Genomic DNA, 142,877 nt, shown 5'->3' with positions numbered 1-142,877 from the left:
GCAGTCTGCTTTCTCTTTGAGTAAATTAATGTTTCTTTTACAGAAGTATTGCAGAAAAGGGAGGCCCTCGCGAGGAATCTTACTGAATTGCAGGCTGTCCAGTTACAAGAAAGCTGCCTGTCTGAATTTTTAGAAGAGCTGCTTTTGTTGGTTCCAAGGATTCTGTTACTAGAAAACTCTGCTCTGAGCTGGCTCCTGCAGCTCCTTTGACAATGACTGAGCCCAGTTCCTGACTCTTCTGCTGAGTAATACCAGGTCTGGGAATGGGAGCCACATTGTGGGAAGCGGGTGGTGGGAGAGGGTTGGGAAGGTGGCTAATTTGGAGGACCTCAAGAGGGAGTTGGATAAACCTAGAAGATAGAGCAGCAAAGGAGAGGTATTTATTGTTATCTTAAAACTTTTAGCCTGTTAGTGATTCTTACTTTTCCCTACGTTTTAGGCATGCAAGTCTAAAGTTGGACTGTCTATGCTTCCATTTCCTCATCTGTAAATGAGGATGATAAAAGCACCTGCCTTTTACATTGCATGAACATTACGTAGTACATAAGAAGTGCTATCTAGATATTTGTTGTACTTATTTCTTCCTCTCCTTACTTTCCTGGAACTTGCCCTACTCTGCTGATTTATTTGCTTATACAGTGATTCTCTCATAATTTCACGTGTTTTTTTCTAGGTCCCATGTCTTGCACACAGTAAAGAAGTGCTCTATCAGTAAACGTCAACTCTGGCAACAGAAGGAGAACCACTGTCCAGATCCTAGCCAGGAATATACCATTGAAATATTAATTATAGGGGCCCTTCTTCCTATAGTAATCTCCCTACTGGAGAATCGTTAAGTGTTAAACTTTGACATTCTGCAGTTTTCTGAAGATCTAGATGTAACATCTCCCTTACATCTATCTTGCTCACCAGTGCCACACTGTTTAATTACTGAGGCTTTGTAATACATGTTTAAAATTCTTTAGAGCAACTGCTGATAGGGCCCACATAGGGTCTCATTATTAAGGTGGCTCATTATGTTGACCTCACAAACAAAGAATAAAATCACAGTGATCCTTGAGACTGACCAAATTGCCCAAACAACATACTGATTTCTCACTGGCGCCTACCTTCTCAAAGCTATGAGACCACCAGATTCCAGACCTCCGGCTATGACCACAGGACTCAACTACAGGCTAAAAATTAACCATCCCTTCAGAGAATTTTTCATTGGCAGGGTATAAGAGAGACCCTGTCAGAAAGGGAGGACACTGGTTCTCTTTAAGGGCCAGTCACTCTGTCATTTCCCTCTAATAAATTTCCCTCTTCTTGCCTGACTTCCCAGCTTACTCTCTTTTTCTCTGCACTTGCCTTATAACTGCCCCTTCATTGCCCTTCTTCAGCTTTTCCATGCAGAGTCTTGCTTGTTTCGTTTTCTATATTAACTTTAAAATCTACTTATTAAAAAGTTCATATTTTATTGGAATAGTGTTAAATTTACAAACCAATGTAAGAATTACCTTCTGAGACCTAAGCCTTGAAGATCCATTCACTGGTTGCCCTGGGTGGCAAGTGAAAAGAGTAGAGTAAACAGATCTAGGTTCAAATTTCATCTCTGCTCTCTTATTAGTTGCCCAACCTCAGAAAATTTATCTGTTTCTCAGATTTCTTATACATGAGAGGATGACTGTAATGTCTGCCCTGCAAGTTTGTGTCTGTGTGTGCGCAGTAGCTCAGGTTTGTCCCACTCTTTGCGAGCCCATGGATTGTGGCCCGCCAGGCTCCTCTGTCCATCGTATTCTCCAGGCAAGAATATAGGAGCAGGTTGCCCTCTCCTCCTCCAGAGGACCTTAGCCACCCAGGAATTGAACCCAGTCTCTTGCGTCTCTTACATTGGCAGGCAGTTCTTTACCACTGTGCTACCCAGGATTAAAAGAGCTAAAAAGCCTAAAATGCTTTTTTTTTGTAGATAAATAGAATCGTTTCCTCTCTTGCTCCTTTCAGAGATTCCTCTCACGAACCACTGAGAGGGAAGCCTCCAGGATCCTAGAGCGGACGACTTGATGTCTGGGGCGGGGTTCTGCGGAAGTCGACCTCTGGAGGCCACTGCAGGCATCAAAGGCCCCTTGGTTCGTCAAACCACGGTTTTCCGGGTGAGACTTCTTCGACTTTCTCCTGGGTGTGGAGTAAGCTCTTGGGCGAAGGGCCCCCTAGGTGGGTGGTTACTAAGCTCTCCACCTGGTTGCCTCAGACCTGCCCCTCACTCTGCCGCCCCTCCTCTCTCTGCCTCTTCTTCGCACACACCTCCCTTTTTTACTCCCTTTTCCTTTCCCTCGTCCTTTTTTTCTGTCCTTTCCCTCCTCCCTGTCCTCTGGGTCGTTGCCATACTGGCACTGGAAATTCCCCTACAGTGTCTCGGAGTCCCGGAGGACTGACAGTCGCTGGAGTGCCCCTTCTCGCTTTTCTGGCAAAGCCCTATTTTGGGGTGCGAGGAAGGGGAGTCGGAGAATGGAGACCTTTTCTCTTGACCCTGTGTCCCCAGCTCTGCTTTGTTGTGATAACTTCAGTAGCTCACCGACACTCGACAGTTTTATTTGGATGTTCTTGAAATATTTTCATTTGCCTCAAAGAAAAAAAACTCAGTTTAGCTGAACATTCATGAAAGCTCCTTTCTTTTGATATCTACATTGCGTTTCCCCTCCGCCTCCAGCCGTTTTCTTCTGTTTAAAAGATGAGAGCAAATGTCCCTCTTTTTTCTTGATACCTTTTCTTTGACATTAAAAATGTTAAAGTAACTGATAACAACATCAGAGAGGTACTTTATACATATTATAGCCTTAAGATAATTCAGAAAAGTATTGTATATATTGTCCTTTATAGTTGCTTAAGTCAATGTCAGCAATTTGGGGCTCAGAGGAAAAAAGCGCACTGAAGCAGCCACAGGAAAGGCTAATTCAGGTGTGAGCAAGCTACAGACCAAAGGGGCTTTGGGTAGGACTAGAAGTTCTCCATGTTTTGCTAAGGACAAAGCAGCTTGCACCATATGCTCCATGGTAACCACATTTCTGGACTTTGGGCAAGGGTTCATTTGTTTGTGAACTGTGCACCAAGTGAGCCTTTTTCAGTATTGCCAAAGAGCTTACTGTTCAGAGAAACTTGATAAAACAGCATCACTTAGAAATAAATGGCACAGTTCCTAAGCCATGTGGAATGTAGTGTCCATGTGACAATAAACTTGTGACTGGTTTGTAGGTCTTGAATCTGAATTAAGGAAGTTAGAGGCTTAAAATATACGTGTTTGTGTAAAGAAACATTAGAAAGATGCAGGAAACTAATAAAATTGGCTACCTGTGGAGGTGGCAAACTGAGGGGGAATCAAGGTGGAAACAAGTTTTCTCTGTACTTTTTAGATCATTTTAACTTTTGAATTGTATATTACCTGTTCAAAAACATAGACAAATTTTTTAATAAAACTTTTGGAGTAGATTCTGAGATCTGGTCATTTTAGATTTACAGAAAAATTGTGAAAGTAGTACAGAGAGTTCTTATATCCCCCCACATTTAGTTTCCCTATAGTTAACATCTTACCTTATGTAATATATTTAACACAACTCTTGAGTTACTATTGCATATTATTATTATTAAAGGCCATACTTTATTCACACTTCCTTAGTTTTTACCTAATGTCCTTTCTCTATTCTAGGATCCCATCCAGCATACCATGTTACATTTAATTGTCATGTCTCCATATGTTCCTCTTGGCTGTGACACTTTCTCACACTTCCCTTGGTTCTGATGACCTTGACATTTTTGAGGCATACTTGTCAGGTTTTTTGTAGGATGCTACTCAATTGAAATTTGACTGGTGTTTTTGTCATTACTATACTGAGGTTAGAGATTTGGGGGAGGAAGACCACAGAGGTGAAATGCCATTCTTATCAAGGGTTCACACTGTCAACTTATGACATTGACACATAAAACAACTTGTAAAATGGAAAAAGGCAGAGGGTGATAATTTGTGGAATTTGAGTTTGAAGCAAAAGTTTTATTAAGTTTGGAGATAGAATTGATAAAGTATTGTCAGGGTATAAGAGAGTGGGAGCAATACAACAAGTTATCCACACATTGGTCTAAATTACAAAGATGGAATGGACCCTTCTTTGGAGAGATGGAGGATCTATTCTGTCACAATTCCAGAGGAAACAAAACATCCCTGTTGCTAAAATACTCTCTGCCGTAGCCTCATCAGCTGCAGCAGTAATAGTGGTAGCAGTAGACAGAGCTTATTTAATCTCCATATCTCTCTTCTAACACAAATAGTGTGGACTTGTGAGTGGTAAAACAATGATGATGTTATTGTTGTTTTCCCAAATTAATTCAATATCAGTTGAATTTCTAATTTTTTGCCTTCTCTATTCCTGTGCTCCTTCATCTGTTCTACTATCTGCAAATCTCTTCAACTCCTATCTTGTTTCCCAATTTAATTAAATGTGACAAAAAGTCTTTTTAAGTAGAAACTATGTTATTTTATATACTCACTTACAGCCCAGATTTCGTGTTTGAGTTGCCCTTTTAAAGTATATATTTAAATAGTATATTAGTCAGGTGTTCATTCCAGGAGTTTAGTGGTAGTACCAAATAATTAAACATTTGATTTGACTACATTTGATCAGTGTGTCCTAGGTTTGTGGAACATGTGTGAGAGTCCTAGTTAAGTCTTTATCACATCATATTGCTTTTTTAAGTTGCTCAGACATATCTGACTCTTCCAAACCCGTGAACTGTAGCCAACCGGCCTCCTCTGTCCATGGAATTCTCCAGGCAAGAATACTGGAGTGGGTAGCCATTCCCTTCTCCAGGGCATCTTCCCACCCAGGAATCAAACCCAAGTCATATTGCTTTAGCTGCAGGGAATAAATCGCATTTGAAAGGTGTGTTTATTGTTTCAGGAATCAAGGCCAAAGGTATGAACAAGGTGTTAATTCTGAAGGGAAGATTTTTGTAAGGATGGATCCACACCAGAAGGTCCCCAGCACATATAATGGGTATACTTTACAGATTCCTGAGAATGAAAAAGCTTCTTATAACTGGTATGAGGACCAGTTAGAAAGTCATGAGGCGAGGTCTGCAGAAGAAAGACGGTATACATGCAGTGAATGTGGAAAGAAGTTTGCTCAGAGCTCAGGCCTTGTTCGACATCAGAGAATCCACACTGGAGAGAAACCCTATGAATGTGATCACTGTGGAAAAGCCTTCAGTGTACGCTCAACTCTCACTGTGCATGAAAGAATCCACACTGGTGAGAAACCCTATGCTTGTAACGAGTGTAGGAAAGCTTTCAGTGTGAGGGCACACCTGATTATACATCAGAGAATCCACAATGGAGAGAAACCCTATGAATGTAATGAATGTGGCAAAGCATTTAGTGTGAGCTCAGACCTCATCAAACATCAGAGAATCCACTCTGGTGAGAAACCTTATGAGTGTGATGAGTGTGGGAAGGGCTTCAGTGTGAGTTCAGCCCTTATCAAACATCAGAGAATCCACACAGGAGAGAAGCCATATGAGTGTAAGGAGTGTGGGAAGGCCTTCTATGTGAACTCAGCCCTTATTAATCATCAGAGGATTCATTCTGGAGAAAAGCCCTATAAATGTGGAGAATGCAGAAAAGCATTCAGCCAAATCTCAACGCTTATTCATCACCAGAGAATCCATACTGGAGAGAAACCATACGAGTGTGATGAGTGTGGGAAAGCGTTCCGTGGGAGCTCTAATCTTACTAAACACCAGAAAATACACGCTAAAGGAAAGTGTGATCAATGACTTACATGGTGAAGACATTACAAAGGCCTTTTTTTTTTTTTCAAGTCAGAAGTTGTCACCACAAGAAGGGTATGACAAAAGTTAATGCTTTAGTTGACACTTCAATTTCTTGGAATATCAGAGAAATGAGAAGTCAGTGAAAAATGATTTCACCATTATAATGATCGACTGAGTCTCTATAATCATACCCACTTCTGAGAATGCAGCTTTACAAATCATAAGGTAAATAATGTAGTTTGTTGTGTTTTAGTAAGTGCAACCTCAGTATTTCCAACATAATTTTTACTTTTTTTATGTGCAAACATTTTGTTGTTATTGTTGGTACCAGTTTATAGATGAAACATTAAATTTTGAAATTGGAAGTGATGTTGGTTGGTGGGGACTAACACGTCCTCTTTGAATCTGGAAATATTGGAGTCTTTTTTGGTGCTGTCTTGGCAGTGAGACAATCCCCACACCTGTCCTGATTTCACATGACCCTTGCCTGCCGCTATTCCATGGATGAGAATAAAAAGCACTGCAGGAGCCAGCACTTTTTTCTTGTTGGGCCTCTTGCTAATGCTATTGCAGTAAGTAATTAAAGGCTTGACTGTGTTTCGTTTTTGCTTGTGTTATAATGCAACACATTCTCACTGCTCTAGGATCCAGGCCAAAAGAATATCTCTGCCTTGAATATGCTATACTTTTTGGCAAAAGAAAAACAGGTAGGACCACATGATGACTTTAAAAACATCTACTCAGGAGGAGCATATGTCATTCCCCTTAGGTTTTGTTAGGCAAAGCAAGTCAGCTAACCAAGCTTTTTTCCCCCATCCATATGGTTGAAAAAAAGTAAAGCTTATATAGAGGACAGGCAATACCTAAGGAAAGTAATATAATCTATCGTTGAAATAGTGTATCCACCATATTGGCCAATGTTTATGCAATGTTTTCTGTGCCCAGGCTTTCTCTGAGTGCCTTATATGTGTATTTTTCTCAATAAAAACATGATGATATGACATACATACTACTATATAGTAAGTCCCCTACATATGAACCTTCACGTTGTGAACTTTCAAAGATTCGAACATGCATGCACATGTCCAGTTGATAGCTTACAGTGAATGGTGTTGGATTCATGATCTCTGAAGAAGAAAATTTAGCTTCAGGATCAGGGACCAGGGTTGACCACTCAGGGCTTTTGTGTGGCAGAAGTTTTATTACAGAGAAAAAGGACAGAGACAGCTTCTGACATAGACATTAGAAGCAGGCAGAGAGTGCCCCCTCACTAGTCTTAGCAAGAGAGCTATATACTTTTTCAATTGTTATTACAGTAAATCAAAAGAATGTCTCCAATATTGTAAAGGTCATTCCCACAACTTACATTTTAAGATGACAGGATTAGAACTAACAATAGAAAGGTCTTACTAGACCCACTCCCACAATTTACATTTTAAGATTACAGGATTAGTCAGAAGGTTCTCAAGAAGGAGAAACATGACTCCTCAAGAACTCCAGACCTCTTTCTCTTCCTCCCCCTCCCCCTCCCCTTCCTCCTCCTCCTCCTCTGGGAGCCTGGACTCCTTATCAACCTACCTAAGCATTGACTTTCTCCCAGTCATGTAAGTTAGTTCACCTGTCTGATGTACATTGTCATGTATGTGCATCCTCTACAAGTGGTTATGCTTTTGTGTACTTTACAGTACTGTATAGAGTACAGTAATATAGTATCTTTATTTCAAGCCCAAAATGTCCAGAAGCAAGCATAAAAGCAACAGTGATGTAACTGTTGCTGTACTGTACTTTTCAAGATACTTTACTATAATATTAAAATGTTCTATTTTTTGTGTTTGTTTTTATGTATTATTTGTGTGGAAGGTATTATAAACCTATTACACTACAGTATTATATAGCCGACTGTTAGTCGGATACCTAGGCTAACTTTGTTGGACTTAAGAACAAACTGGACTTAGAAACACGCTCTTAGAATGGAACTCATTTGTATGTAGGGGACTTAACTATACTCCCATTTTACAGCTAAAGAAATTGAGAAACAGAGACATTAAGTAATTTGTCCAAGGTCATGCAGCTAGAAATGGTAGAGCAGGGAACTGAAACCAGAAGTTTAACTTGACAATCTTTTCTCTTAACCGCTGTGCTACAACCTGAATCTGAAAGATGTTTGCATACTACAGTGGGCCTTAAAAGGTTGGGAACATCCCCTGCAGAAGCAAATGGCAACCCACTCCAGTATTCTTTCCTGAAGAATTCCATGGACAGCAGAGCCTGGCAGGCTGCAGTCCATGGGGTTGCTAGGAGTCAGACATGACTGAGCGACTTCACTTTCACGTTTCACTTTCATGCATTGGAGAAGGAAATGGCAACCCACTCCAGTGTTCTTGCCTGGAGAATCCCAGGGACGGGGGAGCCTGGTGGGCTGCCGTCCATGGGGTCGCACAGAGTCGGACACAACTGAAGTGACTTAGCAGCAGCAGCAGTCTCAACCTGTCTCTATCTCTAAGTAACTTTTAGAGGTAATCCATTTAGGATTACTTAGGCTAATCCACCTGGCTGGGTCTCAGTTTTACATCCTTAAAAATAAGGAGAGAGGCCAGGTATTCTCTGATATCCCCTACAGCTTTGAGATTTTTATAATCTCTCCAAATAGATTGTAAAATGCTTTGTTATGTGATGACTTCTTTTTTAATCTACTACTTTATGTATTGTTATGTTCACAAGAGCTCTTGAATAAATGAGTCTCTACACCAGTTCCTCCTTTCTGCTTTACATTAGTGATAATACTAATAATGAGTAGTTTGCATTTATCTAATCTGTTGCAGGTACTTTTTCAGGCTCCTTAGGTTAAATTATTTCATTTAAAAGTTTAGATGCTATATTTAAAGTAAAAGCAAAGCTGAAAAAAAGAAAATTGCTCTAAACATCCATTTTGAGATCTTAGAGCACAGTAAAATAAACCCAAGAAACAGAAGAAAATACTGAAAAGCTGCAATTAAAGGAATAGCAAGTGTATTTTCTTACTTAGAACTTAAGCACAGAAAGAGTTTTGTTTTTTGTAACTTCTCTCTGTAGGCTACTCTCATATATGTTACATTTGACACTTTTTCTGCTCTGGGAAAAGGTGCTAATATCATGATCAACCTGTTCTTTCAGATGGTAACTCCTGGCCTTAAACAAGGAGTCTGTTTCAAAGCAGAATTTTCCAGAAGTCTAACGCAGAAGGAGATGTTCAGAAGATCAAATGGGAGCATCATCAGGGGCTCCACATTGGACAAGTTCATAAGCTTCTGAATAATTTACCCAAGTGAGGGAGGAGCCCGTTTGTGGACACACAATTTACTTTGCCTCAAACCAGGGAGAATAGTACTCAGATAAAAAGGCCTAAGAACACCTGGGAGAATTTACTCTGAATTTCAGTCCCTTGTGGCTCAGGTGGTAAAGAATCTGCCCACAATGTGGGAAATGGGTTCAATCCCTGGGTTGGGACAGTCCCCTGAAGAAGGGAAAGGCTACTGACTCCAGTATTGTGGCCTGGAGAATTCCACAGACTGTATAGTCAAAGAGTCAGACATGACTGAGTGACTTTAGCTTCACTCAGTCTTGTCAATGCTCCGGGTGTGGGAAATTCTCCGTTCAGCTTGTGTAGAGTTTCCAACTTCAACTGTAATAAAAGTAGCAGCCACTCATTGTAAAGGGAGTGGAAATCAGTCATTCAAAAATACCCCCTCCCTAATAAAATGAACCCTGGCACCCCAGCAGCCCTGACCAAGCACCAGCATGTCCAAAGTTAAAGAAAGCCTTATAGATCCTCAACTTGGAATGACCTTTGTGTAATCCAAGTCTCATTAAACAACAGAGAAGCCATCCTGAGAAGAGTTTCATGAGAATAAAGAATGTGGCAAAATCTTCAGACACTGGAATGATATTGTCAGACAAGAGAAACTTTAGGGATATCTTCAGTGTCAGAAGCCTTCTGTATGAGCTTGCTGCTGCTGCTGCTAAATCATTTCAGTCGTGTCCGACTCTGTGTTACCCCATAGACGGCAGCCCACCAGGCTCCTCTGTCCATGGGATTCTCCAGGCAAGATCAATGGAGTGGGTTGCCATTTCCTCCTCCAATGCATGAAAGTGAAAAGCGAAAGGGAAGTCGCTCAGTCGTGTCCGACTCTTAGCGACTCCATGGACTGCAGCCTACCAGGCTCCTCCGTCCATGGGATTTTCCAGGCAAGAGTACTGGAGTGGGGTGTCATTGCCTTCTCCGTATATGAGCTTATACCTCATTAAACGTAAGCAAATTCATTTTGGACAGGAGCCTTATTTGTGTCATGAGTGTGGCAAAGCCTTTAAGTTCTGTGATAGCCTTGCTAAACATCAGAGAATCCACACTGAAGAGAAAACTTAGCGGTGTTAAAGAGTATATGGATTCATTGTGTTTTAAGTCTGGTCACTCACCAAAGAACCCACAGTGGAGAACACCATTATGAATATAGTGAGTGGGGGAATGCCTTCATTTGGAAGCCAGAATTTATTACCAGAAAACCCATCAATATTAAAATGTGAGAAGACCTTCACTTAAAAACTTTATCTTATACACTGGAAAATCCATACTGGAACAAAACCCTATGTATATCTTATATACATTATTTTGTATGGATATGTATATAACTGAATCACTGTGCTGTATACCTGAAACTAAATATGGCTTTGTAAATCAACTATAATAAAATAGATTAAAAAAAAAAAAAAAACCTGGAGGACTTAACTTGTGGTCAATGGTTAGGATTCCACCCTTCCAACACAGTAGGCATGGGTTTGATCCCTGGTCCAGTAACTAAGACCCCACATGCCATGCAGTGCAGCCAAAAAGAAAAGAAAAGATACTGGCATCTGAAATATATAAAGAACTCCTAAAACTGAACAATAAGAAAATAATTCAGTTGTTTAAATGGGCAAAAGATCTGAACAGACACTTTACCAGGGAAGATACACAAATGGCAAATAATCATGAATAGATGCTCCAAATCATATGTCATTAGGAAATTGCAAGTTAGGATACCACCACACACCTATTAGAATAGCTAAAGTGCTGCTGCTGCTGCTAAGTCACTTCAGTCATGTCCGACTCTGTGCGACCCCATAGACGGCAGCCCACCAGGCTCCCCTGTCCCTGGGATTCTCCAGGCAAGAACACTGGAGTGGGTTGCCATTTCCTTCTCCAATGCATGAAAAGTGAAAGTGAAGTTGCTCAGTCTGTGTGACTCTTTGTGACCCCATGGACTGCAGCCTACCAGGCTCCTCCATCCATGGGATTTTCCAGGCAAGGGTACTGGAGTGGGGTGCCATGGCCTTCTCTGAGCTGAAGTGCTAAACAGTGACAACTCCAAATGCTGATGAGGATGTGGAGCAACGAATTCTCATACATTCTTGGTGGGAATCCAAAATGGTAGTCACTTCAGCAAACAGTTCAGCAGTGTCTTACAAAAGTAAACATACTCTTTTACTCAGCAGTTTTCACTCCTTGGTATTTATCCCAATGAACTGAAAACATGTCCACAAAATAACCTGCACAAGGGTGTTCTTAGAAGCTTTATTCATGATTGTTAAAACATGGAAGCAAGCAAGGTTTCCTTTAGTAGTTTCGTGAATTAACAAACTGGTACATCCAGATAATAGAATATTCAGCAGTAAAAAGAAATAAACTATCATGCCATGAAAATCCATGGTGAGAGACTTCCTTCCCTGGTAGTTCAGTGGTAAAGACTCCGTGTTCCCAGTGCAAGGATCCTGAGTTTGATCCCTGGTCAGGGAACTAAAATCCCACATATTGCATGGTGTGGCCAGAAAGAAGAAAACTCACGGGAAAAGGTTATATACATTTTGCTAAGTGAAGGGACCAGTCTGAAAAGGCTACAAACTGATTCCAACTATTAATACATGACATTGTAGAATAGGCAAAAGTATGGCGACAGTAGGAAGATCAGGGGCTGTTGGGGTTGGGGAGTGTGGGAAAGATCAATGTGTGGAGCATAGGGAAATTTTAGGACAATTAAACTGTTGAGTATGATACTTGTAACAGTTGATGCATGTTGTATATTTTCCAAAACCCATAGAATGGACTACACAGTTGATATTAAACTTAATATTAACTATGGACTTCAGTTAATAATACTTGATCAATATTGGCTCACTAACTGTAACAAAGATACCTCACTACTGCAAGATGTTAATAATAGGGTTTGTATGTAGCCAGGAAAGGGGTTTGGAGGGGACATACGGGAAGCTTTTTCTATAAACCTAAAAGTACTCTTTAAAAACTATAACGTTTTTTAAAGCTATTTTTCAGCAAAAAGACATAACTGGGAATAAAAAGGGAAGTGGGAGCCAGTATCTGGTGTTCATATAACAGCTCATACCCAGAATGTAAAAAGAACTTTTCACTCATCAATAATAAATACACTACAAAAAGGGCTGGTAGCTAACTCGCAGCAACTTTGTGGGTGATTTAACCTTTATGCATCGGCTCGGATTTCTTCAGGAGGCAGTGGGAGAGAGAAGGGAGTAAAAATTCAAACTGCCAGAGTCAAGTGCTGCCTCCACCTTGGCCGAACCAGGAGAAGGTAGCAAAACCCGCGATCAAGAAGATCATAGAGAGGACCACGCCTCCGTATTCCTAGGCCGGCCTCGGAAGCGGCCTCGTGGTTCTGGGCGCCTTTTGCTCTGCGGTTCTGGTTCCTGGTTGGTCCGGCGAGATGGTGATTACAGTTTTCTCTTAACTACTTGCCAGGGCTAGTCTCTGGGGAGCTCCAGCCATCCCCTGAGCTGCGGGTGAGCGGTCGTACTTCTCCCCAGCCAAGCTGAAGAATTTCCAATCTCTGTTGTCCCGAGGGGCACAAGTGGGACAGGGAGGGCTCTTTGCAGCGTGGGTGTCCTGTTCTCCCCCCAACAAGTGTACACGGTGCTTGGTAATGAGCTTCAGTGACGATTTGTCTCTATCGTTAGATTTGGATTTGTAGCTGTTTTTTTTTTTTTTTTTTAACTTTATAGTGTAGCACAAACGACTCAGATTTTGCTTGCTAATTCTCATTATTTCATACACTATGGATGCTGGGGGTGTCTCATCCGACGGTGAGGTGCTTATTGCTTTACTCCCTGAACGAAGAATATAACCAGTTTATGGAACTTGTGTTTTACTCCTCTGTGTAAGTAACTTGATTCCTCTAAAGATGATAAAGGTTTTACCGGAAAACTAACTTTGACTCTGCTCATGTGCTTTGACTCTACAGGAGTGTCCCAAAATCCATCCCTTCCTGCTGAAGCAGTTCTAGGAAGGGATGGTAGGTTATGAATATTCATGGAAGAAAGCCTTGGCAAATGGCCTATGGTGATCCCACAGCCTCTGGCTCATGTGCTTTTCTTCCTGTAATGTAGTTTTTATAAACTAAAAAGTCTTTAAATTCTAAGAATGTGGCCTTATTTCCCATAATAGAAGTTCTGATACTAATATTTATGTCGCATTTTGTATATCAGCAGCAAAGTGCACTTTCTCAATAATTACCTGTTTTTGTGGGTCTCAGGAATATTGTCTTACAATAGTTCACTACTCAGGAGTATCACCTTGGCAGTGAGTCTGCATTACTAATAACATAGGTTCTTGACTGCTCTGGTTATTTTGCTGTTTTAATAGTGGGTTCTTCTCCCACAGGAGTTATGTGATTCTAAGGTTCTTCCTGATTCCTGGGATGTAAGCCAAGTGAATCCTATCCTGAGCCGTTGCAGTCTAAGATGTCTACCAAGTTGAGAGAAGATCCAGTCTTGACTCCTGTGGTCCACACTCCAGAGGAACCAGAGGGTCTGAGAATAGTGAAGGTAGAGGAAGAGGAGAACCATACTTGGGAGCAGAAGCCTGGACGTCTAGGGAATGTGCACACTTATGAGGAGCTTCTCTGTCAGCGCTTCAGACAGTTCTGCTATCAAGAGGCCCCTGGACCTCGAGAGGCACTGAGATGGCTCCAGGAACTCTGCCAAAAGTGGCTGCAGCCTGAGAGGCACAGCAAGGAGCAGATCCTGGAGCGGCTGGTGTTGGAGCAGCTCCTGAGCATCCTGCCAGAGGTGGTTCAGGCCAGGGTATGGGAGTATCATCCAAGGAGTAGAGAGGAAGTGGTGACTGTGCTGGAAAATCTGGAGACAGAACTTGAAGGCAAAGAACAACAGGTGGGAAAAGGGTAATCCATTGTTCATTTGTGAGCTCACCAGAGGTCTACCAGCAAAGACAGGGGCCATGAGTAAGCAAGAGGAGAGGGACTTATGACCATTATTTTCTGGGCTGAAGCATTATCTTTCTGTTTTCCCTTTAAAACTCTGCTGACTAAGACACTGGTTTCTTTATTCTACTTTCTATACTTGTATGAAATTGTATTTTTAATCAAACTCTGAGGTTTAGTTAGCTATTGCCATCTTTCTGGTCCTTTCGTAAAACCAGATCTATTGGTATGTCCTTAGGTCCAAGCCAGTGCACGTTGCAAACAAGAAGCGCTCTGGAAGGAAGTGAGACCTGCAAGCCTTACAAATCAGTCACTGATCGTCCAGCTAAAGTGTGATCCTTGGGAGCAGTTTCCTCTGCAAGAGAATGGTAATCTTTACACCATGAATCTTTGTGATCTTTTAGAAGCACTGAGCATAGCATCTGCTAAAAGTAGTATTTCTGGTGGGGGGGGAAAAAAAGTGTTATCTAGAAATAGCAGAATAAATTTAACACCAAAAGGTTATTTACAAAGTGAGCATATCTAGAGTTGATTTCACTTTGAATTGGGCTATGTGGTATTTTTTAACTGGGCTGTTATAGTGGTTTACAATTCTGTGAATCCAAATCATTATGGAACTGTTTAAGAAATACTGATGCCCAGATCTACCATAGATTTACCCTAGTATTATATATTTTAATTAGCTATTATAGAACAATAATGGTAGTTTATATTTTAAAAAGTCAAGTACTGTAGAAAGATATAAAATGAAAATAAAAGTTCCATTCCTAAGAATTAACAACTGTGGGCCTTTCATATACAATCCAGCCAATCCAGAGCCCAGTCCCCTAATTATCTCCTTTATCAAGCTTTCACACACCAATCTTATCAGTAGAGTTATTTTATTCTTTTTAATGTTTAGTTTTCTGTTGCATACATGTATTGTAATTAATTGTCTCCTACTGATGTACATTTAGACTTTTTCCAGTATTTTTGTTATTTTAAACAATGATCAGTGGATGTCTTTATGTAAAAATCTTTTGGCCATTGTGTGAAAATACTGAAGGAAAAATATTTTTATAAATGCAGTAAGAAATTAACAGTCATTAGATTAAAATAGGCTATTTATTACATAGGCAACAAGGTTATAGTGATTACACAAGGTGATGGAGAAGGAATTGTGATTTGGGCTTTCTACTTTTATGCCTTTTATACTGTTGAAATTTTTACCTTGAGTATCTATTCTTTTTGTAATAAAAATAAAGAGCACAGTCTTTAGATTCAGATTAACTCCAGGCCAGGCTAGTCATGTGATCACGGACCAGTTATTTAATTTCTGTGTTTCAGTTTCTGTTTCTATTACCTAGCTTATTGTGTTGCTGTGAGCACCACAAACTGACTGATCACTTGGTGTTTTAGCTATCTATTTCCATGGAACAAACCACTCCAGAACTTAGTGGCTAAAAGGAACAACCATTATGTTATCTCTTACAATTCTGTGGATTGATTGGGATTAAGAGGGTGGTTCTGCTACTGTATGTGATATCAAATGAAGCTGTAGGTATTGAGGACTTGCCTGGACTGTGATGCTCGAGATACTTCACTCACATCTCATAGCTGATCAGGAGATGGCTAGAAAACTGGGCTTAGCAAGATTATGAGATGGATGGGCCTCAGGCTATCTCATTCTCTCAGTCTCCATGTATCTCTTTAGTGGAGTAACTAGACTTCTTAACATGGTAACTCAGGGATCTCAAAAGCATCTTTTAGAATCTTAGTCCTTGAACTGATATATCATCACTTTCACCATATTCTGTTGGATAAAGCAAGTCACAGGCCAGCCTAGATCTTATGTGGGAAGGGGTTGGACTACACAAGGGATGAATACAAGAGGGTATGTTCATTAGGGACACTTTGAAGACTCTTGGGAAATTTACATTTCATTCCTGCCATTCTGAGTTTTTAGATCTGGACTGAGGCCCAAAAGCCTTTTATTTATTTATTTTTATTCTCTAAGACTCATAAGTACAGTAACTGTCAAACCCTTAGGATGATAGTTCTTGATTATTTAGCATAATCCTTGATGTTAATAAGCATTTAGTAATGTTATCAATTATTATTACTAACCTTACTTTCAAACCCTTATGTGGGATATGCAACTCTTAAATAATCGACTTGCTCTTTCAGCTGATAAGGCCAGGAATACAACTGGTGAATTTGCCCCAAAGCAGATTTCTGCAGAAAGGAGTTCACTGGATTCTTTCCAGGATCCAAAGTGTGGAGAAACTTTTCAATATAGGGGTAAATCAGAACACCAAAAGGTCAACCCCACAAGAGTAAAACGACACAAGTGTAAGGAATGTGGCAAGGCCTTTTCTCAGAGCTCAGGGCTTGTTCAACACTGGAGAATTCACACTGGAGAGAAACCTTATAAATGCAATCAATGTGGAAAAGCCATCAGTTATAAATCAGCCCTTCTTTCACATGAGGAAATTCATAATAAAATAAAATGCTATCAGTGTAATGAATGTGGGAAAGCCTTTAGTCAAAACACAAGCCTGGTTCTTCATCAGAGGATCCATACTGGAAAGAGACCTTATGGGTGTAAAGAGTGCAGAAAATGCTTTAGTCAAAGTTCACATCTTATTGGACATCTGAGGATCCACACTGGAGAGAAACCCTTCAAATGTAATGAGTGTGAGAGGACCTTCACTCAGAGGTCAGGACTCATGGAACATCAGAGAAGTCACAATGGAGAAAAACCCTACATGTGTAAGGAATGTGGGAAAACTTTCCGAGGGAGCACCAGTCTTACTCAACACCTGAGGATCCACACTGGGGAGAAGCCCTACCAGTGTGAGGAGCGTGGCCGAGCCTTCATTCAGAGGTCAAACCTTGTTTGTCATCAGAGGATCCAAAGAGGGCAGAAGTCTGTGTCTATATCCTAAGTGTAAGAAAGCCTTCAATCAGGCCTTACTGAACACTTTAGAAAGCTATGCTGAATACGGACCTAATCATTTTGTAATAAATTGAAGAAATTGGGGATGTGGTGTCTTCATTATCATTGTTATTCTAGGTAGTCAAACTAGAAGACATTTTGGTATTATCCATCAGATTGAAAGAAGCTGGTAGCTTGTCACTGGAGCAGACCACATTTTGGGCTGAGTCTTTTATGGATGCTGCTATTTCTTTCTCCCATTCTTTTGATCCTTCTCCTTTGTGGTCCTTCAGCACTTTTGTTCCTTGAAGTCACTGTCATCACATACCCTGAATATCTTGATGACACAGTGGCTCTCATATTTTGAACGGAGGACCACGGAGACTGTTAAGTGTGTATACAGTGCAAAGGAGAACTTTAGCAGGATGAGTGAGGAGACTGACATTGTTTTTAAAGTTACCTAAATTAGGGGTAAGCTAGGTACTTATTTAACTAGGTAAGTTAAGTTTAAAAGCAACTACTCAATGACATAGCTTGCTGTTTGCCTCCTCTTCACCCTATTGGTGAGAGAGGAAGTCCCACCCTAAGATTCTGGGGATGGCCAAACACATGACACCTGACTCTGGACAGACGGGATTGACAAGAGTTTATTAGTCATGTGTACTCACAGCCTAGGGGAGGAGGGCCACTTGGGAGCAGAATAAACAAACAGGAGCTTTGCAATACAGGCTTCATAGTAATAAGATGAGGTGATGCCTGGTTTCCTTGGGAGGATGTGGTTGGCTTGTTTAAATAATTTCATTGTGGGGGTGGGCAAGGTGGTGAAACCCAGTAGGTTGAGAACCAAGTAGAGTGTAGCTAGTCCAGCTGATGAGGAACTAGCCAAGTGGGGTCACTTCCTGCTGGGTGGGAGGCATATACAGCAAGAGTGGAGGAATTGATGGTTAGGCTTTTGGTCCCTCTGATGCTCAAAGAGGGCTAGGTGGCTCAGTGGGAAAGAATCCACCTGACAATACAGGAAATGCAGGTTTGATCTTTGTGTTGAAAGATCTCCTGGAGGAGGAAATGGCAACCCACTCCAGTATACTTGCCTGGAAAATCCCATGGACAGAGGAGCCTGGTGGGCTACAGTCTGTAGGTCACAAAGATTTGGACACGACTGAGTACACATGCATGAGGCTCAAAGATGTCAAGGCAGCATATGAAGTTTTAGGCCTTGCTGCTCCCTTTGTCAACTTAGAAAAAAGGCATAGTGTTTAGGAAAGAGTTAAAATGTATATCTGTGCCCTCAAATTCTACTCTTTATTGATATGTCCTCTTTTTTCTCCCTTTCTTTCTTTCTGAATCCCAGTGATACCCACTCCTCCAGTTACCTCTAGCAAAAAATCTCAGAAATACCTTTGACCATCCAGCATGACAGTTGGACTTGATTCCATGTTGGTAGTAGGATTGAAGAGACATCAGGTAGCAGAGTATCTTTACTGCTTTTCCTACATCTTTCTGATTTATGCTAAAAACCAGTAGTTATCTCAAGCTCAGCTCCATCACTGTCCTTCACACATAATCATCTGGATGTTTATGTCCTCACTATGCTTTGGTTTAACTTTGCAACCTTTGGAACAGGCAGTCTAAAAAACATTAGTATTGTCTTCTTTGAATGAAATATACTTTCCACTGTTGTGAGGACTTGAGAAACTGGAAAGTTTATAAGGTAGAAAGTGTATAAATGTGAGATATTTACTATATTCATATTTTTATGAGGATGGTATAAGTAAATAGCCACCCAAGAAAAACTCTGGAGGTGCTAGTTGTTCATTCTTACTACCATCATACCACTTCTATTTTATTCTGCCTTGTTTCGCAGCTCAAGTAGGAAATACCTGAGAGCCATGAAATTTTTCATAAGCTGAAATGGCATAAAGCAGAGGGAGTTACCTTAGGACACATCTTGCTAACAAATGGACAGAATCAAGGTAAGGCACAGACACAGTTCAAAGCTATAGTGGCTTAATGCTGAGATGCTGAGTATAGTTCCCAGAGAAGGAGCCAGTGACATCACTCTTGCTGCTTGAGGTGCATGATGCCTTTCTACAAGGATGGGCAGCAACGCAAATGCTCAACATTGTTTTCACTTTTCACTTTTTTTTGGTAAAATCCTCTTCAGCTTTATTTAGCAAAAGCAGATACTAATGTAGGTCTTTATTTGTAAAGGCAAAGTGGCATAATGCAGATTTTCAAAAGGCAGGGGCTACTTGTATTTCTTGATTTAGTTTAAATACAAATACTAAAAACGTACTTTAAATGTCAATAATTTGACCTTTGTGGCCTTCCTAACCTTAGAGTTAGGGACATTTTTACAAAAGATGTGTTATATTTATACTGTGTTTAAAGAATGGTTATTGCCTACAAATGTGTCATGCATTTTAAGCGTATATACAAGAAAAAATAATTATAATACAAAACAAAAAGGACAGATAAAGACAAATCAAAAACAATTCTGCCTGGGAGAATTAGGAAAGTATATAAAGGTGGACATTTGTTGGACATTAAGGATTAGTAGGATTTTGGTATTTTAGTCAATATTCTCAGAAAAAAAAAAAATATATATATATTGACTCAGACAAAATATATATATATATGTATATATATTTTTTAAGAATTGACTCAGACAATTGTTCAGTTCAGTTCAGTTGCTCAGGTGTGTCTGACTCTTTGCGACCCCATGAACCGCAGCATGCCATGCCTCCCTGTCCATCACCAACTCCCAGAGTCTATCCAAACCCATGTCCATTGAGTCGGTGATGCCAGCCAACCATCTCATCCTCTGTCATCCCCTTCTCTTCCTGCCCTCAATCTTTCCCAGCATCAGGGTCTTTTCAAATGAGTCAGCTCTTCCCATTAGATGGCCAAAATATTGGAGTTTCAGCTTCAACATCAGTCTTTCCGATGGACACCCAGGACTGATCTCCTTTAGGATGGACTGGTTGGATCTTCTTGCAGTCCAAGGGACTCTCAAGGGATTCTCCAATACCACAGTTCAAAAGCATCAGTTCTTCGGCACTCAGCTTGCTTTATAGTCCAACTCTTAACATTCATACATGACTACTGGAAAAACCATAGCCTTGACTAGACAGACCTTTGTTGGCAAAGTAATGGCTCTGCTTTGGCTCAGACCGTTAAGCGTCTGTCTACAATGTGGGAGACCCAGGTTTGATCCCTGGGTTGGGAAGATCCCCTGGAGAAGGAAATGGCAATCCACTCCAGTACTATTGCCTGGAAAATCCCATGGACAGAGGAGCCTGGTCGTCTACAGTCCACAGGGTTGCAAAGAGTCAGACACAACTGAGCAACCATTTTTCTAGGTTGGTTATAACTTTCCTTCCAAGGAGTAAGTGTCTTTTAGTTTCATGGCTGCAATCACCATCTGCAGTGATTCTGGAGCCCCAAAAAATAAAGTCAACCATTGCTTCCCCATCTATTTCCCATGAAGTGATGGGACCGGATGCCATGATCTTAGTTTTCTGAATGTTGAGCTTTAAGCCAACTATTTCACTCTCCTCTTTCACTTTCATCAAGAGGCTTTTTAGTTCCTCTTCACTTTCTGCCATAAGGGTGGTGTCATCTGCATATATGAGGTCATTAAAATTTCTCCCAGCAATCTTGATTCCAGCTTGTGCTTCTTCCAGCCCAGCATTTCTCATAATGTACTCTGCATAGAAGTTAAATAAGCAGGGTGATAATATACAGCCTTGACAAACTCCTTTTCCTATTTGGAATCAGTCTGTTGTTCTATATCCAGATCTAACTGTTGCTTCCTGACTTGCATACAGGTTTCTCAAGAGGCAGGTCAGGTGGTCTGGTATTCCCATCTCTTTCAGAATTTTCCACAGTTTATTGTGATCCACACAGTCAAAGGCTTTGACACAGTCAATAAAGCAGAAATAGATGTTTTTCTGGAACTCTCTTGCTTTTTCAATGATTCAGCGGATGTTGGCAATTTGATCTCTGGTTCCTCTGCCTTTTCTAAAACCAGCTTGAACATCGGGAAGTTCACGGTTCACATATTGCTGAAGCCTGGCTTGGAGAATTTTGAGCATTACTTTACTAGCATGTGAGATGAGTTGCAATTGTGCAGTAGTGTGAGCATTCTTTGGCATTGGCTTTTTTGGGATTGGGATGAAAACTGACCTTTTCCAGTCCTGTGGCCACTGCTGAGTTTTCCAAATTTGCTGACATATTGAGTGTAGCACTTTCACAGCATCATCTTTTAGGATTTCAAATAGCTCAGCTAGAATTCCATCACCTCCACTAGCTTTGTTCATAGTGATGCTTCCTACGGCCCACTTGACTTCACATTCCAGAATGTCTGGCTCTAGGTGAGTGTGAGTGATCATACCATCGTGATTATCTGGGTCATGAAGATCTTTTTTGTACAGTTCTTCTGTGTATTCTTGCCACCTCTTCTTCACATCTTCTGCTTCTGTTAGGTCCATACTATTTCTGTCCTTCATTGAGCCCATCTTTGCATGAAATGTTCCCTTGGTATCTCTAATTTTCTTGAAGAGATCTCTAGTCTTTCCCATTCTATTGTTTTCCTCTATTTCTTTGCATTGATCACTGAGGAAGGCTTTCTTATCTCTCCTTGCTATTCTTTGGAACTCTGTATTCAAATGAGTATATCTTTCCTTCTCTCCTTTACTTTTCGCTTCTCTTCACAGCTTTTTGTAAGGCCTCCTCAGACAGCCATTTTGCTTTTTTGCATTTCTTTTTCAGACAACTGGGGAACTACTAATTTCAAAATATATAAGGTAGGCTGGCAGGGAATGCAAGCAGGATTCCTATGTTACAGTTTTAAGGCAAAATTCCCTCTTGAGGATATCTCAGTTTTGTCTCAAGGACTTCAGCTGATTGGATGAGGCCCACCCATTATGGAGGGTAATATCCTTTGCTTAAAGTCAACAGCTTGATGATGGGAAGTCCCAGAGCAGACCTTTGATAGCCTTCATGCAGACTGTGCCCTGCTGGTGATCTCCTCTATCTGGATGGCCTCTGGCCAACTGCTGTTTGCCAGCCTCCTCACAATAAACTGAGGAAAATTCTGAAAGAGATGGGAATACCAGACCACCTGAACTGACTTAAGAAACCTATATACAGGTCAGGAAGCAACAGTTAGAACGGACATGGAACAACAGACTGGTTCCAAATTGGGAAAGGAGTACATCAAGGCTGTATATTGTCTCCCTGCTTATTTAACTTACATGCAGAGTACATTATGAGAAATGCTGGGCTGGAAGAAGCACAAGCTGGAATCAAGATTGCCGGGAGAAATATCAATAACCTCAGATATGCAGATGACACCACCCTTATGGCAGAAAGAGGAACTAAAAAGCCTCTTGATGAAAGTGAAAGAGGAGAGTGAAATAGTTGGCTTAAAGCTCAGCATTCAGAAAACTAAGATCATGGCATCCAGTCCCATCACGTCATGGGAAATAGATGGGGAAACAATGTCAGACTTAATTTTGGGGGGCTCCAGAATCACTGCAGATGGTGATAGCAGCCATGAAATTAAAAGACGCTTACTCCTTTGAAGAAAAGTTATGACCAATCTAGATAGCATATTCAAAAGCAGAGACATTACTTTGCCAACAAAGGTCCGTCTAGTCAAGGCTATGGTTTTTCCAGTGGTCATGTATGGATGTGAGAGTTGGACTGTGAAGAAGGCTGAGGGTCGAAGAATTGATGCTTTTGAACTGTCGTGTTGGAGAAGACTCTTGAGAGTCCTTTGGACTGCAAGGAAATCCAACCAGTCCATCCTAAAGATCAGTCCTGGGTGTTCATTGGAAGGACTGATGCTGAAGCGGAAACTCCAGTACTCTGGCCACCTCATGCGAAGAGTTGACTCATTGGAAAAGACTCTGATGCTGAGAGGGATTGGGGGCAGGGGGAGAATAGGAGGACAGAGGATGAGATGGTTGGATGGCATCACCAACTCGATGGACATGAGTTTAAGTAAACTCCGGGAGTTGGTGATGGACAGGGAGGCCTGGAGTGCTGCGATTCATGGGGTCGCAAAGAGTCGGACACGACTGAGCGACTGAACTGAACTAGTTCAATTCACAAACCTCTTTTCCATTTCTTGTTCTAGGATGGTTTCCCCAACTCCTGAACTTCCCACTGCCTTCTGAAATTTCCATTGCTTTCTGGCCCAAGCTCTTTCCCACATCTGTACTTATTTCTTCTCTACCATCTCTATTTTCTTAGTGTTTCTTCTTGGTTTCAGCATATTGACGAGGTCCTAAAGGATAGCCATCATGTTCCTTCCTTAGAGGGAAGGCACAGTTCCCTCTTTGAGGGAAGCCCTGTTCTGGGCGCAGGACAGAGGAGATGAAAACACCCAGGAAAAGGCAGAAGGGAGACAAACTGGTAGCGATGCCGACTGCCAATGGCCTACCTCCATTAAGGAAGAGGGCAATCATTTTTTTCTATGTCGTCACCAAGCACTCTTCCTATACACTTTCAGTTAAGAAACGTATCCTGCCGGTTTCACAAGAGCGAGTGTCCAAAACTTTATTTTTTTTTTTTTTAACTCTCAGAGATTCAGTAACTGCTAAGCTGCTAAGTCGCTTCAGTCGTGTCCAACTCTGTGTGACCCCATAGATGGCAGCCCACCAGGCTCCGCTGTCCCTGGGATTCTCCAGGCAAGAATACTGGAGTGGGTTGCCATTTCCTCCTCCAATGCATGAAAGTGAAAAGTGAAAGTGAAGTCTCTCAGTTGTGTCCGACTTCTAGCGACCCCATGGACTGCAGCCCACCAGCCTCCTCCATCCATGGGATTTTCCAGGCAAGAGTACTGGAGTGGGGTACCATTGCCTTTTCCTCCAGTAACTGGGTTTAGTGGTATCCGTCAACGCCTTTAGTCCTGAACCGCTAGAAACGAACATGTAGTGTCCTTGCACTGCAAGGTAACCGGGAGACGCCGGGCACATGCGCGGAGGCAGGTCACGGGGGCACGCTCAGGGACGTGACCTCCTGGAGACGCCGGAAGCCAGGCGCATCTGAGCGTCCAGTTCCGGGAGCCGAGTTCCAGCACTGCTGTCTGGTGAGTGTCCTGTGGCGTCCTTCCGCCTTGTTCTCGGGTTCAGCACTGTGAGACCCTAGACTTACTGGGCTGCCTGGAACAGCCAGCACCGGCCCTGGTTCCAGCCCGGGGACACCCGGTGCCCGGAGAGGCTGGCAGCAGGCATCTGTCTGAGAGACTTTGGAAAGGCTGGCCCCAAGCCCCTCATACAGGACCCTGTCCTGGGTTTGGGGGTCCCCTTTTTGGCAACCGTGCTTCCCACGCTCTGACGAAACCAGGGCCACCACTACTGTATGAACGAAGTAGAATTTTGCTATTTTGCAAGATTAGCACGAAAACATTAGTAATTTTCTGGCTGTGATTCGTAACTTTTCCTTTCCCACAGGTTGGATCGTATGTACTCAAATGTGGAGAAACTGTGCCAAGTGATTAGAAATTTTTGTTTTAGGCTGGGGCCACATCCATGTACTTAACGCCGAATTTTCGAGAAATGTTCCATTAAGTGCAAGTCTTCATTCTACTCTACCCCCAGCAGTTATATATTTTTACTTATCTCCTTCACATATTATACACTTTTCATATTGGTTGTGTTTATTTTACTGTTTCAACTAGAATGGACTCTCTGCTAATGCATTTCAAATACCTTGAACAGTTTCTGTGCAAGGTACGCTTCTAAAAAATATTTGTGGATTTAGTGAATTAATAAAACTAGTTATCTTGGTTACAGGTCGTCTTCTTTCTTGTGTGGGTTCTTTGAAGTATTTGCCATGTATCACTTTATCACTTAATTCTTATTCCCCAGGGTGCCCTCAGAAGCCTTCAGTTGAAACTCCAGGCATGATGGCTGTGGACACAAGAAAGTCTACTGGTCAGCTGTTCCAAGCCCCATGGGGTCAGCAGGGCCCTATGATGGTGACAGTGAAGCTGGAGGAAGACCACCCCAGGAATCAGGGTCTCAGCCTTCCAGAGAACCAGCCTCCTGCCTGGGAGATCTTCAGGCAGCCATAAAGTTTAGGCACTTATGCTACCAGGATTTCCCCTGGACCCTGGCTGGCCCTGAGCCGGCTCCAGGAGCTCTGCCATCAGTGGCTCAGACCAGAGACACACACCAAGGAGATCCTGGAGCTGCTGGTGCTGGAGCAGTTTCTGTCCATCCTGCCCCAGGAGTTCCAGGTCCCAGTTCGGGAGCATCATCCAGAGAGTGGGGAAGAGGCAGTGACCATACTGGAGAATCTGGAAAGAAAGAGAAATGTACATATAGGAAGGGACAAGTGTGATGTGGTTGTGGGGAACTGGGAGCAAAACTTTCTCAAGTGTGGAAGCTCTGAGAACAGTGGGAAAACCTAGCATTCAGCAGGGAACTGAGCTTCTTCCTAAGCCAGTCCTGTAAGGAGGGGAAGGGTGGGAAACAGGAGATTCGGGGATGGAGTAAAGATGCTGAAGGCATTCTGTAAGTATCATGCTGTGTACTCTACTGGTCATTTCAACATTCACAGCAACAAAGAACTAGGTGGTATCACACATGGAACTAAGTTCAGAGAGGTTGTGTAACTTAGCAGAGGAGACATAGCCAATAAATGAAGTGATAGAGACAGGATTTGATCAGACTTTCTGATCAAAAGGTAAGCATCACTTACCTTTCTGGCTACCCTTTAGCACCCTAATGCCCTGGTTTCTCTTCTAGTCTCTCCAGGGATGTTTCTTAGAAACTCCTCTCTGAGGTTTAGTTCCTGTTAAATTCAGGCCTAATGAGTGCCACTTGTCTCTAGGTTTCAGCTTGTTCTCTGGAACAGAAGATACTTTTGCAGACAATGACCCTTCAAACACTAGATGAAGAATCTTCATATACCCGAGCTCAGCCCCCAGCAGTCCAGTTCAAGGGCGAAAGACCTGAGCCCCAACCATCAGAGGAAACAGGTGAGGCAAGAATTTCTCTAGGAAATTTGGAGTGAAATGAAGTCCCCCATTGGTTTTTTTTGTGAAGTATGACATGTTAATTCCTTGTAATGAGAGTTGTTAAAGGATATGACAAAGCTGACATTTTAGGTAATAATGATTAAAAGGTGATAAGTCATCTCAGAACAGCTTCTGTAGTATGTTAATTTTAAATATCCGTAGTTGAATTTTCTGCAGATCGTCTGTAGCAAGTGTTACTTTCAAGTATTTTGATGCTTACATCCTTAAGTAGACTCTGATAGGACATTAACATTGTAAAACTATATTGACTTTTTTGAAAGTTACCTCTTATTATTACCAGAGAAGTATATATGCATTGTAGAAAGTTAGAAAATACAGTTGCAAAATAAGAAAACAAGCATAATATTCTATCATCCAGAGATTACAGTGACTTTTTATTATATATTTGAATATCTTTTATGTGCATGTATGTGTATACACACATTCCTTTCACTGAAAAGAGATCATTTCTATGTGCTATTTTGTAATCTATTTTGTTCAGTTAATAATTTCCCTTTTCCCTGGCAATACATTTTAATGTTATCTAAACTCAATGCAAATTCAGATTGTCCATTTTTTCCAAAATGTCTTTAAAGCTGATTTGTGCAAACCAGGATAGAATCCATGGCTGTGTGAGACATCTGGTTGTTGTGCCTTTTAATTCTCTTTTACTTTAGAACAGTTTCTCTTTCCCATTTTCCCTTTCATGGCCCAGACATTTTCATGACCCTGGGCCAGTTTCTTACTCTGTGAAGCTTTCTGGTTGCTTCCTCATGGAATCATTTATTTTGCTGCCCATGTATGCTGTATTTCCATAAAATGGAAAAAAGATTGAAAGACATGGCAATATGATCCCTCCATTGAACAGCTAATTTTTCCCCTTTATAACTGTGTGGTGTCACTTTGGCAGTATGTGATTGGCTCGTTTCCCAGCAACAAAATACAAAATGTTTGAGAATTCTTCTATGGGTCAATCATTTTATTAAGTGTTGCAGAATGATTTTGTGACTCTTTCATTCCTTCTATGTTATTAACTGTTAGTCTTCTTTATAGTGAAGAAATCATCAAATCGTCTGTTTGATCACTTCATATTAGACAGACAAGATTGATGCTTAGTTTTCCCCCTGTATTTACCAATTTTCAAATTCAAAGAATAGTTTAATAGGCACCTCAAATGACAACATGGGATTTTAGGACTTTCTTTGTGTTAATATAATATCATTATGGGTTTAGTAATTTTCATTGAGTCAGTGTGTTTCAATCTACCACAGTTATTACTTATTTTAAAGCTCAGATTGATACATCTTTGCCTAGTTTGGATGTCTTCCACCCTGTTCCTAACTCTTTTTGCCATGACCCTATGAATTTTGAATCCTTGCTTTCTGAACAAAATTAATTATTCCATGCTTACCGTGTACTTTCCCTAGACCCAGATTTGGTATCAACCCTTTCTGAAGGAGCTTCAGTTTTTCATAATGGAGAACGCTATTGAAGTACAAAATCTGGATGCTGGGAGTGTTCTTTTTCCCTCGGGTAACGATACTTCTAGCACATTTTATGGGTGGAGCTAGATGTACTTTTTTTTTTCTAAAAATTATGAGTTCATATTGGTGTATTCAGTTTTGTTTTACCACTACAATGTTCCATTATTTTTGTATATCATGTTTTGTCCCTGCATTTACTTTAGTTAATTCCATCCTTATGTTCTCCCTTGTTTTTAAAATTTATTTATTTTAGATTGTAGTAGTTTGTATCAGAAGTGTTCCCAGGAAGCATAAGCAGGGGGAATGAGACAGAAGAGAGAAAAGTGTTCCTAAATGAGCAGATTCTCTTGGTTAATTAGTTGTCCTTTTTTAAATTTTGAGCTGGCTGTATCGATCTGTATATCTATTACTAATATAAATATTTGATGCTACAAATATTTCATTGAACACTGGTTTTGATGAATCCCAAATGTTTTGAAATGTAGCATTTTAGTTATTTTCTAGAAAATCTGAAACGTATTTTTCCTTTGAACCAACAATTGAAAGTTATAAAATTTTCAGATGGGAGGGCTTATTTTCTGATTTTGTTACTAATTCTAGATTTATCGTTATCAGAGAATGTTTGTGTTGTTTACACCTTTTGGAGTTTATTATGGTTTTCCTATGACCCCAAAATTAGTTTTCATTAAAGGTCACTGCACATCTGAGAAGATGTTCTATTTTCCAGATACAGAACTTCATATACATGTTTATCCATAGATTTAATAATCTTGTAAATCTTCTGAATGTTTATTTTTTGGTCCATTTGGTGGTTTTTTTCTAGACAGAAAGAATGATTAAAGTCTGTTATTTGTTTTGTCTCTTTATCTCATCTATAATTTCTGCTCTAGAAAATTTGTTCCTTTGTTATTTTCTATATAATTATTCAGGTCTGATCCATGATCACTATAAATTGTAATGTTTATTTATCGTTATATTTTTCTTTGTCTCATTTCATGCTCTTGGCTTGAATCTCACCTTTTTTCTGAAATTGAGATCATGATGCCTTTCTTATTTGCATTTGCTCAATTTTCTCTTGCTCATCCTTTATTCATAACTTTACTCAATCATTTTATTTTAGATGTGTCTCTTGTATATTTAGTGTAGTTGAATTTTTCTCTGCTTGATTAATGACCACAAAGTTAGCAATTAAACCACACGCATTTATTATATCATAGTTTCTATGGGTCAAGAGTCTGGGTATGTGGCTTAGCTGGATCCTCCACTTCTGGGTCTCTTACAAGGTTGCAGCCAAAGATAGGTTCTCACCTGAGTTGTGACTGAGGAAGGATCCACTTCCAACCTCACATGGATGTTGGCAGGACTCAGTTCTCTGTCAGTCACACAGACAGAGGGCCTTCCTTACTTCCTGGTTGCTGACCAGAACCCAGCTTCAGTTCCTTGCCGCGTGGGCTTCTCTGTATGGTGGCATTCTTAATCAAAGCCAGCAAACCAGGAAGGAAGGGTGTCAATAGAGAAAGTCTTATGGTAGGTAGAAATTATAGTCTTGGGTAATCACAGAAGTGACATCCTATCAATTTTACCATATTGTATTGGTAAATCAGCCATGCTTTATTCTATCTCACTCCCACACCTGTATTACTCCCATTCCTTTTACTTGGCTCACCTATTTCTCTGAATCCCTGACACTAAATAAAGATAGAAAGTCCTCTGTTAAATCTGAAATACACATTAACCCTCCTAGCACTCTGTCTGTTAAATCATTTTTGAGTTGCCTTTTCTCCTCCAATTGTGTGGTATATTGTTTCAGATGGTGAGATGAGGACTGAGAATTTGACATTAGAAGTGAAACGGGAACCTTGTGAAGAAACAGAATGGTGTAGGGATGGACATCATGAAACTATATGTCAGCATGCCATACAGAGAGGAGACAATGAGCCTAGTGAAAGTTTGGAAATGCAGAATGGGGATGCCACAGGTGAGAAAAATACACGAATGTGATGAATGTAAGAAAATCTTCACCTGGATGAGAGGCCTTCATATGCACAAAAGGATCCACAATGGAAAGAAACCATACTCCAGTACAGAATTTGGGCTTCACAGCAAGGAAAAGCCTTATCAGTGTAAAGAGTGGCAAAGACTTCAGTCAGAAAGCAGGCCTCTCTCAACATCTCAAAATCCACATTGTAGAAAAGGCTCATCAGTGTAATAAATGTGGCAGATGTTTTAGTCAAAGATCAATTCTTTCAAAACATCAAAGTCTCCACACTGAAAAGAAGCCTTTTGAATGTATATACTGTGGGAAAACCTGCCATAGTGCAGACCTCACTGAACATAAACAGTTGCACAACAGAGAGAAGCCTTATGAAAGTAGTGAATGTGGGAAAACCTTCAGGCAGCGTTCAAATCTTAGTGAGCATCAGCGAATTCACAGTAAAGAAAAACTTTATGAATGTAAAGTATGTGGAAAAGCCTTCACTCAGTATGCAGGACTTAACCAACACCAGAGAATCCACTCTGGAGAGAAACATTTTGAATGTCTTGTATGTGGTTGAGCTTTTAGCCGAAGCTCAGAACTTATAATACATCACAGAATTCACTCAGGGGAAAAACCTTATGAATGTGCTGAGTGTGGAAAAACCTTTAGAGTGAACTCAACCCTCATCATACATCAGAGGAGTCACAGTGGGGAAAAGCCCTATAAATGTGATGAATGTGGTGAAGCCTTCAGTCAACACTTAGGCCTTAACAAACACAAGTTAGGAGGAAAGCACAGAAACCGTCCTAAACTAAGAAAATACACATGTGATGAGTATGGGAAGACCTTCACACAGTTAACTGGCCTGAGAAACCACAAAAGAATCCATACTGGGGATAAGACTTCCCAGTGTCCTGAGTGTGGCAAGGCCTTTACAAGGGGAGAGCATCTTATTGAACATCAGGGGATTCACCTTATCAATGTAAAGAGTGTGGCAAAGCCTTCAGTCAGAAGACAGGTCTTAGTCATCATATCAAAATCCACACAGGAGAGAAACCTTTTGAATGTTCTGAATGTGGGCGAGACTTCAGCTGTAAATCAAATCTCAATAAACATAAGAGAGTCCACTCTGAGGAAAAATCCTATACATATAAATAGTGTAGGAAGGCCTATTAGGCAGAGAGCATTGCTAATCCAACATCAGAGAGGCCACATCCTGCTAAGCCTCAGCAGTGGCGTGAATGAGGTAAAGCCTAGAAGCTCAGCTTTGATTAGTCACCAGAGAATCCACTAAAATGACTCCTTGCCAAGATGTCTGGTGACAACTTCAAGTAGAATTCAGAATTTTTTTCAATTGAGATGAAATGTTTCTTAAACTTCATTACTTAAAGAATGTCAGAGATACTGTGTTGAAAAGTTGTTTAAAAGTCATAAATGCTGGAAAAGTTGAGAATTTGGGAAAATTAACATTAGCAAGAAATTAACCTGTTACTACCTTTGTTAAATGCAGTGAAGTGTCAGTTAACACCATGAAAAGGTAAATAAGGGCTTCTGTTAAAAAATTATTTTTTATACTGAATTCATGAGTTTTTATGTTTTGCTTTTTGAAATCATTTTGATTTCTGAGTAGCCTTACCCTAGTCTAATGTTGAAATTGCTTTTCACGGTACCAGTTGCAGTCACTGGAGTATCCAAGAGCTTGGAATGTGTGAGATCAGCTGTCTGTTTCTCTACTACCTTGTCTTCCTAACCAAGCCTCTGACCAGAATTGAGTGACCTGCAGACCCTTCCTGATCGTGACCTCTTCCCCGCAACCCGCCCCCCCCCAAACTAGCATTTCCTGATGGAAAAAAGATGTGTTACCTTCTAAGTGATGTGGAGGGCATAAAGGTTTGGGCCCACAGTACATCAAAATCTAGTGTGGCCATCATGGCTAAAGCCCAGAGCACACATTTTTTATTGTGAACACAGCTCCTTGAGCTCAAACAGAGGACAGAAGAGAAGAGGATAAAGTAAGCCTTTCATTTCAGCATTTTCCATCTCTTACAAATTACATTAACACAACTGAAATCTCCTTCAGCTTCAGCACTGCCTATCTCCCTCAGTCAATGTAGTGAGGAACTTTGCTGAAGCTGGTAATAGCTTTCAAGCACTGGAAGAATATTTCCTCGGTTTTGTGACTGCACTTGACTTCTGTTGGATTTTATAATATTTTTAGGGCAATAGAATTCCCTGTCAAAAGCAAGAAAATCTGGCCCAACCATGGTAAAAATACTGGTTTATTTAAGTCCCTCTTAAGCTACCTAGTTTGCTGATTTGTCATTCTGTTGCTTTTTCGCTCTACTGCCTTTAATCCTCTGAAAATAAGACTCAAAACTTTCCTGTTCACAGAGAATGTTTCCCCTTGTCTCTTTTTGTAGTTACTACCTCTCACTTCCAAGGTGAATAAAACTATCATTTCTCTTTTAGGCCAATGATATTTAACTATCTTCAGGCTCCAGCCTATTCATATAAATACAGTGTTTTCTTAAATGGCAAATATGGAGCATTAAAAGTTATTAAATGTTGTGTCAGTCCTTGAAGCCCAAGTCAAGTGTGACTCACTAGTCCAACACTTTTTTTTAGGTGTAATTTGCATATTCAGATCTACAACAAAATTATTCAATATTCATATATATTATGAAATAATCACCACAAAAATGTCTAGTCAATATCCATTAATATCCATCAACATGGATAACATTTAATATCCATCAACACAGATAACAAAATTTTCTTCTTTTGATGAGAACAGTTAAGATCAACCCTCTTAGCAACTTTCAAGTATGCAATACAGTATTAACTATAGTCACCATGTTGTATATTACATCCCGATGACTTTATTTTATAATGTAAGGTTGTGCCTTTGACCGCCTTCACCCGTTTCACCCCTACCCTCTCCCCCAACTCTGGCAACCACCTACCTCTTCTCTGTGAATTTTATTTTTTTCCTGTTGTTTTAGATTGCATGTAGAAGTGAGATCATATGGTATTTGTCTTTCTCTGACTTACTTCACTCAGCATAATGTCCTCAAGTTGTTGGAAATGGCAAGATTTCCTTTTTCGGAGGAGGAGCGCGGGGGCCGGCGGCGGCGGCGCGGTCGGGCGGCCTGGGCGGCGAGAGGACAGCGCGGGGTCTGCCTATGTGACTGGGCGGGCGCCGGCGCGGCCTCCGTCTGGAGAGGATTCAAGATGACCAACGAAGAACCTCTTCCCAAAAAGGTTCGACTGAGTGAAACAGACTTCAAAGTTATGGCACAAGATGAATTAATTCTAAGGTGGAAACAGTATGAAGCCTATGTGCAAGCTTTGGAGGGCAAGTACACAGATCTCAACTCTAATGATGTAACTGGCTTAAGGGAATCTGAAGAAAAACTAAAGCAGCAGCAGCAAGAATCTGCACGCAGGGAAAACATTCTTGTAATGCGACTAGCAACCAAGGAGCAAGAAATGCAAGAGTGTACTACTCAGATCCAGTACCTCAAGCAAGTCCAGCAGCCTAGCGTTGCACAACTGAGATCAGCAATGGTGGACCCAGCGATCAACTTGTTATTCCTAAAAAGGAAAAGTGAACTGGAACAGACTAAAGACAAACTGGAACAAGCCCAAAATGAACTGAGTGCCTGGAAGTTTACGCCTGATAGCCAAACAGGCAAAAAGTTAATGGCGAAGTGTCGAATGCTTATCCAGGAGAATCAAGAGCTTGAAAGGCAGCTGTCCCAGGGACGTATTGCACAACTTGAAGCAGAGTTGGCTTTACAGAAGAAATATAGGGAGGAGCTTAAAAGCAGTCAGGATGAACTGAATGACTTCATCATTCAACTTGACGAAGAAGTAGAGGGTATGCAGAGTACCATTCTAGTTCTTCAGCAACAACTGAAGGAGACGCGCCAGCAGTTGGCTCAGTACCAACAGCAGCAGTCTCAAGCCGCAGGCCCGAGTACCAGCAGGACTACATCTTCGGAGCCTGTAGGACAGGCAGAGGCCACAGGTAAAGACTGCATCGTCTGGCCAACGGACCAAGTAATGGCAGTTCCTCCCGGCAGAGGACGTCTGGGTCTGGATTTCACAGGGAGGGGGACACAGCCGAAGATGACTTTCCTTCTTCTCCAGGGAATGGGAATAAGGCCTCCAGCAGCTCGGAGGAGAGAACTGGCAGAGGAGGTAGTAGTTACGTAAACCAACTCAGTGCGGGGTATGAAAGTGTAGACTCTCCCACGGGCAGTGAAAACTCTCTCACACACCACTCAAATGACACAGACTCCAGTCATGACCCGCAAGAGGAGAAACCCGTGAGTGGGAAAGGTAACCGAACTGCAGCTTCCCGCCACGTTCAGAATGGCTTGAACTCAAGTGTAAATGTACAGGGTTCAGTTTTGTAAAAAAACAAAAAAATTTCCAGCAAATTTTTATACAGTGTCATTTAATTTGGAAGAGGATACTGTGCAGTTAATTAATGCATACTTTTGTCACAATTTGCCTTTTTTGTGGGTGGTTTTTTTTTTTCCTTTTTGCTTCAATACTTCTGCCACTTTGGAAATTGTAACAGTTAATTACTTTGAATGTTGCTAAAAGGACATTTTGTGTAGGGTCAGGTTATTTTTATATGAGTTAATGTGAAGTTGTAAATGGAACTTTTTGCTTAAAGTATAACACAGTGATGTCTGTGTGAATCTGTGTCTACCCTAGAACCTGTGCTGTGTGAGGGCATTCTTACTCATGCTGTTACTATGCTTATGCACCATTCAGACTTGTCAGAGTAGATGTGGGTTTATGACTGCCAAGTTTGCCCAGTACAGTAGTTTTATCACTAAAAGTTGGACTTGTTGAAGGAGTCCTATAGTAGTTTCAGTGTTAGATACAGTTTTTCCCACCATACATCTGTGCATTTTCTCTTTAGGTGATTGAATGTTTAAGAAATTTGTGTGCATAGTTACTCAGTTTTTATGAATTGTTGTATCCTGTTAATGCATATTGCTCTGTGACTACAGTATATCTTACCTGTACTGACCAAACTTAAATAAAGATTTTTATTGTAACTCCTTAAAAAAAAAAAAAAGATTTCCTTTTTCTTGGCTGAACTGTATACACACCCACATTTTCTTTATCCATTTATCTGTCGATGGGCACTTAGGTTGCTTTCATCTGTTGGTTATTGTAAGTAATGTTGTAGTGAACAGGGGGGTACAGGTATCTTTTTGAGTTGGTGTTTTTGTTCATTTGGGTAAATACCAAGGAATAGAATTGCTGGATCATGTTGATGAATCTCCATACTGTTTCCCATAGTGACAGTACCTATTTACATTCCCACCAGCAGTGTACAAGCACTCTCTTTTCACCACATCCTCACCAACATTTATTTCTTGTCTCTTGGTAATTGCCACTCAAACAGATTTGAGGTGGTATCATTGTGGTTTCAATTTGCATTTTCCTAATGATTGGTGATACAGAGCACCTTTTCATGTTATCTGTCAGCCATCTGTATGTCTTCTTTGCAAAAATGTCTATTCAGATCCTCTGCCCATTTTTTTAATTGTTTTTTTTTTCTTTTGAGTTGTATAAGTTCTTTATACTTTTCAATACTAACTCCCCCATCAGCCATGTGGTTTTGCAAGTATTTTCTCCCATTATGTAGGTTGGTTGCCTTTTCATTTTGTTGATGGTTTTCTTTGCTGAGTTCTCAGTTCAGTTCAGTTGCTTAGTCGTGTCCGATTCTTAGTGACCCCATGAATTCCAGCACGCCAGGCCTTTGCTGAGCAAAAGCTTTTTTAATGTAATGTGGTCTTTTTTTTTTTTTTTGGCATTTTTCATCACCAAGACCAATATCAAGTAGATTACCCCTCATGTTTTCTTCTAGAAGTTTTACGTTTCCGGTCTTAATGTTCAACTCTTTAATCCATTTTGACAATTTTTGTGTATGGTGTAAGAGAGTGGCCCAGTTTCATTCTTTTGCTTATGTTCCAGTTTCCTTAACACTGTTCATTGAAGGGACTGTCCTTTCCCCAATGTATACTCTTGGTTCCTTTGTTGTAAATAAATTGACCATATATGTATGGGTTTATTTTTGGACTCTGTTCCATTGATCTGTATGTCTGTTATATGCAAATAACATACTGTTTTGATTATTATGGTTTTGTAATATAGTTTAAAATCAGAAAGTGTGATGCTTCCAGCTTCATTCTTCTTTTTCAACATCACTTTGGCTATTTGGGGTCTATTTTGGTTCCATATGAATTCTAGGATTGTTTGTTCTATATCTGTTTTAAATATCATTGGAATTTTGGTAGGGATTGCACTGAATCTCCAGATTGCTTTGAATTGTATAGTACCGTGTCAAAATCTAAAGTAGCTTCTCAAAAGATCTTACCTCAGTGAAAATATTGGTTCCCAGCCTTCAGCACTGGGTTATCAACCAACACAAACCCTTGATAGGCACAGCCTGACCCATGGACAGTAAAATCTTGTAAGGGATTCTGAAGACCCTCAATAAGGATAACTAGTCACTTCCAGAAAATGGAAAAAAGGATTTGAGGGGGATTCTGTTTTTTAACCCTTGGAAGGCTAGCTTATATTCTCTTTAAAGTGATGATAAATTTCAGGAATGTTTGTAATTTGTTTTAAAAGTAAATGTAGGGAAAAAAACAAGTACTGTATTGATTCATCAGACTCTGAGAAAGCAAGACTACCATATGACCCAGCAATTCCACTCCTGCATATATACCTGAAAAAAGTTAAAACACTAAGTCAAAAACATAACATGCACCCCAATGTTCATATTTACAGTTGCTCAGATATGAAAGCAACCTGAGCATCAACAGATATGTGCTTGCAGCAACATGGACCTGAAGGATATTAAGCTAAGTGAAATCAGAGAAAGACTATGATATTACTTACATGTGAAATCTAAAAAAGTAATGAATATAATAAAAGGAACACAGAAATAAAGAACAAACTAGCTGTTACCAGTGGGGAGAGGGAAGCAGGGAAGGGTAATGTAGGGATAGAGGATTAAGAGGTACAAACTATTGTGTATAAAATAAGTTACAAGGATATATTGTACTGATTTTATAAGTATTGTGTATAAAATAATTTACTTATTTTATAACTTACTTATAAATAAGTTACTTATAAAAATAAGTTACTTATCAAATAAGATACTTATGTACTTATATTATAAGTATTGTGTATAAAATAAGTTACAAGGATATATATTACTATAAGATATTGTATCAATATCTTATAGTAACTATAAATGGAATTTAAAACTTTTAAAACCTTTAAAACCTTTAAAACTTTTAAATTGCTGTATCATACACCTGTAGCAACATTATACATCAACTGTACTTCAATTATTAAATAATCTTTTTTTTAAAGATTGATTCATCAGAGCATTGATTCATTAGAGACTCTAGGAAAGCAATTCCTTCAACCACAAAGGTCTCCCTTGGCAGAGGGATAGGGGACTTAATCTCAAGGTCCAAGCAATACCCAGGCAGTGTTCCAGCACTAGACCAGTTTCCATGAAACTCTTTCTGCATCCAGCTTCTTAGGATTCCCTGGTAAGAGGAAAAGTCAGCCACACTCCCCACCAGGTTTTCCCAATATCTGGTCTGGAAACAGGAGGGGGGCAATCTGAAAGAAAGGTCTGTGGCCTTGGGAATGGCTGAAAGCTACTTGGATGGGTGAAAATTATGACCCTGCTAGGATCCAGATCTTAACATGGGAAAATGTTGGAACCTCTTCCTGTCATTATCCACCCTAATACCCCAACCTTGAGTTTGTCATCCCAGTATTGTCGAACACCTTGTTTATGTGGCTTGTTTACCTACTGACAGAAAGGGAGGGTATACAGCCAAAGAGAGGCTGCTTTCCTGGAATTTCTATAGACTCAGAAACTCAAGCGTGCATCCCAGTGGGAGCGGAAAAGGTTGCAACCGTGTTACCACAGCCTAAATTTCGTACAATTCACACCGCCTTGCCTTTTCTTCTCTGTGCGCCTGGGGACACAGTTCTTGGAGAAAGTGAACAGTTCCTGGTCCCCTGATTCCTCCAGGATGCAGAGAGGGCAGTTTTGAAATATTAGCTAAGATTCTCTTTCAGATGGGAAAGGTTCAACTCTGGGCAGCTGATTTGAATGGACGTGGGGATTGTGAGCAGGGATAGAAGAGCCAAGAGAAGCACGTCATAGAGCTAGTTGTAATCACGGCTTTCCCCATCTAGAGAACCGAAGTCCAGAGCAACATCCTTCAAAAGCCTCCAGGAAAATCAAGGGAAGACTTCACCTGCGCACTGAGCAGATTTTGTTTCCCGGCTTTTGGTTTGGTATTTGGCAATTTAGGTCCTAAGAATGGCTTCTGGTTTTTCCAGCGTTCTGTTTCTTTTGAAGACTTTTGACACCACTGGTTTCACCTTCTCCCTTGCTTGTCAAGCCTAAAACAAACCAGTCAATGAAACTTGATCACGTCTCCACTGGATTTTAAGGGGAAATAATTTGCAACCTTCTCGTTTGAAATACTGCATGAGAGGTAACAGCATTGGGCTGTGGAGACAAGAGTGCTCCGTTTAAACCTCGGCCGGGCAACTCTGCGTGGGACCCTGGGCAGGCACCCATCTTGAAAGGGCGGTACTGGGATTGCCTTAATTTTTTTTAAATTTATTTTACTGAAGTAAGGTTGATAGTGGCTCAGCTGGCAAAGACTCTGCCTGCAATGCAGGAGACCTGGGTTTGATCCCTGGGTTGGGAAGATCTCCTGGAGAAGGGAAAGGCTACCCACTCCAGTATTCTGGCCTGGAGAATTCCATGAACTGTATAGTCTATGGGGTCACAAGGAGTCGAAGATGACTGAGTAACTTTCATGATTGATTTACCACGTTGCATTAATTTCTGCTGTACTGCAAAGTAATGCAGTTACACACACATATATTCTTTTCTTTTATGCCCTATCACAGGATATTGAATATAGTTCCCTGTGCTGTACAGTAAGACTGTTGTTTATACATTCTATTTATAACTTTGCATCTGCTAGGAATTCTCTTATTTAATAATGTGTGTAAAGCACTTAGGCTAGTGCTCCGCAGAGTAGGAGCTGTGTAGGAGTTTGCCATTATTATCATTACCCAGCTATATAGAAGGTGGAAACCAAAATTTTTTAAACCTAGAGAGAGGTCCCCACCTCCCCCAATAAGAAGCATGACAGGTTTAATGCCACCAACTTGTGCTCCACGACCGACGGTCTGCACTTCCAGGGAATAAGTAAAAGCTGAAGCTTAGAGCGTGGGTTGGAGGGTGGGGCAGGGAAGGGGTAGGGGTTTTTGCTGGCGAGGAGTCTACACTGTCGTTGGATGGAAAAGTTTGGGGAATGCGGGCGGGTGAGTACTTCTCACGGAGCTGTCAGCCTGTGGACCGCAGATGTTTTTCAATTTCGCACTTTTACCTACATGCCTTTAAATTATGGATAAGGAATTTCCTACAAATAGGGGATTAACCCCTACTTCATCTTTTCTTGTCAACACAGTTATATGTGTCTTTGCTTATTTACTTATACGCTCCCTGACCGTTGGATGGCATGGTCATCCCTGATGGCATGGTTGAATGGCATCACCAACTTGATGGACATGAGTTTGAGCAAGCTCCAGGAGTTGGTTATGGACAGGGAAGCCTGGTGTGCTGCAGTCCATGGGGTCGCAGAGTCAGACACGACTGAGCGACTGAACTGACTGACTCTGACTCCCTGACCGTTGCATTAATTCTTCCTTGCTTATTCAATAAAGTGAGGTTAAATATATTATAACTTTTATAATGGACATTTAAAAACACAAAGAAAATATAACGTAGTCTAATGTGTTCATCACCCAACTGTAAAAATTAGTATTTTTGCCAATCTCTCTCTCTAAATATATATGTATGTGTATATACATATATGTATTTCCCAACCTTTTTCCTCCTGTATTTTAAAGAAAATCAAGGCATAATATCATTTTACCCATCAAGACTTCAATACATAAAGGAGACAGAATTTTAAAATATATGTCCTGCTCATTTATTTATGGACATGTCTAGTAGGGGGAAGATGGTTTCTTCAGATTTTTTTTTTTTTTTGCTTCATCTCACTTTATTTTCATCAGTGTGTTAATTTTCTTACAATGATCATTTTGTTTTCTCCACTAGACTGCCAAGGAATTCCATCATGAATATTTTGGGGGGTTTTCCCCCCACTGGGTTTTATTTTCTACTTGAATACAATTTAATGTAATTATTAGTTTATTATTTATTTTGCTAGTATTACAACTACCATAATATCAAATGATTTACACAGCAATAACTATTTGTAAAACAAGTTTCTAAGCATTTCACTGATGTTAACTAATTTAATGTTAACTAATTTGATGTTTCACTAATTTAATACCATAATTTTATGGTTTAAAAAAATTAAGATTATCAACCCAAAAGTTTTAATTAATTAAAAATATGCTTTCTAGTTACCTTAATTCTAATGCTTATATTTGTTATTAAATTTGTTAACAATAGTTATTGTTTACTTACACTGACATTGGTGTAATAAGACCAAAACAAATACATTCCTTGACCTCTTGCTGCAGGGAGAGTGGTTTAAGTTAAACTTCAGTGAAACTCTTAGTTAACAGCAGAAATCCACCCTCACCCCTGAGCTTCCACTAGGAATAGTTCTGAAGTCACTGGTGTGAAATAAGGTTGCCTTTGAGTCTCTGAAAGGTAGGTGTGAGTGGTAGCCGATGACGCAAAGGGTAACAATTTACTCGCTCCACTCAAAGGAATAAATAAGATGGTTTTATTTGGAATTTTAGATGAAGTACCTCTAAGGGTTTTGTGCCCATCAATGGCATTTGGAAATTCGGTGAATCAGTTGAGAAAGGAGTTCCTCCCAACAAAGCTAAGGGCTGAGCTAAGAAATTTAATAGGAAAAAGGGACCAACATTTTTGGTAGAAAAGAACATTTCAGCCTTCAAACTTCTGCACTACATTTTGTTTTTCGTTGTCTAGTGTCTGACTTTTGAGACCCCAAGGCTTGTAGCCTGCCACGCTCCTCTATCGGTGGGATTTCTCAGGCAAGTGTGGGTTTGCCGTTTCGTTCTCCAGGGCATCTTCTTGACTCAGGAATCGAACCTTCATCTCCCGCATTGCGGGCGGATTCTTTACCGTTAAGCCACCTTTAAAAGTACACGAACTCCTATGAGTGGAAAAGGTTTCTTGATTGTCATTTTATCTCAGAGGTTGTCAGAACCAGAAGGGACTTTAGGGGCTACTCAATCCGGCCCGCACTGTGGGGTTTAGGAAAGAGCCACAACCGGGACCTGCACCTTGACTCCCGCATCAGGGATTATTTGCCCACCCCACCGTTGGTTGATAGGAGTCAGGCTAAACCAATCTTGTGCTACGGTGCAAACGACTTCCCATTAGGACTCTCGCTCTTTTCTACTTTTTTTTTTTTTCCAAAACACGTTCTCCTGCGTTGCTGATTTTTCAGACTGATCAATGCCAAGAGAGTAAAACAAAAGACAAATGAGGGCATCTCCTGGGTGGCGAGCATATCACAAAAGTAAATAGAAAGGAATCGGGATTCTGGTACCACGTAGAAAACGGGAATCCTGGGAGATCTGATCAAGAGGTGGGGAAATCTGTCCCTTCAATGCGAAATGCAGCGGTCGAGGGACCTTGTGAAAGTCGGTTGAGTGTTTCCCCGGGGACGCAGAGCTGAGTTGACAAGACAGTGTTGGCCTGTGTCCAACAACGTGTATTATGCTTGGTTTTACCTGTTATCAGGTATTTGCCAAGTAACTTCACCACTCCAAGCGCTGTCAATTACTGTCCGTTGTGAAATTTACTTTAAGACACCTAACTCACACTGTGGTTGTGACGATTAAGCCGGGAAAAGAACGATTAGATGCATTACTATAAAACGCCTGCCAGAAGATGTTGAAAAAGGAAGACTGAACATGCGACGAGGTGGCCGAGTGGTTAAGGCGATGGACTGCTAATCCATTGTGCTCTGCACGCGTGGGTTCGAATCCCATCCTCGTCGACTGGCTGAGTTTGTGAGGGGTGGTTACTTGTTTTGGCGAGGTAATTCGTAACTGAGTTACTCATTCAGTTGAGTGAAGTAAATTAATTCCTTCTATTCCACCTACCCCACCACCCCCACCCCCGCCCCGCCCCGTTCCCGACTTCCTTGGTAGCATTTTGTCATAGCTGTGAACTTTGTTAAATGATACGTTTGATTAGTGTTTCATTCTCCCATTCTCCCGTGAAATTTTCATTCCAAGTTTTGCTTAGCAGAGATTTTCCACTGAGGAAATCACTGAAGAATTAATTGAAGACCATAGAAAAACATTGCCTAATAAATTTAGAGGAGCGTATAAAGTTGTTTATAGAGAAGTGTACACAAAATTATGGGTTATTTAAGGCATTATCAGGTTTATCTTTAGAGAATTTTTGTCTACTATCTTTTAACTTTAAAAGCAACCATTTCTAAGGATTCCTATCATTGACAAGGAAGAAGAATATGTATCTCTTAGAGATATGACAAAACTAAAAAGTACACACTACAATATTCTCAGTTAAAGCTAACTATTTCTCCCTGAGAAAAGGTCATAAAAATCTGGGACTTCCCTGTTGGCCCAGCAGTTAAGACTCTTCACTTCCACTGCAGAGGGCACAGGTTTGATCCCTGCTCAAAGCACTAAGATCCCCGCATGCCCTGTGATGCACTCCCCCCCAAAGTAACATGCAGTTTCTACTTGTGACTTCCATCTTGACAGACTTTGGGAGGAAAAAATATAATGTACTTTTTCATTTTATTACTTATTTTATTTATTGCCATTTTGGAGTAAGTATTATGTTCATATGATTCAAAAACTATAAAAATCTATATAGCAAATTTTGTCACCAATTACCCTTCCCACCAGTAGGACATTATTGGCCCCAATGTGTCATTCCAGAAACACAGTATGCATATATAGTACTAAGCTCTCCAAGATACATTTTAATTGAAGTATAGTTAATTTACAATGTTGTATTAATTTCTACTATACAGCAAAGTGATACAGTTACATATCTATATTCTTTTTATTCATATATTCTTTTCCATTATGGTGTATCACAATATAGTTCCCTGTACTGTACAGTAGGACCTTGTTTTTAACCCTTCTATATATAATAGTTTGCCTCTGCTAACCCCAAACTCCCAATCCTTCCCTCCCCAATCCCCAGCAACCACAAGTCTGTTCTCTATGTCTTTGAGTCCATTTCTATTTTGTAAATGAATTCATTTGTATCATATTTTAGAGTCCACATGTAAGTGATGTCATATAACATTTGTCTTTCTCTTTCTGACTTACTTCACTTATGATAATCTCTAGTTCCAGCTACGTTGGTCCAATGGCATTATTTTATTCTTTTTATGGCTGAGTAGTATTCCATAGTATATAAGTACCACATCTTCTTTAGCAATTCATCTGTTGATGGACATTTAGGTTGTTTCCATGTCTTGGCTATTGTGAATAGTGCTGCTTTGACCATATGAGTGCATGTATCCAAAATATAATGTTCAATGAAAAAGAGCATAGTGCAAGACAATGTATATAATGCTACTTATTTTAAAAGGTAAATATATCTGCATCTAAATTTATACACCATTTTGCATATGTGTCTATAGCTGTAATATAAATGTCTAGGAGATAAGCTGTGTTCTAGGGTGTAGTCATTTGTAAGATATTTTCCAATTTCCTCCATAGGGATTATATTAATTTATGCACGTGTGCCATCTATGGGATCGCACAGAGTCGGACACGACTGAAGCGACTTAGTAGCAGCAGCAGTGCCTGCTAAGTCACTTCAGTTATGTCTGACTCTGTGTGACCCTATGCACTGTAGCCTGTCACGCTCCTGTATCCATGGGATTCTCAAGGCAAGAATACTGGAGTGGGTTGCCATGCCCTCCTCCTGGGGATCTTGCCAACATGGGGATGGAGAACGTGTCTCTTACATTTCCTGCATTGGGAAGCAGGTTCTTTACCACTAGCCCCACCTGGGAAGCCCCCCAACCAAATAAGTAGAAAGGAGACCAGACCACATCTGCTCCTGCAGCCCTATAAGGGGAATTTTTATTTCAACTAGCATTGTCACAGATCATCTAAATGGAAGCACAAGCACCCGCAGTGAGAAGGAAATAGGAGTCCTGATTTCTCATAAGCTTGGTGGCTTTTGTTTATTACAGATTTTCTGGATATCCAGTGGCAGTTTATAAATTGGACTGATTAATGATTTAATGGATTTTAGGGACTGGTGAAATTGAGCCTTCTGTGGTTTTAGGGTGGAATTCATTCGATTGTTTTATTAGAATGAAAATGTTAAATGTCTGAATCAGAGGTCTCATGTTGGATCACTGGATTAACTCCTATGCAATCCAAGAGATTACTCTAGTTCAACAGTTCTCAAAAGTGTATTTCTCCCAAGCAACACCAGCATCATCGTCACCTGCAAACTTGTTAGAAATACAAACTCCAGGACTGGGGCCCAACAATTTGTGCTTGAACAAATTCTGGGGTAATCCTGATAAATGCTGAAGTTTGAAACTCTAGTTTTATTCTGTTTTGTTTTGTTTTAAAACATGGTTATCCTAGTTGCTGTCCATCTTGGTAAAATCTTTTTTCCTCAAGACCCACATTTCTCCTGTCATTCCAGCATCAACATGAGTGTCTATCCTGATTTTTTCCCTGCTCTGCCAGGATTAATTGTTCTAACCCCTCCTCTACCCACACAGCTAGGACTCACAGAGCAAGCTAAGGTGGTGTTAAAGACACCGGCCAAAGACCACCAGGAACAAACCTGACAAAATCAGTGTAATGAATTAATACAGCGACAGGATACTCCGGGAAACACCGCTCAACAAGAGAAGTGAGAGAAAACCTCCTTTATTAAGAACCTAGTTACTTTCAGTTCAGTTCCGTTCAGTTCAGTCGCTCAGTCGTGTCCGACTCTTTGCGACCCCATGAATCGCAGCACGCCAGTCCTCCCTGTCCATCACCAACTCCCGGATGACTCTAAAGAGGCTCTAAAGGGAGCGAGAAGGGGGTCTGGGTTGATAGCTATTTCTGAGGAGGGATTAGAAGAAGCGCAGATTATCTGGGGATTAGGTATAGTCTTGAAAAGAGGGTGGTTTTAGGTATTCCAGTAATAAATGGGACGTAGCCGAGTGGGTCTGGGACATCGTAAGAAGGCAGTAATCACTCAAAGAGCGGACCGTGGTGGCTTTTCACAGTTGCTGCTTGATCTTGGAGAAAACACTGATTCTTGTTTACTTTGTAGCTGGCATTACCTGTATCTTTCCTCCCAGCCTGATAACAGCAGCCATCCCCACCCTCCTCCTTTTTTTGTCGTTGTTCTTTTTCAATCGGAGTAGGTTTTCTTCCTTTCCATCTAGACAGGCTTTTACTCTTTCAGGGGAGGTTGCTTTGACTGTGGACTTTCAGGAGACTTCGGAGAGGAAGCAGGCCGAGATTTCCTCCTTTTAACCCCAGTCCAAAGCACCTAAGAGAGGAGGCGCGGGAGAACGGCCTGCAGAGGGGGACGAACTTGCGCTCCCGCCTTCTCTGCCTGCTGCTGCTTTGAGGTCTTTCCAGGCTAGGGTTGGGGTGGGGGTCGGTAAGGAAAGCAGAACCGAAGGCCGCCTCTCGAGAATTATCCCAGCGAACAGGGAGGTCGCTTCCCGCACATGCCCCGCGGAGAAGAAAGCGCCCCCCGCTGGAGGTAGGCGATAGGGTGCCAGATGAAATACAACGCCCAGCTATATGTGACTTTCAGATAATGAGCAATTTTTTTGTATACAGGTGTGGAAAACCTAGATAGTGGTTGCACATCTGTGAGCAGCCTTCAGGGCACGGCGGGCGGCGAGGAGGGTTCTTGACGATTCTGAGGCCAGAGAGCGTCTTCATCTCAGGAAATCTCACTCACCCTTCCTTTTCACCGGCTCCCCAGGAATTTGTAAACTTCCAAGAGAAAATGCTCGTTTCTGACTTCTCCAGGGCTCGGGCCACTTGGGAATCACAGAAAGAGGCATTAAATGATGACTTGAGAACTCCTTCGCTTTGAAATATAACTCTCTCGTTGAAACTAAGCGTATTGTTATGTCGGAACGGGGTGTTACTCAAAAAGGGGGAAAAAAATAAAAAGCGGGGTGGGCTGGCGGGGGAGGGGCGAAGAAACGAGCTCGTCCTAGTCACTTACCCGAGAGCCAAAGCTAAACTGGACCCAAAGGTCGCTTCGAGATATGATACGGAGGATATGAACTCCCATCGTCAGATTCAAAGACCAGAACGCTGTTACACAGTAGGACAGTTATCAGGTGGTGTTTGTGATGTTTAAGTGAAAAGGACTGGCAGCCTTGGCTGCGGCTCCTGCTCTCCCACTGCCTTGGAGGAATCCCCTGACCTGCGCCGTCTGCTCTCTCAGTCCCCCTTATTTGCTCCAGTTCTTTGGGTTCTTCATTCTCTTGCATCTCCAGCTCCCGCGGATCTTCAAATAACCTGGATGGAACGGCGCGGGCATTGAAACGGTGTGAGTCTAGAGGAGATGCGTTGCCCCGTCCACTCCAGTTTCATTCAGTCCAGAGGTTCGCTTTCTCTTTGGGGAGAGTTTCTGCAACTCTCTTGGTCGCAGGGCACAGTCCAGTGTGGAAAGAATGTTCATAATTTCAAGTTCAGGTAAAACTAAAAGATACTACCCTAATCAACGCTATGCAGAGTAATTTTAAGAACCTGGATATGTGTATTTCTGGAAAATATAACATACGGAAATGACCCTAGAAGAAATAAAAAATCCGAACAGACCAGTTACAATTGAAGACATAAAGCTGTCAACAAACTACCCTGAAAAAATATCAGACATAAGTTTCACAGATGAATTTTAATAAACTATTACAGAACAGATAATTCTAATGCATTTAAAACTGTTAGAATATAAAAGAAGAGAATATTCGATCTTGGATGGGGATGGGGAACAAATAATGATCTTTAAACTAAAACTGATTACCAATAAGAACACCCACCTAGTTCTCCCCTGGTGGTGCAGTGGATAAGAATCCGCCTGCCAATGTGGGGACACAGTCTTGGGAAGATTCCACATGCCAAAGAGCAAAGGCCCCGTGGACCACAACTATTGAGTAGAGACAAGACCCATGCAACCAAAAATCAATTAATTAAAAAAGAAAACCACATATTTTTATTTATGCTGAATCCTAAATAAAATCAGAGTAAACAGAATCCAGCAGCACATTAGAGGAGTAAAATTTTTTCTATGGCAAGATGGAGATGAGCATTAAAATTGTTTAAAATTTTAAAACTTTTAAACACAATTCACCATATTAGCATATCTCACTAGAAACATCTACATTTAGTAGATATGGAAAAGGCATTTTATTTTGTTAACATCCATTTTGATAAACATTTAAATAAAAGAATAGATATTTCCTTACTTAACTGTGATAAACATATCTAACTTACATCAACACCATCCTGCTTTCAGAGGAAACATCTTATGGCTTCTCTTTGAAGTTAGCAACATGTTAGAAAAATGTCCATTCTGATTACTATTATTTTATATTGCTCTGCAGGAACTACACAATGCATTTAATGAGAAATAAGTTAGAAAAGAGTTAAAATTATATAAAGGTATCCAAGGATTTGTTTATAAAGCTAAATATACTTATAAAAATAAACAAGAGAAATCAATTGCCTTCACACACACAGAATAAAAGAAAACATCTCTGCTTTCAATAGCAACAAAAGAGATAAAACAGAAATAATTTTTTTTCTATTTTGTTATATTTATTCATTTGGTTTCTTTTTAAGTTTCCATATATAAGTGATAATATAAAGTATTTATCTTTCTCTGTCTAACATTTCACTAAGCATAGTAGCATCTAGGTCCATCCACATTTTTGAAATAGCAGAATTTCATTCTTTTTATGGCTAAATAATATTCCATTGTGTATATATACCACATCTTCTTTATTCATTTACCTGTTAATTGATACTTAGGCTGCTTCCACATCTTGACTATTATAAATAATGCTGCTATGAACATTTGTGTGCATGTATATTTTTGAATTAGTGTTTTTATTTTGTTTGGGTATATATCTAGGAATGGAATTGCTGGATCATATGGTAGTTCTTGTAGAAGGAAATGGCAACCCACTCCAATATTCTTGCCTGGAGAATCCCATGGACAGAGAAGCCTGGTAGGCTACAATCCATGGGGTCTCAAGAGTCAGACATGACTTGGTGACTAAACCACCACCACCATGGTAGTTCTATTTTTAGTTTTTGAGGCACCTCCATATTGTTTTTCATAGTGGGTTCACCAATTTACATTCCCACCAACTGTGAAAAGGGTTCCTTTCCTCCATATTTTCTCCATTTGTTATTTGTACACTTTTTGAGGATAACCATTCTGACAGGTGTGAAATATCTCATTGTGGTCTTAATTAACAATTCCTTGATGATTAGCAAGGTTGAGCATCTTTTCAGGTGCCTGTTGACCATCTGTATGTCTTCTTTGGAAAAATGTCTCTTCTGGTCTCCTGCTCATCATTTAATCAGGTTGGGTTTTTTGGTTTCTTTAGTTTGCTTTGCGTTAAATGAGCTACTTATATATTTGGGCACTGACCAGTTATCAATCACATCATATGCCAATGTTTTCTCTCATTCAGTAGGTTGTCGTTTTGTTTTGTTGAGAAATAAATTTAAGAGGAAAATACCAGGTCAATAATAAGAAAACTTAAAATCTTGTTTACTGAAGCCAGATATGGAGAGAAAGTCATATCAATTTTCTCTACATGTTAGTGAAAGGGTTAACGGCTAGGCAAGTCTGCCTAGGGAGGCCTGTGGTCCCCAAGCCCCAGGAGGAGACAAACTGGCAAGCCGCCAAACTTTTTTTCCCTGCATTCCTTTGCTCCCACTTCAACTACTTAGCAGGGGCCTTTAGTTCTGTGTTGCTATAAGGAGGATGGGTTCTGCCTGAAAGTAACTTTTTTCCAACCTTGAGCTGCTAATGGCCCAACAAAATAGTACATCTTACTCTGGAAAAGTTTTTCTTAAGTTATATTAATGAAACTATGTATCTTGTTTAAAAGTCTGTTTTCCTTCAAGACTTATACAATGTATCTCACCCACAGAGGACTCCCTTTGTGCAAATATGTATGTTGTGGGAGAGAGCTGCACCTGGTGCAACTCTGTCAGCCTTGAGGTGTTTGTCTATGATCAACAGCTTGCTAATGAGTATAAAATGCCTTGCAAAAACTGGGGGGGGGGGGTCGGTGTACTCTCCTGCCCCCTTTTGTTGGAAGCTTTCTTTATCCCTGTTGCTTTAATAAAATCTACCCAAAGCTCTGAGTGACAGAGACCGTCTTTGGTGCCAGAGTTAAATCCTCTTCCAAAGTCACAAATCCAGCAGCACCATTCACGTAAGCTATCATCTTGGGGGTTCATCCGGGATCCCAAAACAAAATGTCAGCTTTCATCTATCATTAGTCTAGGTGTTAATACAATGCCAATAAATATTAACATAGAATTTTGTTTTCAAACTGGATAAATACCTTCAAAAGTTTGTGTGAAAAGTAAACAAGCATTAGTAGCCAGGAAAATTCAGGAAGAATAACAAGAAAGAACAAGCCTTTGGGGTTTTAAAACAAACTTCAATGAAAAAAACATTATAGTATGAACAGGATAGGAAATTCAGAAGTAAGCACAAATATTTAAGAATTTGATAAAAATGGTATTTCAAGTCAGTGGAGAAAAGACAGATCACTCAATAAGTGGTACTGGGACATCTGGGTAGATCAGTTCAGTTCAGTCCCTTAGTTGTGTCCGACTGTGTGACCCCATGGACTGCAGCATGCCAGGCTTCCCTGTCCATCACCAACTCTGGAGCTTGCTCAAACTCATGTCTATCAACTCCACGATGCCATCCAACCATCTCGTCCTCTGTCATCCCCTTCTCCTCCTGCCTTCAATCTTTCCCAGCACCAGGGTCTTTTCCAGTGAGTCAGTTCTTCACATCAGGTGGCCAAAATATTGGAGTTTCAGCCTCAGCCACAGTCCTTCCAATGAATATTTGGACTGATTTCCTTTAAGATGGACTGGTTGGATCTCCTTGCAGTCCAAGGGACTCTCAAGAATCATCTCCAACACCACAGTTCAAAAGCATCAATTCTTCAGTGCTCAGCTTTCTTTATAGTCCAACTCTCATATCCATACATGACTACTGGAAAAACCTTAGCTTTGACTAGATGGACCTTTGTCAGCAAAATAATGTCTCTATTTTTTAATATGTTGTCTAGGTTGGTCACAGCTTTTCTTCCAAGGAGCAAGTATCTTTTAATTTCAGGGCTGCAGTCACCATCTGCAGTGATTTTGGAGCCCCCCAAAATAAAATCTCTCACTATTTCCATTGTTTCCCCATCTATTGGCCATGAAGTGATGGGACCGGATGCCATGATCTTCATTTTCTGAATGTTGAGTTTTATGTCAGCTTTTACACTCTCCTCTTTCACTTTCAAGAGGCTCTTTAGTTCCTCTTCACTTTCTGCCATAAGAGTGGTATCATTTGCATTTCTGAGGTTATTGATATTTCTCCCAGCAATCTTGATTCCAGCTTGTAGTTCATCCAGCCCAGCATTTTGCATGATATACTCTGCATCAACGTTAAATGAGCGGGGTGACAGTATACAGTCTTGATGTACTCCTTTCCAAATTTGGAACCAGAGTGTTGTTCCATGTCCAGTTCCAACTGTTGCTTCTTGACCTCCATACAGATTTCTCAGGAAGCAGGTAAGGTAGTCTGGTATTCCCATCTCTTTAAGAATTTGCCACAGTTTGTTTTGATCTACAAAGTCAAAGGCTTTGGCATAATCAATAAAGCAGAAGTAGATGTTTTTCTGGAATTCTCTTGCTTTTTCGATAATCCAGGGGATGTTGGCAATTTGATCTCTGGTCCCTCTGCCTTTTCTAAATCCAGCTTGAATATCAGGAAGTTCACGGTTCATGTATTGCTGAAGCCTGGTTTGGAGAATTTTGAGCATTACTTTGCTAGCATGTGAAATGAGTGCAATTGTGCAGTAGTTTGAACGTTCTTTGCCATTGCCCTTCTTTGGGATTGGGATGAAAACTGATGTCTGAGTAGACAAACATCTGAAAAAAAAAAAACAGAGTGCAATCCACATCTCATATTTTACAACTGAGTTATTTCTAGGTGGTTAAGAATTTAAATAGGAAAAAAATAAAGCTGTAAAAGTCCTAGAAAAAACCACATGAGAATTTTCTTTTATAGTCTTGGCACAATGGAGGCCTTTCTTGGCATCACAGAAAACATAAGGGATTAGTATATTGGCAAAAATCAAAAAGTTTGATGAAGATTGGGGGTGATATTTCTTTCAGATAGTGTTGGAGAGCTGGAAATTTTCATAACTACTTTTGAAAGCAATTTAGTAGTCTATAATAAATGAAAATTCTTTGACTCAGAAATTCTACTTTTAGGAATTTATCCTACAGATATACTCATATATGTGTAAGATGATGTATATATATATATATATATATATATATATATATATATATAAACATTTAGTATAGTATTTATAAATAGAAAATATTTGGAAATAATCTAATTGCTCATCAATAGAGGACTGGCTAAATGAATCTATATAATAGAATATTATTCAGCTGTCAAAAACAAAGAGATCTATGCCTATGGCTATGGGAAAAACTCCAAAATTAAACAAGCAAACAGAGGAGCTGTGTGCATAATGTCCTACTATCTGTATAAAATAATGGAGTTAAATTATAAATAAATAATTGCTTCTACATGTATAAAATATCCCTGAAAACCTACAAAAGAAATCAAGAGCTTTGGCTGTTTCAAGGGAGTGAAATTAAGTGACTAGAGGTAGGAGTAAGATGAAATTTTTTATTAAAAATTTCTTAAATTTGAAAATGTTTAAATAGATGAGAGAGAGACTTTAGTACATATCCAGGATCTCTTATCCACAGTTCTACTGCTGCTGCTGCTAAGTCACTTCAGTCTAGTCTGACTCTGTGCAACCCCATAGATGGCAGCCCACCAGGCTCCCCCACCCCTGGGATTTTCCAGGCAAGATCACTGGAGTGATCTTCTCCGTCCACAGTTCTAAAATCCCTACAATTCTGAACTCTTTTCCCCCCATAAATTTGGCAGTAAAACTCATCTGAGGCAAATCTCAAGGTGAAATGAACTGGGATTTTTTTAATAGTCTTAAAAAATCTGAATTTTGAAACATAGTTACTCCCAAAGGTCTATGTGTGATTATATAATGAACACCGTATCAGATCAGATCAGATAAGATCAGTCGCTCAGTCGTGTCCGACTCTTTGCGACCCCATGAATCCCAGCATGCCAGGCCTCCCTGTCCATCACCAACTCCTGGAGTTCACTCAGACTCATGTCTATCGAGTCAGTGATGCCATCCAGCCATCTCATCCTCTGTTGTCCCCTTCTCCTCCTGCCCCCAATCCCTCCCAGCATCAGAGTCTTTTCCAATGAGTCAACTCTTTGCATGAGGTGGCCAAAGTACTGGAGTTTCAGCTTCAGCATCATTCCTTCCAAAGAAATCCCAGGGCTGATCTCCTTCAGAATGGACTGGTTGGATTTCCTTGCAGTCCAAGGGACTCTCAAGAGTCTTTTCCAACACCACAGTTCAAAAGCATCAATTCTTCGGCGCTCAGCCTTCTTCACAGTCCAACTCTCACATCCATATATGACCACAGAAAAACCATAGCCTTGACTAGACGAACCTTTGTTGGCAAAGTAATATCTCCGCTTTTGAATATGCTATCTAGGTTGGTCATAACTTTCCTTCCAAGGAGTAAGCGCCTTTTAATTTCATGGCTGCAGTCACCATCTGCAGTGATTTTGGAGTCCAGAAAAATAAAGTCTGACGCTGTTTCCACTGTTTCCCCATCTATTTCCCATGAAGTGATGGGACCTGATGCCATGATCTTCGTTTTCTGAATGTTGAGCTTTAAGCCAACTTTTTCACTCTCTTACTTTCACTTTCATCAAGAGGCTTTTGAGTTCCTCTTCACCTTCTGTCATAAGGGTGGTGTCATCTGCATATCTGAGGTTATTGATATTTCTCCCGGCAATCTTGATTCCAGCTTGTGCTTCTTCTAGTCCAGCGTTTCTCATGATGTACTCTGCATATAAGTTAGATAAACAGGGTGACAATATACAGCCTTGATGTACTCCTTTTCCTATTTGGAACCAGTCTGTTGTTCCATGTCCAGTTCTAACTGTTGCTTCCTGACCTGCATACAAATTTCTCAAGAGGCAGGTCAGGTGGTCTGGTATTCCCATCTCTTTCAGAATTTTCCAGTTTATTGTGATCCACACAGTCAAAGGCTTTGACACAGTCAATAAAGCAGAAATAGATGTTTTTCTGGAACTCTCTTGCTTTTTCCATGATCCAGCGGATGTTGGCAATTTGATCTCTGGTTCCTCTGCCTTTTCTAAAACCAGGTTGAACATCAGGAAGTTCATGGTTCACATATTGCTGAAGCCTGGCTTGGAGAATTTTGAGCATAACTTTACTAGCGTTTGAGATGAGTGCAATTGTGCGGTAGTCTGAGCATTCTTTGGCATTGCCTTTCTTTAGGATTGGCATGAAAACGGATCTTTTCCAGTCCTGTGGCCACTGCTGAGTTTTCCAAATTTGCTGGCATATTGAGTGCAGCACTTTCACAGCATCATCTTTCAGGATTTGGAATAGCTCAACTGGAATTCCATCGCCTCCACTAGCTTTATTCGTAGTGATGCTTTCTAAGGCCCACTTGACTTCACATTCCAGGATGTCTGGCTCTAGGTCAGTGATCACACCATTGTGATTATCTGGGTCATGAAGATCTTTTTTGTACAGTTCTTCTGTGTATTCTTGCCATCTCTTCTTAATATCTTCTGCTTCTGTTAAGTCCATACCATTTCTGTCCTTTATCAAGCTCATCTTTGCATGAAATGTTCCTTTGGTATCTCTGATTTTCTTGAAGAGATCCCTAGTCTTTCCCATTCTGTTGTTTTCCTCTATTTCTTTGCATTGATCGCTGAAGAAGGCTTTTTTATCTCTCCTTGCTATTCTTTGGAGCTCAGCATTCAGATGTTTATATCTTTCCTTTTCTCCTTTGCTTTTCGCTTCTCTTCTTTTCACAGCTATTTGTAAGGCCTCCCCAGACAGCCATTTTGCTTTTTTGCATTTCTTTTCTATGGGAATGGTCTTGATCCCTGTCTCCTGTACAATGTCACGAACCTCATTCCATAGTTCATCAGGCACTCTATCTATCAGATCTAGGCCCTTAAATCTATTTCTCACTTCCACTGTATAATCATAAGGGATTTGATTTAGGTCATACCTGAATGGTCTAGTGGTTTTCCCTACTTTCTTCAATTTAAGTCTGAATTTGGCAATAAGGGGTTCATGGTCTGAGCCACAGTCAGCTCCTGGTTTTGTTTTTGCTGACTGTATAGAGCTTCTGCATCTTTGGCTGCAAAGAATATAATCAATCTGATTTCGGTATTAACCATCTGGTGATGTCCATGTATAGAGTCTTCTCTTGTGTTGTTGGAAGAGGGTGTTTGTTCTGACCAGTGCATTTTCTTGGCAAAACTCTATTAGTCTTTGCCCTGCTTCATTCTGTATTCCATGGCCAAATTTGCCTGTTACTCCAGGTGTTTCTTGACTTCCTACTTTTGCATTCCAGTCCCCTATAATGAAAAGGACATCTTTTTTGGGTGTTAGTTCTAAAAGGTCTTGTAGGTCTTCATAGAACCATTCAACTTCAGTTTCTTCAGCATTACTGGTTGGGGCATAGACTTGGATTACTGTGATATTGAATGATTTGCCTTGGAAACGAACAGAGATCATTCTGTCGTTTTTGAGATTGCATCCAAGTACTGCATTTCGAACTCTTTTGTTGACCATGATGGCCACTCCATTTCTTCTGAGGGATTCCTGCCCGCAGTAGTAGATATAATGGTCATCTGAGTTAAATTCACCCATTCCAGTCCATTTCAGTTCGCTGATTCCTAGAATGTCAACATTCACTCTTGCCATCTCTTGTTTGACCACTTCCAATTTGCCTTGATTCATGGACCTGACATTCCAGGTTCCTATGCAATATTGCTCTTTACAGCATCGGCCCTTGCTTCTATCACCAGTCACATCCGTATACTCACCTACATTTATAAGTGTTCTTTTTGCCATATTTGTGCTCTCTCTCACACACTCTCTGCCGAAGTACTTTATGGTAAATTATAGACATCATGACATACCACCCTTGTTCTTCAGTTCTCATCTTTAATAAACAAGAACATTCTCCTGTGGAACAACGATACCATTGTCAAGCTCAACAGAAGAGAAAAATCAAAGGGAAATGTTTCAATGTAGTCTCTTCTGTACTTTTTGTTCTTTGAAACCATGGCTCTATAAATATTTCAATAGATAATGCAATTTTAAATTAGAAACAAATTTGGATGAGACCTTTAATAGAGAAAATTAGCCAGAAAGCTATGGGATCTGTCAAACTATCAGTAAAGGACAAGAAAGGATTCACAAATACCCAATTAAAAATAGAGATTGGGGGAAAATCGTTTCATGTTAATACCCAACTAATTTGGGGCTGGCATGAATAGGGCTTTCATCAGGTCAGTACTGACAGAAACATGGCACAGAAAGCCAATAGACACCTGACACAAATGTCTACTGCTTTGAAGTAAAATTTTGTTTTCTCTGTCACAGAGTATGTGCTCAGGTACTCAGTCGTGTCCGACTTTTTAAGACCCCATGGACTGTAGCCCACCAGGCTCCTCTGTCCCTGGGATTTTCCCAGCAAGCATACTGGAGTGGGTTGCTATTTCTTTCTCCAGGAGATCTTTCCCACCCAGGGATTGAACCTGCCCCTCCAGTGCCTCTTGCATTGGCTGGCAGATTCATAGAGAGTCCAATGTAATCAATTTGACCCTAGGTGACTGGCTGTTCCTACTGGGATATTATACCATACTGTGGTTGCAGCTCAACAGTGGTGATGTCTGGATTAGCTTTAGTGAAATAAAGCTTCTTTCTTTTTAGTCTATGCACATCTTCCATCATGGTAGTCAAGGTCACCATGTTCAAAAGTTCCTTGACCAAAACCTGAAGTAGCTAAATAAGCAGTTGCTGACATCCATGGGGAGATCAGCTTCCCCACTTCTTACTGAAACCTCTCACATGGTGGGTTAGTGAAGATTCATATGGGACACAAATATTTTTACACTTGAGTCTATTCACCTGCCAGCTAGTTCCTTACTTTTCTTTGCTACCAATCCTCCAAATATTTTCTCTTCCTTCTCATTCTTCTTCTTTTTGAACTTATGATAAAACACACAGTAGAGTCAGTATCCCAATATGCCTGTTTCCAGGTTCAGATGACCCTCAATGTTTTTGCTAGCTGAGTAATCAGCATTTCTTCTTGTCCTTAAGTTGAGTGGCATTTTAAATATTTTCAGTAGAGATTCCCAATTCTAAGTTAAAAATAATCCCTTCTGTCCTAGGATACTCATCAAGGTACTGCTGCAGGCCAATCTTCCTCCAGACAGAAAAGCAGGAGAGAGACATTCTCCTAGCTGTTTAACTATAAGGAAGTCCAGCGTGCTGTTCACTTGACCCTAAGTCGAATTGGCCTGAGTCCCATAATGTATCTACTTAAAAATCACACAAACCAGTTATAGAGCATAATCAACTGTCAATGAGATATTTAAGCATATGGTAACTGTGCTTACTTGTTGCAGATGGGCATAAAAAATGGAAGAGAATAATATATTTAAAGCCCAAGAGAAGGTGAGCATTTATTCTCATTATATAGTTTTTAGGAAAGTTGTACTGAGGGCTTTGCATGTGAGGTATATTGGAGAAAGTGATCAGAATTTGGGGCAAATTTTCTTCATGCTGGTGCTCTTAATGATTACACTGCTGCTGCTAAGTCACTTCAGTCGTGTCCAACTCTGTGCGCCCCCATAGACGGCAGCCCGTCGTCCCTGGGATTCTCCAGGCAAGAACACTGGAGTGGGTTGCCATTTCCTTCTCCAATGCATGAAAGTGAAAATGAAGTCGCTCAGTCGTGTCTGACTCTTAGCGACCCCATGGACTGCAGCCTACCAGGCTCCTCCATCCATGGGATTTTCCAGGCAATAGTACTGGAGTGGGGTGCCATTGCCTTCTCCAATGATTACACAGTTATTGGATATTTGGAAGAAGTCAAAGTAAAGGATGAAGCCTGAGTTTATTTAATGCCTTCAGGTGGCAACATTGAGGAAAACAACTAAAAAAATTTATATAGCTGCAGTTTTGGAGTTAAAACCCATCATGGAACCTCCATTAGCATGCATGCAAGATGGTTTCTTACTGCTGTGATAAAATAAATAATGAGGTCCTGTTAAAACAAAACATAGTTTAATCTATGAAATGTCGCTGTTCTGTTGGCAAAATAAAATTGAAGAATGACTAACTACTTCTAATTGTACTCCTTTGTACCAGTAAACCTAATGTAACTGATTCTGGATTGATTTTGTATTTGTTGCATTGGCCAAAAAAATTTTTCGGAACCCAATACTTTTTGGCAACCCAACACTACTGGAAATCCAGACAACTGTTGGGGGTAGGGGGAGGGTGCAGCTGGAGGAAGGAAAGAAGACCTCTATCAATATGTAGGGGTCTGGGCAAATAAATTGGGAGGCAGGTGCTTGATGTACTATTACACAGCCACTAAATGAGCTAGACCAACATGACCCATAAAGATGTCTGAGATACATGACACGAAAACGTTAAAGTAAGTGATGGGGGTGGGGGAAGCTAATTGTAAAATAGCTTAATGCCTATATATCCATCTATCTCCTAATGTATGTGAGAAATCAGAACTATATATGAAAATTCCAAGCTAACGGCAGTTGACTGTTTACCTCAAGGAAGTGAGGCTAAAGAGGGACAGGGGGGATTTCCACCCTTTATTAATTTTGGCATTGTCTTAGGTTTTTTAAAAACCGTAATTCGTGTATTACTTTTTTTAATGTTGTTGGTTTTTTTAAAAATCATGTTCAATAATTATGGTCTGTGCTTCCTCTCTGTTTTCAGTTTAAAACCTAACTGGGGTCCACACACGTATGGAATTCTGATTATGTGATTCACCATTGATACCACATGGATGCTCAGGAAACTGGGGGAGAAGGAAATAGCAACCCACTCCAGTATTCTTGCCTGGAAAACCCCATGGACGGAGGAGCCTGGTAGACTACAGTCCATGGGGTCGCAAAGAGTCGGACACGACTGAGCGACTTCACTTTCACTTTTCCAGGTGAGGCACGCGCAGGAGGTAGGAAATGAGACTCGGAATCCTAGACCGACCGGAAGTGCCTGTGCGCAGTGGGCCCCGAGGTGGGCTGGCTTCTTCCCCGCCGGGCTGCTGTTCCCGGCGTGCTCCTCCCAGTGCTGGGGCGGGACACCCCCTCGCCTTTTCCAGGTCTGCAGAGACGGTCCGGAGAACCTGGGTGGAGTGGGTGTGGCTGAAAAAGGGATGTGAAAAGTGAACCTCGGCTCGGGGAGGCTTGGAGGGGAGCGGGCGGTGGTCGAGGCTGGAGACCTAGAGCCGATCAGTCTCCCAGGCTGGGAATACCTTGCGCGGGAGAGGGTTGCCGGGACGAAGGGTCTTCCCTGTGAATAACCGCAGCAGGATTAGGACTCAGGACAGGAAATGCCTGAAGTCTGGGAAAATATCTGGGTACAAGGAAGTTGAGGACAAATTTGTGGCCTTCCTCTTGGACAGCCGGTGTGTAATACTCTCACTCTTTGGTTCTAAAAGCAGATAAAGGGGCGTTGAATGGACTGATTTTCCAGTGAAGAATGTGACGTTTTCCAATTCCCTTTCCCATGGTTCACTGATTCCCAAACCTTGGAGTGCATATAAATCCCTGGGGAGCCTAGGGATTAAAGATACATTATCAGGGCTCCCTATCCTCCCCCTCCCACCGCTTAACCCTGGATTCCGATTCCCCAGATGTCTGCCCCAGGGCCAGTAACGCTGAAATTCTGCTGCTGGGCTGCTCTTCCTGACGTTTTGGAGACAGCCCTCTTGGGAATCAGGCCCTGCCTGGGTGTGAGCAGACTTCTCCCTTGGGCTTCTGTAGATTCCTAGGACTGTCCTGATAAATAATTTAACCATAAGCAACCTCCTTAACTTCCCTTGGCCCCCATTTCTTATCTAGTGAAATAGTGGTTGTAATCAAACCTCAGAGGGTAATTGTGAGGATTAAATGTGGTCTTGTATCTGAAAGCATGTTGTAGGGTGTTGTGCAGTGTTGGCTGTTACTCTGAGAATCAGCGGAGCAGTGTGGAAAACTTAGAGAATTTGCAGTCTACCTAAGCTTTCCTTTCTGTAAATTTAGTGAAAATGAAACTGTCCTTAGTGGTTGTTTTGAAGATTAATTTTAAAAACTCATGTAAAGATTTCAGTAAAAGTAAGTTCATTCATTTAGTCTAAGACAAGAAACAGTTTTCTTTTTTTTCCTCTCTCTCTAATTTAACTTTTTTACAATGAGTCTGAACTTTTTAACCATTCTGAGTGATCTGTTTGGTCCCTAATTCCTCCAGGAACTCTGTAAGATATTATTGCTATTTCTTTTTCACATTAAAAAACTGAGATTGAAAGAAGATAAGAAATTGGCACAAGATTGGACAATTGGTAGAAGAATCAGAATAAAACTGAGGTCTTGGTAACTTGAAAGTCTGCTTTTTGTACATTATGACCTTATTTATCCCATTATTTCATTCTTTGGTCAGCAAGTCACTACTTTCAGTGAAGAGGTTTAGGTCTATAACAATTGATTATAAGTTTCTATCATTAACTGTTGCCATTTTTCTACCTAAACAATGACTTTTACTGATTAAAAGGAGGGAACTTCCAAAGGTGTTTCTAACTCATAACTCCAGCTAGAGGGTGCCTTTTAAGCTATTCAAGGTCAAGATGAATATAGACTCCAAGGAGATTTTATGCCTGGATATGCAAGCTCCCAAGGTTTGGGAGGAACTTCTGACAGAAAAAGTGGAGGCAGAAAGTCATCCTCAAAAACAGGAACCCAGACTGAAACGCAGTAATCCACTGGCAAGAGAGATCTCCCGAAGGCACTTTCGACAGCTCTGCTACCAGGAGACTCCTGGACCAAGAGAGGCTCTCACTCGACTCCGGAAACTTTGCTACCAGTGGTTAAGACCACATGTGAGCACGAAGAAACAGATCCTGGACCTGCTAGTGCTGGAGCAGTTCCTGTCCATCCTGCCCCAAGAGCTGCAGGGCTGGATGCGGGAACAGTGTCCAGAGAGTGGGGAAGAAGCAGTGATTTTGCTAGAGGATCTGGAGAGAGAGCTCGATGAACCGCAACACGAGGTAGGAAGGGAGATTCACCAGGGAAAGAGTATGTGTCGATCACCAAGGATCTCTGTGTCCTCTGCTTTGTATCCCCTTGACTTTGGTGATTAAATAAGACCTTGCTTTCTGTGTCTTTCTGAAAAGTGTTTCTTTAGACAATTTCTTCAGAGTTCAAATCTTATATCTTAAAAAAAATAAATCTTGTTTCTTTGTTTCTAGATGGTAGCCTACAGACAGGAACAAGAAGTCCTTTCTAAAGGGCAGTGTCTCTGGAAGCACATATGTCACTGGCCCTTCAGTCCCAGCCTAAGGAGCCCCAACTCACACTTGACTCTGCTCAGGAGCCCCACCCTATCGGAGAGACAGGTGAGGGAGAGGATTTATCTGGTGTTGAACATATCCCACCTGGTCAAGCACAGACGGACAGAAAAACCAGAGCTGGGAAACCAGGGGGTGACAAAATGCTCTACCAGCAATGCTAAGAGTTTCTGGAAGCTGCTTTTACTTGGGCAGGTTACTTAACCAGTTCATCAAGGTTTCTTCATCTGCAAAAAGTCTGCTCAGGCTGCCATAACAGAATATCACAGACTGACTGGCTTAAGCAACAGAAGTTTATTTTCTCATAGTTTTGGAGGCTAGAAATTCAAGATCAGGATGCCATCAGAGTTGATATCTAGTGAGACTTCTATTCCTGGACTGTAGAGAGCTGCCTTCTTGCTATGTCCTCACATGGGCATTTCTCTCTACCCATGCCTGTGGAGAGAAGAGGAGAGAGAGAGCAAGAAAGTACTCGGGTATCTCTTCTTATTATTATAAGGACATCAGTCCTATGGGATTAGGACCCCACCTTTAATTACCTTAATTACCTCTCTGAAAACCCTATCTTCAAATACAGTTAAGGCTTCAATAGATGAATTTGGGGTAGGCATGACACAGTTCAGTCAATAACAAATATGTACCTCAAAAGGTCGCTGCTAACATTGAATACAATTTGTGAAAAACACGTGGCACACATTATGCTTAATATATTGTAACTGTTATCAGAAATTACCAGGGCCACCCTTGTCGATTTGGGTTTACATTTGCAGTCAAGAGATATGAGATATACTTAGTAGGTGGCAGACCGGATGAGAGAATCCAATGGAATAGACCTTGCCATTTTTTTGGTATGTAATCTTCTTAGTGGCGTCAGCACTGGGCACCAGTGGGTATAGAACTAGGTACTTGGGGCTGAGTCAGTTGCCTTCCCATTCTAACTCTCCCTGCACAATTGGCTCCAAATCCAATCTAATTGCCCACATATAACATCACAGCCTCTTACTGACTTTTTGTTATCCTTCTGGTAATCCATCCACAGCAGAGGTCTCCTGTTTTCATTTTCACATTACCCCATGTGTATCAAAGCTACAACTTCTCTTGTCGTTCTGTTTCCAGCTTCTATTTATTTCATTTACCCTAGCAATCACACAGTTATGATTTTGGAATACATCTCTTAATTTAAATTAAAACTATATTTGATGAGTAATTCTGTGCCTGCTGCAGACCTTCCTCTGACTCCCATGACCTCATCTTACTAAAATTCCTTCTGGTTTCATCTTCCTCCTTAATGGGCATCTTTCCAGTCAGTTCCTTTGTTAGTTTCTTCTTCCTCTCCCCATGAACTTGGACTTCTCATTTTTCGGCCATTTTTTCCTTTCTTCTACCTTCCAAGCCTGCATCTAGAACCCTGCTGAGAACCCTTCTTCCACGGCACATCTGAGTAAGTCCTTCATCCATCTATCCATCCATCCATCCATCTGGTCATTCATTCATTCAACTAATATGTGTTAAGCATCTACAGTGGCTACAGGAGAGTATCCAGAGGGCTTCTACAGATCAGAGAGTGCTCCCTACAGCACTGTCAGTACACACGTGTGTTGTACATTCAGGAAAAGCCCATTTTGTAAAAGCAATGTAGGAAGTACTTCAGATTACAAGGACCAAATCCAAGTTCCAGCTCTTCAGTTTTTTAGCCAAGCAACATTTAAAGTTACTTTATATCATTGAATTTGAGTTTCTTTTAAAATGCGTACAGATAGTAAAGAATCCCCCAAATACACAAGTTTACATAGTAAAAAGTAAAAGTTCTCCTTCAAGTCCAACTCAGCAGGAGTAAATATTCTTGTCAAATTGCTGTGTGTTTTCCAGATTTCTTTCTAAATATAGTCTGTCTAGCTATAGACAGACTCCTTTGCATATCTTTAGTTCTTTTAAGAAGTGGGATACTAACATGAACAGGTTTTGTGGTTAGTTTGATAATATACATGAAAGTGCTTCGTAACTCATGGAACACTGTATAAATGATAATTATTAAAAAGTGGGAAATGTCTTGGCTTTTATATTCTACCCAGTCCCCTTGTACATTTCAGATGTAAATGTAAAGTTTGAGCAAAAGGGCAGTACTGGTCTCACTTGTGGCCCATTTCTTCTCTGCAGACACATTTCTGTTTTGCCAACCTGTTGTCATCTCCCAGCTAAAAGGAAGTGGAGAACCCTGGTCTCATCCCAGAGGAGTCCTAAGAGGTACCTATCCAGGAGTGTGAGGGACAGTGCAGTTAGATGTCAGAGAAAGAGTCTAATGTTTTGGGTTTTTCTGAGTTGCAAAGTGGTGATCACATGTGGGGAACCCAAGACATCCTAAGGATTCACAGCAGCCCTTCTCCATCCTCACCTTCAACTCATCTAAATAGAGGCGGGCTAATTAGGTTGGTTGACTATTGTCCATCGTGAACCAGTTCTGTGGAACAGCCTTTGCCTCAGCACCAGCTCCTGGGTCAGTCAGTTCAGGCCATAGTAGTAACATTGATTTTAATCATTTCTCTAAATATTCAACAAATATTTATTGAGCCACCACTGTGCACCAGCCAAGATTCTCAGGGAATAAACCAGAAAGATCTTGTTCCCATGGAGATAAGATTGTATATAGCAAGGGGGAGACAAATAATAAGCATGTAAATAAGATGATATAATTTGTTAGAAGGTGGTGTTACAGAATAAAGCACAAATAGAGCATACAGGGAATTTGACTGCTATGGATGGGGCACACAGAGTGTAGTTTTAAGTGGAAGAATTGAGAAGGTGAGAATTGAGTGAAAACTTCAAGGAAGTGAGAGAATGAGCTCTGAGGTCAGAGTTTCCAGGAAGAGAGAAGCACTAGAGCTGAGGCTTTGTCCTGGGGATGCACCCAGGATGATTACAGATTAGAAAGAGTAAAGTACTTCCTACAGCACCTAGAATAGGAGAAGCTCAGCACTTTTTCCATAAATGACCAAATGATCGGAGGTCTACACAAAATAACTTTCTTTAGAAAGGGTCACTGTGAGGCTCCCTGCATCACAGTGTGGAGGGAATTCTCAGGGAAGACTCCGGAGAAGCCACTCAGATCCTGACCATTCTCTTCTTGTGAAGAATATTTTAAAAATTTCTTCAGGCCTCATCCATGTGGGGACACCTAGCTGCATTTTGCCAAAGAGGGCAAACTTCCCTCGTTTGTAGGGAAGAAGGTGTTGCCACACTGGCCCCTCAGTTTGTAACCTCCTTCTGACTCTGTGACATCAGAATAGAAGTACCTCACTTGGGACTTCCTTGATTGTCCAGTGGCTAAGATTCTGTGCTCCCAATGCAGGGACCTGGGTTTGATCTCTGGTCAGGGAACTAGATCCCACGTGCAGCACCTAAGAGTTCATATGCCACAGCTAAAAAAAAAGATTCTGCATGCCACAATGAAGATCAAAGATCTCATGTGCCACAACTAAGACCCCTGCAGCCAAATAAATACATAGATTAAAAAGAAAAAGAAGCAGCAGCACCTTGCATTTCTGTTCACATAGCAGCCCATTCATCACTAGGCTCAGGGAACAAGTGACATTTACCTGGTCTTTTTCTTTGTTTGTTTCAGGTGGAATGACCCAGACTGAGGACAGGGAGTTGGTGCTAAGGAAACATTGTCCTAAGAGAGTGGAACCATGTGGGAAAGTGTCTTATGGACAAACCTGGGAGGAATCACAGCAGGGGCCCCAACATGGAGAAGTCAGTGAACATAAGGGTGGGGTAGAGAGGCACTGGGGAAGTCCTGTAGGAACCAGACCACACAGATACGAGGAATGTGGAAAGAGCTTTGCTCAGAGCTCGGGTCTGGTTCGACATCAAAGAGTTCACACTGGAGAAAGACCCTATGAGTGTAATGAGTGTGGGAAAACCTTCAGTCAGAGTTCGGGTCTTCTAAATCACAGAGGAATCCACAATATTCAGAAACGGTACCACTGTAAGGAGTGTGGAAAGGCCTTCAGCCAGAGTGCCAGTCTCATCCAGCATAAGAGAATCCACAAGGGAGAAAAGCCATATCAGTGCAGCCAGTGCAACAAGAGCTACAGTCAGCGCTCATTTCTCATCGAGCATCAGAGAAGCCACACTGGGGAGCGCCCTCATCATTGCAACCAGTGTGGGAAGAGCTTTAACCACCACTGCAACCTCATCCGCCATCAAAAGATCCACCTGGTGGCTGAGCTGGCCTAATACAAGCTGTGTGCAAGTTTTCCAGATCACTCGCCAAGTCACGTGGGGTAGGTAAAGACTAGAAAACACCTTTCTTCCTGTCTCCACAAAATGTGTTTTGGTCTCAGTTCAGTTCAGTTGCTCAGTTGTGTCTGACTCTTTGCGACCCCATGGACTACAGCACGCCAGGCCTCCCTGTACATCACCAACTCCCAGAGTTTATGCAAACTCAATGTCCATTGAGTTGGTGATGCCATCCAACCATCTCATCCTCTGTCATCCCCTTCTCCTCCCACCTTCAGTCTTTCCCAGAGGCAGGGTCTTTTCAAATGAGTCAGTTCTTCGCATCAGGTGGCCAAAGTATTGGAGTTTCAGCTTCAGCATCAGTCCTTCCAATGAACATTCAGGACTGATTTCCTTTAGGATGGACTGGTTGGATCTCCTTGCTGACCAAGGGACTCTCAAGAGTCTTCTCCAGCACCACAGTTCAAAAGCATCAATTCTTCAGTACCCAGCTTTCTTTAGAGTCTGACTCTCACATCCATATATGACTACTGGAAAAACCATAGCTTTGACTAGACGGACCTTTGTCAGCAAAGTAATGTCTCTGCTTTTTAATATTCTGTCTATGTTGGTCATGACTTTTCTTCCAAGGAGCAAGCGTCTTTTAATTTCAGGGCTGCTGTCACCATCTGCAGTGATTTTGGAGCCCCAAAATATAAAGTCTGTCACTGTTTCCATTATTTCCCCAACTATCTTCCATGAAGTGATGGGACCAGATGCCATGATCTTAGTTTTCTGAATGTTGACCTTTAAGCCAACTTTTTCCACTGTCCTCTTTCACTTGCATCAAGAGCCTCTTTAGTTCTTCTTCACTTTGTGCCATCAGCATGGTGTCATCTGCATATCTGAGGTTATTGATATTTCTCCCGGCAATCTTGATTCCAGCTTGTGCTTCATCCAGCCCAGCATTTTGCATAATGTACTCTGCATATAAGTTAAATAAGCAGGGTGACAATATACAGACTTGACCTACTCCGTTCCCAATTTGGAACCAGTCTGTTGTTCCATGTCCAGTTCTGACTTGCTTCTTGATCTGCATACAGATTTCTCAGGAGGCAGATCAGGGGGTCTGGTATTCCCATCTCTTGAAGAATTTTCCACAGTTTGTTTTGATCCACACACTCAAAGGCTTTGGCATAGTCAATAAAGCAGAAGTAGATTTTTTTTTTTGGAACTCTCTTGTTTTTTCAATGATCCAGTGGATATTGGTGTTTTGATCTGGGGACATCCATAAAAGGAATGTTTGGGGTTTTGAAGCTGCTGATTTCCCTTTGGTTCCTTTGCCCTTTCCTGTTTCTTACTAGCCCCATCCCTCTTATTTATTCTCTTTGAGATGACTGCTAACATTTTCTAAAAATGTATTAATAAATGGCAGTGCCACAGCCAACATACTAGGACGACCTATCAGATCAGATCAGATCAGTCCCTCAGTCGTGTCCGACTCTTTGCGACCCCATGAATCGCAGCACTCCAGGCCTCCCTGTCCATCACCAACTCCCGGAGTTCACTCAGACTCATGTCCATCGAGTCAGTGATGCCATCCAGCCATCTCATCCTCTCTCGTCCCCTTCTCCTCTTGCCCCCAATCCTTCCCAGCATCAGAGTCTTTTCCAATGAGTCAACTCTTCGCATGAGGTGGCCAAAGTACTGGAGTTTCAGCTTTAGCATCATTCCTTCCAAAGAACACCCAGGGCTGATCTCCTTCAGAATGGACTGGTTGGATCTTCTTGCAGTCCAAGGGACTCTCAAGAGTCTTCTCCAACACCACAGTTCAAAAGCATCAATTCTTTGATGCTCAGCCTTCTTCACAGTCCAACTCTCACATCCATACATGACTACTGGAAAAACCATAGCCTTGACTGGATGGACCTTTGTTGGCAAAGTAATATCTCTGCTTTTGAATATGCGATCTAGGTTGGTCATAACTTTCCTTCCAAAGAGTAAGCCTCTTTTAATTTCATGGCTGCAGTCACCATCTGCAGTGATTTTGGAGCCTAAAAAAATAAAGTCTGACACTGTTTCCACTGTTTCCCCATCTATTTCCCATGAAGTGATGGGACCGGATGCCATGATCTTAGTTTTCTGAATGTTGAGCTTTAAGCCAACTTTTTCACTCTCTTACTTTCACTTTCATCAAGAGGCTTTTGAGTTCCTCTTCACTTTCTGCCATAAGGGTGGTGTCATCTGCATATCTGAGGTTATTGATATTTCTCCCGGCAATCTTGATTCCAGTCCAGCGTTTCTCATGATGTACTCTGCATAGAAGTTAAATAAACAGGGTGACAATATACAGCCTTGATGTACTCCTTTTCCTATTTGGAACCAGTCTGTTGTTCCATGTCCAGTTCTAACTGTTGCTTCCTGACCTGCATACAAATTTCTCAAGAGGCAGGTCAGGTGGTCTGGTATTCCCATCTCTTTCAGAATTTTCCACAGTTTATTGTGATCCACACAGTCAAAGGCTTTGGCATAGTCAATAAAGCAGAAATAGATGTTTTTCTGGAACTTTCTTGCTTTTTCCATGATCCAGAGGATGTTGGCAATTTGATCTCTGGTTCCTCTGCCTTTTCTAAAACCAGCTTGAACATCAGGAAGTTCACAGTTCACATATTGCTGCAGCCTGGCTTGGAGAATTTTGAGCATTACTTTACTAGTGTGTGAGATGAGTGCAATTGTGCAGTAGTTTGAGCATTCTTTGGCATTGCCTTTGTTTGGGATTGGAATGAAAACGGATCTTTTCCAGTCCTGTGGCCACTGCTGAGTTTTCCAAATTTGCTGGCATATTGAGTGCGTCATCTTTCAGGATTTGGAATAGACCTATATCTGTGTTTAATTCCTAAAGATCACATAGAGTGCTGCTGATGTTTTATAATAAAGGGGTCTTTGGTGTTCCCCGTGACTGGTACCCACATAGTAAACACTGTTTCTGCCTGCTGCTTCCCTCTGACACCTGCGTGATCCTTCCTTGGATCACTGACCAGCATTGGCTGGGTGCTTCGCTGTTCTCAGAGTGCTTCCATTTTTTTTTTTCTTTTGTTTTTTAAATAAAAAAATTTTTTTTTCTTTAAAAAAGAAAAAAAAATTAAAAAAAAAAGAAAAAAAAATTTTTAAAAAAATTTTAAAAAAAAGAAAAAAGGGGGTCACAAAGAGTTGGACACAAAGAGTGCTTCCATTTACTTCACCACAGTTGCTTCTCACAACAACCACACAGGAAAATGAGTATTATTATCCTGTTTTACAGATGAGGAATTGAAGATTCAGAAGTTCCAAACCTTAGAGCCAAGGCTTAACCTTTGGACTTTTATTTTTAGTAAACTTTTAACTTATGGAATAATTTTAGACTTATAAAAAAAAGTTGCAGAGAGGGAGTTCCCTGGCAGTCCAGTGGTTAGGACCTGGGGCTTTCACTGCCATGGCCCCAGTTCAGTCCATGGTCGGGGAACTAATATCCCACAAGCTGTTTGTCACTTCCCTCCCCCCACAAAAGTGGTAGAGTTCTCATGTACCCTTCACCCAGCTTCCCCTAATGTTAACATCTTATATCGGGGCTTTTCAGTTAAACCCTTGACTTTTGAATCCAAATCCCACTGTTTACAATGTCATGCTTCATATTGGTATTCTTAGATTTCCTCATTTAAGCTCAGTCACCCAAAATTCCCTTAGTGCTCTCCCATCAATCTTTAGCATTACAAAAAGTCGTCAGTATCCTGAGTATTAATATAAGACATCAGAGCATTGGATCATCATCCATAGATGCTTTAAAAACTACCATCTTAAATCTCCTGAATCTTTCCTTTCTGTTGTGTTACTTAGGTCTGGAGTTGTCTGCTGATGTTCTAATCTGATCTTGTGTCCATTTTTTTTTTTTTTTCACACTTAGGATGCTGGTGAATGCTCCCAGTGTTCTACATACCGTCCTGTATAACCCTATATTTTCTTTGGAACTGCTGAGTTTTCCATCTGAAATAATAATCCAGTATAAAGAAGGGACCTGTTAGGAGGGAGAAAATCTTCCAAATGAAATGCAAGAATATGAAGTTGGTATGTATCTGAAAAGTATATGAAGAGGGAATAATTTGAGGAGGGCATGAGAAAGATGAAATCTGTGATGCCAGGGGCCAAAAGAAGTAATGGCCAGACACAGAACAGGTATGTGGGATAAGGAAAGAAAAGTTCAAACAGTGGACATCTGTTAGTAGAAGGAATGAAGATGGGCCTAGGAATATACCCAGAATGGTCCAGAATGCTATGGATGTGTCAAGATTTGATCATGTAGGGGAAATATGCAACAGACTGTCAACATGGTAACTGGGGTAGATGGAGGACTACATGACCCTTTCGCTTTGTGTTACCTCTCTTTGAGCTGTGAATGTGCTTATTGTACAGAGGTGGTATGACTCCCCCTTCCAATTACTAGGGATGATGCTATGAAGAATGAATGAAAAATGTTTTATTCTAATCAAGGAACTTTTGGGGGATAGTAGGGCAGCACCCAAGCTGGTCCAGAATTGACTTGAATAGTGCAAAGGATGTCACAGGTTAAGAGAGCTGAGACTGAAACTTCCAAGGCAGAATTTGAAATTTTGCTTTCTATCAGATATATTAAAGTGTTAGTTACTCAGTTGTATTCGACTCTTTGTGACCCCAAGGACGTAGCCACCAGGCTTCCCTGTCCATGAAATTCTCTAGGCAAGAATACTGGAGTGGGTTGCTATTTCCTTCCAGGGGATCTTCCCAACACAGGGATTAAGCCCAGGTCTCCTGCATTGCAGACAGCCAGGGAAGCTCAGAAAAGGAGCTTCTTGGAGAAGGAAATAACAGTTCATGGTATCACAAGAGGCAGACAAGACTTAGCGACTAAACCATCACGAGCAGTGCAAAGGAGGGTAAGAGCTAGTGGCCCTGGTTTTTATTGTGGTTAGGGGATGGGCCCAGGAAATACTTCTTACACACAGATAAGGTAAGGACTTGCATAGCTTGAGGTGCCAACTGAGGAAGCATATTTCTTATAAACTTACTGAGATGTGGGGAGAAAGGAAGGGGAAAATAGGAGGTGAAAGCTGTCAGTGATCTGTCAAACATCAACAACAGTCAAGATTTTTTTTTAATTACAACTGTTTAAAGAGAATCAATTCAGGAGATACTTTATCATCTGATTCTAGTTGCTCTATCCTTGTAAACTAAGGAGTAAGTATGAATTTAGCATTCAATCCATTTTTAAACAAATGTATATAACGAGAAAAAGCAAAAAATCCATACCTGTTAAAAAAAAAAAATCCATACCTGTCCATTTGACTACCTGAAACTGTCTCACTACTGCAGAGTGGCTCACCTCCCACTGAAGTCAGCTGAGACTTTCTAGAAGAGGTGAGCTCCCAGAGGCAGCCTGTCCCCTCACTAGACTCTTGAAGGGGGTGTGGTTTGTGGGACCTGAGGTGAAATTTCAGGGATTCCTAATCTGTTTGGAAACATACAACTCTTTCTTGCCTACTTCCTGCCAGAGAGGAACAGCTGGGTAATTAAAAATGTTTAGATACAAAAGGATATTACTATGGTAGTGGTTAATTTTAATACACTGAGGATCTATAGTGTCCATCATATTTTCAAAAGGGTCCAAAAACTAAACAAAGTTAAGAACTACTGCCTGATGTGTGGTGGAATGACAAGAAACAGGTGTGGTGGAGCCTTTTCAGAGAGAGCCCTGACTCCAACTTTGATTTTTTCACACGTACACCTCCCGCCCCCCGACACACACACACACGCACAGTCCCACATCAACATTTTCATCGGCTCTCCTGGTTTACCAGGTTCTCTCTCCAGATCCTCCAGCACAATCACCATTTCCTCTTCACATTCTGGATGATGTCCTCACCCTCAGACCAGTTGCTGGTCACCCTGCCTATCCTGATAAAATGATATCCAGTGCAGCAGAAGCCAGTGCTTTGGGAGTACTTTTAAGGTATAGAACTAATTGTTGAATGAAGTGAAGTGAACTGAAGTCGCTCAGTCATGTCTGACTCTTTGTGACCCCATGGACATCAGGCTCCTCCGTCCATGGGATTTTCTAGGCAGGAGTACTGGAGTGGGTCGCCATTTCCTTCTCCAGGGAACTTCCCAACCTAGGGATCGAACCCAGGTCTCCCACATTGTAGACAGACACTTTACCATCTGAGCCACCAGGGAAGTCACAGTTATTAATATCAGATGAGCTAGTTGAAGGCTATAAGCAGAAGATTCTCTGAGGCTCACCCAGCAAGAAGTTAACTCAGAATTCAACCCTCAATTCAGAAAAATCTAGATGTCTTCTACATTCTGTTCACCCCTAGAAACCTTTCTTTGACTCATAGAATTCAAGACTGTGAAGAAGGCTGAGCACCAAATAATTGATGCTTTTGAAGTGTGGTGTTGGAGAAGACTCTTGAGAGTCCCTTGGACTGCAAGGAGACCCAACCAGTCCATTCTGAAGGAGATCAGCCCTGGGATTTCTTTGGAAGGAATGATGCTAAAGCTGAACCTCCAGTACTTTGGCCACCTCATGCAAAGAGTTGACTCATTGGAAAAGACTCTGATGCTGGGAGGGATTGGGGGCAGGAGGAGAGGGGGATGAGAGAGGATGAGATGGCTGGATGGCATCACTGACTCGATGGACGTGAGTCTGAGTGAACTCCAGGAGTTGGCGATGGACAGGGAGGCCTGGCGTGCTACAATTCATGGGGTCACAAAGAGTTGGACAGGACTGAGCGACTGAACTGAATGAACTGAACGGGGGTGTTTCCAGGTTTGCCCCTATTCCTTTGGGAGAAAAGTAGAGAAATGGAGAGAGAAGGAATATACTGGACTTCTCTTTGAGATTGCATCAAAGACTGGCTTTTATCACAGCTCATAATTGTATCCTTTCACAGTGGCAGTACCTATCCAAGTGATTGGTGTCATTTGCCCCTTTCCAACTTCCTCAGATTCTGTTATTTACTGTCCTGAATCTGTTTCCTTAAGTATGACTGAAATTCCAGTCTTATTTATGAGACTCTGGACTACCCAAGCCAGGATAGTCACCATTGTTACCTGCACAACAGCTGATTGATATAGGTGAGGGGTACTGTTCACGAGAAACAATGTGTGTGTGTGAGTGTGTGTCTATGTGTTTAGTCGCTCAATGTGTCCAACTCTTTGCAACCCCATGGACAGGCTCCTCTGACCATATAGGTGGGTAAAAATCTTACTGGATAACTGAAACTCTGTGTACAAAGCTTCTATCCTAATTTTTCTACTAATTAGATGGGGGAACTTGAGCTCCCTGAATTTCTCTATGTTTCAGCAGAGAAGTGAGTCTTTTAGCTTTTAGGGGGTCTTTAAAATTGACTGCAGAGAGGAGTTCATAAACTATTTTTAAAGCGTCTACAAATTAGCCATAATATCTTTAATTTTGTTTGGCAGCAAGGTGACTGTTCCTCAAGAGGTGAAAGCAGTGTGAGAGTTAAAATGTGTCTAGAGTGAGTGCTGGCCTTCTATGCCAGTGTATGTATGTATATACCTTGAGGAAATTAGAATTATTAAAAAAACAGTTATGCATGCAAAGCTTTATCACCATAATATTGAAAGGGAATATATGTCTAAGGAAAATTCATAAGTAATGCTCCAAATCTTGAGATTTATGTGTATGCATAATAGGGTCTTGACCCAAGACTAAACAAGCCCAGAAGGACATCAACAAGGACTGGTGGACATATTTTCTCAGATTTTGGGGGTCTGGGATTTCACTCTACTAACAAGTAATTAGGGCTTCCCTGGTAGCTCAGCTGGTAAAGAATCTGCCTGCAATGCAGGAGATCCTGGTTCGATTCCTGGGTTGGGAAGATCTGCTGCAGAAGGGATAGGCTACCCATTCCAGTATTCTTGGGCTTCCCTGGTGGCTCAGCTGGTAAAGAATCTGTCTGCGATGTGGGAGACCTAGATTCAATCCCTGGGTTGAGAAGATGCCCTGGAGAAGGGAAAGGCTACCCACTCCAGTATTCTGCCTGGAGAATGCTATGGACTGTGTCGTCCATGGGGTCATGGTCGCAAAGAGTCAGACATGACTGAGCAACTTTCACTTTCAACAAGCTAATTAATTTAGCCTGTGATTCTTTCATGGAATCTGGCATAAAATATGAGTTTCCTGGGTCAGAAAGAAAGAATTTTATATGATTCCATGGAGGCCCAATGCCTTTCACATTTTGCCCTCAGAATTTCATTGTGTTTCTCCAGTGCATGGATGTCCACATCCTCCCCCACCTATAGCCATACTGTTTCAAAGTCATAATTGTTTTTCTTCTCCAATTCTCAGAAACCTTCTTATTATGACAGTCCTCCTTGGGTCTTCAGTGCTTCTACATGTCTTGTTGCATGGGTTCAGGTTATAAGGCCCTGATCATTACTTCTTTAGCCCATTTCTTATAGATCACAAGCCTAACACTTGTTATTCATAGATGGCGAGCAGCATGAGATCATCATATTTGCATCAGTTTCCCTTGCCCCCAAGTCCCAAGGAGGTGACATGATGGGCTCAGGTGGGTGCTATACACACAATGTGCCTATGTTGCATCCAGGAAATCTGAATTTACAAAATACTCAGCTTTTATAATAAGCAGTAAGTAAGCTTGCTAATCAGAGAAGGCAATGGCACCCCACTCCAGTACTCTTGCCTGGAAAATCCCATGGATGGAGGAGCCTGGTAGGCTGCAGTCCATGGGGTCGCTAAAAGTCAGATGAGACTGAATGACTTCACTTTCACTTTTCACTTTCCTGCATTGGAGAAGGAAATGGCAACCCACTCCAGTGTTCTTGCCTGGAGAATCCCAGGGACGGGGGAGCCTGGTGGGCTGCCGTCTATGGGGTCGCAGAGTCAGACACGACTGAAGTGACTTAGCAGCAAGCTTGCTAATTGACCATTGGGATATGTTATCTCATCTTTCAAGATTACCAACTACATAAACAATCCTGTAGAATAGACTGGTTAAAAAAAAAAAAAAGATCAAGGTCTTGTCCTTATACTTTTATTCCTTTATTAAAAAACCATCATTCTCATAATGTCCTATTAAAATTTATGTATTCTTCTCATTGTTTATCTTTTGTCAGTCCCCACTGGAATATAAATTTCATAAGGTCAGAAATCTTTGTCCTATTTTGTCAATGTTGTATCCTGAATACCTAAAACAGTGTCTGGCTCTGAAAAGTGACTCAATTAACAAAATTGTTCATGTTCAAGACTCATACAAGTTAAATAATTTAAAGCTGTTAAGTCCATGTGTATATCATTCTCAACCTTACCGTATATATTGACATTGCCTTTTAAGATGAGCACACCAGCTTACACATCCATCAGCTGTATATGAGTTCAAAATTTTTCACATTCTTATTAGCAAATATTACTGAAACTGCAAAATTTTGCTGAGGTATTGGTATGAAATGTATTAAAATTTTCTGGTTTTAGAAAAGGCAGAGGAACAAGAGATCAAATTGCCAACATCTGCTGGATCATAGAAAAAGCAAGAGAGTTCCAGAAAAGCATCTATTTCTGCTTTATTGACTATGCCAAAGCCTTTGACTGTGTGAATCACAATAAACTGTGGAAAATTCTGAGAGAGATGGGAATACCAGACCACCTGACCTGCCTCTTGAGAAACCTATATGTAGGTCAGGAAGCAACAGTTAGAACTGGACATGGAACAACAGACTGGTTCCAAATAGGAAAAGGAGTACATCAAGGCTGTATAGTGTCACCCTGCTTATTTACCTTCTATGCAGAGTACATCATGAGAAACACTGGGCTGGAAGAAGCACAAGCTGGCATCAAGATTGCTGGGAGAAATATCAGTAACCTCAGATATGCAGATGACACCACCCTTATGGCAGAAAGTGAAGAGGAACTCAAAAGCCTCTTGATGAAAGTGAAAGAGGAGAGTGAAAAAGTTGGCTTAAAACTCAAGGTTCAGAAAACTAAGATCATGGCATCTGGTCTGATCACTTCATGGGAAATAGATGGGGAAACAGTGAAAACAGTGTCAGACTTTATTTTGGGGGGCTCCAAAATCACTGCAGATGGTGACTGCAGCCATGAAATTAAAAGATGCTTACTCTTTGGAAGGAAAGTTATGACCAACCTAGATAGCATATTCAAAAGCAGAGACATTGCTTTGCCAACAAAGGTTCGTCTAGTCAAGGCTATGGTTTTTCCAGTAGTCATGTATGGATGTGAGAGTTGGACTGTGAAGAAGGCTGAGCGCCGAAGAATTGATGCTTTTGAACTGTAGTGTTGGAGAAGACTCTTGAGAGTCCCTTGGACTGCAAGGAGATCCAACCAGTCCATTCTAAAGGAGATCAGTCCTGGGTGTTCTTTGGAAGGAATGATGCTAAAGCTGAAACTCCAGTACTTTGGCCACCTCATGCGAAGAGTTGACTCATTGGAAAAGACTCTGATGCTGGGAGGGATTGGGGGCAAGAGGAGAAGGGGACGACATAGGATGAGATGGCTGGATAGCATCACCAACTCGATGGACATGAGTTTGAGTGAACTCCAGGAGTTGGTGATGGACAGGGATGCCTGGCGTGCTGCGGTTCATGGGGTCGCAAAGAGCTGGACATGACTGAGCGACTGAACTGACTGAACTGAACTGAGTAACTAATGAAGTTAAAGATCTTTGCTTGTTTGTTGGTCACTCCAGACTCCTTATCTGTAAATTGCCTGTACATAGTTCTTGTCAATTATTCTGTTTGACTGTTGGCTTTTTTCTTGTTTATTTGTTTATGCTCTTTGTATAATCTGGGTATTGATCCTTGTTGGTCATATGGCTCGCAAATATCTTCCATCAGTCTTCTGTTTGTAGTTTCCACTTGTTTCTGGTATCTTTTGATGTGGTTTTAAATTTTAATGTCAAATGTACTACATTTTTCCTTCACATTTTGTGCAGTCTGTGCATTTTATACTCAAGAGCATAAAGAAATGCTTCTAATTTTTTTATAAAAATGTGAAAGTTTTGCTATTTGACTTTTATGTCTTTAAACAATTAGAATTTGTTTTATTTTTCCATTTATCTCAAAACATTGCAGTGCCATTTATCAAATACTATATATGTACACTTATACACTGACTTGTGTACATTTATATTTATTTCTATAAGTAACTGTAGATTTTGGGACTTGAGTTCATGTTGATACCTTAGATTCCAATCCAACACCACAGGATCATTTTGGCCTTTCTCTTTTTCATGTTTGTAACTGCTTTTCTGACATGGGGAATATGGCTCATGGTTGTATAGTTGCAAGGAGAGACCTTGACACCATAAGATTGCAGCTGGCAGCTAGTAGCAGATACTGTTTTGAGAATGGCTGGTAGTATCCTTGAGTTTGATACAGTTCAGAAAATTCAAGTTCTCAGTGATGCAGGAACGTGTCTGAAACCATATCCACAATGCGTCCCCCCACCCCCGCCCGGTTCCAACTGTGCTTGAACCACAGTTTCATATCTTGTGATGAGATATTTGTTCTTGTGAGAACAAATAACATTGGCCTGATGGAGGGGGGGGGGCGGGCGGGCATTTATCTCTATCTTCAAAGTGGACATTGTGAACAATAAGGTAAATGCATTTTTTTAAGTGGTTAAAGCAGATGTACATCTTGTAAATCAGACTAACTTCCCTATGCCTCAATAGGTGAAATTTTCTTCCATCACTATCTACTGTTACTATCCCCACTTATAGATTGGGAAAGTCAGGCACAGAAAGCTGAAATAATTTACCAAGGTCACCCAGTTAGTATGTGGTAAAGCCAGGATTACTCAGATAACTTGGCTTGAAAATCTGCAGATCTAACTATTATGCCAGATGGTAAATGAGGGCTAGGAAGAAACAAGAGCAAAGAAAGGAGATAACAGGACTAGAGAGTTTCTGGAAGTGGGAAGCCTGAAAGCCTGCTTGGCTGAGAAGAAGCCATGGAAAATAGAAAGGGATAACTTATGTGCAGAGGGGGAGGGGGAGTGGAAACTTTAGTTACTTTTGCAGGAGCAATCTCAATGGCTTTGCTGGCAGTTTGCCACCTACAGTGTGTTATGGATGAATGGAAATTGAGGACTAGAATCAGAGATAGGAGGGCTTCCTTTCAAGTTTAATAGTTTAGCCTTGAAGGGGAGGAAAGAGAGTGGTAACTGGAGTGGGGCAGCACCCAGGGGCAGCCACTGTTTCTTCGAGCAAGGGCTTGGTAATATGTTCTGCTTCTTTGATGTTTCTGAGAGAAAGGGAGTGACCTCCTGCCTGGAGCTCTGAGAAAACCCTGCTTTCTACTGAACTTTAGTGACAGTTTTATGCCAGCTCTTTAGTCAAGCTTACATCAGAGCATGGTATAGGCCACAACAGCATCCTTACACGATCGAAAGATCTAGTCTTATTTCTTATGATTCAGAGCCTGTCATCCTTTCTTTCTCCTCCCCTAACTGCTTCACTTGGAGGTAAGGGCATGGTTGCTAATGGGTTAACTCGGGGACAACCACCGAGAGGCTCTTCCTAGAGGGCCCGGGAAGTGGTATTGATTCCCACTTGGGCTTCCTGTGCCCCACAGTCTCAATTCTTCTCCAGCATCTGGAGGCTGTTCATTGCACCGAGACATCTTTGGGGATACTTATTGTGGGATTCAGGGTGGGGTGCAGAGGAGGACGCTGCAGAGGCGCGGACTGCAGGGGGCAACCTGTGAAGCTGCTCCCCAGGTGTGTCCTCGCCCCTGGACACGCGGAAGGGGACCGCTGCAGTTTTACGGTCCTATAGTGATTGCCCACGTTTCAATAATTTTCCGAAGACATATAGCTCCCAAGTAGAGTGAGGCTCAAGTACTGCCTTGGTCCACGATGGCTAGGGAATCGAAGGAAAGCGCAGCTTTGGACGCCCAGTCTGCAGAGGACCGGACGGGGATCCTGACCGTGAAGGTGGAAAAAGAGGACGCCTCCGTCTTGGCTGCAGAGGCGCGCGCCCCAGGCAGCCCGGCTCCGAGCCCCGAGCACTCCCGCCAGCGCTTCCGAGGCTTCCGCTACCCGGAGGCTGAGGGGCCCCGCGAGGCGCTGAGCCGACTTCGGGAGCTCTGCCGACTGTGGCTGCGGCCTGAGACGCACAGCAAGGAGCAGATGCTGGAGCTGTTGGTGCTGGAGCAGTTCCTGACCATCCTGCCGACGGACCTGCAGAGCTGGATGCGGGAGCAGCATCCAGAGAGCGGGGAGGAGGTGGTGGCGCTCTTGGAGTATCTGGAGAGGCAGCCGGATGGGCCGATGCCGCAGGTAGAACAGGTTTAGTGTCTGCAAGCTGTGGTCGGCTTCTTCCTGAAATCTCAAGATCAGAGTGAGGGGCTTTTCTTTAAGATCCAGAAATTCTCCGTCTCTTTTGGTACTATAAACCTCTTTGACAGTAAGGTGAAGTCTCTGGACTCCTTCACATAATAGTATTTATTAAATACCTGAAGTAAAATATAAAGAATTAAAAGCAACTCAATTATATTGAAATACAGTTAGCAAAGTAGTAAATGTATGGTAACGTTATATATATGCTTTTAAAAATTAATGCACTAAAGAGTGAGATCGAGGGACAGGCCTAATAACTCTAGTATAATTTCAAAGTGGTGGTGAATATCTTTGATTAACATTTACTTGGTTGTAATGTGATGTGAAAACACCTCCAGTTTCAATTGGTGACAGTCTTTTGTACTGTCTGTAACATCTTGGTTTGTTGCTTCTGCTCATGATTGAATGAAATAATGAATTTTGCTTAGAGTCTAGTAAAAATAATTTTTCCTATTCATATTCATGGAATACTTAGGAGCGAATCTGTGGACCACAAGTTAGAAACCCCTGGGTTTGTATTTATTTACATCTTCCTGAACATTGTGTAAGACTAAGTTCCGTTTCAGAGAAGGCAATGGCACCCCACTCCAGAACTCTTGCCTGGAAAATCCCATGGATGGAGGAGCCTGGTAGGCTGCAGTCCATGGGGTCCTGAAGAGTCGGAAACGACTGAGCGACTTCACTTTCACTTCTCACTTTCATGCATTGGAGAAGGAAATGGTAACCCACTCCAGTGTTCTTGCCTGGAGAATCCCAGGGACGGGGGAGCCTGGTGGGCTGCCGTCCATGGGGTCGTACAGAGTCGGACACGACTGAAGCGACTTAGCAGCAGCAGCAGCAGCAGCCCTGTAGTAGAAGAATCACTTCAAGTTTCAGCTTCAGGCTTTTCATTTTTTATAGTTGTTGTGGGAAATTCTAAGCTGCACATGAGCTAATGATTGTGACAGTGGCTTGAAAACCCATTAATTACAAATGTCTGGAAGGAAACCTGCATTTAATGAGGACGTACCATCACTAGGCCCTGTGTTAGGTGATTTCACACACTGGGTTCTTATTTGCTGGTTTGCAAAGCCCTGCAAGCTAGAAATTATCTTTTTTTTAGGATAAGAAAACATATTAGTGTTCTCTGAGAACTTAGCACCAGTTCCCAAAGAGTTTTCACAAAGTCACAAATATAAATAATGAGGGAGCACAGAGTAATGGTAAAGAACGTGGACTCTGGAGTCATTCTGCCTAAGCAGGGTGACCTTGGGCAAGTTGCTTTAACACTGTGCCTCAGTTTCACCATTACAAGAATGCAGATAATAAAAATACCTAGCTAAGGTTGTTGCTATCTACATTAAGTTAATATTCATAAAGCTCTTAGAAATAATGAATAGAAAGGAAATAGAAAGTACTGGCACATAGAGAATGTTATAGAAGTGTCTGAATAAATAAATGGGAATGACGCATCAGCTGGATTCATCTCAGGTGAACTTGTATGGAGATAAAAGGCAAGAGAACCATGGCAGCCTGACCTCCTTGGGTAAGACTTATGGACATTGATTTCTTCTAAGATTTCCTGGCTTCCTTTGTATATTAGCATCTACTAGGCTATTAGAAGCTGTATGAATTATGTTTAGCATTAGAACCACCATGTCTGAATCCCAACTACTAACTGGCTATGTGACTAGTTTATTAATCCTTCTGAGCCTTGCTTTTTCTAAAAAAAAATGTATTTACCTATTAATATTTGGCTGTGCCTAGTCTTTGTTGTGGCATGTGGGATCCTTAGTTGCAGCATATGAAGTCTTTAGTTGCAGCATGGGAACTCTTAGGGCATGTGGGACCTAGTTCCCTGACCAGAGACTCAACCTAGGCCCCCAGCATTGGGAGCATGGAGCCTTAGCCACTGAACCACTAGGGAAGTCCATGACCCTTGCATTTTTATCTGTACTGCCAGTGTTCTGGTCAGTTTAGGTGGGATGAAGTAGGTACAACCTCTAGTTTAGATCTAGCTCATAGTAGATGCTCAGTAAATGCTGATTTCTTCCCCTTCCCTTCCTGTTGCTAGCCCTGACAGGAGAGGAGAGCTGAGGGGTCTCTTCAGGAAATGGACCATGGAACCATAGGGCGAGAGCTAGAAGTGATCTAGAGACTGACTGCAGAGCCTGGCCTTAGAGATGAGGATGCGGTGCAGAGACACACAAGATTGCCTGGCTTGTCTGAGTTCACACAGCTCATTGGCAGCACAGTAGGGGCTCCAACTCAGATCTCCCAGCACTGATGCCAGTTTTACTTGGTGGACCCTGCCACTGCCTGGGTTCCAGCCAGAAATGACTGTACCTTCCAGTGGTCACTGAATTCTGAGTTCCTGCTTTCCCTGTTTCTCACAGAACATTTCAGAAATTCTTTTACTTGCCTTGTTTACTCACCCCCTGCTCAGCCCTTTTAGTGTCTAACCCCAAGCACATGGCCCTGCCTTACTTTCATGGCCCTTCTTACTTTACAGAATTTAGAGCCTCTGTGTGTATCCCCAGCACAGTCCTCGGTATTTCTCACCACCTTCCCTCCAGTCTCTCCTTTCCCAGGTTGCACCCTTCTTCCAACAGCCCCATTCTCATTCTCAGGTCTCTCTCCTCCCCAGCATCCCTGTTCTCCCCCTTTATTCCCATCTGCATTCTAATACTTACATCCTCATCCTTGCCATATACAGACCTTTGTAACTCTTGCCTCCCTGGGACTCATCACAAAGCTTTCCTCTGTGGCAGGACATAACTGACAGTTGCTGGCCGTTTGTTGTTCAGGTGGTGTGGTGCAACCGAAGATCAGAGAGCTGCCTCCAGATGAGGATCATCCAACACAGGAGCCCGGGCAGATACCATGCCACCTGGGTGAAGCCACTGGCCAGATTCCTGCTTGTGCAGAAGCTGGTGAACAGGAGGGCAGGTTACAAAGAAAGAAAACTGCCGCAGGAAACAGGCGGCACTATTGCCATGAATGTGGAAAGACTTTTGCTCAGAGTTCAGGCCTGACTAAGCACAGGAGAATCCACACTGGGGAGAAACCCTATGAATGTGAGGACTGTGGCAAGACCTTCATCGGAAGCTCTGCTCTCGTCATTCATCAGAGAGTTCACACTGGTGAGAAGCCATATGAATGTGAAGAATGTGGCAAGGTCTTCAGTCACAGTTCAAACCTTATCAAACACCAGAGAACTCACACTGGGGAGAAGCCCTACGAGTGTGATGACTGTGGGAAAACATTTAGCCAGAGCTGCAGCCTCCTTGAACATCACAAAATCCATACCGGGGAGAAGCCTTACCAGTGCAACATGTGTGGTAAAGCCTTTAGGCGGAATTCACATCTTCTGAGACATCAGAGGATCCACGGCAATAAAAACCTTCAGAATCCTGACCCTGGACGGACCTGGGAGAGTCAGGGGAGGAAGGAAAGCCAGTGGGAAAATGTTGAGGTTCCTGTGTCTTATAAATGTAATGAGTGTGAGAGAAGTTTCACTAGGAATAGAAGCCTAATTGAGCATCAAAAGATCCACACGGGTGAGAAACCCTTTCAGTGTGATACATGTGGAAAAGGCTTCACCCGAACTTCATACCTTATTCAACATCAGAGAAGCCATGTTGGGAAAAAAATTCTATCTCCGTGACCCACGTCTTACATGCCAGAGTTGATGTTCCTTCCTCATTGAACTGAAGCCACCCTGGAACCCTTGCTGACTAGAAAACTGAGCTGAGCTTTATTTCCCACCACATATCATCAGGTGTTTGTTAGAAAAGAGAGTCTGAGATGAATTATCTTCTACAACCTAGAAGGTGATTGAAAAAAAAAAAAAACTTGTTTGATAGGAAGCTATGGGAGCATTATCTGGAAGAGGTTGGACCTGAAATAGTTCTCACCTTTTAGACTTAAATGGGCTTCCAGGCTGTCTAATTAATCACTCTCAGCCAGCATTTTATGATGTCTTCTGGGTGGATGGCTCTCTGATTTGGGGGGCTGGTGTTCTGACTGCTCATTTTGCATATAATTAATCCCTCACCTGTTGGTTGGATCAGTGATGTCTTATCCCCACCCCACTGTGCCTTGTATACAGGTGCTATAAACATTTATGAAATATACCAGTGAAATGACTTTCATAGCTCTGAAAGTCTAATGTCTGCATTGCTGATGACTTTTTAAGGCCATTTGTGCTTGTCTAATTCTCTGAGGGTCTAGATTCTGGGTCAATCTAGTATATTTACTGCCAAGTACATAAGATTGTCAGAGTTGGAGAAGTGTGTGTGTGTTAGTCGCTCAGTCATGTCCGACTCTTTGCCACACCATGGACTGTAGCCTGCCAGGCTCCTCTGCCCATGGGATTCTCCAGGCAAGAATACTGGAGTGGGTTGCCATTCCCTTCTCCAGGGGATCTTCCCAACCAAGGGATTAAACCTGGGTCTCCTGTATTGCAGGCAGATTCTTACCGTCTGAGAGTTGGGGTAGAGGAATCCACATTTCTTCACCAGCATAGGAGTTATAGTAAGAATGCCTTAAATAGCTTCTTTATCATTAAGACATTGTGAGACTGTTGCATCCATACAACTGCAGTCTGTAGTCAGCGTTAACGACATTAGTTCATATTAATTGTGCTGTTCTTTAGGGAAAACCTCTCACAGTCAAGTAAATAAAAAACAATTGATCAAGTCAGATCAAAATGGTTATGTATCTTGATATAAATCCTATGATGCTCAAGAGCTTCTCACTTTTTGGTTATCTTGGACCTAACCAAGTACCAAGACACCATTGATATCTCTCTCTCCCAACTTAGAGCCCATGGTGCATCAAGGCTTATGCCAGCTAGGCTTAAACTTCTTCCAGGCTAGAGGATTCACACCAGATATTTATAACAAGTATCATTCATGTTTTCAAAACTGCCCTGTGGTTGGGGAGAGGAAGACTGGGTCAGAGGCAGCCAACAATGATAGAGACCTGAATATCGGTGGTAGGAGAAAATGTATCTTTTTGGAAACACATTGGGAGTCCTGGGATCTGACAGAAATGATTCCACAACGTCCAAAGTATCAACCTGTGAAGTCAAGACTGTCAATAAGAATTTCTTGGTATCTCCTGTTTTCACTCAGATCACCTTCTGTGAAGCTCTTCAAAGACCAATACCATCTTCATAGGTGCGAGTGCCCTCTCCCCAGCTTCCAGCTTTACCAGATTATGCCAAGAATGGATTCTGCTTTGATGAAATCCTGGACCAGTTTTGTTCAGTCACCAGCAGAACGTTTTCTGTTCTCCAGTCCCTTGCTGGATTCCTTCTCTGAAGAACCCCAGGCTGACTAGGGACTTTGCAAACTGTAGGCCTCTCCCAGTATCACTTCCCTTGGGTCTTTCATTGCCTTCATTATTCCCTCATTGGAGTATAATTTAAAACTATTTTTCTAAGAACTTGCAGACTTTCTCCAGTTAACCTTTTCTAGCCTGTAAAATTTTCCTTTTATATTAACTGTATTTTGGGTACCTCCATAAAGCTTACCATTTCCTCTTCTCTCCTTACCTTTATTTTTCCTAAATGTTTTTTAATAGCCCTGATCTTAAACACTGTTTTTTGGGGATTTTTTTTTGGTATTTGTTTCTTATGTCATGTGAAGAGATATACATGAGAACCTTTTACAAACCAGAAAGCATTATACACTTACTCAATAAGTATTATCTATTGAGATTAACAAAGGACCACTGTGCCTCCTTTCACTCTTTCTGCTCCTTCTGAAGCTAAAAATCTTCTCCAGGGAGGAGGGGAGGATCATAGAAAAATACTTTTCAGTGCCTGCTGTGCCTGACAATGAAGGGGATAAAGCATAGACATACACATGCATACATACTTGGGCTTAGACTTTCAGTATAATAACATTGATAAGACTTGCACATAAAAATAAGACAGTGCCAGAGTTGGGACTCCATGCTTCCACTGCTAGGTGCATGGCTTCAATCCCTGGTCGGGGACTTAAGATCCTGCATGCCATGCAGTACAGCCAAAAAAAAAAAATTGTTTTTTAAATAAGGCAATATTCTGATCAGTGACTTGTGAATGATGAACTGAATACTATGAAAGTTCAGAGGAGAGAAATGTTACTTCTGCTGTGTGCTATTTTTATTACATTGACAGGCTGATACATTAGCTACAGAGACTAAAGGAGTTACCAGATTTAGTAACTAAGGCAAGTTTGAAGAAGTAGTGCATTGTAAGGGCCTTCAGTGCCAGAGCAAGGGGCTTAAATTTTATTCAGTAACGCTGACATTTTTATGATAAAAATATTTAGGAAGCTGTCTGGCACTATTGTATGATTTCAGATTAAAAAATTATTTTTCTGATAGGCTTTTGGACACCCCACTTTTGTATATAATAGATGTGTGTTTATAAATAAGTGAATTAGAAAATGGGTTTTAACTCTAGCCTATTTAAAAGGATGGTCAAAAAGTTATTTTCAGATGAAAATTAGACCCAGTAAAAGAAGCTACTTAGTTAAGATACAATCAGTATATAAAGTGAAATAAAATATCACTTTTCATGTTTTTAAAAACTGTTTCTAGGAATTTTAGTGTCAGCTGGCCATTCACTTCTCCAACTGAAGCAATGCTGAAATCTACCATTTTATTTTTCCTTCCATTTCATGAATAAGTAACTAATTATAACTAATTTTTTTTAACTTGGGTAAAATGAGTAGCTACAATGAAAAAAGATTTTTAATGAATAGCCCTCATAGATGTGTTCTTATTTTTTAAATGGATTTACTTGGCTGTACCAAGTTTTAGTTGTGGCATGTGGGATCTTGTTCCCTGACCAGGGATTAAAACTGGGCCCCCTACATTAGGAGCTTGGCATCTTAGCCACTGGACCACCAGTGAAGTCCCCTAGACGTAGTCTTAATTTTGGTAAATATGTGTGTAATCCTACAAAAGATTCTGTTTCTCTGCCTTCTTTAACGGAAAAAATGAATAGAGTGCCAGCTTACCTCACAGAATTGTGAGGATCTATCCTACAAAAAAGAAGTGCTGGGTAAATAATCTGAAAACATTAACATTGATAGAGAAATGGAGATTAAATGCTCTGTTAGCTGAAATATCTATATATTGGAATGACAATTGTTTAATAGTAAAGGCTATCTTTTAAAAAAAGTGTCCTAATAATAGTATATAACAGTGTTGATCTTATCTTGTAATGATGTCCCAAGTCATCTGTGTGGTTGCATCTCAGTTATTCATATGAGAACTTTAACCACTCAGTAAACTTAATTTACCTACATTTCACTAAACACACTTTTTAGTCTGTCTTTTGTTATTCCTCATGATAATTAACATTGGGTCTGATGGGTTCAAATGAGGAAACTTTTTTTTGGTCAGTTCTGTAGATGTGGTACCTATTTTGAATGTTTCAAGTGGAGTTGCTACTACAGAAATACTTGGGGATGAGTATTTTCCTGTGAATTTTTTTGTTAGCATATTATTTGTAGAAATATCCTTTTATTTCTGCATCTACCCACATTTCTCACTTTATCTATGGCATTAGCAATTCCTTTTTGTTTACTGCATCAACTGAGACCTTGGAATTTCAGCACAGCAAGCATTCCTGGTCTCTTTTCCCAATTAATGACTGAACATTATGATATATTCTTACCTGTTCCATGTCTTTTGTTTATTAGGATTTGAGTTGTCATCCAAAAGCCTATGCACAACTTTCCAAATTCCTGTTTTTATTCTAATTTCTAAGCTACTTCAAATTTTTGAGGGTCTAAAAAAAAATCTGAGCAATCCTAATGTAACTTATTTGTATAAAATAATAAATCATGTGATTATTCCTTTTGTCTCAGTGAATTCTTAAACAGCTAAAACACTGCATAATTTCCAGGCTGTTAGAAAATAACTGTACTTACAGGTATTAACTAAAGTGTTAACACTTTGAACCATTTCCTCCACTCTGTTCTCCAATTCTGCCCATCAGCACTGGGAGTCTGTGAAATGGAATTTGTAGCCTTTCTGATGCACTACAGTTCAGGGTATAGGACTGGTGTGGTGAAAGTGAAAGTTGCTTAGTTGTGTCCGACTCTTCTTGACCCCATGGACTATACAGTCCATGGAATTCTCCAGGCCAAAATACTGGAGTGGGTAGCCTTTCCCTTCTCCAGGGGATCTTCCCAACCCAGGGATCAAACCCAGGCCTCCCACATTGTGGATGGATTCTTTACCAGCTGAACCACAAGGGAAGCCCAGACTGGTGTGGGGCTGAGACATATTTGCTTACAGATAATCTATAATACTTACCTTATCCATTGTGATATGTATGGTGAAATACATGTGACAATTCATTTTTAATACTCCCTCCTATTTGCCAGTTTCTAAGGCAGCATAGAGTCCCTTGGACTGCAAGGAAATCAAACCAGTTAATCCTAAAGGAAATCAGTCCTGAATATTCATTGGAAGGGATGGATGCTGAAGCTGAAACTCCAATACTTTGGCCACCTAATGCAATGAACTGAATCCTTGGAAAAGACCCTGATGCTGGGAATGATTGAAGGTGGGAGGAAAAGGGGATGGCAGAGAATGAGATGGCTGGATAGCATCATGGAGTTGATGGACATGAGTTTAAGCAAGCTCTGGGAGTTGGTGAAGGACAGGGAAGCCTGGCGTGCTGCTGTCCATGGGGTCACAAAGAGTTGGACACAACTGAGCGACTGAACTGAAGAAATCATATTTTATGGCAGAGCACCATGCCAGTCCTTATCCCCTAAAATCACATTACTAAAATTCTACTTGGATCAAATGACCTAACTTGGTTCTGTTTAATTTCTCCATTTTATTCGTTGACCCTAGCATCAGGAAAACACCATTGCTAAGTTCTGTCAGCAGTGGCCACAGGACTGGAAAAGGTCAGTTTTCATTCCAATCCCAAAGAAAGGCAATGCCAAAGAATGCTCAAACTACTGCACAATTGCACTCATCTCACACGCTAGTAAAGTAATGCTCAAAATTCTCCAAGCCAGGCTGCAGCAATATGTGAACTGTGAACTTCCAGATGTTCAAGCTGGTTTTAGAAAAGGCAGAGGAACCAGAGATCAAATTGCCAACATCCGCTGGATCATGGAAAAAGCAAGAGAGTTCCAGAAAAACATCTATTTCTGCTTTATTGACTATGCCAAAGCCTTTGACTGTGTGGATCACAATAAACTGTGGAAAATTCTGAAAGAGATGGGAATACCAGACCACCTGACCTGCCTCTTGAGAAACCTATATGCAGGTCAGGAAGCAACAGTTAGAACTGGACATGGAACAACAGACTGGTTCCAAATAGGAAAAGGAGTACATCAAGGCTATATATTGTCACCCTGCTTATTTAACTTCTATGCAGAGTACATCATGAGAAACACTGGGCTGGAAGAAGCACAAGCTGGAATCAAGATTGCCGGGAGAAATATCAATAACCTCAGATATGCAGATGACACCACCCTTATGACAGAAAGTGAAGAGGAACTAAAAAGCCTCTTGATGAAAGTGAAAAAGGAGAGTGAAAAAGTTGGCTTAAAGCTCAGCATTCAGAAAACGAAGATCATGGCATCCGGTCCCATCACTTCATGGGAAATAGATGGGGAAACAGCGGAAATAGTATCAAACTTTATTTTTTGGGGGCTCCAAAATCACTGCAGATGGTGATTGCAGCCATGAAATTAAAAGACGCTTACTCCTTGGAAGGAAAGTTATGACCAACCTAGATAGTATATTCAAAAGCAGAGATATTACTTTGCCAACAAAGGTCCATCTAGTCAAGGCTATGGTTTTTCCAGTGGTCATGTACGGATGTGAGAGGGACTGTGAAGATAGATGAGCACCAAAGAATTGATGCTTTTGAACTGTGGTGTTAGAGAAGACTCTTGAGATCCCTTGGACTGCAAGGAGATCCAACCAGTCCATCCTAAAGGAGATCAGTCCTGGGTGTTCTTTGGAAGGACTGATGCTGAAGTTGAAACTCCAATACTTCGGCCACCTCATGCAAAGAGTTGACTCATTGGAAAAGACCCTGATGCTGGGAGGGATTGGGGACAGGAGGAGAAGGGGACGACAGAGGATGAGATGGCTGGATGGCATCACCAACTCAATGGACATGAGTCTGAGTCAACTCCGGGAGTTGGTGATGGATAGGGAGGCCTGGCGTGCTGTGCTTCATGGGGTCGCAAAGAGTCGGAGACGACTGAGCGACTGAACTGAACTGAACTGAAGTTCTGTCTTAGCTTTCCTGTCACATTTCAAGTCTGCTAACTGAGCAGGTCAACTTAACTATAGAAAACCAAAATGACGGTAGTGTCTACACATTTTAAGATCGGGGGAAACAATCTTTTGCATGAAATATTTGCCATTTTAGAGAGCGAACAAAATGTATGCAGAGCGTAATTCCCAAACCACAGTTTCTGAAGAGATCATCTAGGTAAAGAGAGAATCTGGACTGAGTTGGATGCTTCCCTGTGTTTCTGTGAATTTAAGAATACAAATCATAATTCCAGTCTTCACTTAACTCAGGCCAAGCTCAATTTTTTATTTTAAAAGAAGTTCTGGGTTTTGCTTCCAAGTGGGACTTGGTAGTCATTAAAAAACGTATCTCTGCTATGAAAATAGTGGACGAGGTCCTTTTTAAGGGGTAAACAAGAGGAGTGGGAGAAGTGGGGAACCTTCACCAAGGGGTAAAGATAAAGAGAGCCGGAGTGAGAATGGTAGAAGAGAATGGTGTTAAGATGCTTAAAGGCAAATAACCAGGTAGAGAACGGAGTGTTTGAACAGGAGAGGGATTCACTGATGCGAATTCCTCTTCTAAATATTCCCACGGGGCTCAACATGGGAAATGTAAATCCCCAAAACAGGCGTTTCCACGCCCTCTTTATCTGCTCTCCAGAAGAGGCCTCCTTGCAGCCTCACCTAAAAACGGACCTTACAGCCCACACTCGGATTAAGATCCTCGCCTAGCAACCGCCGGAAGCGGAAGTCGTGCTCTGGACCGGAAGTCGTGCTCTGGACCGGAAGTCGTGCTCTGGACCGTTGCTAGTGCGCCTGCGTGGGCGAGAATTGCTGGCCAGTGAGGAACTCTGTAATAACCGCCAGTTTGAAAGACCGGCCCATGGCGCCAGTGTTCCAGTCCAGCTACCCAGAGGACACCCCGGGCTCTGGGAGACAGCGACGCAGCTCGTCGAAGAGCCCGCCATCCGCACAGGCCAGACACTCCCCTTGGGTCAGCCGTACTCACTCCCGCGACCGCGAAGGCCTCAGGCCTTCGTGGAGTCGGTCGGGTGTTGGAGCTTCTTACCCCTTTAACCGCCCTGGGTCTCGAGAGCGGCCCCCCGGGCTCCGCAACTACGACTTCTCATCCTCTTCTTTCTCCTGTGGAGGGTACCGTTACCATCAACACCACTATGTGGGCAACAGGCAGTGGGCGGAGGACTGTGAGAAAGAGAAGGAGGAGAGCTATCGCCAGAGGCGGCTGAAAGAGAGAGAAAGGATTGGGGAGTTGGGAGCTCCTGAGGTATGGGGGCTGTCTCCAAAGTTTCCTGAGCCAGATTCTGATGAACACACCCCGGTTGAGGATGAAGAGGTAAAGACCAAGAAGAGCAGCAGTTCAGATTCCAGCTCCGAAGAAAAAAGGAAAAAGGCCGGTCGTTCAAAAAATAAAAAGAAAAGAAAGAAAAAGTCCAAAAGAAAACATAGGACATATTCTGATAATAGTGACAGTGATTCGGACTCCGACACTAATTCCAGCTCTGATGATAAAAGGAGAGTAAAAAAAGTCAAGAAGAAAAAGAAACGCAGAGCTAAAAAGCCCAAGAAAAAGAAGACTAAGAAGACTAAAAAAGAATCCAGTGACTCAAGCTATAAGGATTCAGAAGGGGAGTTGGCAGAAGACGTCTGGATTGAGCAGTCAAAGATTGCAGATAACATGGATCTAATAGGTCCAGAGGCACCTATTATACACACCTCTCAAGATGAGAAACCTTTGAACTATGGCCATGCTCTGCTTCCAGGTGAAGGTGCAGCTATGGCTGAGTATGTAAAAGCCGGAAAGCGTATCCCACGAAGAGGTGAAATTGGGTTGACAAGTGAAGAGATTGCTTCTTTTGAACGCTCAGGTTATGTTATGAGTGGTAGCAGACATCGCAGAATGGAGGCTGTGCGCCTGCGTAAAGAGAATCAGATCTATAGTGCTGATGAGAAGAGAGCCCTTGCATCGTTTAACCAAGAAGAGAGACGGAAGAGAGAAAATAAGATTCTAACTAGTTTCCGAGAGATGGTGTACCGAAAAACAAAAGGAAAAGATGATAAATAAGGACTTTTGTTCCATGGCAGGACTTTCAACAATTTTATATGACCAAAATTAAAAGGCTTTATGGTGCTACTGTACCAACTGTAAGTTCCTTAAGAAAAAGCTGCTTTTTTAAATTTCTTTAACAATTTTGTTAAATTTAACTGAAAAAATTATATGTGTACGTGTTTTTAAAAATATTCAAACACTATAGGAGGAGAGTCAGTAAAATATGGGTCTTCTAGCCCCATCCCTAATCCTTCCCTCCTAAGAAATCTCTTTTTGGTATTTTCTTTATCTATCCATGAGTCCTGTTTAGGTACAAGCATGTGTATTGCAGGATAAAAGTTGGAGCTGTTAACCTAAAGGGTTGTTGTTTACCTGTTGTTCTGACTTTTCTCTCTTCCAGGGCTTCATTTCCTCATGGAGACATTCATTTACCCAGGGACAACCAGGAGAACACCACAAAGAACAAAGGATTCAATTGAGTGTATACTTGTGGTTTGCATTTAACAGAGTTAAAAGTTAGTTTTATTGGCTCATTTTCCTCTTCTAGCTTGTTTCCCTTAAATAATAGGCTGCCAAAGCTCCTGAGTTTGGTTATGTATTTCCTGGTCCACTTATGAAGAGGGAAGGAAAATTTTTGTCTTGGCATTCCAAATAAGACTACTGAGACTCAGCCTAATTAGATTAGCTTAGGTCACATGCCCCGCTGCCGCCCTCCCCCCGCCCCATTTCCGGATATATCATTGCCACGAAAAGAGAATGACTTACTCCTGATCTGCCGAGTTGCTCACCTTATGGACTATGGGTAAGGAATGGATACCTGAGTATCCATATTAGAGTAATGTTAGGAAGGCAGGGGTAGGCAACCAACAGGTGCCCACTACAGTTCTGAATGACTTTTTAAAAAAATATAGTACATGTGCTGAAAGCCAACATTTTTTTGAAAAACTTGGCTTTGACTGTCAGAAGCCAAGGACCTCATTGAAAGAGTCCTGGGGTTTACCCATAAAAATAGACATTAGAAAGATAACGATCCAGAGTGCTTGGGTATTCCAACGAGTAGATTAGGTGCCAGCTAGACTAGGAAGAGAAAGAGCAAAAGGAGGAGGTATAAAGAGATGGTTGGTAGAGCTCATGAAATGATCAGATCAGGAAGGACCATGTGGACAAGAGAGTTAACCTGGAGACACTGGTTAGCACCAGTGCTGGAAAGACATTTAGAGCAAGCTCCACTTGTGGTCTGTGATAAGACCTTTATTGTCATCTAGTGATATCTGACCAAACTTAGACTTTCAGTACAAATGAAAACTATCTAATTTGGATAAGCCCCTTTTCAAGCCACAAGACCCTGGAAAGACCACAGAGCTGAAAGTGAAAGGATGTGGCTCTAGAATCTGGCAGGGCAGAGTTGATGTAGAGAGGAACTTTTACCCTGGATCACACTAGCTTGACAGTGGATCACACTAGCTTGAGATTTTCCCAAAGAGAGTTGGGTGAAAGCCCTCTTGTTAGGTATGTACATTTCCATTTATACCACACTATACAGAAGAATCTACATAGCTTGGAGATATTTTATATCAATGCATATAAATAGATCTTTTTAATGACTATAGTATTCCAGTCTATGGATGAACCATATTATATCTGATGTTTAGGATGTTTTTTGTATTTTGCTATTATACAACACTTGTAGTGAAAATCTTTGTGGATGTATGAGGGTTATCATCTGTAGCATGCTCATCTAAAAATAGAATTAATTATTGGGCAAAAAAGAATGCTTTGTGTCATCTAAAAATGGCCACCTAGAAGTGGAATTATTGGATCAAAGGGAAGGTATTTACTAATATAAGTGCTTTCCATGTACTAGGCAATATAGCAGATATTAGGGATAAACCAAAAAGCAAATTAAGCTTGATACCTGCCATCATAGAATTTTACATGCTAACTTGGGGAGACAGACTTTAAATAGTTAATAGACAAATAATTATAAATTGTAGTATGCTATGAAGAAAAGAAGGGGCTAGAGCCAGAAATGGTGGATGTTTTTGGTAGAGCGGTCAAAGTCTAAGAATATTACATTTAACCTTAAAGTGCTTTTAATAGCCATTGTAACATTGCTTTCCAAAGAGGATGCACTGGTTTATACACTCACCTGCTAATATTGTATTTCTAAACCTTTTGAATCTGAATCTTTGCCAATCTGATAGGTGATAATGGCATTTCACTTTTATTTAAGAGTATGGTTGAGTATGTATAATAATTGTAATTCTTTTGTGTGTGTGAATTATCCACATTATATATTTGTGTATTTTCCTATTGAGTTTCTGATCTTTTTCTTATTGATCATAAGAACTCTTCAAATAATAAATAAATCAGTTCTTTATTACAGAACTTGAAGATACTTTCCCCTTATTTGACTTTTGAATTGCTTTTTTGGGAAACACTTGATCATATTGCCCTTTAAGCCCTAAAGACTCTAGTAGCCATTCAGTGAATTGTCTTTCTTACGTGAGGAAAGGATGTAGCTCAGAAACTGTGGCTCCTAAGTAAACCAAGGTAAGACTGGTGGACTTCTGTCCCTCTCTCTTTTGGCTGCACCAGGCTGCATACAGGATCTTATTTCCCTCTGCACTGGAAGCCTGGTGTCCTGACCCATGGATCCCTTGGGAATTCCTCATCTCTTTGCTCTTAACCTAATAAATTCAGCTGCATTTTTATGAAGATACTTATGAAGTTTTACTATCAAGCATGAGGGAGGTTTTTTGGTTTGAGATATGTGTATGTGTGTGTTTTTCCATATAAAGGAAGTATCCATCTATTCCTCTTTTATTAGGAGTTTCCCCATTTATTCAGAAATGTTTGTTGAATTTTATTAAATGACGTTTTAGCATTTGTAGTTATTAGTCTATTAATATGCTGGTTTTAAAGTTACGGATTTCCTAGAATTAAATTATGTGTTGTTTATTAGATTCATTTGGAAGTTTTTGATTATTTAAAACAATGATTGACTACAAATTTTTCTATGCCATAATTCACAGTAATGAATGAGTATGGGTGGAAGCAGAGAGAATAGTGGAAAGAATCATTACAAAAAGATACTTGTATCTCATGGCTATAATGCAGTAGTGCCTCTACTGATCATATAGAAAAGGAAGCTTTTATTTTAAACATCATGGACCTGGACCTCTGATGGAAACATATAGATGACCATTTTGTTTACAGAAATGAGGATAATCTTAGAAAATGAAAATCGCAAGTTCAAAAATTGATTTGTATTATTAGTGAAATGTAGCTCTGTCTTGGTAAAAATGGTATTTTGATTTATTCTCACTTTATCTACCTGTACCGCTTCCAAAAAATACAGCCTACTTAAAAATGCACACCTTGAATTCTTTTAAAAAAGCTCTTTGTCTAGCTTCATTGTGTTTTTATTTTCATGATATCCAATGCAATGACAATAATCTCAGCCTTGATAATATGGGTGACATTTAAGCCAACCATGGTAGGGAGTTTGAAAGTGGGAATGAATGAATTAGGATATATTTGCTTCCTTTTAAAATTGAAATTTATGTTTACCTCTTGTATAATTTTTTTGAGGGAAAGCTCTTGAAAAAAATGAGATATGCATTTTCCCCTCAGGACAGAATTATTAACTTTTAATTAGTAAAATATTCGCATTGATTGGATTTGTTAGCCTAAGGAAGTTTTTAAGTATATACATTTTACTTTAACTTTTTTTTTAAGTTAAACTTTTAAAAGATATTTTTAAGTTTTTGAGACACAAGGGGAAAAAGAACTCTGTTGATAATGGAGTTTTTTTTCTGTTATGATAATTTCAGGCTTGAAACAATATGAATTGTGTGATAAAACAATGTTTAGTAAGATATATGTTTCAAAATTAACCAACTGATTAAACCAGTTTGTTCAGATTTTTTAAAGGGTTTATTTTGTTCACAGATAATAAAAATACAGTTTATGATGATGTGGGCAAGAGAGGGAATACTTCTATTTTCTTTGGCAGAATTTATTTTGGTAGTGACACCACCCTACCCCTCCCCCCTTCACATATTTTGCAGAGAATAATGGTTGATTATTCTCTCCCATGGTAATAGACTGTAATTGAGGAGGACCCTATGGGATCTTCCTGGTACAAACACCTCCCTCCTATCCTCTGCTGTAGCTCCTCTCTGATGTACATAGATAATAGTATCTGATGCACTCTCCTGGGTTGTCTTACAGATGCTAACATTACCACCAAATGAAAGAAATGAAATACTTGATGATCATGCCTCTAGACCTACAGTCCCAAAGTACCAATAAGGTGACTCAGACTGCCTTATTTGCCTGGTTAAAGAATCTGCCTGCAACGCAGGAGACTGGGTTTGGATCCCTGGATCGGGTAGATTCCCTGGAGAAGGGTATGGCTACCCACCCCAGTTATTCTTGCCTGGAGAATTTCATGGACAACTTAACCTAAGTAGTAGTAATGTTAACCACTCTGTTACCTCAACACCAACCAATCAGAGAACTGTGCAAGAGCTGATCAGGTTCCTGACAACCCTGCCTCCCTCACCTGACTTTTATTTTATTTTATTTGCACATCCCTTGAATTTAATTCTAACACCACATCTCAGAAAGTCAAATTGTGTTTTTCATATGTCCTCAGTATAGGCAACATCAGTGTCTTTCTGGGTGTTCCCTTCATGGTTCTTACAGCTGGGAGAGAGGTTCTCTTCTACATGCTTTAGACTGATTCTTTGAAGAGGGGTGGTGGTTTAGTCACTGAGTCATGTCAGACTCTTTGTGACCCCATGGACTGTAGCCTGTCAGGCTCCTCTGGCCCTGGGATTCTCCAGGCAAGAATACTGGAGTGGGTTGCCATTTCCTTCTCTACCTCACCTGACCCTTAAAAAATGCTTTGGTGAAACCCTTTGAGGAGTTGGGGGTATTTTTGAGCACACACCAGAAGTTTTCCTTGCTTGGTCCTGCAATAAACCTCGCTGCTCCACAACGCCCACATTTTGGTTTCTTTGGCCTACTGCATCTGGCACACAACCTTGCGTTTGGTAACATTCCTTAAGTTTTTGTTACCTTAAACCTTGCAAATATACATTCATTGTATATTTGCATATGTACATACATACATGTTCAACTTAAAAATACTTTTATTTTTGCCACTGTATTTGATAATTTTTTTAATTGGGGAGAATGGTAAAATATGTGTCCGTGTCTTAATTAGGTGAGTGAGCAAAGTGGAATACTGGCTGTGATAACACTAAAGTGAGCTGGCCTGTTTCCGTGCCTGTATATGTGTGCTCTGGAGAAGGCAATGGCACCCCACTCCAGTACTCTTGCCCGGAGAGTCCCATGAATGGAGGAGCCTGGTGGGCTGCAGTCCATGGGGTCGGGAAGAGTCGGACACGACTGAGTGACTTCACTTTCACTTTTCACTTTCATGCATTGGAGAAGAAAATGGCAACCCACTCCAGTGTTCTTACCTGGAGAATCTCAGGGACGGGGGAGCCTGGTGGCTGCCGTCTGTGGGGTCACACAGAGTCGGACACAACTGAAGTGACTTAGCATAGCATAGCATATGTGTGCTCAGTCATGTCCAACTCTGCAACCCCATGGACTAAGGCCCACCAGGTTCCTCTGTCCCTGGGATTTCCCAGGCAAGAATACTGGAGTGGGTTGCCATCTCCTACTCCAGAGGATCTTCCCAACCTAAGGATCAAACTTGTGCCTCTGAAGTCTTCTGCATTAGCAGGGGGATTACCGCTAAGGTTGGTGATGGATAGGGAAGCCTGGGTGCGGCAGTCCATGGGATCGCAAAGAGTTGGACACGACTAAGCGACTGAACTGAACTGAGGGCAACCTGCTACTCCTAAGTCGGCTTCAGTCGTGTCCGATTCTGTGCGACCCCATAGAGGGCAGCCCACCAGGCTCCCCCGTCCCTGGGATTCTCCAGGCAAGAACACTGGAGTGGGTTGCCATTGCCTTCTCCAATGCGTGAAAGTGAAAAGTGAAAGTGAAGTCACTCAGTCGTGTCCGACTCTGCGACCCCATGGACTGCAGCCCACCAGGCTCCTCAGTCCATGAGATTTTCTAGGCAAGAGTACTGGAGTGGCTTGCCATTGCCTTCTCCGGAGGGCAACCTGGAAAGCCCCCAAATACGCAAGGTTTCACCAATTTGCGTGTCATCTACATGAATGAAATAAATTTCGGGTTAAAAATTTAAGAAACCTAAAAACACACCTGGACGCCCCTCCCAGCCTCTGGACTTGGAGACCGGAGACCGCTCAACCAACTAGCCTGAATTTGGCCTCCTCTTGGGAGGCGGGAGCAGGAGGCCATCGAGCCGCAGTCCTCCAGTATTCCTAGAGCGACCGTCAAGTGCGCCGCGGAGCGAGAGCGGCCGCCCAGTAAAGAGCTAACAAGCTGCTTGAAAGCTTTTGGCTTTTCCCGTGGGTCCTTGGAGGGGTGAGTGGTGATTGTGCTCCATTTTGGGGAGTAACTGCGGCCCGTGGGCTGGGAAGCAGCTGATTTCCTTGGAGGTGCGGAGAAGCCTTACCCCATGGAGGAGACTTGTGGACTCTGAGTGGGCGAGGACAGGAGATGTTAATCTTGGGGCCTAGGAGAGGAATGATGCTGTGGATCTTGTTCTAGAGGCACAATCTTCTGCATGTGTGTATATATATATATTCTATCCACTGAGCTCAATTTTAAATATGTATAAAGTTAAGCCTTAGAAGGTGACTTTTGAGCAAAAGCCTGAGAGAGGTTTAAAAAACCTACGTGGCCTTTGCGGACACGAGTTTTCTAGTAAGGGGCAACAGCAGATGCAAAGGCGCTAAAGCAGGAGCTTGCTTATCATACTCGAGGAGTAGCTGGGAGCCCAGAGTGGTTAGAGCACAGTCAACAAGGGGAAAGTGTGTAGAAAATGCTGTCAGAGAGATGGGGGTGGGAGGAGGCCTGTAGAAAAAGTGGGTATTGTGTAAGGAATTTGTTCATTTCTTGATGTGGAAGGAGTATTCGGAAGGTTTTGAGCAAAGGAAAAACACCTGACAGGTTTTTAAGCATCTACAGCCGGGAACTCGAGATGAAACCAGACTGGAGGGCAAGACTGGAATCGGGTGACTGGAGGCAGGAAAAACGCTGATTTCTCAGCTTGAAGGCTGTCAGGCAAGTGACTTCTCTTATTGGGGGAAAGCCTTTTTGTTCTATCCTGGCTTTCACCCGATTGGATGAAGTCCACTTACACAAATGAAAGCCATCTGCTTTACTCAGTCGACTCCTTTAAATGTTAATCTCATCTGAAACACCCTCACAGAAACACCCACTGTAATGTTTGGCTAAATATCTGGGTACCTGATGGTGCAGTCAAGTTGTCAAATAAAATTCACCATCATAGTACCAAACTGTTTTCTGGCTAACCATCATTACTTTCATGGACATTTTTTCACTTCTTTTAAGAATACAGTTGACCCTTAAACAACATGGGTTAGCGGCCCATAGTGAAGTCAGAAATCCAACTATAACTTTACAGTCTGCTCTGTCTACTCACAGGGCCACATTGCAGATTTGGCCTATTTGAAAAAAAAGAAATCCATGTATAAGTGGACCCATGTAGTTCACTCTCCTGTTGTTTAAGGGTCAGCTGCAGCAGCATTGGCGTTTTGGATTGTAAATCCTGTTTTGACAAATAAGTATCAGCTGGGAGTGATACTATATAACAGCGAACTGAATTTGGAACCTAACTGGACACAGCCACTGAGTGAGTGAGCCTTATTCATGCTGATTCAGAAGTGTGTGCCAACAATTGGCAGATACTATTTCACTTATCTCTAGAGTCACTCAAGAGTCATCAAAATCAAGAGTCTCCACACACCAAGAGCCTGTTCAAAAGATTGATGGTATAATTCTCTGAGTTTTTTTTTTTTTAAGGTTGTGTTGGGTCTTCATTGCTGGGCATGGGGGGTACTCTGCATTGCAGTGCATGGGGTTCTCACGGAGGTGGTTTCTCTTGTTATGAGCACAGGCTCAAGGGTACATGGGCTTCAGTAGTGCAGCTTTTGGGCTCAATAGTTGCCGTTCCTGGGCCCCAGAGCACAGGCTCAACAGTTGTGGGACACAGGCTTAGTTGCTCTGAGGCGTGTGGGATCTTCCCAGACCAGGGATTGAACCCTTGTCTCCTGCATTGGCAGGCAGTTTCTTAACCACTGAGCCACCAGGAAGCCTCTCTGAGTTCATCTTGACATGTTGCGTTTGATAGGCTTTTGTAAGGTGTCCAGGAACCAGATAGCCAGAAGAAAAATCTGTCACTCTTGAGAGGTCTGGGCAGAAAAATAAGGAAATCATTGGCATAAAGATGGTACATAACATACCTGTCCTGTATGTTACCCTCTCCTAGCTTAGGTCCTATTTCTCTTTTTCCTTTCAATGTCCTGTTTTTTGAAAGAGTAATTTTTGCTTGTGCCATTTTTCTCATTTTCCTGTGGCTGGGTGACTGTTCTCCCTATCCAATGACCAGAATTGCCTTTACAGAGGTTGCAGTGACCTCTGTTTGTTTGTTTTAAATAATATTTATTTAAGTATTTATGGCTCTGCTGGGTCTTAGTTGTGACATGCTGGATCATGTGGCATGTGGGATCTAGTTCTCTGACCAGGGATTGAACTCGGGACCCCTGCATTTGTTGCAAAGAGTCTTGGCTGCTGGACTGTCAGGGAAGTCACTGACTTTTTTTTGTTTTTGTTTGTATGTTTTTTAGAAATACTAATAGAAATACTAATCATCTGGGCTCCCCAGATGATTCAGCAGTAAAGAATTCACCTGCAGTGCAGGAGATGCAAGAGACATGGGTTCGATTCCTGGGTCAGGAAGATCCTCTGGAGGGAGGACGTGGCAGCCCGCTTCAGTATTCTTGCCTGGAAAATCCTGTGGACAGAGAAGCCTGGCGGTCTACATTCCATAGGGTTGCAAAAAGTCGGATGCTACTGAGCACAATATAGTTATGGACAAGGAGACATGGAAAGCTTTGGGGTTTTCTGTTTGTTTTGGTTTTAATTTTTGGCTGTGGATGTGTCTTCATTGCTGCGTGCAAGGCTTTCTCTAGTTGCAGTGAGTGAGGACTACTCTCCAGTTGAGATGCCGTCATTTACCTCAAAACATGTCTCTGAATTAGGTATTATCTTCATTTTACAAATGAGTAAACAGTGTAGTGACAGAGTTGGATGGAATGCAGGCCCCTTGTCTCCTGGATTCTACTGTCTTTGTTTTTCTACCTTCCTGCTTGTTCCTTCTTCTCTTGCTTACACGTAGGTGTTTCCCAGGTTCCAGCCCCACTCACCCTTTTCCCAGCTATAACTAACAACTACCCTGAACATGTGAGGTTTTCCAACAGCTCTGCGCTCAGGTTTTTCTCTGTCTGGAAAACCCTTTCTGTATTTTCTTGTCTGACTTTCACATGTCTTTTACGAGTCAGAAGGGCTCACCTTCAAGAGGCCTTTTCTGACCTGCTAACAGGGATTAAGTGTCTTACCACTGAGCTCTGCTAGCATCCTGTGTCTACCTTCACCGTGGCACTTAATACATGCAACTGTAATTGCTTATTTACTTGATTTCTTGTGGGGCAGAGAGCTATAGAGGCCAGAGGTTATTTCATCTCTGTATCTCCAGCAACTAAGAGTGTGGCACCTAGACAATAAATGAGGTAAGTTGTGAATATCCTTATGTTCTTTTAGTTAATTCTGATACTGGCTTTAATGAATGAACATACAAACAGTTTTGTTCATTTCGTGTCTTTTGTCTCCCTCTCAACATTTGGAGAATTTTCAAATCTACTGAAAAGTTGTAAGAATAGTATGGTCAACACTATAAACCCCACATATAGCAGCTCTTGTCAACTTCCTGCTACGTTTGTGTTTTTTCTCTCTCCCTCTCTCCTCATACCTCTCCACAGACTCCCCTTTTCTTGCAACATTTGAAAATAAGTTTTAGTACCGTCTCCTGAGAATAAGGCTATTCTCTTACATGACCACAAAACTGTATCCCACCCAAGGAGACTCTCAGATCTGCACACTTCTTCTGTGAAGGGCCAGAATAGCTGAGCTTTGCAGGTGCTGCAGTCTCTGTGGTAACTCCAGTTGACCCTTGAACAAAAGGGTTTGGACTACATGGGTCCACTTATACGTGGGTTTTTTCAGTGCATATAGTACATGAATTTTCATTTTGCAGATCTTTAAGTGGGGGAAAGTTTGTGTTTGGTTAAAATCATGTGGAGTCAAAAGAACTAGAGTTTGAGTCCTGATCCTGTTGAAGCTGTTTTAGCTTCCTACCCTTGCTCATCTATCAGTTCCTTTGTTTTTGCAGCAGAGATAGTAAGTAGCACACAGATTTTGGATTTTTGACTGAGCAGGGGTCAGTGCCCCAATGTTCAAGTCCTCAGTCCTGCTAGTGTATTTCTGAAAGCAGATGTAAACACTATCTACTAAATGGGTTTGGCTGTATTTCAACAAGAAAAAAATCAATCTTCCCTGTTGGCTCGGTGGGTAAAGAGTCTGCCTTTAATGTGGGAGACTCGGGTTCAATCCCTGCCGAGTCAGACATGACTGTGCACCTAAGCAGCAGCAGTATTCCGGTAAAATTTTAAGTACAAATACAGCCTTTGGGCTCTATTTGGTTTGCCTATATATTATTCAGATTTCTGAATTCTTCAAAACATTTGTATATATTTTTTTTATTCAGAGCAAATTTCACTTGTTACGTTTTGCTGTATCTCTTTAGTCTAGAGAAATACCTTTCCCACACTCACTCTTTATTTTCATGAAATTGATGTTTTGAAAAGTGCATACCTCTTGTAGATAAGCTGCATTCTGGACATTCTAGATTTATCTGAAAGTTTCCTCATTATTAGATTCGTGTTAAACACATCTAGTAAAAATGCTGCATACGTGATTAAGGCACAAGGTCAGTTATCTTACTGTTGGTGTTGCTAGGTTTCATTTGACTGCCGGATGGCGCCATTCTTCCCTTTGTAATTCATAAGCAATCAGCGTGGTGATTCTTTGAGGCTGAGATTATCCTTTCCCCTTACTGCTTTTTACCCAATGATTTCACCCATTTGTGGTCCTTGATTGAATCAGTTATTTCATCAAGGGCTACAGAATGGTGATTTTTCAAATCTGTTATTTATGCTGTTAGCTGGCGATCTTCTGTAAAACAGTCTTCTCATTTTGTATGGTTGTTTCAGAGAGAGAGAAGAAATGGATAGTAATTATTGGAAATGTATAAATCCAACAAAGGGGTATTTCTATTGCAGTTATTATCATTACTACTACTATTACTGTTTCTGTGATTCTTGTTATTACATTTTCAGGGGTATCCCTGAGGAGGCAGTCAAAAGAAAGTTGCCCCAAATAGAGCAGTCTGAAGGTGGGGATGGCGATAGCATGGGGAACCGTTCCTTCCCTGGCTCCTGTGAACCTGAAGAAGGAGGGGCTTCAGGTGGTAAAGGAGGATCACCTCTCTGCTCGGGAACAGGGAGTCAAGCTTCAGGGAAACGGCACAGGCTTCAGGCAGGAGCCCCTGTGTAAGCGGTTCAGGCAGTTGCGCTATGAAGAGACCACAGGACCTCGAGAGGCCCTGAGCCGGCTCCGGGAACTCTGCCGACAATGGCTACAGCCTGAGACCCACACCAAGGAGCAGATCCTGGAGCTGCTGGTGCTGGAGCAGTTCCTGACCATCCTGCCTGAGGAACTTCAGGCCCGGTTGCGGGAGCATCACCTGGAGAGCGGGGAAGATGCGGTGGTTTTCCTGGAGGATTTGCAGCTGGAGCTGGGAGGAACAGGACAACAGGAGGTAAGGGTCAGGTGTCCCCCTTTGCAAGAAAGCAGGAGTTGACACACTGGGCCAGAGCTGTAGCCATGACTTCAGCAGTGGAAGAACTGCTCAGCTTGGGTTCCGTTTCTTTGTAGTCTGGTTGTTTCTTGCTGAAGCTCTTACCTCAGCCACCCTGCCTCTGCTGGGAGGAAACTGAATGTACTCCAGGCTCTCCAGCCTCTTTTCTTTGCCTTTCTGTGGTTTCTCTTCGCTTCCTTTTCTAAACATTGAAGTGTTTTTCTGAACAGCAGTTTCCGCCTAAACCCACGTGTACCTAATCATCCCTAGGACCCAAACCAGGCAAAGAAACAGGAAGTGCTCATGGAGGAGACAGCCCCTGGAAAAGCCACGCCAGAGCGGCAGGTCCAACCTGAAGGTGACGTTCCACAGCCCGAGAGAGAGAAGGGTAAGAAGACTGCATCTTCGCATGTGAGATTTGTGGTTCTGCCTGGAGGCCTTGCTCGGCACCCTTGGCATTTTGCTTTTTTGTTTTTGTTTTGAGTCAGGTTTATTGAGGTTAGTTTACATGCACTAAAATTCACTCTTTGTAAGTGTACAGGCCAATGAGTTTTCACAAACATGAAATAATGACAGTTGTCTAATCATCACCACAATCAAGACAGAGAAGTTTCCATCGCCCCAGACATTTCCTTTTTCCCTAACCCTTGTTTCTGTTTTTGAGTGTTTCTAGTTTGGTTTTTTCTGTTTAATTAAAACTGAATCCTTCTCCTGTGTGAACCTTTACCTTCCTCTTCTCCCCATTACTGGGGGGTGGGGGTGTGAATTAAAAAGGAGTGCTTGTTTCTCTCCCAAGGGAAAGAATGGCAGCCACATGATTCACTGCTTATTTTTTCTTACCACCTTTCAGTTATTGTAAATGACTACTGCCTTTTATTTCTAAATGTTGTCTGGATTTTCTTTTGTTTTTTTCTTTTTGCTCTAGACTCTGAAATCTCTCTTTCTAATATTTATCCCTTTCATTCTTCTTCTCCTCTTTCCAGTCTGGTACAAGCCCTGTTTCTCTTTTTTGTTTTACCGTCTCTCATCTTGGTGCTTCCGCTAAAGTTAAATTACCTCTTGTTCATTCTCCACCATTTAAACACATTCATTACTGTTGCTCCCCTCCTTCAATGAACTAAGAAACAACCCATCACCTTCAGTCACTCCCAATAGCTCTTAACAGAAGCCTCACCTAGCATATTCTGGCACTTGCAGACCTTGCAGCCTCGTATTCCCTGACATAATCAGCTTGCTTCAGTTTGCTGGAGACTTTTCATTCCAACTATTCCATGTGCTGGGAAACCCCTCATTCCCAGACACACTGGGACAATTAGTCATCCTTGGTTCCATCAGCTCTTACGTGTGTTTCTCCTCATGCTGAGTCCCTTTCCCGCCTTGTCTGTCTGGAATACTTTTTCCTCACTCTCGCTGGCTAATTCCTACTCCTCCTTCACAGCTAGCTTAGATATCACTTTCTCTGTCCTTCCTAAATCCCCCCAAGTCTAGATCAGTTTCCCCACCTCTGCTGCTAAAGCTACCATAGAACTGATCATATTATATTAGAATTGCTGGTTTACTTCTCTTTTTCTCCTGCCGGACCCAAAGGACGGGGCTTTGTTTTGTCTCCTGAGTCTGCTACCATCCCGCGCCTAGAGTAGACCTTCAGTATATATCTATTTGATGCATGGCTGATTTCAATTGTAAAGCCTTCTTTTACTCACTACCTGGTTCCCCTGTGCAGTTTCTGAGTATACTTCAGAATTCCTCTTCTTCTGGAAGCTTTCTGAGTAAAGCAGCCAAAAGAGAGAGGCCTACTTTTTCTAAACAGCCTTGCAGAAATGAATTTATGCCATGTAATCAATGATGGGTATATATTTTAAATATAAAAAGTAGATTTAACAACAGTAGATTCTTGAAATTGTTCCTTACTTTCTAGATCTGTTGAAAAATGTTATTTTACACTCAGAGTTCAGGTTGTTTTTCAGTTTGGGAGGCCCCTGCATTCCCTTTTAGTTGTGTGTGTCATTCTGTCCTCATGGAAAAGGCTGTTCTCTCACTCCCTCCCCGTGGGGGCTATTCATCCTCTTGCCAAAGGCCTTTACACCCGATCAGGTTTCTAGTGTTTCTACTCTGCCTCCCCAACATGTGCTTTTACTTTCTCTGATACCTCCTCCCCCCACCCTTCATTTTCACTTTCTCACTGACTCTCACTTTTGAAATGTTCTGCTTGCTATCTTTATCTTGCTCACACAGAGTAAGCTTCATTTGTTTGTTATTAGTGCTGTTTAGACTCTCTCTCTCTTCTATTTTCTCCATCCACTTCTCCTTTTACTCTCATTCTGCTTTCCATCCCATTCATGCTCCTGGACATCGTGCTCCTATCTGGTATTCCCTCTGACCCTCTCCCTGGTGTCTGAGCTAAGTTTTTATTCAGAAAACATTGTTTATTATCTCTTCTGTGCCACATCTATAAGCAAATGATTAAAGCAATGAACTATAATGGATCTACTGAACCACACAGGAAAGCAGTTTCTGCTGTCCAAGGAGATCAGGAAAGGCTAACACATTTTTGTGGACTTCATGTTACCCTCAAGGTCTTGTGGCCCAGTGTTTTTTTGATTTATTGGTGAGGACATTGAGCCCAGAGGATTTAAATCACCTAAGAAACACAGCTAATCAGTGATAAAATTGGCACCATGTCTGCATGCCTTCATTTCCAGTTCATTTCTTCATTTCTGGTGCTATCCCTTTCTCTTATTTGCCCTGGGTATTTAATTGACCTAGCTTTCTAATTTCCACATGGCAGACCATTATCAAGAACATACAGCTGTCAGCTGTACAGCAAAGTGAATCAGTTATATGTATATCCACACTTAAAAAATTTTTTTATTGGTGTCTAGTTGATTTACAATGTCATGTTAGTCTCAGGGATACAGTTTGGTGAATCAGTTATGCATATTCATATGTCTGTTCTTTTGTGGATTCTTTTCCCACACAGGCCATTACAGAGTAGAGTTCCCTGTGCTATACAGTAGGTCCTTATTTGTTTAATCTCACTTTTAAATACTTCCAATTGTATGTTCTTTTCAGACCCTGCAATTCTATATGCTTTTTCTTCAATTTTGAGACCAGCGATCTCATCATTTTGCCTAAGTTAACTGAAGTTTTTAAAGTAATATAGCCATTATAAATTATTCAAAAACTCAAGTTGTTTAATATACTCTTATTTCCTGGTTTTGCCTGGTGGTTGATGTTTTATGGTAATTTATAGAAAACTAGATTAGCAAAAAGTTCTCAAAGATAAAATTATAACAATCATTTTTTTCTTCTGTGTCACTGCTATGTCTGGCACAAACTTTACGTTATTTTCCCACTACTTGTTTATAATTCTGTCTCTCCTTTAAAAAGAGTTCATAAAAAATAAGTTTTTATTCTACTTGATAACCTCAGTGCCTACAGTAATGATTGGCATTTAGGATGGGTTTAGGAAGGAAGGGATGAAGGCAGGAAAATGTTCAGTATTTTCTTCACTGAAGCCATAAGCAGATTTAAAAACAAAAAAGAACATAGAGCCCTGCCCTTTATGACTGTTTACTTGCTTGCTAACTTCTCTCTGTGTGTATTTATGCATATGTATCACATGACTTCAAACCATTTAAAATAAGTCCTCTCTCACCATAATCCTCTCAAAGCAGCCACTGAGAAACATTTTCTTATGTATCATTCCATATATGTTATATACAAACACAAACATCCACATTTCCATTTTGCACACATTCAGTTTTATCCTCCTAATTGCAGATTCCTTCTCCTGAGCACCAAAAAGCAAGTAATTGGTGTTATATGCTTAATGTTTCAGGGGAGGTGAAAAGGATTGAGAATGGGAAGCTGGTTGTAGAGACAGACTCCTGTGGAAGAGTGGAATCATCTGGGAAACCATTTGAACCCATGGAGGTTCATTACAAGGACTCTAACTTGGATAGGCAGCAGGCTGAGCCCAAGGAGAAGACTGACTGTAAATGCTCAGAATATGGGCAGGCATTCTTCCAGCACTCAGACCTGATTAAGCATGAAAATTCACACAGGAAAGAAAAACTCTGTGAAGCTGAAGTGTGTCAGAGTTTGAGTCTTCCTGGACATCAGAAAATATGCTCTAGAGAAAAAGGTCATCAGTGTCATGAATGTGGGAAAGCCTTTCAGAGAAGTTCACACCTTGTCAGACATCAGAAAATCCATCTTGGTGAGAAGCCTTATCAGTGCAAGGAGTGTGGAAAAGTCTTTAGCCAGAACGCAGGCCTTTTGGAACATCTCAGAATCCATACTGGAGAGAAACCTTATCTATGTATCCACTGTGGAAAGAACTTTCGGCGCAGCTCCCACCTTAATCGACACCAGAGAATTCACAGTCAGGAGGAGCCCTGTCAGTGCAAAGAGTGTGGAAAAACCTTTAGTCAGGCCCTTCTCCTCACCCACCATCAGAGAATCCACAGCCACTCCAGAAGCCACCAGTGTAATGAGTGTGGGAAAACCTTCAGTTTGACATCAGACCTTATTCGACACCACAGGATTCACACTGGAGAAAAACCTTTCAAGTGTACTATTTGCCAGAAAGCCTTCCGATTAAACTCCCATCTCGCTCAGCATGTGAGAATCCACAACGAGGAAAAACCCTACAAGTGTAATGAATGTGGAGAAGCCTTCAGGCAGAGGTCTGGTCTTTTTCAACATCAGAGATACCACCACAAAAACAGACTGGCTTGATGAAGTGTCCTCTCCTTATAGACCATCAGAGACAGTACGTTAATAAGCAGCACTTCAGGAAAAGTCATTCTAGCCAGTTCTGGCAGAGAATTGGGGGCCAAGTTGAAGGCTTTCTGCCTGCACTCTTATTTTCCTTGTAGTCAGCTTTGGGCCACAATATTTTGACCCTAGATGGTACTATGGGATCAAAGGTAAAAGCATTCTTCACTGCAGGACTTCTCAGAGGCTTTAACATGGTAAATGTGTAGTTATGTGTCTCCAAGTAGCAGAGAGCCTCATGATCAAGGGCTTGAAGTCATCAATGAGTCAAGTATGTATAAATTTATAGGTTTAAGCAGAAGAAGAGAGGGTTGATATTTTTGCACATGCTGCAGCAGCAGTCTCCTATACAAAATAAAAAAAGACTTTGGAATACCACACTGAAAGGTACCTTTTATTTTATTTTATTTTATTTTTTTTTTGCTGCATTGCACAACACATGGGATCTTAGTTCTCTGACCAGGGATCAAACCCATGCCCCCTGCATTGGGAGCGCAGACTTCCACCAGACTGCCAGGGAAGTCCCTCAAAGGTATCTTAAAGTCCAGGTTATTAATGGTAAACATTTTACTCCACTGATTTTACTACCCCATCCCCACCCCAATCAGCAGAAGCATTTTGGAAAGCAATGATGATCTAATTTTACCATTTCCCAGCCCCATCCCTGCCATGTATACCTCATTGATTCAAATTAGAAACTAAAGTTTTATTTAGACTATGGAAGAGATTTGGTAAGTTATTTGAATGAACCAGGCTGAATTAATCCAAGTAGCAACTATCTTACTTGATAACTTCAGTGTTAGTATAGTGGCTGCTGCATAGCAACTTTGATAAATGTCTGGGGAAAGAGATTGGATTTTTTTCCTTTAATACTGATGATGTAACTTTAAAATGCTGTTTGTTCTGGAATTTTGAAAGTCAAGTAATAAAATCAGCTTGGAAGAGATCATGTTCGTCACATTGTGAATGCCAAAATGTCATGGTAATGGTGAAGACTAGTAAGCTTAGGGGAGTCTGACTTCTGAATATGTCACCAGGATGATAAACATCACTTGCTGATTGGTGGCAGCTGCTTGGGGTACCGCTGTCTGGAAAATACTTGTTAGTCTGTCATGTGGTTGAGAAGACTGGTGAGCCCTCAGGTTTTGCTAAGGTTTTGTTCAGCTGCATATAATTTAAACACAAAAAGTGGGAATAACATAATAAAAGTTTGTTTTTCTTTAAATAGAAAAGGCCAGAGACAGCAGCCCAGGCCTGGAAGGTGGTTCTCTGACATCACTAGGGGCCCCAGCCTTTGCCTTTCATGCCATCATTCCTTAAAGTCATCATATGATGATCCTTGATGGCTGCTGAAGCTCCAGCTATCACATACAAAATGTGGACAGAGGCAGAAGAACAGAGATGCCTCCCCGTCAGTCAGCTCCTTTTAAGCAGCTTTCCCATAAATCACTTCAGCACATATATCATAGGCCAAAACTAAAGAAAGGGAAACTGGAAAGTATATCTTATTCTGGGTTTCAGAGTGTCCAGCTGAAAATCAGGCTTCTGTCACTAAGAGTAAAGGGGAGAATGAAGGTTGAAATAGGCACTTAGGAGTCTTTGATCCACTTCCCACTGTGATCTGACTTAGTGCAAGCTGACCAGAAGCTACAGTTAATGCCATTTTCTGGAGAAGGACCAAATCTGCAGGAGAAGCAGCTGTAATTTTTCAAGAAATTGAATTTTATGGAAAGTCAGTCATATTCCATTGCTTAAGCCATAAGGTATGTATCTTTTATTCTGCTTTTATTAGTAAAATTAAGTTGATACCAGGGAGTTTTCCAAGAGTTTTGAGGGATGTGCTGAGGTTAATGCCTAAATATTTAGCTCTATATCATAGTTTAGATCTGTTTGAATCTGCTCAGTTAAGGAAGTGACCTGAAATATCTTTATTCTCTATTAAAGAGCGATGATAATGAAAAGATTCAAAGTATGAAGAATTATATATCCTTCAGTTCAGTCGCTCAGTCACATCCAACTCTGTGACCCCATGGGCTACGGCACGCCAGGCTTCCCTGTCCATCACCAACTCCCGGAACTTGCTCAAATTCATGTCCATCAAGTCGGTGATGCCATCCAGTCATCTCATCCTCTGTCGCCCCTTTCTCCTGCCTTCAATCTTTCCCAGCATCAGGGTTTTTTGTTTTTTTTTTCCCCAATAAGTCAGTTCTTTGCATCAGGTGGCCACAGTATTGGAGCTTCAACTTCAGAATCAGTCCTTCCAGTGAATATTCAGTACTGACTTCCTTTAGGATTGACTGAAGCTTCCACAAGCCTCTTATCCTTATCCCTCAGAGGGCAGAGAGAATGGAAACCATGGTTACAGAAAACTAACCAGACTGATCACTTGAATCACAGCTTTGTCTAACTCAATGAAACTATGAGATGCTGTGTTAGGGTCACCCAAGACAGACGGGTCATAGTGGAGAGTTCTGACAAAACATGATCCACTGGAAAAGGGATGGCAAATCACTTCAGTATTCTTGCCTTGAGAACCCCATGAACAGTACATACTCTTAGCGCTCTGGAAAATTAATCTTGGCTTTTTCTTTTCATGATGACTGTATATTATAGGTATTACAAGCACCCTAAGTTCATTGACACTTTAACCTAATTCTTCCTTACAATTCCAAAGGAAGTGGTGCACTCATCTGTACCCTGGGGGCAGACCCATAAATAACCACCTAGGCACAAATGATGGATAGAGATATATTTAAATAATGTTTTCCTTATTCCTGGAAATTATAGAAACGTTGAACAAAGGGCAAATGTTAGATTCAATTGGGGTTTTGCTTAAAAAATAAAACATCCTAGACACCCTAAAATGCAGTTAAAAATCTACTCAGAGCAGAAAGTCAGGAAGACTGTACTGTATTGCAGCGATATTCTGATTGGCCATTTCTGTTTGAGTTTACTTTTAGAGTTTTTAAGTAGTTTTACTGTCAAAAATGACCATCTTTTCACATATTAACTGGTTGTTAATATTAATTCTGATTTTGAGCCACCATGTTCACCTGGGCTGAATTATTCTATTAGATTCTCCTTTTACTCTTAAACAGCAGTGCCCTTAAAAATTAAACAGGGGATTTAAATTTAAATGCACATGCCCTTTGACAAATATATTCCAGTATGTATTGACCCTAGAAATATATTCATAAAAGCATATAAAGATATTCAGTGGTGTTCTCTACTTATAAAGAAAAAATATAGTAGGGATAGTTAAGTAAATTAGCCCATACACTGGAATACTAATTAGCTCTTAAAAGATGAACTGGTATGGGAAGATCGCCAAGTTAACTGAAAAAGATAAGATGTAAAATAATATCATGATGCCAGGGGTGGTTTAAAATACATACTAAACAAATGTTTGTTGAGTGCTATTGTGTGGCTGCGGAGAAGGCAATGGCACCCCACTCCAGTACTCTTGCCTGGAAAATCCCATGGATGGAGGAGCCTGGAAGCCTGCAGTTCATGGGGTTGCTGAGGGTCGGACACGACTGAGCGACTTCACTTTCACTTTTCACTTTCATGCATTGGAGAAGGAAATGGCAACCCATTCCAGTGTTATTGCCTGGAGAATCCCAGAGACGGGGAGCCTGGTGGGCTGCCATCTATGGGGTCCCACAGAGTCGGACACGACTGAAGTGACTTAGCAGCAGCAGCATTGTGTGGCTGGTGGTGTCCTGGGAGGGTATACACAAAATAACTAACAGTGGTTAACTGTGGGGAGTTGGGATACTTTTCATTTCAGTCTCTGTGCAACATGAGGGTGTTTTTGTTTACTATGGGACTTTTTAATATATTTTGATATATTGGTACATTATTAGCAGGCTTAACTAAGTTATATATGCAGTTATATGCAACTTGAGTTTTAGTTGTGCGTTATTTGAATCTGTATATTTAAATTTTTAAATGTGTGCTGCTTGCTCTATTGCAATGTTTATTCATCTGTCTCCCCAGCAGCCTGTGAGGACTCTAAAGACAGAAACTCAGTTTTGTCTTCATCATCTATTTGGTTTTTAATCGAAATAATTGCAAAAATGAGGGGTAGTTTGGGGATATCCGGATGGTCTGTCGGAGACTATGCTACTGAGCCTGTTGGGCTGTGGCAGCTGGAGTCTTCCAGGCGCACCAGAGAGATGTGCGGCCGCGTTCCTAGAGAGACGCAGAGCCGGCTCGGCCGCAGCCCGGAATCCTGACAGCAGGAAGTGGGGGCACGCCCACCAGGCGAGGTAGCTGGATTCTCTGGACTGGAGAGCTGCGCCTCTGATCTCCGATGGGATTTTTCACTGGGTCAGCTACGTCTTTGTTGTGCTTGATCCTTAAACTTTTGGTCTGTTAGCAGTTAAGACACTCATTCACCGAGTGCCCCCTGTATTCCAAGTGCTGGGATGCGATCGCAGTAAGATACGTTCTGGGACCGCGGGACGTCCTGGCATCCCAGTACTTCTCCGTGCATTCAGCAGGACATCCACCAGTATTTGCTGAATACTAGGTAGGCCGGCAAAGATAAGACCCTGTCCTCAAGGAGCAAGGGGTGATGGTCGTGATGAGGGCTGTGACCTGTGAGTTGGAGAATGAAGCGAGTTGGTGAGGCAGGCTTGGGCTCACTTTTCCATGGGAACGCCCTCCGCCTGAGTGGCTCAGAGGACAAGATTGTCTGTACGTTAGGTTTGGGGGTGGCATTTGCGCTGGACCTTGGGGATTCACGGTAAGAAGACTAATCGTGGCCATAAAGTACAAGGTGGGTGGAACAAATTTGAGTATTAGCTGGCAGTGACACGAGGTGTTTGAGAAGACGATGGCTTTCTTGCAAGTAGGGTCTGTGTCTTTTATTCTGGGGATAGCTCCTGGAAAATAATGATGTGCTCGATAAATGTTTATCGAGTGGCAAACACGTAAGTGAAACTCAGTTCTAAGATCGAATCCTGGGGAATTTGAATTTAGTTCAACCAGGAGCAATTGAAATTAGCATTTGGGGGTGGGGGGTTGTCAGATATGGTCCGAATTGTGCTTTAAGAAATACCAATCCAGTGATGATGAAGTGGTGGAGCAGGAATACCACACAGATAATATTGTGATAATAGTGACTGTCAATCATAATGGTGTAAAAAGGAAGATGAAGGAGTGGGTGCAAGAGGCCTTTTGGAGGAAGAACTGACTGGACCCAGGGTGATTATGTACACTATATGTACATATACGTACACGTATATGTACATATACGTAGGCTGGCTTTGAGCCTGAATACATGGAGGATGGTGGTGATGCCAATAGAAATAGAAAAATACAGAGTGAGTGCAGCTTTGAGGAGGCTGATTTCAGTTGGGGATGTGTTGAAATGACAGGGAAGGAAGGTCCAAGGCTGGAGGCATCCTGTGGCTTTTCAAGATGTGAGTCTGGAATGTGAAAAGCAAGTCAGAACCAGATAGATAATAGTGTTCTTAGAACAGAGATATATTGAATTTTGATGAAGATAACAAAAGGAAAAATGAGAGGGAGAAACAGAAGTTGAAATATTTCTGCTGTTTATCTATTGTGTCCTTAAAAAGAATGCCCCAAACTTAGTGGTGTAAGACAACTTCAGCTTATTATTTCTTATGATTCTGTGGGTTGACTGGGCAGTGTTACTGGACTCACTCATGTGGCTGGGGACTAGGCTCAGCTCCGCTTCAGCTGGGGCTCTGTGGTTCTCATCCACGTGACCTCTGCATGGCTAGCTTGGGCCTTCTCACAGCAAGGCAGTCTCATGGCTGTGTGCCAGGCACTACACAGCACTTCCACTTACAGTGTCATATCTGCCATATTTTATTGGTCAGAGCAAGTCACAGACCAGCACAGATTCAAGGGAAGGAAAAAGACTCCACCCCATAATGGGAAAAGTAACAAAATCTCATCACAACAGATCTTAGGCGATGGAGACTTGGAGACTTTTGAAAGTCTGCTTCACCTAAGGTAAAGTATTCTGTGAGAAAGACACAGAGATAGATGACCCTCCATCTAAAGTATAAGCTGCTCAGGCATTCTTATTAACCCTTCTTCTCTTATATCCCCTCCCTTTGGGCTCTACTCCCTTAGGAGTCAAGGTATACTTTATTGATAAAACAGGCAAGCAGGCCCAGTTTTTGAGCATCACTTAGAGTGGGGACAAAAAGATAAATGTGTTACATAGATTTTTGAAGCTCTTGTTATTTTCATGTTACTGATCAATACTTACGCCTCAGGTGTACATTTGGAAAAGCTAAGTGAACTGTTTTCGAAGCTTTTAAGATCACCATGGATGAAGTTTTGCAGGACTCCGCTCCTGAAAATGGAGACGGCCTTGTGAAAGTGAAGGAGGAAGACCCCACATGGGAACAGACATGCAGCTCACAGGAGAGTGTCCCCAATACTCGGGAGCTTTGCCGCCTGCGCTTCCGGCACTTCTGCTACCAGGAGGTACCTGGGCCCCGGGAGGCTCTGGCCCAGCTCCGAGAACTTTGCCATCAGTGGTTGAGCCCAGAGACCCACAGCAAGGAGCGGATCTTGGAGCTGCTGGTGCTGGAGCAGTTCCTGACCATCCTACCCGAGGAGCTCCAGGCCAGGGTGCAGGCGTGTTCTTTGGAGAGTGGGGAGGATGCAGTGATAGCGCTGGAGAGTCTAGAGAGAGACACAGGAGACTCAGGAGAACAGGTGGGAAGAGAATGTGTGTGGTGGTGTGGGAGATGTAATGGCGAACATTTGTCTGTTAATTTTTAACTCTGAAATAATTTATAACTTGGGAGAGTAGTGCAGAGAACTGTGTGTATGATTCACACACATGTTAACGAAATGTTAACATTTGTTACAGGAATGTGCACCCTTCTTGTGTGAGCAAGTGCTCCCTCTCTCTGTATGCATACATATTGTGTGTGCACGCACACACCCCCATACAGCTTATGCAGTTTTTTTTCTTGAACCATTTGAAAATGGAATTAGTTGGAGATACCTTTTATCTCTAAACACTTCAGTGTGTTTCTGAAGAAGAAAGACATTCTTTTGTATAACTAGATTATAGATTATCATGTTTTGGGAAATTAAAATTTTTATGATACTATCACCTCAGTAGTAGTCCTTGTTCAGATGTATCCGTGATAGCCCAATAGTGTTCCTTATGACAGTTTTGCCCCGATTCCATCATCACACATTTTTTAGTTGCTGTCTCTTCAGTCTTCTTAGATCTGGAACAGTTGTTCAGTCTCTGTCATGACAATGACATTTTTGAAGAGTACAGATCTGTTACTTTTTGGAATGCCCCTCAATTTGGGTTTGTCTTGTATTTTCTCACGATAAGACCCAGGTAGTACATTTTGGCTGGAATACCACAGCAGTGACATTGTGGTCTCAGTGCATCACTTCAGGAGGCACACGGTGGTGGGTCATCCTGTTGCTGATGAGGTTAAGGTGGTATATGTCAGATTTCTCCACTATCAACTTACCATTTTCCCCTTTGTAATTAGTAATCTGTGGGAGACATTTGGAGATGGTATACATATCCTATTTCTCATTAAATTTCCACACACTGGTTTAAGCATCAATCTGGGGTTTTGTTTTGTTTTCCAGGTAGGGGTTCTTTGCCTGTATTGTGTCTCTTCTTTGCTTAGCATGTAGAACAGAATCTGGCTTTAGTAGGCATTCAGTCCATATTTGCCAAATGAGTGAATGTCTGTGTCTTGCTACTTTGTCTTACTCGCTACTTAAGGACTAAATGAAGCTTGTCTGGTGTTCCTTTGGGGAATGTCCCTAACTGCTGTTCAGTCCAGTTCCCACCAGGACGCCTTTTCAAAGTGAATCTTTTGTCCGCAGGCTTCTGTCTACACTGTAGGACAGGACCTGCACCTCCTGGTGACAGAATATCAAGGAACCTCTTCAGAGTGTCAGAGCGCCCAGCTCCTGTTGGGGGCAACCACCCTGAAGAGTGAGCCTCCAGAGTCCCTCCAGGAGACCTCCCAAGAAGTGAGTGGTGAGTGCCAGAGGGCGAAGTTAGTAAAGATACTGGGAACAGGCCACTGACAGGTGTGTGGCCTTCTACGTGAAAGCTTGTTTATCTGTGTTCTCAAGTTTTGTTTTTGTCTAACCCTGTACCTCAGAGAAGACAATGGCAACCCACTCCAGTACTCTTGCCTGGAAAATCCCATGGACGGAGGAGCCTGGTAGGCTGCAGTCCATGGGGTCGTGACGAGTCGGACATGACTGAGCGACTTCACTTTAACTTTTCTCTTTCATGAATCGGAGAAGGAAATGGCATCCCAGGAGATGCCAGGGAATCCCAGAATCCCAGGGATCGCGGAGCCTGGTGGACTGCCATCTCTGAGGTCGCACAGAGTCGGACACGACTGAAGCGACTTAGCAGCAGCAGCAGCAGCCCTGTACCTAAGCAAGCTTTTAAAAACACCTGAAATTGTAAAATGTTAGAAATCTAAGATCTTTTCAACACCCTTAATAGTTAGGAAAGCCAAAACTCAGAGTTTAAATGACTTGCCCAGGGTCAGCAGAGGCAGCGTTGTCACCTGACCTTCTGGCTAAGATTCTCTTTACTATATGTCTCTACATTTCTAATTCCACACCTGGAATTTAAATATTTACTTGGTAGCTTTCCATAACTTTGTCTTTTTCCCCATGGTAATGTTTTCTTCAGTGGCCTCCTTCAAGATGCACTCCCTGTCATTCACAAGGGCTTTTTATACCTTCATAGGCCCTCCCAAATATTCCGGAGGCTCTAGCCAAGGACCTGTGTGCCTACTAGTCATAACCCAAGCACATTTCTCCAGGGTACCAGAGACCAAATGAATGGAAGAACAATTCCCCAGGCTACCTGCCTTCCCTCCCCTCCTGCTGGAGGGTAGGGTTTATTAGGGGAAAGGCGGAGGGCGGGGGGGAAAGGTTAGTTGGGGCCATTTTATGGGTGTTTAAATTCAAACCAGGAAGTTCAGACTTGAAAAAAAGTTGGGTATCATTGAAGCCTTTTTTTTTTTCCGTAAAAAGTATGATTTACAGTGACTGTTATTTGTGTATATTTGGTATTTCATTCCCACAAGTCATGGAACACTAGTTTAAAATGAAAACTACCAAGTACTTGAGTTTTACTAGCCTCTTAATGCTCAGCTGTGATTCTTAGTGTCAGACAGATTGTTAAATTTTAGATATGTTGATGGAGAAGTAGAAAAGACCTTGGTATCATCTTACTCATGGCAACTTAAGCCCACTTTGTCTTGTTCTGTCTTTGGCAGAAATATAGAGCAATGGGATCAGTGTGGTGTGTGTAGTGAGCATAATATGTTTGAAAACATTCTTCTACCTTCTTCCCAGTCTTAACCCTAAAGCTTTTCCACCTCAGGAGGATGATAAGGAGCAATCACAGAGTCTGGTCTGACGTTTGCGCTCAGATTTCCCATTGCTCTTGATCTCTTTGCCCCTCTTCCATTTTCTGTTGCCATCCTGCCCCTCCTTAGCCTAGCCCTTTCTCTGACAGCAGACCGGCTTCACACTGTGCTTTTTAAGCTGTTGGTTTTCTGGCATATATGCATTGCAGGGAGATTAGGTGGTAATAGTGAATCATGGGCTAGGCTATTTTATTTTCCTAGCAAGCTTTATTCTCTCTAGTATGAAGGAACAGCACCAAGAAGATTCCACAGTGATTCACTGTTGAAGCAAAGAAAAGTAATGCTATGTTCTGGGTTAGAATATCCCCTGTGCACTTCGTTTAGTAATTCTGGACTCCCTCTATTGTTACCGTCTTGGCAAACAGTGGTACATTACTTTGCATGGGGTCTTAAAGGGCTTTACAAAGGGCTTTTATGTTATCTCAGTCTTCATTGCCCCTGTAAAGTGGACTGTGTTCTCCCCCTTATACAGATAAGGAATGGGAAAGAATCTTTCTAAGTAACAGTGCAGTGACGTGCAGTCATTATCACTGTTTGGATTATGGTTTCCAAGGAAGCAGATTCTCAAAAGTTCTCCTAGTTTGCAGGTAGCATCTCTTCTATGTATGACTGTGTGTCTGACATTTTTTACTGAAGTATAGTTTATTTACAGTGCTATTAGTTTCAAGTGTACATGTATGACTTTTTTAGAGCCATTTTAGGTTCACAGCAAAATTGAAAGATTTCTCGTCTCCCCCTGCCTCCCACACATACCCAGCCTCCCCCATTATCAACTCAATTTTTTTTATCCTCACTTTCTCTTTTCATCTTTCTCTTACCTGCTTTCCTGTTGCCCCTTGGCTTTGTCTCTGTTCTCCACTTCTTACCTTTCTTCTTTGTTCTCTGGTTAATGTTTCTTTAATCACCAACTTCTTCTTCCCTCTCCTTATTTTTCATCTGTGATTTCTGATTTTTCTTTTATGTCTGTGAAAGTGCATCACTGGAAAGCATCTCATGAGTTCATAAACACCACTTATTCTGTGGGTGGGGGACGCTAAAGCTCTAGAATTCCTGACAATGAAAACAGACGTGATGTTCTAGCTTAAGATCTGTATCTTAGTTCTTGGATGTTTAAAAAACATAAGATTTAGGGTCTGGGTCCCCCACAAAGGGCTCTTGTAAAAGCTACTATTTCTCTTCAGGACTCTTGTCTGCTCCGTCCACAAGGCCAGCTCCCCAGAGACCAGACCCTCTCCAGGAAGAGAATCCCAGAGACCAGGCTGCAGTACTGGGGTTGAACTCAGCCAGGTCCCAGGTGAGCAGGGTGCCCAGGCTGTGGGAACCTCAGTAGTAGCCCTCCTTCCCCCGCCCACCCATCCGTGGCCCTTCTCTTGGCTCACACTGGTCACCCTGAGAGCCTTTCAGGTGGCACAATCCCTCTGCCTTCACCTTGTCACCGAATACCACACACTATGTGCGCCTCATCCGGGAGCTCACACATACACGCTGTTGCCTCATTCCGCACCATATGCAGAAGGCACATCCAAATCTCAGGTATAAGGGGTAGAGTGAGGCCCTTGGTTTCTGAAAGTGCCTCCACTCATTTGATGCCCAGTGACAGATGTTTTCTCTTTTGGGGAACCTCTGGTTTCTCTCCGCAGTCTGAGAACCAACCTCTTTCTCATATTCCTTTATATTCCCAGTGTTCTGCACATGCCCAATTCATACTTGGTGATGGTAATGGCAGTACTGTGTATCTTCTTCACAGAGTGGACTCTTGTTCATTCTTCCCCTTATTTTTAGTGGTCCAGTCATTTTCCGAGTTGTTTAGTTTGTAAGTGTTTAACTCTCCCATTGAAGCCCTTTCCTCTGCGTTCATTTCCTCCAGACAGGTTTTCATGCAGTCCTCTCCTCTCTGTTTTCACCTGTGATTTCTAATTGGCTCTGTCAGACCCTGGGCCTCCTAGTCTTAATACTTTACCTTCCTGAAAACCAGTGTATAGCAAGTGAAATGTATAGCAAGTAAAACTTACCTTATGTATATTTAAATCAATGTAATTATCCTAAAATGTAACATAATGGAGAAACAAAATAATTTATTAAGAAAAGAAAAAATTCCCTGGTGGTTCGGGGTTAGGACTTTGCACGCTCACTGCCTTGGGCCCAGGTTTGATCCCTCATCGAGGAACTAAGATCCCATAAGCCGTGTGTGTATGAATTTAAAAAATGCAAACATTTGAACATAATAACTCCAAGAAATAATTAAATGTTGCACCATAATCAAGTTTGAATTAAGTTGGAGTAAGAAGATCAACAGTCTGGGCAATGAAAGGGCAGAGATATGGGTGGTCAGTAGAATGAAAGTAGTGTTGAGTCAAATAATGAAAGACCAGCCAGAGAAAGAGGAAATTCATATTAACTGAAGTAGGGCTAAGATGAAGTTATGGGCTGTATTGTGTCCGGAAAAGATATATTAAAGTCCTAACCCCAGGTGCCTGTGACTGATCTGATTTGGATATAGACTTTTTGTGGATGTAATCAAGTTAAGATGAGGTCATACTGCATCAGGGTGGGCCCTGCGTTCAGTGGTCAGTGTCCTTGTACGAAGGCCATGTGATGACAGAGACACACAGAGAAGGCCATGTAAGGACAGAAGCAGAGACCAGAGTGATGCATCCAGGGGACACAGGACTGCTGACAACCCTCAGAAGGTAGGAGAGAGGCAGGACGCTACTCTAGACCTTCAGAGAGCAGGCCCTGCTGGTTGGTCCTACTGGTGTGCAGTGTGGTAGTCAGCACCCTTCACAACCAGTCCCTTTATCTTTACCACAGTGAAGACTAAGAGGCCATTTGTTGTCCTTGTAGACATCAGTGAAGACTGAGGAAGCAGCGCCGCTCCTTGTCTCAGAGGAATGGCCAGTTCCGAGTCTGGCTCAGGAGGAGGCTACAGACGTCAGTCTCATGGGTGAGGACAGGCCTCTGACTGGTGTCCACCTTTCCCGTCATTAACCCTGACTCAGCCATCATGAACCCACATTTCCTACACACACTTCTTTCCCCTTCTTCTGGGCTCGATCTCCACACTTCTCTCAGCCTGTCATTTTGTATCCCTCACAATCACAGTACCTTCTATTACTAGACACTCAGCCTACTGATTCTTGCTGTTCTCTGATCATCCCTCTGTATTCCCTGATTCCCTCAATGTCTCCTCCTTTGCTCCTTTTTTTCCCCCTTTGCAAGGGTCCCATATAATTTGTCATTTTCACACATCCCTTAATATCTGGAAATTCCACAAACACCTCTGCCTTATTCCTTCTTCACATCAGAGGAAGTTCTCTTTACTCTGAGAACACTAAAAGTTATGTGTAATTTTCTTTAAATAGTCTTTGTCCCATTAGGCCTTCTCCCCTGGAAACTGACCTTTCTTACTATCTTCCCACACTCCACCACGTTTTTAGGATTGCTATGAGTATGTTCCTGGGACACCTGTTGATTTTTGGTTTTAATTTGAAACATCCTATTCCCTACCCTGGAGATATTTTCTAGATTCAGGTGGCAATGACATTTGAATTATCAATGTGTTATTTTAGCTGAAGAAGTTGTAACTAAAGATGGATTTTTTAATGCAAAGCAAGAAACTTCTGAAGAAATGGAACGAGGTGCTGAGGCCTCAGGAATAGTGAACAGGTGAGTGTCCATGTAGAATAGCTCCTACAAAAGTAAAAAATTGGAATGAAACCAGAGAAACCAGTTGGTAAACGTCTGCTTCCCTGGAATAATACAGAAAAAGTAACACTCACTTCTATGATCAGAGGAGGCCCCACGTCAAGACACTGACCTGTCGGTATATCATAATTACACAAAACCTTCAGTTGGCACACGGTTGCCTTCAAGAATCCTCTCAGTTCCTTGCCTGATCACTGTTCCCCTGGCTCCCTTATGTTTTTGTGGAGCTATAGATACTGAAGCCAGAAAAAGAAGATAGAGAAGGCAGAGGATTGAGATAGGAGAGTGAGGGCTGCAGATGAGGCTGTTGTCATGATGGTTAAAGAAATATCAGATCTGGAAAAGGACTTAAGACAGGAAGATAGGTAGGGTATTTTCAGCCTCCATTAGGGGAGTCCTGAGCAAGAATCAAAAGGAGTGAAGCTGATAATGGACAAATTAAAGGTAATAGTAGGATTTGCACCAGTGACCTGGTGAAAACACCACCTGAGAGTCACCAGAGCCATTTGCCCACATACCCAGGGTTAATAAGGTGGGACTGAGAGCAGCACCAACAATAGTGTAGTTTGTGGACTCGCACAGTAGACAAAAGGGGATACAACAGAGCATACCCACAGGTGAACAGCCCCAGAGGAGAAAGGGCCTAATAACAGAAAGCTTCCTGAACATGAGAAGGAGATAGTCACCCAAATCCAGGGAGCACAGAAAGGAGAGTCCCATACAGGGTAAACCCAAGGAGGAACAAGCTGAGACCACACAGTGTCAAACTAACAAAAATTAAATATAAATAAAGATATTAAAGCAACAAGGGAAAAGCAGCACATACAAGGGAATCCCCATAAGGTTATCAGCTGATTTTTTAGCTGAAACTCTGCAGGCCAGAAGGAAGTGGCAAGATATATTTAAAGTAATGAAAGGGGAAAACCTACAACCAAGAATACTCTACGCAGCAAGGCTCTCATTCACATTTGACAGAAATCAAAAGTTTTACAGACAAGCAAAAGCTGTGAAAATTCAGCAGCACCAAACCGACTTTATACAAATGCTAAATGAACCTCTCTAGGTGGGAAACACAAGAACAAAAGAGGAAGAGAGGAAGGGAAGAAAAAAGACCTTCAAAAACAAACCCAAAACAATTAAGAAAATGGAAATAGGAACATATATATCAATAATTACCTTAAATGTAAATGGATTAAATGTTTCAACCAAGAGACACAGGTTGACTGAATGGATACAAAAACAAGGCCTTGTATATATGCTATCTACAAGAGACCCACCTCAGACATAAGGACACATACAGACTAAAAGTGAGGGGATGGGAAAAGATATCCACACAAATAGAAATCAAAAGAAAGTTGAAGTAGCAATACTCATATCAGACAAAATAGACAAGAGACAAGGAAGGTCACTACATCATGACTGAGGGATCAATACAAGAAGAAGACAACACATATGCACCCAACATAGCATTTGCCTTATATATTGAGATGCTCTGAACAGCCATGGTCCTTGAGAAGGGAATGGCTACCCACTCCAGTATTCTTACCTGGAGAATTCCATGGACAGAGGGTACAGTCCATGGGGTCACAAAGAGTCAAACACGACTAGATGACTACACTTGCACTTTAACAGCCATGAAAGGGGACATCAACAGCACCACAATAGTAGTAGGGAACTTTAAGCCCCCAATTAACAACAACAGACAGATCATCCAGACAGAAAATAACAAAGGAAGCACAAACCTTAAATGAGAGATTAGACCAAATAGACTTAATTGGTATTCAGAGGGCATTCCATCCAAAAGCAGCAGAGTACACTTTCTCCTCAAATGCACACAGAACATTCTCCAAGATAGATCACATCTTGGGTCACAAGTTTACTGAGGCTTAAGAAAATTGAAATCATAAAAGCATCTTTTCTGACCACAATGCTATAAGATTCGAAATAAATTACAGGAAAAAAACCTGTAAGAAACACAAACACATGAGGCTAAACAATGTTATTAAATAGCCAATGAGTCACTGAAGAAATAAAAAAATACTTGGAGACATATGACAATGAAAACATGTTGATCCAAAACCTATGAGAAGCAGCAAAAGCAATTCTAAGAGGGAAGTTTATAGCAGTACAGTCTTATCTCAAGAAACAAAAAAAAATCTCAAACAACCTAACCTTACACTTAAAGCAACTAAAAAAAGAAGAACAAACAAAACCCAAACTTAGAAGGAAATAAATCATAAAGATCAGAGCAGAAATAGAGACAAAACAAGAGCAAAGAACTAAAAGCTTGTTCTTTGAAAAGGTGAAATGGATAAGCCTTTAGCCAGACTCATCAAGGAAAAAAGGAGAGAACTCAATAAAATTAGAAATGAAAAAGTTTCAACTGACACCACAGAAATACAAAGGATCATAAGAGACTACTGTGCAACTGTATGCCAATAAAATGGACAACCTGGAAGAAATGGACAGATTCTTAGGTACGGTCTTCTAAGACTGAACCAGGAAGAAGTAGAAAACATGAACAGGCCAGTCACAAATACTGAAACAAAGTTCGATTAAAAAACTCCAAACAGGGCTTCCCTGGTAGCTCATGGGTAAAGAATCCACCTGACAATGTAGGAGACATGAGTTGGATCCTTGGTCCAGGAAGATCCTACATGCCGTGGAGCAACTAAACCTGTGCTCTAGAGCCCAGGAGCCACAACTGCAGAGCCCACACGCCACAACTACTGAAGCCCGTGTGTCCTAGAGCCGGTGCTCAGCAACGAGAGAAGCCACCACAGTGAGGAGCCTGTGCACCACAACCAAGAGTAACCCCTGCTCACGGCAACTAGCAAAAAGCCTATGCAGCAATGAAGACTCAGTACAGCCAAAGATAAAACAAATAAAAAATTATCTTATAAAAAGATAAAACGGCCCCAAAGTGGGAAAAAAATCCCTACAAACAAATGTCCTGAACCAGATGGCCTCACAGGTGAATTCTGTCAAACATTTAGAAAAGAGTTAACACCTAACCCTTCTGAAACTCTTCCAGAAAATTGCAGAGGAACACTCCCAAGCTCCTTCTACAAGGCTATCATCACTCTGATACCCAAACCGAAGATATCACACACACACACACAAAAATTACAGACCAATATCACATGAACATAGGTGCAAAAATCCTCAATAAAATACTAGCAAACTGAATCCAACAACATATTAAAAGGATCATATACCCTGATCAAGCTGGATTTATCCCAGGGATGCAACATGGATTCTTCAATGTATGCAAACCAATCAATATGATACACCACATTAACAAATTGAAGAATAAAAACTATATGATCATGTCTATAGATGCAAAAAAAAACTTTAGACAAAATTCAACACCCATTTATGATTAAAACTCTAGTAGTTTTAGAGGGAATGTACCTCAACATAATAAAAGGCTATTATACAGCAAACCTACAGTTAGACAGCCCTCAGGAAGGGAGAAAATATTTGCAAACAAAGCAACTGAGAAGGGATTAATCTCCAAAATATGCAAACAGCTCATGCAATTCAATATTTTAAAAAAACTCAATGGATAGTTAGGGAGTTTGGAATGGACATGTACACACTGCTATATTTAAAACGTAACCAACAAGGACCTACTATATAGCACATGGAACTCTGCTCAATGGTATGTGGCAGCCTGGATAGGAGGGGAGTTTGGGGGAGAATGGATACACATATATGTATGGCTGAGTCCCTTTGCTGTCCACCTGGAACTGTCACAACATTGTTAATTGGCTATTCCCCAATATAAAATTAAAAGTTTTTAAAAAAAACAAAACAATGAAAAAATGGGCAGAAGATCTAAATAGATATTCCTCCACAGAAGACACACAGGTGGCCAAAAACAGATGAAAAGATGCTCAACATCACTAAGTATTAGAGAAATGCAAATCAAAACTACAGTGAGGCATCAACCTACACTAGTCAGAATGGCCATCATCCAAAAACCTACAAACAACAAATACTGGAGAGGATGTGGAGAAAAGGGAGCCCTCCTACACTGTTAGTGGGGATGTAAGTGGTACAGCCACTATGGAGAACAGTATGGAGGTTCCTCAAAAAACTAGAGTTGCCATATGACCCTGCAATTCCATTCCCAGGCATATACCTGAGAAACCCGTAATTCAAAAAGATACATGCACCCCAGTGATCACTGCAGCACTATTTACAACAGCCAGGTTATGGAAGACACCCAAATGTCCATCAACAGGAATGTATAAAGATGTCATACATATATACAATGTTAGCCATAAAAAGGGATGAAATAATGCCATTTGCAGAGACCTAGAGACTGTCATACACAGTGAAGTAAGCCAGAAAGACAAATATTGTATAATATCACTTATATGTATAATCAGGAAAAATGGATGAACTTATCTGCAAAGCAGAAAGAGAGTCACAGATGTAGAAAACAAACTTATGGTTAGGAATGGGGAAAGTGAGGGGTGGGATGAATTGGGAGATTGGGATTGACATGTATATGCTACTGTATGTAAAATAGGTAGCTAATGAGAACCTACTGTATAGCACAAGGAACTCTGTAGTCAGTGCTCTGTAGTGACCTAAATGGGAAGGGAATCTTTAAAAAAAAAACAGTGGATATGTGTATAACTGATTCACTTTACTGTACAAAAGAAACTAATAACGTTGTAACTCAACCGTGCTCCAATATCAATTAAAAAAAAAAAAAAAGAGTACATACACGAGTGCTGGTTGTGGAATGAATGAGTGTGTAGCATAGGTGCTCCTGAAGCAGAGAGACCAGATCATGAGCAGAAGGTGGGCTTCTGGTGAGACCACCAACTCCTTGGAGACTTGAGTAAAGAAGAAAAAGGAAACAGCTTGGGATAATTATATTGAAGAGCAGGGCAGGGGATGAGAATTCTTCTTGACATTTGTTCATCTTAGGCAAACAGGGACCACAATCTCAGTTAAAAGAGAAACGTCTTAAAGCTTGAGAAGTGAAATCTTTCATAAAGCTTGTGAAGTCTGAGCCAAGCTGTACTAAACGAGAAGTAACACTGTGACTTAGCTCAGGACTATAATTAGATAATACAAATCTGCTCATGTGTCTGTCAGGTACATTTACATCAGATAACTGAAACCATGACTCACAGTGCCTCTGAGAATCAAAGTATCTTACTGTTTGATGTGACAAGAAGTCTGAAGGGGTAGGCTGTTCTAGGTTTGAGGCTCCATCATGATATCAGAGATTGAGTGACCCCCAACATCCTCACTCATTCAGTAAGCATATTATCACTCATATTCAGAATCATATATAATACAGAGACCCTACCTTCAGTAAGTCATGTGAGGGTACAGCAGATAAGTGAACACAGAACACAATGCGGTATGACTTCGTGCCCTGTAGCTATGATAGATCTTGTGGCAGAGAACCCAACTGAGATCTGGATACTGGAGAGGGTATCCCAGAAGAGGTAACATTTGAAACAAAACCTGACGAGTAAGCCGGCATTTACCAAATAAAGAGGAGGCAGATCAGAGAGAGAAAGAAAATGCAAATGCCTAGAGAGGCTAGAAGAACTGGGAGAGAAGAGTCACAGATCATTTTGAAGAGCAACTTTCTGCCTGAAAAATTCTGGGTCCTCTTTGGAGTAGGAAAAGAGATCATGTTTGGAGATACCAAGAACTGAGTACAAAGAAGATCTGAGAAGAGTGATGAAACACCCATTGTGGGGAACTGGGAATAAAGGGACAAGAGGACATGAGAAGGATTTCTGGGCAGTATTGAGTAACTAGCTGAACTTCAGAGACCATCGTTATTAGCTGTTATCAGTCTACCTCATTGTGTGATTCTGTGGCACTGCTCACTCCTGGGTGAGGAATAGAGAAGACTGAGGAGGGGGTTGATCGGGTGCTGAATTTTGCCGGTCCACGCTACAGACACTGGGGCAGGGTGACTGATGATCCTGGCAAGAGAGGGACTAAGGCAGTGGATCATGAAGTCTAGATGGAAGAGCAAGAGAGGTAAAATGAGGAGGGAATGGAGGAGCCAGAGTGAGAGGGAAGAACCAGTACCATGGGACAACTTTATGAGGGGCCTAGAGTGAAAAGAAATTGGGACCAGAGAGTGAGCTTTTGGAGTTTTCAGCAATGGAAAGTTCAGTGTAGTGAAGTGACAGGATTCAAGGAGGATCCCTGAAGTTGAGGATGTCAGGGAACTCTTAAGATGGATGTGTTGAATGGATCATACACACATATTAATGACATTCAGGATGATAAATGCTCTAAGCAGATAAATATATATACTGTAAATTATATTGGGCTTCCTAGATGGCTCAGTGGGTAAAGAATCTGCCTGCAATGCAGGAGACCCAGAAGACTTGGGTTTGATCCCTGAGTCAGGAAGATCCCCTAGAGTAGGGCATGGCAACCCACTCCCAGTATTCTTAACTGGAGAATCCAATGGACAGAGAAGTCGGTGGGGTCACTGAGAGTCAGACACGACTGAGCATAAATGCTCTAAGCAGATAAACATATGTACTGTAAATTATATTACACCATACTTTTTTCACTGCTTTTTTCTCCCTTATGTCTTCTTAAATTAGACCATTTACCAATAGGACATTAGTAAATAAAACGCAGATTTCTAGAATTTAAGAAGCTTGTATGAAGTAATAGTTTTCATCTTAGTAACTTTAGCACACTTCTTTGAGAAACCCATAAAAATCAGTTCAAGGGCAATCAGTCTGAGTTTCTCTTTTGTTTCTCCCCAAAACAGTGTATCCACCAGATGAATGCAGAACTAGAGGAGGCTAAATCCTTCTTTGTTCAGAAAGTCTGTTAGAGATGAGGGGGCTCAGTAAATAATCACCCATTTCTTTGTCTAAATTCAGAACCAATTGATAGAGACATAGGAGTAAAACAGATAGTCTAGAAACCTCAGCTTTATGACTGACAGAAGCTAGACCAATAAAGCCACTCAGAGGCAGAGCTAAATGGATGCATAGTGGCTGCATCCTTTCTGCATAGGCCTTCCTGATCCATCTTGGCTGGGGGAAGGAACATGGAATGTCTGCAGCCTGCTCAGAAAGAGGACAGCCCAGTTCCTTCTCCCAGATTCAACAGTTAAGTCATGAGGAGTGAGTTGGAAGAAGGGAGGCCAGAAATGCTCAGTCTGGCCAGAGCCCTCCCCACAGAAACACGAGTGAGAAGTATTCCCCACAGAAGAATCTTTAGGTGTCAGTGGATTTATCCTGTATCAGTAAATAAGACTGAGAATTTTTACAGCCTATGTTTTTTCTTTCTCAGAGACTGTGTACCCCAGACCCCTTGTGATACCCCTGTTCCTGCTGAAAGGACACTTGTGCATTTGAACACTCTCAAGGACCGTCATCCGGGGGACTTGTGGGCTCGGATGCACATCTCCTCCCTGGAATATGCTGCAGGAGACATCACCCGGAAAGGGAGGAAGAAAGACAAAGCTCGAGTGAGTGAACTGCTCCAAGGGCTTGCATTTTCTGGTGATTCAGATGTGGAGGAGGATAACGGGCCTGAGACCCAGCCTGCTCCAAAACGGCCAAAAGGGCCAGGTGTCCCAGAGAAGCACTGGACCAAAAGAGATATTAAACCCAGCTTTCCATGCTGGTCAGCACTGGATTCTGGACTTTTGAATCTCAAGAGTGAAAAGTTGAACCCAGTAGAGTTCTTTGAGTTATTTTTTGATGATGAAACATTCAATCTGATTGTCAGTGAAACCAATAATTATGCTTCTCAGAAAAATGTCAACTTGGAAGTCACAGTTCAGGAAGTGAGGTGTGTGTTTGGTGTCCTGCTTTTGAGTGGACTCGTGCAGCGTCCCAGAAGGGGAATGTACTGGGAAACGTCTGATGCTGACCAGAACCTGGTTAGAGATGCAATCAGAAGGGATAGATTTGAATTGATTTTCTCATACCTGCATTTTGCAGATAATAGCCATCTAGATCAGAATGATAAGTTCACAAAACTGAGGCCTCTCATAAAGCAAATGAATAAAAATTTTCTCCTATATGCTCCCCTCGAAGAATACTACTGTTTTGATAAGACAATGTGTGAGTGCTTTGATAGTGACCAATTTCTGAATGGTAAATCTATTAGAATTGGCTATAAAATCTGGTGTGGTGCTACCACAGAGGGTTATCTGGTTTGGTTTGAGCCTCATCAAGAAGAAGCAACTCTGATGGCAGGTAAGGATCCTGATCTTGGTTTCGGTGGAAACCTCGTGATGAATTTTGCTGATGTTCTTTTAGCAAGGGGTCAGTATCCATATCACCTGTGCTTCGATGGCTTCTTTACAAGTGTCACATTGGTGTCAGCCTTGAAGAAGAAAGGGGTGAGGGCCACAGGGACAATTCGTGAGAGCAGGACTGAAAAATGCCCCCTTATGAGTGCAGAACATATGAAAACAATGAAGAAGGGGTACTGTGATTTCCGAGTAGAAGAAAATGATGAGATAATTTTGTGTCGTTGGCATGGTGATGGTATTATCAGTCTGTGTTCCAATGCTGTTGGCATAGAGCCAGTCGATGAGATACACTGTTTTGCCAGTGACAAGGAGATCCCTCAGATAAGTCAACCATCCATAGTGAAACTGTATGATGAATGCAGGGAAGGTGTAGCTAAAATGGAGCAGATCACTTCCAAATACAGGGTGAGAATAAGAAGCAAGAAATGGTACTCAGTTCTGGTGAGCTATATGATTGACATAGCCATGAGCAACGCATGGCAGCTACACAGAGCCTGTAACCCAGGCGCCTCTCTAGACCTCGGGGATTTTCGGAGATACGTTGCACATTTCTACTTGGAGCATAATGCGAATATGTCAGATTAAGGCAGGTGAAACAGACACAAAGAAGACATTAATAAAACACAGAAAAGTCACAGCTATACAGCAGATTGTACCCAAAGCAAACATGATGTATGTATACAATTAAATAACTAATATTTCTGTTAAAAATGTAGAGTTTCAAAAACTTACAACAAATGATCTGTAAAAATGTTGAAATCCATTGGTACCTTGTGTATGTCTAATTTTGATATAAACATATGGGAAACCCTTTATTAGTTGCATTGAATTGATTATCCATTTAAAGAATGAAATCCTGCCTTTTTTTTTCTTGGTGGTTTTTTCTGGGGAATGCCATTTATAAATGCAGGCAGAATTTAATATAATCCCTATCAAATCACTCATTAAAAATTTTCACAGAACTAGAACAAATAATTCCAAATTTTATATGGAACCACTAAAGACCCAGAATTGCCAAAGCAGTCCTGAGGAAAAAGAACAAAGCTAGAGGTGTAACCCTCCCAGACTTCTGACAATACTACAAAGCTACAGTAACCAAAACAATGTAATACTGGCACAAAAAACAGACACATGGATCAATGGAACAGAATAAAGAGCCCAGAAATAAACCTACACCTATGATCAAACTTCGACAAGAGGCAAGAATATACAAAGTAGAAAACAGTCTTCAGGTGGTACTGGGAAAGTTGGACAGTCATACGTACATCAATAAGGTTAGAACACACCTCACACCACATCCAAAAATAAACTCAAAGTGGCTTAAAGACATAAGACATGACATCATAAAACTAGAAGAGAACCTAGACAATTTATTCTCTGACATAAATCATAGCACTTTTTCCTTAGGTCAGTCCCCCAAGTCAATAGAAATGAAAGCAAAAATAAACAGATGGGGCCTAATCAAACTTTACAAACTTTTGCACAGCAAATAGAAACATATAACCTTTTGCACAGCAAACAAAAAAAATGAAAAGACAACCCATAGACTAGGAGAAAATATTTGCAAATGATGTGACTGACAAGCCACAGATTTGGCTTAACTTCCAAACTATACAAATAGCTCATACAACTCAGTAACAGAAAAATAACTCAATTGCTAAATGGGCAGAAGACCTAAATAGACATTTCTCCAAAAAAGACATACAAAAGTCCAAAAGGCACGTGTGAAAAGATGCTCAACGTTGCTAATTATTACAGAGATGCAAGTTAAAGCTACAATGAGGTATCACCTCACACCAGTCAGAATGGCTTTTGTCAAAAAGCCCACAAATGGGTCTTTGCTGGGGCACAGTGAATAAGACTCCATCTGCCAATACAGGAGACAGGGGTTTGACCCCTGATCTGGTAAGTGCCTCAGAGCAGCTAACCCCTTGCACCACAACTATTGAACCTGTGCTCTCAAGCCCGCAGGCCACAACTACTAAAGCACCTGCATGCCTAGAGTCTATGGTCTGCAACAAGAGAAGCCACCACAATGAGAAGCCCACACACTGCTACTAGAGAAAGCGTGTGCAGCAACGAAGACCCAGCATAATCAAAAATAAATAAAAAATCTTAAAGACTACAAATAACAAATGTTGGAGATGATGGGGTGAAGGGAACCCTTCTACACTGTTGATGGGAATGTAAATTGGTGCAGCCACTATGGACCCTGGGCTTCCCAGGTGGCTCAGTGGTAAAGAATCTGCCTGCCAGTGTAGAAGTCATGGGCAGATTTTCCTGAATTGGGAAAATCCCCTGGAGGAGGAAATGGCAACCCACTCCAGTATTCCTGCCTGGAAAATTTCATGGACAGAGGAGCCTGGTGGGCTGCAGTCCATGGGGTCACAAAGAGTCAGATGTAACTGAATACACACTATGGAGAACAATATGGAGGTTCCTTAAAAAGCTAAAAATATAATCCAGCAATCCCACTCCTAGGCATATATCAAGAGAAAACCCTAATTCAAAAAGACACATGTACCCCAGTGTTCATAGCAGCACTATTTACAGTAGCCAAGCCATGGAAGCAACTAAATGTCCATTGAATGGATGGATAAAGAAGATGTGTTACATATATACAATGAAATACTACTCAGCCATAAAAAATAATGAAGTAATTCCATTGGCAGCAACATGGATAGAACTAGAGATCATCATACTAGGTGAAGTAGGTCAGAGAAACACAAAATTACTTATGTGGAATCTAAAATAGGATACAAATGAACTTATTTACAAAACAGACTCATTGATGCAGAAAACTTATAGTTACCAAAGCGGAGAGAGTGGGAGAGGGATAAATTAGGAGTTTGGGATTAGCAGATATGCAGACAGCAGATATGAAACAGGTTAACAGCAATGTCCTACTGTATGTAGCACGGGGAACTATATTCAATATCGAGATAAATGATAATGGAACATAAAAATAACCACAGGATGGCGCTGAATCCATAGCTGAAAATCAAGACAGAGCCCATGAGGTCAGGAAGATCTTAATAAAACAGGTGTCAGAGGCTGATGACCTGAGCATTGGTATACCCACTTCCGATTGTGTGTAGGCAGGGATGTTGAAGGAGTGTTCTGTAAAGGGAAAACTGGAGGTGAAGCAGTGTCTTTGAGGACTGAAGTGAAAAGTGTGTCCTATTGTGACTGTGGAAATTGGCAGCAGAAGCCAAAGGAGTCAAGAAAACAGTAAATAAGGAGCAAATCAGGGTAACAATAGAATCATCATGAGAAGAAAGGCAAGGGTAGCAGTAAAGTCAACATAAAGCCTATGGTGAAAACTACTAAGGAGATTAAATGAGTCCGGGATTCAAGTCATCAGAGCAGGTAACCAAAGGAGAAATACTTGCAGGGGGCGGGGGCGGGGGTGGGAAGTGAATGATGTGAACTGTGACTCTTTAGTGCTGAAGTTTAGTATTGATGATTTAGACAGATCTCACTCATTTCTGTGTGACATACATTGCATTCCCTTCTCACCCTAAGCTGTACCTTCCCAATTCTGGCTGGATGGCAAGTAGTCCTACTTGAATTCTTTCAACAGGCGTGAAATTACCCACATGCTGAGGTGCAAGTGTAAGCCATGCATAACAGTAACAGATTCATTTACTCCACACTCAGATGCTCAAATGTTATTTTCTTTAATCTGTTATTCCTTGTGAAATACATCACTAAGGTGGATTGGCTCCTGCTTTCAGTGGAATGTCTGGTATCTATGTGAAAGTGTTAGCCACTCAGCTGTGTCCAATTCTTTGCAACCCCCATGGACTGTAGCCTTCCAGGATCCTCTGTCCATGGAATTTCCCAGGCAAGAATACTGGTATCTACAAATACCCACTTACAAGAGTATTAATAGAATGTGGGTTTCAATTAAATGATAAGGGACTTCCCTGGCAGTCCAATGGTTAAGACTGTTTCCAATGCAGGGGCCATGGGTTCAATCCCACTGTGCCACATGGCCAATAAATGAACAAATAAATGATAAATGACTAGTACAGATAGTGGTTGCTAGTGTGGGCAGGAATTACTTACAGAATAAACTCTTATTTCACTTTCTATCTTGATCTTTAGAGCCCTCTGTCCATCCTCTACTTGGCAGTTATCAAAGGTTGTATTTATTATCTCCCCCTTCCAAATGTGTTCTTCTCAAGGGCTCCATAATTAAATACATAAATGACTTCAGTACCCACCCAGGGACCACAGATGTCATCTGTGATTCCTTCCTACCACCCACCTCTTAATCTCTCTTGAGTCTGTCTGTAGCTCTCTACGTGGCTTCCCTGACTATCATTTAGATCACAGTTCTGTGATATCAAGGGCTTCCCAGGTGGTGCAGTCGTAAAGAATTTGCTTACCAATGCAGGAGACACAGGTTCGATCCCTGGGTCCGGAAGATCCCCTGGAGGGTGAAATGGCAAACCACTCCAGTATTCTTCCCTGGGAAATCCCATAGACAGAGGTGTCTGGCAGGCTATAATCCATGGGGTCGCAGAGCCTGACACGACTGAGGGACTGAGCACACGCGTGCACACATACACACACACAGTGATGTAGCCTGGCTGCCTGAACACGTGTGCACACACGCACACACACAGACACTGTGATGTGGCCTGACTGCCCACCACAGCCTCCCTCCACCCCCACCATGCCCCCCCAAGCCCTTCTCTGAACCACATCCACAGTGAGAGTTCTGAAGAGCAAATCAGCACCAGCTATGCAGGAGGTAGAGACAGTGTGAGTAATATTTATAAAGCAGCATAAATGTGGCACTGGAAAGTCTTTGCTTTGGGCAGATTACCCTCTCTGAGCCTGGCCTACACTCTTTCATGACCCTCAAAGTGGCTCCACAGTTAAGAACAATCAGTGATCCAAGGGATATGGTGAGGGACTCTAGTCCTAAGACTAAGGCAGAACTGGCCCAGGCTAGCTATACACACCAGTCCCTGCTCAGGAAGTGATGGAGAAATAAGCTAGAAGGAACCTAGTTCCCTAAGTGCTGGAACAGAACCCTGGCAATCACCTTCCTCCAAAGTTTACACGTGAGGACCTAAACTTATATCTTGGTGAAGTCATTGCTCCTGGGGAGAGAGAAGGTTGGGTCTCTGTTACCCCTATATCTCCCAGAGATGGTCAGAGTCAGGCCCAAGGAAATCCTGGTAGCAGAAGTGCTGTTTGCAGACTTCCTGCTGTGAGGGACTCTTCCCTAGCAGGCTAGATTCCTGATTCTATATGAAGCTGTTTTTTTCCACTTTGACTCATGTAGCCCTTTTTTGTTCCAGAACTGGCATGACCACAACTGGGACTTCTCTTGCTTCTCCAGATAGTCCATAATTTAGTGGCAGGTGCACTCCACCTGAAGTCTGGGATTCAGCAGAACTCCCATTCAGTATCTTATGCTCCAGACGTAGTCCAGTTTTTTAATGACACATATATATACACACACGTACATGTATACATATACACAAATGTACACACATATTAATATGGATTACTTAACACATATTAATTATAGGGTTAATAGATATACTATAAAGAATTTCTACACATCAGTAAGGAAAAGTTAGGGAATTCCCTGGCAGTCCAGGGGTTAGGACTCCATGCTCTCACTGTTCAGGGTCCAGGTTTGATCCCTGGTCAGGGAACAGAGACCTTCCACAATCCACATGGTATAGCCTGGGGGAAAAAAAAGTTAAAAAGCCCAAAAGGAGGCTGGACAAAGGATATGAATCAAAAACTCACAAAGGAAGAAATGCAAATGACCAATAAACATATAAAAAGAGGCATAATTCCATTAATATTTGGAGATTAAAAATAAAAACAAGATACCATTACACACCTAACAGATTGGCAAGTATTTAAAAGTTTAATAAAATATTGGCAGGGATATGGAATGTAAATTGGCACAGCCAATCTGGATGCACTTAAATATCAAAAATTTAAATGCATAAATGATGTGATATGTTAATTTTATCATCCCACTGTCCTTGAGAACTAGACGTCTTAACCTGGGAGGAAAGTGTAGTAGGCAGGCTCTAAGATGTCCTCCAGTGACCACAGTTCCCAGTATTCAAAACCTTACATAATCCCCACAACCTCTAAATAGCTTGCTTCTAACCAACAGAATGGGCTTCCCTAGTGGCTCAGACGGTAAAGAATCTGCTTGCAATGCAGGAGACTTGGGTTTGATCCCTGGGTTGGGAAGATCCCCTGGAGGAAGGCATGGTAACCCACTCCAGGGTTCTTGCCTGGAGGAATCCCCAAGGACAGAGGAGCCTGGCAGGCTACAGTCTATGGGGTCACAAAGAGGCAGACACGGCTGAGCAACTAAGCACACACAACCAATATATACAGTAATGTTGAGGGGATGTCACTTCTGTGACTAGGTGACCAAAAACACTGTGATTTCTGTTTCGTGGCTGATGCTCACCCCTGGGGATTTTGATGAAGCGAGCAATCATGATTTAAACAAAACACAATTTATAGACTGCAAGAGAATAGTTGCAAATGACGTGACCAATAAGGGATGATTTCCAAAATAAACAAACAGTTCATGCAACTCAATAACAACAACCCAGTCAAAAAATGGACAGAAGATCTAGACAGACATTTCTCCAAAGACGACATACATATGGCCAAAAGGCACATGAAGTGTTCATCATCACTAATTATTAGAGAAACACAGGTAATACAATGAGGTATCACCTCACACCAGTCAGAACGGCCATCATCAAAAAATCTACAAACAATAAATGCTGGAGAGGGTGTGGAGAAAGGGGAACCTTTCCACACTGTTGTTGGCAATGTAAACTGGTATAGCCACTATGAAGAACAGTATGGAGATTGCTTAAGAAACTAAAACTAGAGCTACCATATGATACTTCAATCCCACTCCTGGGCATATATCTGGAGAAAAAATATGGTTTGAAAGGATACATGCACCCCAACATTCACTGCAGTGCTATTTACAATAGCCAGGACATGGAAAACCTGAAGGTACATTAATAGATGAATGGATAAGCAAGATGTGCTTACCATTGCACCACCTGGGGAGCCCCAGCAAACAAGATGCAATAGGAAAAAAGAAATGAAGGGGAAATCTAATTGAAAGAGACAAGACCTATCAGTCAAACACATTTGGCAGATATCATGGGGGTCCTGATTTAAGCAAACATTTAAAGACATGCCCTTCATGTCTTTCCACTTGGGCAGAGAGAGGTGAAGTAACTCACCTACAGCCACACCAGTGGACAGGAACCAACCACAGCACAGCAGCGCCCTGACACCAAGAAGCAAGTGTGTCTCTCCTTCTCCCACCCTTCAGCTTTCCCCGCTCCTCTTCCCATCCAGCTCTGGCCGCCTGCAGAGGTCCTGCACCTGGCTGCCCTCACTCCCTGTGTCTCCCGTCCTATCACCGTCATCATTAACATCACCTGACCTCCAGGAGTCCATCCATATATATTAACATAAAGAACTGGAATGCAAACACGTACTGGGTATGTAATAATATAAGGTAATCACTCCCTGGGTCTCCCGCCCCACCATTAGCATCTCCTGACCTCCAGGAATCCATCCATTTCTTCCTCTTGTGCACCACCAGGGTATCTGCGCCATGCCCATTCCCATTGCTTTCAAGACAGAGCTAGTCACACAAAATACTTGACACCTGCTTAAGTGGTTTCACCTACGTTTTCTGGATAAGGGAGAACAACTTTCTGGGGGCTGGGGTGGGTTGTTGTTGTTCAGTCGCTATGCTGTGACTGATTCTTTTTGACCCCATGAACTGCAGCACGCCAGGCTTCCCTGTCTTTCACTATCTCCCTGAGTTTGCTTAAACTCATGTCCATTGAGTTAGTGATGCCATCCAACCATCTCATCCTGTCTCCCTCTTCTCCTGCCCTCAATCTTTCCCAGCTGTGGGGGATTGGGGGAGGACAAAGTTTCTGGATGCAAAAACCCCATGGATGGAGGAGCCTCGTAGGCTGCCATCCATGGGGTCGCAAAGAGTCGGACACAACTGAGCGACTTCATTTTCATTTTTCACTTTCATGCATTGGAGAAGGAAATGGCAACCCACTCCAGTGTTCTTGCCTGGAGAATCCCAGGGCCGGGGGAGCCTGGCGGGCTGCCATATATGGGATCGCAGAGTCAGACATGACTGAGGCGACTTAGCAGCAGCAGCAGTAGGAAAGAGCACTAAACAGTCAGTCAGTCCCAAATACTTTGCTCAACTTCGCCTGCTTGGGAGGTGACAATCACTTTATGTCACCAAGCTCACTCAACAGTGAATGTGAATGGTAAATAGCATGTCTTCCTCTTCTAGGGGGATGGTGAGGAGCACCTGTGAAACCCCAGGGGAAAGCTTTTTAGTCTACACCATAAGGCTTCTGCACCAGCCCAACCCCTTCCTGAGTCACCCTCCCACGCAGCACCAGCTCCCTCACCTGCTCCAAATCTTAGCGCAAATGCCTCCTTCTCAGTGAAGCCTTCCCTGACCACCCGAGATAATGAAACCCCACTCCTTTATCCTGCTCCATTGTCTTGTTTCCAAAACCCTTTATTACACTGTCATTTATTTATTATGTGCTGTGCTTAGTCGTTAGTCGTGTCCGACTCTTTATGACCTCATAGACTGTTGCCCACCAGGCTCTTCTGTCCATGGAATTTTCCAGGTAAGAATACTGGAGTGGGTTGCCATCTCCTTCTCCAGGGGAACTTCTAGACCCAGGGATTGAACTGGTGTCTCTTCTGTCTCCTGCACTGGCAGATGTATCCTTTACCACTGCGCCACCTGGGAAACCTCATTTATTATACTTACTGTTTGTTGTTTTTCTCAAGCAGGGTTCCCTGATGTGTCCAAAGTCCCTGCAACAGTGCCCACTGGCCCAAAGTGGTGCTCAGCAGATGCTGCTGACTGGCTGAGTGCTCTGCTTACTGCCTGAACTTCCCTTCTTTTCTAGATGCTCCTATGCTCACAGGCACTGAAAATCCTTCATGTCACTGTCTTAAGGCTGAATGCCAGAGTGTGTTATCAACGACTAGAACACTTTGGACTAGACTGATGAAAGAGAAACACTGAAAAAAACAAAACAAAACAAAAAAGCAACATTCCCCAATTCTCCCTTTGGTTTCCTTAGGTCGCAGGCCTGCCCTTTCAGGCCCTTTCCTCCCATCTCTCCTCTCCTCCCCAGTGCTATTCTCCTTTATGCCTTGGGCCTCTCTTTTATGGCTGCTTTCTCCTTTGTGAGCTTTTCTTTGCCTTTCTGGAAAGGTGAGATAGGAAAGGGCTGAGCCCTGGGGCTGGAATCTTAGAGGGACCAAACTGAAGGTCTGTGTTGAGGGTGAGTGTGGTCTGTAGTAGCACCCTAGCTAAGGACAGGCCGCTGAGTCCTTGGCCTTGTGTCCAGAGATGCTGCAGGGGGCAGGGGCAGGGAGGACTGCAGATCCGCACTGTGCCTGTAAAACATGGACAGTTCCTTTCCCCTCACCCTGGGAGTTCATGTGAAGGGGAGAGAGGAGGCATCGTGGAAGCTCTGGAGCAGCGGCTTTTTCCTAAAGCAAACATTTACAGGAACACTTAGACTTCCCAAGTGATGAATCTGCCTGTGCAGAGCAGAGAATGCCGCCTGGTTTCCCAACCACCTCAGCCACCTGCCCATTGCACTTCACGGCATCTCACTCCTCTGAGGGTGGGGCTGGCAGTGGGGAGCATGCAGACATAGGGGTTGCAATGGGAGGATGAGAAGGAAATGGATTTGCCTGACACCTCTAGCTGTAGAAGGACCATCAGGACTGTCTGGGGTCCTGATATTCAAATGTGCTCCATGAACCAGCAGCATCAGCATCACTGGGAGTTTGTTGAAAATGCAGATTCCTGGGCTCCACCATTACCTTTTGAATTAGAATCTATTTTAACAAGATTCCAGATGATTTGTAGGTACTCTAAAATTCAATAAGCACTGTTCTGGGACTTCCCTGGTGGTCCAGTGTTTAAGCCTCTGTGCTTCTACTGTAGGGGGCATGAAGTTCCATCCCTGGTCAGGGAATTAAGATCCTGCATGCCCTGAAGTAAGGCTAAAAAAAAAAAAAGCACTATTTTAAATAGTCTGCATTTAGCCAATGTTCTGTTTCCAAATGAAACAGTCAAGGAATTTTAGTTTTTGTTGTTGTTATGGTCCCCAAGCTCTAAGGAAAACCAAATATATGTACACATATATATTTTTTTACATATATATATACACACATATATAGGCTTAACTTTTTTAAAACAAACTTTGAAGACATACTTAGCACGGTATATTTTTAAGTTGAACTTATAGTTCCTTTCTTTTGAAATTCTGATTAACATTTTGACGGTGGAGAAAAGTATAATGAGATTGTCAGCAGAGGCATTTAACATTCCATTTAGTTCAAACAGGATACTTAAAATTCCACCTACATTCATTAGATGGTATTGTTTCTTAGGTAAATCACAGTGTACATTTATTGAGTTATATTTTCAGTGCTTTACAAATCTGTATTAATCTCATGTATCCTATGAGAAAGGTACTCTTACCCCCTATTAAATTTATAGATAGGGAGACTGTAGCATAGGGACATTTAATTAAACTGCCCAAGGTCACAGAGCTCACAGATGGAGAGGCAGGTACTGAACCTGGACAGTGTGGTGCCAGACTTGGGTGTTTAACCCTGACAGTAAATGGCTTGGACCTGCTGGTCTCCCCAGGTAAGCATAAGCTGCCTGAGGTCAGAGGCTCCGTTTCTTTATAATGTCAATCATGCTGCTTACAGTGGCCTTCCACATGGCTAAACTTCTAAAGCCTGTGACAGAAAAGGCTATGAATAAAACAGGCACATTGCAAAGGGTTTATTATTATTGGCCTCATCACATGGCACATGGGATCTAGTTCCCTGACCAGGAATAAAGCCTGGTAAGATTTGGTTGCTTTAAGGGAAATTGTTAGAAATGAACCAAGGGATAGGGAAGAAGGAAGCTGCCCAGCAAGTGCCCACATGCTCACACCCACAGTCATCCACTCAGGAGACAGCAGCACATGGTCTGCAAAAAAAAGCCATGCATTCCAAAGCAAAATAAATTTCATAAGAGTAAAATAAGCCATTTGAATATCTTACTTTCCCAAGGATCACCTCACTGAAGGGCCCTGGTGGTCCACAGGGTTAGTTTAGTCCAGTTTGACAACAGTATGGATTCTAAAATGCCTAATGAGGTTGCAGTGATGACTGAAAGCTTTCCCACACTCATCACACTCATACGGTCTCTCTCCAGTGTGGCTTCTCTGATGTTTTATAAGGAGCGTTCGCCTACTAAAGCTTTTACTGCACTGACCGCACTGATAGGGTTTCTCACCAGTGTGGATTCGGAGATGCTGGAAAAGCCCTGCATTCTGACTGAAGGCTTTCCCACATTCATTACAGTGATAACGCTTCTCTCCAGTATGTATCCTCTGATGCTGAACAAGGTACGAGCTCAGGCGAAAGGTTTTCCCACACTCTTCACATTCATATGGTTTTTCCCCTGTGTGGATCCTTCTGTGTCTAATGAGGCTATTGCTGGCACTGAAAGCTTTCCCGCAGTCCTTACATTGATAGGGTTTCTCTCCAGTGTGGCTCCGCTGATGTTCAATCAGGCCTGACCTCTGGCTGAAGGTCTTTCCACATTCTTCACATTCATATGGCTTCTCCCCAGTGTGGATTCTCTGGTGCTGAATGAGAACTGAACTCTGAGTAAAGCTTTTCCCACACTCGTTGCACTTGTGACATCTCTCTCCAGTGGGCTGTCCGCTCTGTTTTTCTTCCCTGCTCTCATGTTTACACATTTCTCTATATTTAGAATCTAAAGGAATATCTCTTTGGAGTCTGCTATTCTCAAAATGTCCCATTTCTTTTAAGACTTCCTGTTTTGATGTCAAGTCCTGGTTTTTAAGTACAGTTTCACCATCTAGAATAATAAATAAATAAATGTCATTTTTTTCCGTTATGAAAGAGTATAACCATAGGATGGGAAAGAGGAAGATTCATGTCAAATATTTAGGATCCAGTTTTGGATCATACAACTGGCAGTATAATGTAACAACCTAAATTGAGATATGGAGACAAAGTAAGGGGTAACCAGCACCTGCTGAAATGGCTGGAGGTCACCCAGACAAGGTGAGGCTTCCAGAGAAGATGTACGCAAGCAGGGACTGTGAAGGGCTTACTACAAAGCAGGTGCTGCTCTAAATGCTTTATATATATTAACATCTTCAAATGACTCTGACTCTGTACTCTCATTTCCATTTTACAGATGCATAAACTGAAGGCACAAGAAAGTTACTTGACTTGTTCAATGTCACATAGCTTCTAAGTAGCAGTGCTTAAATTCCAACTGAGACAATTTGGCCCCAGAGTCCACAGTCTCAACTATTACCCTATATTGGACCACCAGAGATCCTCTGAATGGACCTGAAAACGTCCTTACCTTGTTCTCCAAATTTGTGGACCCCAAAAGATTCACATTTGAGCTGCATCACCATGGACTGAAGCTGGAAAGCTGTTGATTCCTCCTTGGCCTTCAAATGCACTGCATCCCCTGAGAGCATTTCAGCAAGTCCATGTTCACAATCTGGGGCCTAAAGGCAGGTAGGTATATTTGGGTTCATAAGAGGAGGACTACTGGAACCTAGACTCACACTCAATGAGAGAGATCATATGGAACTGTATGAGACATTTTATGCAATTGCACAGTGGAAAGCCCAGAGTTTAATTCCACACCCAAAAGCAGAAGGGGGAGAACAAGAGTGGCCCAATGAGGTGTGATGGTTTAAAATATGTTTGTAAGCTCTTCAACATTATTTCCACTAAAAGGTGGAGCCTGATTTCTCTCCCCTTGAGTGAGAGCTGTACTTAAAATGGCTCATTTCTACTGAATAGAATGTATGGCAGAAGTCATTGTATATAACTTCTGAGACTAAGTCATAAAAACGTGAGGATTCACCCTTATCCTCTCTTCCTCTATTTCTGTCTCTCTCAGGGAAGCCAACTGACATGTTGTGAAGACACTCAATGAGCCCTAAGGAGAAACCCAGTAAAGACCCCTGCCACCAACCAGTGAGGAACCAAGGCCGCCTACCAACAACCATGGGAGTGAGCCATCTTGAAAGTGGATCCACCAGCTGCAGGTTTTCAGGGGACTATAATCTTGGTTGACATCTTCACTGCAACCTCATGAGAGATCCTCCTAAGTGGCTCCCAAAACCTGACTCAGAAACTGGGAGGTAATATTTGTTTTTTTTAAGCCATTAAAGCTTAGGGGATTACTTGTTACCCAGCAACAGAGAACTAATACATGTGGCTACAACCAACCAACCTGGGTCACCAAACTTCACCTTCATTTCATATTCTATGTCCAGAAGGCCATCTTCCTCCTCTCACCTGGTTCTCTGGTTCACTGAGCTCTCGCTCCAGGTCTTCAACTGCAGCCACTGCCTCCTCCCCACTCTCGGGATGGTGCTCACATACCCAGGCCTGGAGCTCCTCAGGCAGGATGGTCAGGAACTGCTCGAGCACCAGGAGCTCCAAGATTTGCTCCTTGGTATGTGTGTCTGGCCTCAGCCACTGATGACAGAGTTCCCGAAGCCGGCTCAGTGCTTCTCGGGGACCAGGAGTTTCTTGGTAACAAAAGTGTCTAAAAAGTTGGCGGGAGGCTTCCTGGCCAGAAAAGTTGTTCTCTCGAAGGTAGGGTTCTTGGTCCCAGATAGGGTCTTCCTCCACCTTCACAATCTTAAGTCCATCCTGTTCCCCTGCTGAAGCCATCCTGGGATTAATTTAGAAGGGCTCAATCCAGCCTGGGGTGGAGGTGTAACTGATTTAAGATCCTCTGATTTAATCTTATTCAGGAGGATACACCTGATGAGAAAAATTATGTCTTAATGAAATAAGTAATGGGGAAAAAAACAGTGTAAGAATAATAATATCATGCTATCATTCATGTTTATAAAAGGTATACATATGTATGTTTAGAAACTGAAATTTAAAAAAAGGCATATGGCAGAAAACATTACTGACCCCATTTCTTCACGCTTCCCTGTAGACATGGACTCTGTTTTGTGCTCCTGCTGTGATTCTGGGTTCAACACATGACCTGACGTGGCCAGTGTAATACTAACAAGTGGGACAGAAGCTAGTGTGATTGCTCTTGCATGCCCGTGCCTTCTTTAACTGCTAAGAGGATATACTGGCTTTCAGATGGAGCAGATGAAACCATCCTAGGTCACCTAACAGCCAGATAACCTCCCCTCCTTCCGCCCTGCCCCAACATGTGAGTGACTCCAGCTGAGATCTGCCGAGCTCACAGCTGACTGCAGATGTACAAGTAAGTGCTGCCTAGATCACCAAATGCCACAGACTCATGTACTAAATAAATGTTTATTGTTGTTATCCTGCCAAA

General features: G+C 41.8%; 8 protein-coding genes and 1 non-coding gene across 16 annotated transcripts in view; 8 read left to right on the top strand and 1 right to left on the bottom strand.

Annotated features, from left to right (window-relative positions):
• Positions 1–5,846, top strand: part of LOC133236564 (zinc finger protein with KRAB and SCAN domains 8-like) — an 8,383-nt gene extending 2,537 nt beyond the window's left edge. Inside the window, exons 2-4 of one of the 2 annotated variants that reach the window (XM_061398654.1) lie at positions 44–255; positions 1,984–2,132; positions 4,929–5,846. In XM_061398654.1, the coding sequence (XP_061254638.1) occupies positions 4,987–5,802 (816 nt within the window). In that variant the 5' untranslated portion in view covers positions 44–255; positions 1,984–2,132; positions 4,929–4,986 and the 3' untranslated portion in view covers positions 5,803–5,846. Of the gene's footprint in view, positions 1–43; positions 256–1,983; positions 2,194–4,928 lie in introns of both variants that reach the window. The other variant, XM_061398656.1, reaches the window with a different exon arrangement.
• Positions 5,847–14,333: 8,487 nt separating this feature from the next.
• On the top strand, positions 14,334–34,018 carry LOC133236562 (pre-mRNA-splicing regulator WTAP-like). Its single transcript, XM_061398651.1, is given in 7 exon segments — positions 14,334–14,428; positions 24,858–25,306; positions 25,825–25,972; positions 27,439–27,544; positions 29,306–29,473; positions 32,534–33,512; positions 33,515–34,018. Coding segments are annotated over 3 exon segments (1,452 nt in total). The 5' UTR covers positions 14,334–14,428; positions 24,858–25,306; positions 25,825–25,972; positions 27,439–27,544; positions 29,306–29,380; the 3' UTR covers positions 33,895–34,018.
• A 7,471-nt stretch (positions 34,019–41,489) lies between these two features.
• TRNAS-GCU (transfer RNA serine (anticodon GCU)) lies at positions 41,490–41,571 on the top strand. The gene has a single exon. It is a non-coding gene; the product is annotated as a tRNA-Ser (tRNA).
• Positions 41,572–57,750: 16,179 nt separating this feature from the next.
• ZSCAN9 (zinc finger and SCAN domain containing 9) lies at positions 57,751–69,182 on the top strand. Its single transcript, XM_061398690.1, is given in 7 exon segments — positions 57,751–60,037; positions 60,239–60,275; positions 60,278–60,385; positions 61,122–61,134; positions 62,442–62,581; positions 63,957–64,620; positions 68,496–69,182. Coding segments are annotated over 6 exon segments (1,335 nt in total). The 5' UTR covers positions 57,751–59,617; the 3' UTR covers positions 64,574–64,620; positions 68,496–69,182.
• Positions 69,183–77,154: 7,972 nt separating this feature from the next.
• Positions 77,155–85,807, top strand: ZKSCAN4 (zinc finger with KRAB and SCAN domains 4). The gene is made up of 4 exons (XM_061397748.1): positions 77,155–77,923; positions 78,038–78,041; positions 79,425–79,494; positions 80,756–85,807. The coding sequence occupies exons 1-4, from the start codon at positions 77,487–77,489 to the stop codon at positions 81,613–81,615; spliced, it is 1,371 nt and encodes a 456-aa protein (XP_061253732.1). The 5' UTR covers positions 77,155–77,486; the 3' UTR covers positions 81,616–85,807.
• Positions 85,808–88,991: 3,184 nt separating this feature from the next.
• On the top strand, positions 88,992–92,703 carry NKAPL (NFKB activating protein like). Its single transcript, XM_061398686.1, has 2 exons — positions 88,992–90,389; positions 90,695–92,703. The coding sequence occupies exon 1, from the start codon at positions 89,110–89,112 to the stop codon at positions 90,307–90,309; it is 1,200 nt and encodes a 399-aa protein (XP_061254670.1). The 5' UTR covers positions 88,992–89,109; the 3' UTR covers positions 90,310–90,389; positions 90,695–92,703.
• Positions 92,704–96,663: 3,960 nt separating this feature from the next.
• ZSCAN26 (zinc finger and SCAN domain containing 26) lies at positions 96,664–107,915 on the top strand. Of its 5 annotated transcripts, none has more exons than XM_061398680.1 (5): positions 96,671–96,771; positions 99,925–100,001; positions 101,667–102,148; positions 102,458–102,575; positions 106,029–107,915. In XM_061398680.1, exons 3-5 carry the CDS (start codon positions 101,729–101,731, stop codon positions 106,928–106,930), a joined length of 1,440 nt encoding a protein of 479 aa, XP_061254664.1. In that variant the 5' UTR covers positions 96,671–96,771; positions 99,925–100,001; positions 101,667–101,728; the 3' UTR covers positions 106,931–107,915. The 5 variants fall into 5 exon arrangements, with proteins under 5 accessions (XP_061254666.1, XP_061254668.1, XP_061254667.1 ...); XM_061398681.1 differs by having other exon boundaries at positions 96,672–96,771; positions 99,060–100,001; XM_061398682.1 differs by lacking the exon at positions 99,925–100,001 and having other exon boundaries at positions 96,664–96,771.
• Positions 107,916–107,999: 84 nt separating this feature from the next.
• PGBD1 (piggyBac transposable element derived 1) lies at positions 108,000–129,210 on the top strand. Of its 3 annotated transcripts, none has more exons than XM_061398658.1 (7): positions 108,000–111,503; positions 113,268–113,677; positions 114,830–114,986; positions 117,588–117,700; positions 119,251–119,350; positions 119,976–120,072; positions 127,423–129,210. In XM_061398658.1, the coding sequence occupies exons 2-7, from the start codon at positions 113,282–113,284 to the stop codon at positions 128,978–128,980; spliced, it is 2,421 nt and encodes an 806-aa protein (XP_061254642.1). In that variant the 5' UTR covers positions 108,000–111,503; positions 113,268–113,281; the 3' UTR covers positions 128,981–129,210. The 3 variants fall into 3 exon arrangements, with proteins under 3 accessions (XP_061254642.1, XP_061254641.1, XP_061254643.1); XM_061398657.1 differs by having other exon boundaries at positions 113,230–113,677; XM_061398659.1 differs by lacking the exon at positions 117,588–117,700 and having other exon boundaries at positions 113,230–113,677; positions 114,830–114,979.
• A 10,073-nt stretch (positions 129,211–139,283) lies between these two features.
• LOC133236575 (zinc finger and SCAN domain-containing protein 31-like) overlaps positions 139,284–142,877 on the bottom strand; it is an 8,996-nt gene continuing 5,402 nt past the window's right edge. The window contains exons 2-4 of the mRNA XM_061398685.1: positions 141,863–142,336; positions 140,910–141,060; positions 139,284–140,390 (exon numbers count right to left, since the gene is read on the bottom strand). Of these exons, the coding sequence (XP_061254669.1) occupies positions 139,615–140,390; positions 140,910–141,060; positions 141,863–142,243 (1,308 nt within the window). The 5' untranslated portion in view covers positions 142,244–142,336 and the 3' untranslated portion in view covers positions 139,284–139,614. The remainder of the gene's footprint in view (positions 140,391–140,909; positions 141,061–141,862; positions 142,337–142,877) is intronic.

Source organism: Bos javanicus, chromosome 23 (genome assembly GCF_032452875.1).
Source record: "Bos javanicus breed banteng chromosome 23, ARS-OSU_banteng_1.0, whole genome shotgun sequence".
NCBI classification, from domain to species: domain Eukaryota; kingdom Metazoa; phylum Chordata; class Mammalia; order Artiodactyla; family Bovidae; genus Bos; species Bos javanicus.
Note: the sequence above shows the minus strand (reverse complement) of the source record. Positions and strands in the feature narration are given on the sequence as shown.

Coding starts and splice junctions, on each gene's coding strand:
- ZKSCAN4 (XM_061397748.1), top strand. CDS start 77,487: ATGGCTAGGGAATCGAAGGAAAGCGCAGCTTTGGACGCCCAGTCTGCA. Junction 79,495..80,755: donor TGGCAGCCTGACCTCCTTGG/GTAAGACTTATG, acceptor TTTGTTGTTCAG/GTGGTGTGGTGCAACCGAAG.
- NKAPL (XM_061398686.1), top strand. CDS start 89,110: ATGGCGCCAGTGTTCCAGTCCAGCTACCCAGAGGACACCCCGGGCTCT.
- ZSCAN26 (XM_061398682.1), top strand. CDS start 101,729: ATGGCGATAGCATGGGGAACCGTTCCTTCCCTGGCTCCTGTGAACCTG. Junction 102,149..102,457: donor GAGGAACAGGACAACAGGAG/GTAAGGGTCAGG, acceptor AATCATCCCTAG/GACCCAAACCAGGCAAAGAA. Junction 102,576..106,028: donor ACAGCCCGAGAGAGAGAAGG/GTAAGAAGACTG, acceptor TTAATGTTTCAG/GGGAGGTGAAAAGGATTGAG.
- PGBD1 (XM_061398658.1), top strand. CDS start 113,282: ATGGATGAAGTTTTGCAGGACTCCGCTCCTGAAAATGGAGACGGCCTT. Junction 113,678..114,829: donor CAGGAGACTCAGGAGAACAG/GTGGGAAGAGAA, acceptor TTTTGTCCGCAG/GCTTCTGTCTACACTGTAGG. Junction 119,351..119,975: donor TACAGACGTCAGTCTCATGG/GTGAGGACAGGC, acceptor GTGTTATTTTAG/CTGAAGAAGTTGTAACTAAA.